This window comes from Xiphophorus maculatus, chromosome 5 (assembly GCF_002775205.1).
Source record: "Xiphophorus maculatus strain JP 163 A chromosome 5, X_maculatus-5.0-male, whole genome shotgun sequence".
Lineage (NCBI taxonomy): Eukaryota > Metazoa > Chordata > Actinopteri > Cyprinodontiformes > Poeciliidae > Xiphophorus > Xiphophorus maculatus.
The window spans coordinates 21,638,706-21,744,704 of NC_036447.1; the positions used below are offsets into that span (position 1 = coordinate 21,638,706).

General features: G+C 39.8%; 11 protein-coding genes across 16 annotated transcripts; 9 read left to right on the forward strand and 2 right to left on the reverse strand.

Moving 5' to 3' along the window:
• Window positions 1-525: 525 nt before the first annotated feature.
• On the forward strand, window positions 526-16,078 carry LOC102223136. Its single transcript, XM_023334457.1, has 10 exons — window positions 526-1,057; window positions 1,323-1,448; window positions 3,557-6,143; window positions 7,060-7,202; window positions 10,276-10,362; window positions 10,778-10,894; window positions 12,236-12,337; window positions 12,440-12,556; window positions 14,108-14,190; window positions 14,879-16,078. Exons 1-10 carry the CDS (start codon window positions 920-922, stop codon window positions 15,036-15,038), a joined length of 3,660 nt encoding a protein of 1,219 aa, XP_023190225.1. The 5' UTR covers window positions 526-919; the 3' UTR covers window positions 15,039-16,078.
• Window positions 16,079-16,697: 619 nt separating this feature from the next.
• On the forward strand, window positions 16,698-22,946 carry sirt7 (sirtuin 7). The gene is made up of 10 exons (XM_005805129.2): window positions 16,698-16,882; window positions 17,003-17,140; window positions 17,498-17,602; window positions 17,678-17,748; window positions 17,844-17,916; window positions 18,004-18,102; window positions 19,790-20,026; window positions 20,320-20,400; window positions 20,479-20,585; window positions 21,242-22,946. The coding sequence occupies exons 1-10, from the start codon at window positions 16,778-16,780 to the stop codon at window positions 21,450-21,452; spliced, it is 1,227 nt and encodes a 408-aa protein (XP_005805186.1). The 5' UTR covers window positions 16,698-16,777; the 3' UTR covers window positions 21,453-22,946.
• Window positions 22,947-23,800: 854 nt separating this feature from the next.
• pcyt2 (phosphate cytidylyltransferase 2, ethanolamine) lies at window positions 23,801-31,959 on the forward strand. Its single transcript, XM_005805078.3, has 12 exons — window positions 23,801-24,092; window positions 26,414-26,502; window positions 26,699-26,860; window positions 27,498-27,649; window positions 27,729-27,770; window positions 27,880-28,018; window positions 28,622-28,704; window positions 28,917-28,994; window positions 29,433-29,498; window positions 30,481-30,546; window positions 30,783-30,871; window positions 30,964-31,959. The coding sequence occupies exons 1-12, from the start codon at window positions 23,968-23,970 to the stop codon at window positions 31,082-31,084; spliced, it is 1,212 nt and encodes a 403-aa protein (XP_005805135.1). The 5' UTR covers window positions 23,801-23,967; the 3' UTR covers window positions 31,085-31,959.
• A 2,424-nt stretch (window positions 31,960-34,383) lies between these two features.
• LOC102222625 (guanine nucleotide-binding protein G(o) subunit alpha-like) lies at window positions 34,384-67,287 on the forward strand. The gene is made up of 10 exons (XM_023333484.1): window positions 34,384-34,463; window positions 34,580-35,276; window positions 35,386-35,477; window positions 46,205-46,297; window positions 47,343-47,503; window positions 51,572-51,700; window positions 58,941-59,070; window positions 59,319-59,390; window positions 62,319-62,406; window positions 66,352-67,287. Exons 2-10 carry the CDS (start codon window positions 35,147-35,149, stop codon window positions 66,540-66,542), a joined length of 1,086 nt encoding a protein of 361 aa, XP_023189252.1. The 5' UTR covers window positions 34,384-34,463; window positions 34,580-35,146; the 3' UTR covers window positions 66,543-67,287.
• A 100-nt stretch (window positions 67,288-67,387) lies between these two features.
• Window positions 67,388-69,869, reverse strand: npb (neuropeptide B). Its single transcript, XM_005805077.3, has 2 exons — window positions 68,439-69,869; window positions 67,388-67,960 (listed from the first exon to the last, which is right to left on the reverse strand). Exons 1-2 carry the CDS (start codon window positions 68,700-68,702, stop codon window positions 67,832-67,834), a joined length of 393 nt encoding a protein of 130 aa, XP_005805134.1. The 5' UTR covers window positions 68,703-69,869; the 3' UTR covers window positions 67,388-67,831.
• Window positions 69,870-69,960: 91 nt separating this feature from the next.
• On the reverse strand, window positions 69,961-76,461 carry sgsh (N-sulfoglucosamine sulfohydrolase). Its single transcript, XM_023333483.1, has 9 exons — window positions 76,264-76,461; window positions 74,879-75,039; window positions 74,638-74,743; window positions 74,165-74,544; window positions 73,523-73,604; window positions 73,238-73,441; window positions 71,607-71,773; window positions 71,315-71,532; window positions 69,961-70,272 (listed from the first exon to the last, which is right to left on the reverse strand). The coding sequence occupies exons 1-9, from the start codon at window positions 76,343-76,345 to the stop codon at window positions 70,089-70,091; spliced, it is 1,584 nt and encodes a 527-aa protein (XP_023189251.1). The 5' UTR covers window positions 76,346-76,461; the 3' UTR covers window positions 69,961-70,088.
• A 72-nt stretch (window positions 76,462-76,533) lies between these two features.
• Window positions 76,534-83,175, forward strand: slc26a11 (solute carrier family 26 member 11). 4 transcript variants are annotated; one of them, XM_023333480.1, is made up of 15 exons: window positions 76,534-76,663; window positions 77,004-77,162; window positions 77,251-77,465; window positions 78,105-78,297; window positions 78,489-78,574; window positions 79,779-79,998; window positions 80,088-80,266; window positions 80,363-80,435; window positions 80,966-81,077; window positions 81,164-81,219; window positions 81,498-81,638; window positions 81,716-81,843; window positions 82,188-82,287; window positions 82,364-82,497; window positions 82,591-83,175. In XM_023333480.1, the coding sequence occupies exons 3-15, from the start codon at window positions 77,262-77,264 to the stop codon at window positions 82,687-82,689; spliced, it is 1,725 nt and encodes a 574-aa protein (XP_023189248.1). In that variant the 5' UTR covers window positions 76,534-76,663; window positions 77,004-77,162; window positions 77,251-77,261; the 3' UTR covers window positions 82,690-83,175. The 4 variants fall into 4 exon arrangements, with proteins under 4 accessions (XP_023189248.1, XP_005805133.1, XP_023189249.1 ...); XM_005805076.3 differs by having other exon boundaries at window positions 77,097-77,162; XM_023333481.1 differs by having other exon boundaries at window positions 76,534-76,660.
• A 2,398-nt stretch (window positions 83,176-85,573) lies between these two features.
• On the forward strand, window positions 85,574-89,752 carry LOC111608563 (uromodulin-like). Its single transcript, XM_023333437.1, has 8 exons — window positions 85,574-85,869; window positions 86,086-86,727; window positions 86,928-87,121; window positions 88,286-88,437; window positions 88,745-88,987; window positions 89,077-89,236; window positions 89,519-89,594; window positions 89,679-89,752. Exons 1-8 carry the CDS (start codon window positions 85,806-85,808, stop codon window positions 89,687-89,689), a joined length of 1,542 nt encoding a protein of 513 aa, XP_023189205.1. The 5' UTR covers window positions 85,574-85,805; the 3' UTR covers window positions 89,690-89,752.
• A 4,511-nt stretch (window positions 89,753-94,263) lies between these two features.
• On the forward strand, window positions 94,264-98,833 carry LOC102222110 (guanine nucleotide-binding protein G(I)/G(S)/G(O) subunit gamma-10-like). 2 transcript variants are annotated; one of them, XM_023333086.1, is made up of 3 exons: window positions 94,264-94,506; window positions 94,969-95,095; window positions 97,544-98,833. In XM_023333086.1, the coding sequence occupies exons 1-2, from the start codon at window positions 94,417-94,419 to the stop codon at window positions 95,092-95,094; spliced, it is 216 nt and encodes a 71-aa protein (XP_023188854.1). In that variant the 5' UTR covers window positions 94,264-94,416; the 3' UTR covers window position 95,095; window positions 97,544-98,833. The 2 variants fall into 2 exon arrangements, with proteins under 2 accessions (XP_023188854.1, XP_023188853.1); XM_023333085.1 differs by having other exon boundaries at window positions 94,267-94,506; window positions 97,541-98,833.
• A 435-nt stretch (window positions 98,834-99,268) lies between these two features.
• Window positions 99,269-103,366, forward strand: LOC102221842 (afadin- and alpha-actinin-binding protein B-like). 2 transcript variants are annotated; one of them, XM_005805126.2, is made up of 13 exons: window positions 99,269-99,317; window positions 99,404-99,455; window positions 99,568-99,647; window positions 100,377-100,445; window positions 100,519-100,636; window positions 100,714-100,792; window positions 100,884-101,037; window positions 101,302-101,434; window positions 101,520-101,623; window positions 101,703-101,864; window positions 102,422-102,530; window positions 102,667-102,835; window positions 103,182-103,366. In XM_005805126.2, the coding sequence occupies exons 2-13, from the start codon at window positions 99,404-99,406 to the stop codon at window positions 103,273-103,275; spliced, it is 1,323 nt and encodes a 440-aa protein (XP_005805183.1). In that variant the 5' UTR covers window positions 99,269-99,317; the 3' UTR covers window positions 103,276-103,366. The 2 variants fall into 2 exon arrangements, with proteins under 2 accessions (XP_005805183.1, XP_023190207.1); XM_023334439.1 differs by having other exon boundaries at window positions 100,884-101,004.
• A 1,030-nt stretch (window positions 103,367-104,396) lies between these two features.
• Window positions 104,397-105,431, forward strand: nanos3 (nanos C2HC-type zinc finger 3). Its single transcript, XM_005805125.2, has one exon. The coding sequence runs from the start codon at window positions 104,650-104,652 to the stop codon at window positions 105,280-105,282; it is 633 nt and encodes a 210-aa protein (XP_005805182.1). The 5' UTR covers window positions 104,397-104,649; the 3' UTR covers window positions 105,283-105,431.
• The last annotated feature ends 568 nt before the right edge of the window (window positions 105,432-105,999 follow it).

Consider the following 105,999-nt stretch of genomic DNA (forward strand, 5'->3'; position numbering starts at 1 on the left):
GGTGTAAGACATTGTCAAGACAATAATGGAGCAGAATACTGAAAAAGTCACTTACCCAGAACAATATAACACTTCAAACAATGAGAAGTTAGACGTTCTGAGAGTGAAGACAGTGACATAACTTTTATTGCTAGCTTAGGAGTTTTGTTCAATTCAGTAACTTTTTTATAAAAAAAAATTATGATGTACCAGTGGTTTATTTTTCTGGTGTTATTATTATTTCCTCCTATAAAAATGGTGCAAGCTCTGAAACTGTGTCTAATATACTGCAAAACAGAATAGAATAGAAATATTCTTTATTGTTCCACAGATGAGAAATTGAGGCGTAACAGCAGCAAAGTGATAGGCAATTGAGGCAGGCAGACAAAGACAAAATTAGAAAATACATAAAAAAAAAAAAAAATCAAGACTATGTATTTAAATGTCTCTGTAAGTTTCCCTGATTATTACTATTATTATTTGAAGGGATATTGTAAAGTTTGCAGCATTTTACATGTGTGAAAGTGTAGTTTTGTTGTGCTGTATCTTTGGATGGTGCCACCTCGTTGGCAGTCCGCTCCGGGTTTTCTCACCGTCCCAGCGGCGTCCAACTGTCACCGGCTGTTGCTCCTGGAGGAGAGGCGGGTAAAATGTAAACACTGGTCCTTCACCATGGAGACTTTCTTTAGCTGTTGCTCGATAGACCTCATCCTTTCTTTCTCGGTAAACCGGAAACCTCTACCAACCCAATTCCTACATGTTGGTGTTTCGAGCTGAGTAGTTGGTCATGAAATAAACAGCTTACCAACACGGAACGTTATGTTAGCTAACTTAGCTAGCTGCTACTAGCCGGTGTCAGCTAGCGTTAGCAAACATTAGTGGTGTAGTTTAGTTCTGTTAACACCCTCAGTTACCGCCTATTGTGTCCTCATGCAACTTGATGGAGAACTACGCAGAGTTTGCACAGCTTTGTCTCTCTAGACTGAAGAAAAATGAGGCAGAAGAGGAGGAACACCGCAGACCTTTATCAGCATCCTCCCTCATCCAGTTTTATGGACGACCTATCCTCCCTCCACTGGTACGATGCTAGTTTTAAGACAAGTTGTTCTCTGCTCATCTCGGTAGCAGTCACTGCTTTATGATCTAGGCTTCTTGTAGCCATTTATTAACATGAAAATGCACAAATACCTTTCGGGGGAAACCGCTCATCGTACAATCTGACCAGATGTGAAGTTTACTGCACGGTTAAACATGGTTGAATATTAAAAAGAGCTTGAACGTGCTGTTGCTTCTTAGTTTTATGCTTTGTTTAAGAATACCAGTGTGCTTTGTGTTGAAAACAGCTCTCAGGGACACAGAGAGAAGAGATGAGGCGACACAGAGACGAAGCACAGGAAGGTAGAGCCAGCAAAAAGCTCAAGGATGACTCCAGAATGGCCCATGTGCAAACTATCCTGTACAGCGTTCAGGTAATTATACTGCACAGGGATGCAAAGATAAGGCTATTGCTGGCCAACACCAATTTCTTCTTTGAGGTCTGACCTCTAAGAAGAAAAGTGGAAAACATTTTGATGATATTTGCCACAATACTTATTGAAGATTATTGTACGGCAACATTATTTAGTTAAGATTTGTAAGGCTGACTGCTTTCAGTTTGTTTTTTTCTGCTCACTGCATCACCATCCACGGCGATTCTTTAAAGATACTTGGATTATATGAGTTGAGATACCATTTAGATTTCCTTTGGGATAAAAAAAAAAGTATGTTGAGTTTAATTGAATTAGCACTTTTAATGTGCTTCTGGTTCCTTAAAAGAGGTCCAACAGAAAATTGAGTGATTACAAAATTACCCTCAGTTATTAAAACGCATATCTAATCTTGATTTGTTTCATACCAAACTCAAAATGATGTGCATTTAAAGAACATCCAGTTTGTACAGATTGATAAAAGTGAAAGTGTTCAGTTTGGTGCATTTTTGGGGAAACAGAATCAAACCTGTCAGTATTTAACTTGCTGCTCACCGAGGGGAGAAATAACTTCCTGCTATTTTAAAGAATAAAGTTTTTGAGGACAGTGGAAGCATGAGCGGAGAGGACAATACTTATAGCTTCACTTTGGTTTAAAACATTAACATTAGGAACATGCGGTGATAGTTACCTCTGCTGGACAATGATGCATAGATTTAAGTTGCCCAGGGACTTTGGGAGTTGCTAAAGATTTGCAACAGTAGTTTAATAAAGGTAAAACACCCCAGCAGTCTTTTAAATCAGGTCTCCTATGGGGAAGATAAATCAAGAAAATTACCAGGAACACCACAGAGGATTCCTCCTAGGTATCCGAGAAAGATGAATTAACAAGTGCTTCCAGTTGGATAAATGCAGTTTAAACTGGTTTAATTTTACTCCCCAAAATCTTTGGTTCTTTTCTCATTTTTTCTCTCTCCAAAAGTAATTTTTACACTGGCCAAAAAATATTTTTAATTTAATGCGAAAGCATAAATAGCTTCTAAATCCTCTGTTATCATAACACTTTAGTGTGAGGGTGAGGATAGCTGTGTTCTTCAGACTGCTGTGGAGGAATTTGTTAAAATGGTATCTACATTTATTCTTTCTCTTTATATATTTTGAAGAATTGTCTCCACATACTAGTGTCTGTTTCCTTAAGTTTGTGAATTTGCTTTGAAACCCAGATCATGTTGGAAAGAAACCCCTGTTTGAAGATATTTTGTTTCAACAGTTTTTATATAATAGAGGTCTAAACAAAATAAAAAACGTATAAAGATTCAGTTTAATGAGGAAATCACTGAGAAATTAGCTGAAGATTTGAATTAGAGGAATTTTAGCTTGACCAACCGGTTATAAACTACAAAATCTGATCACTTTCTGGTCACTAAATACTCTGAGTGCTAATGGGTTGCGCTAATAGCAACACTCGTCAGTGTTGAAGTCGTTACTGAAGGAAGAAGCTAAGCTTTTTTAGTTTCAGTGAGATGTTTTTAACAATAAAGGCAGAGAAGTCTAAAGGTTTAAGAAAACATTTAAAATGCAGCTGTATTCATTTAGGAAACATTTTCACTGGTCATTCATGCAGTTGCAAAAGGTGAGACTTTCAGCAGATAACAGGAAGGCTGAACTTATTTCTGCAAAGTTCCTCCATTTTCTGCTCTTTATCTTTTAAACACTGCCATGGAACATTCTGGTTTTGTAATGGGAGTGTTTTGGATACTGCTAAGTATTGAGAGTCTACATTCTCCATGAAATACACACAGAGACAGCTGTTTACAGTGGTTGTTGCTAACTGTGCTAATTACCAATAAAATATGCTAAAAACAATTTGAAATGTCAACATTTTATCTTTGTCTTAAATCAGCCAAACCCTGGAGAAAAGCAAAAACACGTATTTTGAACGCTGTTAATCTTAAAGAGAAATCAGCTTTGGTTACAAAACTGGTGTTTGACACCATTACAACAACTAAACTCTGATTAGAGCATCTGTCATTTTGTTGCCTTTTATGACATTGTTAAAAGAACTTTTCCTTCGGTCTAATTACTGTATTTTGTTTGTCTTGTCTGTGCAGCTGAGAAAGACACCAACACTGCAGGATTTACTCCAAGAAACGGAGACTAAATTTGAGTTTCCACACTTGCATAACAACAGCAGGTTCTCCATGTCCTGCAGTGATGTTTCCGTTGGAACCAGGGAAAGTCTTTCACCAGGACCTGCCGGGAAATTAAAGAATGGCATCGCCCAACCTCCAAAGATTTCCACAGCATACAGTGCCTTTCTTCCTTCAAGTATGCCGCCTCAGCAAAGTTTCCAGGAAGAATACCTTACTGAGAGACTGGACAGCCAACAAGGATTACAGCCATGTTCCTTTAATACTGCAAGCCACCAGTCACTATCCTCAGGTTATATCACTTGTGAGAATCAAGAAAACGCCACAGCTGATTCTGTCCGGACGATTGACGTCTGGACGACAGAAGAAACGAACAACAATAGCGGCTTTTTCCTTCACAGCACCTCAAATACAATTGCCAAGATGCCTGATATTATCAGCCATCCTCCCATAGATGGAGAGGAGCTAGAGAGGACTGGACTCGAGTCGTTCTTTTGCATAAACATAATGGGACCTAAAGATCTGTGTAGCACCTCATTTCACATCAATTCACAGAGATGTGATCCTTTAAGAGCTGAACAGCCTGAATTCAGTCGTCCACACAGTCGGAACAAAGAGGTTGACATTCCTTTTACAGCCCAACTAAATCCTGCCAGGAATAGCAGCACAGAAACAAATGACGGATCACTTGCTTCATCAGAAAAAAACAGCCTGTCAGACAATGCAGATTTACAGCGGTCGCTAAATCTGACAGAAGTCGTCCATGTTCAGAAACCCCCCAGCAACGCGGAGGCAGAACCTGCAGACATTGAGATTGACGTCGCTGACTTAAAGCAACCCAAGGAGTCTCGTCCTCTGAGCCTCCAGGCTTTGCTGAAGAAGTCTCAGGAGTATCGGCGGCGCCAGCGGATGCTGAGGAACCAAGCCAAAAACACTAAAATGCACCAGGAGAGAATTCAGGAGAAGCCAAAAGGGCGAGCAGAGGAGCCGAGCCTTTCTGACAAGGAGAACGAGGAGTTACATCACAAGGGCGCTGTTACAGTAGAGGGCAAAAAGACTAAGGAGGGGAGAGGCACTCTTATCTGGTCGGAGAAACCCTCGCCTCAGAAACCCTGGAAAACAAACAGGATTGAGTGCGAAGGCGTAGCAGAAGATGGAAAAGCCATGGAACGCCTCAGCATTGAAGAAGAGACATTCTTAAAAAACAAGCTGAACAGTTCTCAAGAGGTCATAGCGACACCTAAACAGGTCAGTGTTTTGATTCAGCAGCAGCAGTCTTTGATGAAAACCTCCCTTATCCAAGGAGCGTTTTATGAGCCACTTTGTCTGCCGTCTTTTCATGGCGGAGTCGAGAAGTACCGTTCTGTTCCAATCCCAAGCTTCTGTCTGAGTCCCGTTCCCTGCAAAAATAAAACAGACGATGCTGCAGGAACACCAGAACCCAAATCAGATTCCAGTTCTGACTTTAACGAGGTCAGAGTTAAGGACTTAAACCTCGATTGCCAACAGAGCCCAACGGAGGTTCCTTCTGGGAATGTCATCGTTGGAGACGATGCCACAAGCGTGTTCGCCAAAGGTTCGCTGCACATCGATCAGCTCGAGTCCAACCTGTGCAGTCTGAAGGTACTGATCTCAGATCTGGAGTCCACAGTCAAAGAGAACTTGGACGATCGCCGGGAACCTGACTGCAGCGTGCAAAGTGATGAGAACCTTGAGAGCAGCAAGGACTATGAGCAAATCGAAAACGCTGGTCCGGATGATTCCTCCTGCTGTTTGGAGGACACACAGGATGCTACTGCTGCTGCTGCTGCTGCTGCTGCTGCTGCTGCTGATGATGATGATGATGATGATGATGATGATGATGATGATGATGATGATGATGATGATGACAATGAAGTAGATGACTTATGGCAAAGACAATCATTCATTCAGTTTAAGAACATGGATAAAGATGTGGGACCTAATCCAAAGTCAAGTCTCAGGGATGTTTCCCTACAGAACGGCTCTGAGATTATTAAACTAGGCCAGCATAGTCAGGTCCGAGCCTCAATAAAAGAAAACAGAAATGAGATGAGTCCAGAAGGAGGAGGCAATGGTAATACACAGCGTGGTGTTTCCAAAACGGAACAACTCCTTTCTAAAAATACAATGTCCGTAGCACAGCAGATGCGAATACCCAGTATTTTCCGAAATGTTGCCTGCAAATACGTCTCTGCGGCTCACCTTTCACATCTTAAGGAAAGAGTGGGGAATATAGCTGCTGGCTCTGAGGGCCCCGCTCCCTCACAGTTTCTTAATCGGTCGTATGACGTGGACACACCGTCGGACCTTTGGTTGCAGGAAGGATCAGGATCCGACCTCGGCTCACAGCGTAGTTACAGTCAGACAAAGGGTCTGACTCCAGAGAGTGGTGTTGAGGATCAGTCGGGGGTGTCTAAGGTCAAACGGAGACTGCTCATGCATGTGACCGAGGGGACCATGGAGATGAATGAAGGAGGGGGCCGAGCAGTGGACTCTATGGTCAGACCAAACTCCGGCACTCCTACAGGTAAGGACAGAGTGAAGGACTATCGGGGTTTTGAGATATGCAGGTTTTATTTCTCTCAAACAGTAGAACAGATATCCTGAAAGAGAAAGCACGAATAATTAGTTATAATAAATGAAGTTAAGTAGAAAGATAGTAGGATAAGAAAGTCACCAATTAGAGTTTATACGATATACGATATCAGCACGAATCATGTATACTTTCATTATTTTTTTTATAGTGTTGCATGTTAGAAAAGACTTGTTCAAGTGACATTACTAAGAGAATAGCCAACAACAACAGGTTTGGGAATAACTGACACATTTATTGTTAACCATTGAGTCTGCATGCAGGATACAATCCCTGCTGGATAGAAATGCTGGGGCGGACTCAGTGCTGGAGTGGAGTGTTTCTGTCAGAGATTTTAGATATGATCAGTCTGATATCAATATTAGATTGGGACAGTCCCTATTTTAAACCGACTTTAGCCCAAATATTTGTGAGAAGCTCAGTTGGCATAGCTGGCATTACAGAAACGGTTATCTTTGTGTGCATATTCTAGACATTTTCAAATGCAGAGAAGTTCAGAAGGATAAAACTGCTATGTTCCAGTTAGCCTTCCACTTATTTGCTTAAAATCTTGCTCTCTCTTGCTTTCTTGCAGCCTCAGTGAACCTCAGATGTGTTTTGACAATTCATTTAAAATGCAGGTTCCTTTAAAAACAACTGCTTGCAGTTTCCTTTGCCCAGTCTCAATGAAAAGTGATCATTATATCTGGTGCATGGTTTGGTTGGAAAATTAACTTTGACTTTCTGACCACCTGGTCATCAGTTAGAGCTGTTCCTGATCAAGGACGGCTTTCTTCTCTAATTATTCTGCATCTGAATTTGGCCTTGAAATAATTTTTAACTTTTGACCATTTGTTTTTGTCAACGTTAGCTGGGGAGTATTTGTCTGAAGGCTGCAGCTTTCAGAAACAAGAGACACTGAAAAGTAAACAAGAGCGACTGAAACAGATCCATGCAGCTCAAGTCCGAGCCCTGCAAGAGGAGCACAGGAAGCAGCAGGAAGAACTCCTACAGGTGAGATCATTAAAACATAATTAAAGCAGATCTGTGCCTACAAATTTAAATACATAAGTACAGACCATAGTCAGTACTTATGTTTTATTTAAAAGTCTTAATTTCATTTGTTAGCCAAGTGCAGTGAGTGTGTTTGTGTATGTGTTAGGTACCAGCACAGGTCATGCAGATTGTGTAGAAACCCTATTTCATGGTCTTTTTGTTTGAGAACAAACCTTTTATATCAAAATATCAGAGTTTATAGGACATGCTTTCACAAATACATTATATTTGGATCCCCACCCATTTGTTGTTTAGTATTCACAGATTTCTCTGATTTGAGTGGCGCGTCGCTCAAAAACATTGGCGGAAACGCCAACTATACGATTATTTTTTTTCTCCCTAGAACACATCTAAAATGTTCGAAAGAAAATGCAACTTGGGAAGCAGAAATAACTTGGCGCGATGCTGCTTGACACGCTGTTGGCTGGCGTTCGCAAATCCCAGAGCACCGTTCATTTTCCTTGGCACTGATTGGCAATGGACGGTTGTGGTCCACTTAAATTATTCTGCAGTTGAATAACATGGACAGTCTGTTCAGCTAGGAAGAAATGCCGTAGTTCTTATTTTTCAAGTGTAGGACTTGTGAAAAATAAATTGCCATAAAACAGCTCTTGTTTTGTTTTTATGATCCGCCTTAATCATCAAATCATGAGACAGTCCTGAGAAGTCAAATTAGATTTTGATTACTTCAATATTGCAGTCGTTTTATGAGCAGGATTCAAGAGAGGACAAGCCGGGGAGATGAGGAGTTTAAACAGTCAGCTGGGAACTCCTTGCTGTCAAGCAGGTGATAAACAGGAAGGTATTAGACTGAGGAGACACTGAGTGAACTCGGTTTCTCACAGTCCAACAGTCTCTGTTCTACAAGCACCAAGGAAATGTTTCAACAACAGAATCACAGAAGCCTTTATCGTGCATTTTTGCCTTTTATTTTAGTCCCAGCGCTCTTTAGTTTGCCTGTAATCCAACTTCTGATAATAACAGTGAAAACTATTTGATAAGCGAATAAGTACTATTTTGATTTTTGACTTCACTTTGACAAAAAATAAATTACTCATAAAGTATTGGAATTGCTGACTGTGAAATTGAAAATAGGGCTGAAACAATTAGTCGAATTAATGGTGATTAATTGATAATTGCAATAATCGTCTACTAATGTAGACATTGAGTAATCATTAACTGGCATGTAGACTCCTAAAAATGGCCAAAAAAACATATATACATTTTGCATTTAAGATGTTGTTTTACCCTGAACTTCTCGAGTGGCATTTTTAGATTCACCTGGTTCAAATTCTGTTTAATAAAACAAACTCCTGTTAAACAACTTTTGCTATACAGTTATTAATAATAATAAAAAAAACAACAAAAGATTAGTAAACGCTATTTTTTTTCTTTAGCTGTAGATGCTTCCTTTGCTACAAATGATCAAATATTCACTATAGGAATGTTGCTATCGCATTTTAGGCAATAAAATGTTTATCTTCTCATTCTAAAAGGTATTTAAAAGGAAAGTTGGAAAGTAAAAGTTTAAACAAATAAACCAGTTTCAGTTCCATGAATATTCATGGGGTTGTTTGGACTGGCAACAACTGAGCTGCTAGAGATTTTGTTAAAAACAAGCATCTCCAAACATGATTTTGTTTGTTTTTCATTTGAATAAATGTTCTCAAATGAAAAGCTGGATTTAAAAAAAAAAACAAAACACTTAAATCAGAATTTATTTCACAGCTTTTTGCACATCTTTACCAGCGGGGCCAATAACAAGTGGGTCTGCATCTGTATCTTTCTGAAACACCAACAGCAGTAAAACATTTACTCTGAGGCACGGTATTGTAACAGCGCAGCATCCTCCCATTGGCCTGCCTCTTGCATCGGATTGCATCACTTATTGCCGTACAGATTCTGTGCAGCGTAATTCCAGAACAGCACCAATAACTCACCCTGCCTGGGGTTCTCGGCTCACCCAAAGTCACCTTTGAGGAATTATAAATCAACGTCTGGCTCGTCTCGACTTTGTCTTTTTGGAAAGCTCTTTATGAATTTCTGACTGTTTCAGAAGAATAATAACTCGGGCTGCTAATGTTTCTTTTGAGACTAAAAGCACATAAGCGTTCCCGCGCAGGTCATGTGCCTACCTGTGAGAGTGAGCTCCTGGGCTGGGGCCAGACTGCAGACGTCTGCTCGTTACGAGAGACCTTCAGACTCCCCCCAGTCTGGAGAAAAAGGGGGATTCTACCATAAATGTTTCATTACATCCCTAAAAGACAAGCTGGCACGGCTGCCTGTTTCCCTGTGCTTGTGTGTGTGAATGCGTGTGGGCGTGTGCGTGCGTGGGTGGGGGTGAGCGTGTGTGTGTGTGACCATGCAAGGCTTCAAGGACGCCCGCTGTTCTCTGGCAACCTGTTCCCGGTTCCGTAGCCCGTGTCCGTATATTTGTTCTTGGCTGCCGTCCTCGCCCTGTTAATTGTGGTCTCTGTTTAATTTATGTATCCTTAACAACAATATAATTAACATAAGCTGTTTAATAAAGAAGACTTCTCTCTGGCTCTGTGACGCGGTGAGAGCGAGCTGGCCGGACTCTCCGGCGGAGGGCGGAAGGAGGGGGGACTGAGGGAATTGACACAGAAAAGGGAAAGATACAGTAATTTGCTTAATTCATGAGCGTCTGTGGTTAAGCGCCAGATCGTCCCGCTGAGCGCCGCCGCTAATGATTCCTTCTTCTTTTTATTCGCTCCCTCTCTTTGTTTTCTATTATTCCACCTCCAACATTGTTCTTACCGTCTGCTTGTATTAATTTCCCCGGATCTCTCTGGTCCTCGTCTCATCCTTCTTCCCTCTGTGCCCCGTCACTCCCCTTCTGTCTTCTTCTCTCTACCCTCAATTAATTTCTTCCTCCTGCCTCATTTGCTGTCCTTTCCAATTCAATATTTTCCACCCTTGTCTTCTCCCAGACGCACACACACACACACCTGTGCCTACACACACATACACACCCATCCTCATATTTGCTCTCTCCTTCTGCCCATCTCAGGTGTTGGCAACACGTTACCGTCTCCTGCAGGACGTGTCTCCCTGCTCTCGACTTGGGGACGCGTTGACCTTCTCCAGCCTCCCTCAGGTATTACCACAACATCTCCACCTTTTACCTGTGCAGTTTCTTATCCTGCTCCACATATTTTTAATCGTAATCAGCACCAATCGCGTGCTATTGTGCCGGATCTAATCAACAACCCGAGTTCCCGTTAGACTCCATTTGTTTAACAAACGTGACCCTTTAAAGCTGCGGCTCTTGAATCAACAAGTGAGTGACAGCACATCAGCTGCTTATTATTCTGTTTATTATTCTCTGTTCTAATGATGAGCCGCGAGTCCACTTGCGCCGATGCTCCGAACAGATGCCAGCAAAAGGACCTTGAGATGCCGTGGTGGAAATTAATTGGTTGTCATTGATGGAATTAGCATTCTCCTCTGTCTTCCCCCTCTCTTATCATTATTCACCCTCTTTTTTTCCCCTCTCTCTCTGGCTTCATCAGCCCCTGAGCCCGCTCTCGCGGCGCTGCCGCCCCCTGGTGGCTGCAGCCGTAAAAGGCTTTCTAACTCGCAGGATTCTACGGACGGAGAGAATTGCGCAGCTGGTGCGCACCATCAGGGTGAGTAAAAACAGCAGGACTGACGCTCACCAGGGTTTGATGATAAAAAGTGGCTGGCAAACGTATTCATGCCCTGAGACTTTTTTTTTCACATTTTCTCATTTTAACAAGCAGAAATATCAATGTACTTTCTTAGATTTTGCATGATTGACCAGGAGTGTCCAAACTTTTTGTCACGTGTCAAAATCGTCACCTCAAACCACTCGCAGACAGAAGAAATATAATTTTTAAAAACTAAAATCCTACTCAACAATAAACCATGGATGAAATACTAGGGATACAACTTTTTCACTTCTGGTATGATGTTGATGTCGCAGCTTTGATTATTGGCTGATGCCAATATGATATCAGCTTGAATCGTACATAATTTTATTACTTGTTTTGTTGTGTGGATTGTTAAAAAAAAAGGCTTGATCAAGTGATAGAGAAACAATAACAATTGACTGATTTATTATTAACCAATGAATCTGCATCCAAGCAGATTTTTTGATTTCTACCCAGCATCCAAGCGCTGCTGGGTAGAAATGCTTTAGAAGAGTTCTTCTACCGGCGTTCTTTTAGATGCAAACCATATATAACCCGATACTCGTTTTTTAGACTGATATCGGACCAATTTATGATATGAATTTCAGACTGGGACATCGCCATGAACTCTTTTAATTAAACAAATAGAGTAATCAGATTATTGTAGGAATGAGATCATAGATCCAAAACTTCAAGTGGTTTTTACACATTTTTCCTTTTAAATGAAAGGCGTCCAGTTTGCTTTTTATTTTTGGCTCAGTTGAAGAAAACTTAAAATGCATTTTGTTTATTCTCGGCAATGAAAAACAGATCTAGGTCAGTACTCATTTGAAAAACTAGCCAAGGTTTAATACAGCAATTAAAATCAGATTTGGTTTCACCAAGTTGTACTTTAGAGTATATGTCAATGAGTAGATGTGGTCCTAGTTACCATGATAGAAGCAGGCAACCAGAAAGCTTTGGAAAAATTATCACTTTGTGTTGCGTCTTAACATTTTTGTAAGTAGATTTTAATTTAAAGTCGTCTTTTTGTTCCAACTGTTCTAATTTATTCTTGAATTGTGGGCAAGAGGCCACACAAAATAAGTCCAGGGGCCGCAAATGGCCCCCGGACCTCACTTTGAAAACATTTGTACGCATTTTTTTATAAAGTGTGTCACAATTATCAACTGCTTTGTGCTTTTCTTATCACATTACACCCAAACAAAACACCAATAAGACAAAATATGGAACAGCATAGGCTGTATGGATATTTTTGCAGTACTCTCCATATGTTGCGGGGTGTGTGCGTGTGTGTATCTGTGTGTGTGTGTGTAGGACACGCAGCAGTTCCTGCAAGCCTTCCAGCAGCAGAGCGCCAGCAGAGTGGATCGCTGTAGTAGGCAAGATGTATTATTGCAGGAGAGAGTTGCTCTGCAGGTGTGAACACAAACACATGCCGTACAGACATCTGTTAACTCGCGCCGTTACGAGCTAATCATTAAAACCATCTTCTGCGTTTTAATTGTTTCTTCTCTCCAGCTGCGTGCTGCCCGTTATGAGGTTTACGACATATTCTTCAGTCTGTCAGCCGGAGAGCAGATGCAGCTGATCAGATGGGACAGAGAGCTGGCCAGGGAGAGGCAGCTCAGACGGCAGGTAATCTCCCCACAGTGTGCGGTAAATCCTGGGGTGGTAGAATTAGATGCAGGTGCACAACAGGTGATTCTGGACCATCTGGGTCCGTAATAAAGTACCATGGAGCGTACTTGTATCATGGCTCAGTTATTTATTTTTTTCATTTATGTCGAGTCAAAGTAAAAATGGGTGTTTCGTTTCTAGCCTTAATGTTTTTATCTGATCACTCTTACCAGGACTTGACATGCAATGAATAAAACAACACATGGAGTATCATGTGTTGTTTTATTTAGAGACGCACCAATCAGAATTTTGTATTCAATTTTAGATCTCCAGTTTCCATTAACTTTTGACCTCTAGATACAGATTTCTCTTTAAAGGGGTGGTATAATGTAAAATTGACTTTTTCAAACTTTTTTTACCCCTTCAGGGGGTCTTTTGTGGGCTCTAGTGTCCCTTATATGAAAGTAGGCTGACAGGAAGAAAGGGGGGATGTCGTCGGGTCCGGGAGTCAAACCCACGACGGAAGCGTCGAGGACTCAAGGCCTCTAAACATGGGTCGCGCTAACCACTATGCCACCACGGCACGCCCGACTTTTTCAAACTTCATACCATCTTGTATTGTCATGTCTCATCAAAAACATGGATTGCTTTGATTCTTTCATGCATGTTTGAGAAATCCTTGATCTCTCAAAGCTCCTCCAGCTGAGCTTCTGCCTCACAGAGCAGCCCTCCTCCCACTCAGCTCCTTCAGACTAGCGGCAGCAGCAATTAGCAAACACCTGGTGGAACCGGGAGTATGATGAACTGCTGAGTGAAAACGGTTGTTAACGGCATAGTGGAGGATTATTGTTATGCTGATGTACCGAAGGCAGAGTTTCCGAAAGAGCAGTAGCTTCTTAAAGAGACACAGGCCCAATTTCAAGAAGCTAAATTGCGAAATCAAATTTCTTTTAACTTATGTTTGATATATACAGCATTTTTGTAACAACTGAAGGTAACATAGTTACTTGGCTCTGCTATAAAATGGCACTATGTGGCTGGAAAAGCACAAAATACCGCCCCTTTAAGAACGATAAAACAAGAAGATATCACTACTGGTCCTCATTAATAAAAAATATTCACCTTTGAAAATCATTGTAGACATTCTTACTTAAACTAGAGGGTGCAGCAAGTTCTTCCTGAGGTAACACATGCAACGTTCATAGAAACAGACATAAACTCATCTTCTCAGACCTAACAGCTTGTCAACACTAACTAAATTTAGAAGTAAACTTAAGTGTTGCATTTTTAGGCAGATTGCAACAATAAACAATTTCTCTCTAAACAATTATGGCACCATGACTTAAAAGATCAAGGTAGATGTCCTTTAGACAAAGGAGACCAAAGTAGAAATGGCCAAAAATAAAAAACAAACATATTTTATTTTTTAATACTAAAAGCGCCTTTATGGCTAGAAGACTGAGTTACTCAAGTCCTTTGTATATATATTTCTACCCTTTGGTCCCTCCTATCTCTGCTGACAAAGCTGTGCCTGTGGGTGTGTGTGTGTGTGTGTTTAATCTTGTTTAGAACGGACATGCCGGTTGCGCCCGAGGGAAGAGTTCTCTGTCTGCTGCGACGCAGAAATCCCTGGAGAGAAAGAGAGAAAGGATGTGAGTTTTCCCTCAGTGTACCCGAGTGTGTTCAGTACAAGTTGAACCCAGCCTACATCAAAATATATACAGTACCAGCCACAGTTATTGACACCCTGTCAAGGATGTGTTAAAAGCTCTAAAATACATTCATCTTGTATTGCTGCCCCATAATTTGACAATGGAAAGTCTTAGAAAAAATATAATCACCTTTATTCAGTGGAAAGTAACTCAAGAGTAATTGTTTTAAGCAGAAATCACTGATGGTATATTTATTGGTACCACCAAGAAGTCTTTTAATCCTTTACTTTGGCAGGTTAATCAGAATTCTGTAGAACTTCAGATAAAAATCTGGTGGATTCTTACAGAGAACTGAAAATGGGTCGTCATTAGGTTTGGCAACAGAGTAATGTTCCAAATCAACACAGAAATGTTCAACGAGCCATTGCTTTATGTAGGTTTGACCTTTGTAAAATGTAATGTGAGAAGACTATTGATAGAGGCAACATTTGTGCTACCAGTGATTGTTATTTTCTAGGATGGAATTTTTCCCCAATGAATAATTTTAATCAAATTAAAAGTTAGATTTTTTCAAAGTGATGTTTCTGGCACTGACTTTCAATAATTTTTGTCTTGAACACTAGAGATTTTATGTGGCATCAGTAATTTAAAATTTCAGCTAATAAAAAGCATCTTTTCTTCCCTCCAGGATTCAGAAAAAGGCTGCAGAATGTCACAGGGGGGCAGCGGCGCAGACCGGCCCAAAGTCTGGATTCTCAGTCGAGAAACCACAGGAGACAAAACGAGGACAGTTTAAAGCAAATCCTCAGAGGGTTCCCAAAAGCGTTTGCTCGTCTAGACCTCGATGACACTTTTCTAATTGGCCCCAGTGAGAACTCCTCTAGCAGTGCCCTCAGCCAACTGAATAAATGCTAGACAGGAAACCTTTTAGATGTAAAATCTAAATGGATGCTGTAGCTGACCGACCCCAGGAGATATAGAGATGCTGTTTCAGGAAAACTAATTATTTATCTAATGTGCTTCTTGTATTGCTCAGAGTTTTCAGTAGAGGAATCGTAGCTCATCAGAACAGAATATTCTCAAGAGTTGGAAACAAACGCCACCGGCGGTTTGGCTCCTAATTCATGGCTCACTTGGACTCCACACATCTTTAGGGGTATTCAGTCCCCTGACGTGCATTTTTACTCCGTTCTGGAGCTAGTGATTGCACCTGTGCTAAATAAAAAAACAAAAATGATGTTTTATGTGCCTTCCAACAAAGTCAGGTGAAGTATGGAGGGCCAAAAGTGTTAAAAATAATTAAGTTTTTTTAAATGTCTGTACATATATCCATATTTGAAGCGTTATGCAGATTTGTGTACAATTATTTCACTTTTTATCTTTCATGGTTCCAATGCTGCAGTGCCATAATTTTAAACTGTTTAATAACTTTTTTTAAAAAAACAAACTTTGGTAAATGAAAAAATTATCTGCAAGGCAAGACAATCAGCTTGGCTGGAGCAGTGTTAATCCCCCTTAACAGATGTGCTGCACATGTGGGACCATTATTTCTAGAATGACATTTAATGAAATTGGAATACTTGTGTCACATTTAAATAGTCTATTTTCAATTCGTTTTTAGCACTGTTGGCCTTCCATAGTATTGGCACAGTTTGGCTGTTTTGACTTTTGCTTATTCTGTTCTCAGACATCCAAATGTCACTGTCACATTTTAGACATGGATGTTTTTCATGCTTGGAAGCATTTTGTTGCCTTACAGTTTGTACCATTTTAAAATGACAGTTTTGCCATAATATGTGTAGATTTTTGCTTTTTTACATTCTTGTGTGCAAAGGCTCAGTATGTTTGGTATTTATTTGTTTATATTTGATAATAAAGGTTTCCTATTGTGTTATTTTTATGTTGTGATGTTTCTGAAAATACAGGATTATATTGATAGTTTTCATAATTACATTCAGATCTGCAGAGATGCATCAAAAAATTCAGATGACAAGATGGGAGTGGCATTTAATTCCAGAAATTTTTGTTATAGTGGGTAAAAGGGTGAGTGATGTACCACAAGTCACTTAAAACAATCATTGGTTCAGAAGTTCATAATTGCAAAGTTTACATAACAGTAATTCAGAGGATATAGTAGATATTCTCAGATACAGCAGACAATGTATAAAACACAAAGAATGAGGTTTATGGTAGTATTTTGGTGAATACTAGTAAGTATTGGGGCAAATGGAAATGAGATGGCAGACAAAATGGCAAAGGTAGCAACAAAGCATGGCGATATTGATAACGGAATTAATTTCAGTAGGTTAGAAATTAAAAGTAGGGAAACGAGATGCTATCCATTTATAGTTCAGTTTCTCTGGTTTATTTGGAAGGATTTGTTTTTTCTATTATAATTCCAAAGTTCTCGTCACGGCAGTAATCCACCATCAAGTTGTTTTCTTCTAAACTTTCTGAATCTAAGGGCAGTTTCACACTCCGAGCAGCAGGGGTCGCTGTCGGTCGCCTCATCGCGTTGATCTACGCCTCCGCTCTCAGTCGCTTTGTTTTGAATAGATTAGCTTGTTTCCAGCTAACCGGAGTCGGAATGGAGGAGGACCCGGAGACCGGGAATTCAGCCCGGACGGAGAGAAAAGCGTTGGAAAAAGCCAAAATACTACAACGTGAAAGAGAGAGAAAGGTTTTCCGACTGGTGAGGCGGCATTTGAAAAACGTAATTAGGTAGCGGTGTACCGCATTAGCAGGCTAATCTAGCAGTCGGGGCTTTAAAGCTATGGAGGTAATTCTGAGAGGGTTCTCGGTCGTTCCGCAGGTCGGACGGGTTCTGAAGAAGCCTGAAGCTGAGCGGTCGGCGGAAGAGGCCGCAGCGCTGCTGCTACACAGAGAGGCCGTGGACGAGCTCTGCAGGAGGCAGATCCGAAGAAATGTCTTGAAGAGGAAGCAGGAGGAGGTGAGACCTGATGAATGAATGAGCAGAGCAGCGGACTACCAAATGGAAAAATAAAAATGAAAATACTCTTGCAGGGCAGTAATTTTTGTCACTAGGAGAACATCTACGCCGGCCAGGGAGGTATAACTAAATGTATGGCCATTGGTCCCTTTTTTTTTAACAACCAGAACAGACTCAAAATCACCAGGGGGATACCTCAGGGTTCCATATTGGGGCCCTTCCATCAAATTGCTCCCATTAACTGAGATTATGATGTGTGAAGAAAGATAAATAAAAGTTATAAATGAGCATATTTGTTCTCTTTGGGGCCTGATTTCTAATATGTCTAGCATATTTATCCTCATGCGCTGTTTGCAGGTGTTTGACGAGGCTGATGAATTGAAGAGTAAAGTCAAGCAGCTGGCTGCGGCTGTCAAGCAAGCCAATCACCTGGTGGTTTACACTGGAGCAGGAATCAGCACGGTACGCCGGACCTTTCTTCCTCTGTGTTTTTGTGACTTAAAGGTTTCCCAGAAGTGATGATGACTTTAATTTTAGGCAGCCTCCATCCCAGACTACAGAGGACCTAACGGGGTGTGGACGCAGCTGCAGAAGGGCCGCACCGTAAGGTGAGTTATAGTTATATATTACTGATGGAAAATGAAAGCCTTTTTCAGAAATATTTTGAACTGGTTATTGCTCTCATTTCTGTTTTCTTTTGTAGCTCTTCAGACTTGAGCAAAGCTGCACCAACCGTCACACACATGTGTATCAGGATGCTGCATAAAGAGAAGCTTGTACGTTAAAACCCAAACAGGCGGTGCTGATTGTTCCCTTTCTTCCAGGAACATCTCAATGTCTTCTTGTTTTTTCCTCCAATTTAGCTGAAACATGTTGTTTCTCAGAACTGTGATGGACTTCACCTGCGAAGCGGTCTGCCTAGACAAGCTCTGTCTGAGCTCCATGGCAACATGTTCATCGAGGTAACACTCCTCTACCATGGCTTCTTTTTTGTCTCTTACTGATTTTTGTCACTTAAAACTAAATAATTTCTACTTTCCAGTAAGTCAGGATGTTGTTGTCAGATAGTTCAGTTTTTGTTCTACTGCAAAAGCAGTGGACATTTTAGAATGTCTTTGTTTTTTTACATGCTGCTGGATTTTTGACTTCACTACACCGTGTTCCAGATTATTGTGCAAATTGGATTTAAGTGTCATAAAGATTACATTTTTTGTTGTGCTATTAAATTTATAGATGTATTGTGTGTCAGGGGTCTTTGAATCACTATAATTTATTTCAGAGAGCTGGGTTGATTAGTTTATCTAGTGAGCTCAATTAAAGGAAATCTACTTATGAAGGATGTTCCACATTATTTAGCAGGCCACAAGTTTCAAGCAGTATGGAAACGAGAAAGGATCTCTCTGCTGACGACAATAATCAGATAGTGTAGTGCCGTATGACAAGATATGAAAACATTAGATATTTAATGAAAACTGAAGTGTTATCGTACTGTGAACATGTAACTCGGTCTGTTGAGATGTTTTTGATTGAAATAGCTTTTGATTTTAGTACATGTGACCACTTAATGCTGCACATTCAAAGAATGACCGTTTGCAGTTCTTTATAATCCATAAAATGTTTAGAAAATCTGCTGTGCATAATAATTTAGAACAGTGCATTTTGAGTTTTTTATTTTTGAAAAAAAATACTGTTCTCATAGGGAGCTTTGTTCAGTAAAATTTGATTTATACTCTAATAGTTCATGACTTGAAAATTATACTGATCATGATTTGCATTGACCATTTAAGAAAATCTGAGAAAATATCACTTGCATAATAATTTGGAACACGGTGTGTTTGTCTGTGTTTGATTATAGTAGGGATCCAACTTCAAAGATGCTTTTACCTATGTTCTTATTTTGATTTAGGCCTTGTGATGTTTGTTACGGCCTCTCAAACTGACCGGTAGCTCTGGTCAGAGATTTACATGAACCTGTTTTTGGGATGAGTTTGACCCATTGTTTTTTTTTTTTAGTGTTGGAACAATCACACAACACACACTGTAGATGATTTTTAAATATATGAATTTGGTGCACAAGTTTGAATTTAGTGTGGCTTAACTTATATATTTGCCCTGACTAAATATGAATGACCTTTGTTTTTTTATAGCCATCAACCAGCCATATCCAGCCTGTAAAAGTAGTCACACCTTGGATGTTTTACTTCTTTTCCAAATCAATCATGAACAAAACAAATAAAAGAAAACCCTGAATGTCGTAGCTGATTTTTACAAAATAATGACAACAAAATAACATAAGTCCATAAATATTTGTTAAATGTCTTTTGTATCTACAGATAAAAGCACTATTTAAGCATTACAAGATGAATATTTGTAATTATATCAATAAACTGTCTTGTGTGAAAATCAAAAAATAATTGAACTGAAATGTAGGAAGGTGGCGGTGAGACGCAGCTTCCTTATTTAATAGCCAGATAGGATTTAGGCAGGCTGTTCTCATTACTGTTACAATTAAAAGGCATCTGCTTTCACAGATTACAGGTTGTAAATAGAGTTTTTGTGCCAGACAAAATGGATGACTTGTTTTATAAACTGTCTTGCGGAAGTCACTCCCAAAGTAAGCCGAGTTGCACCAACTGTCTCTGTTTCCAGGTGTGCACTTCCTGTTCTCCTGCCAGGGAGTTTGTGCGTTTATTTGATGTGACGGAGAGGACGTCGCTGCACCGCCATGGGACAGGGCGCCGCTGCAGCCACTGTGGCAGTGAGCTGAGAGACACCATAGTGCACTTTGGGGAACGTGGAACCCTGGAACAACCTCTGAACTGGAAGGGAGCGGCGGAGGCTGCCAACGAGGCCGACGTCATACTCTGCTTGGGCTCCAGTCTGAAGGCAGGTTTTGCATTTCCTCTTTATTGGTTATTGTGTTTTATTTTAGATATTCAAAATATCTTCCAGTTCCATTGTGACGTGTTCTGTACATAATGAAAGTTTATTAGTCTTTGAGAGGGCCAACTTGCATTGTTATCATCAGTATATTGCTTGGAAATAATATTAAATCACAATAATTTGTCAGACAGCTTATCAACCAGTAACATTTATTGTTGTGATAGTCTAGTTCTTTGCTACCTAAACACATCTAACATAAATAAATGAGTTTTGACTATTTTTTTTTACTTCAACAGGTGCTAAAGAAATATGCTTGTTTGTGGTCCATGAGTAGGCCTGCAAACAAAAGGCCCAAACTCTACATTGTGAATCTCCAGGTACATTGAATTTGATGGTTGTTTTGTAAATACCTTGATGTTCTACACCAGACTTTCTGTTTCTGTTTCTATTTTTAGTGGACTCCAAAAGATGATCTGGCCGTGCTGAAAATTCACGGCAAGTGCGACGATGTCATGAGGCTCCTCATGGAGGAGCTGAACATCCAGATTCCTGAATATGACAGGTATGGACTGGATACAGCAACAGAGTTGCAAACGATGCTCCATTTAACTTCCTCTGTTAAGGACATAAGTGGATGTTTCTGTTGGAGATGCTAGTAATGGTGAACAGTGCTGAAATAAATCACATGCTGATATAAATTACAATATTATAGACCAACACAACATAGTTTAGGTTTATGAAGAAGAAGGATGTTTATATATGTGTCTTTCCTTTTTTTTAATCTGAAAAGTGTGGAGTGAATTTGTTTTATTAAGGTTATTTTATTTTTAATTTGTGACAGATTATCAACTGGATTCAAGTCTGGACTTTGACTGAGCCATTCTCTAATACACATTTATTATGTGATCTAAACCTTTCCATGGTAGTTGTCTTCACAGAACAGCTGGATTTATACAGAGATTAATATTCGCACAGGTGGACTCTATTAACTAATTTGATGTCGTCTGAAGGCAGTTGGCTGCACTACTGCATGTATCGTTTTTACTGGACTACAAGCCGCACTTTCTTTCATAGTTTGGTTGGTCCTAAGTTTGCAATTGTAAGGTTGAATCATTTTTGCAAGCCACTAGACATTTATGAAAGCATGCAAAAATGTAAACAAAAAAACAAAATGGCTGATTAGCTACATTTTTCCTTCCTTTATGATTGTCTCCTCAGAGCAGAGGACCCTATTTTCAAACTAGCCACGCCTCTTCGCCCAGAAGAAGTCCAAAGCCATAACCGTGAGGTCTTAGCTGCCCCCGACGGCCTGGAAAGCCCCTCTGTCGAGAACCAGCAGCCGTCGGAGGAAACCTCGTCGCTGCAGGGCGGCTGGTTCGGTCGAGGCTACAACAAAGGCAGGAGGAAAAAAAAGAAAAAAGCAGCATAATGAGGGAAGGTCGTGGAGATGATGAAGTGCATTCAGGTGCTACCAGTGATTTATGTTCCTTATCTTCTTGAGGAGCGCAGATGCTGTTGCTCACTGTATTGAAATGATACATATACGCATGCATCATGTGTATGAGTGATGAGATTTACAGAAAGCTTTTTGCACTGTTATTTTGTTCTACATTCATTCTGTAGCAGCAGCAGGAATTAAAAGTAGATCCCGTCATGTAGCAGTTTTTCTGTTTTTTTTAATGCTACCTTTTTTACAGCAGCTGGCAGATCGGGGTTAATAAGATCTGCAATTTTAACCCACTTCAGTTGCTGTGGGATTACTGAGCAATGGAAATTACTATCAACAGAAATGTTGGTTAAAAAGTCTTAGAAAGATCCTGAAGACGGAAGCTTTCAGGTTTTGGATAGTAATGAAAACACTCCTGCACTTTTTGCTCATCTGATTGCGCCATATGCATGCACAGCACCATGTTAGCTTTTTTTCTTTCTTCAAGCCTTTGTGAAGTGAATTTGATTTAACAATGTTGCCTGTTGATAGATAAACATTATTATTGTTCTTCTGGTGCTGCCATATAAAGTGCCAATTACCTTAGTGTTTGTTTGGGAAAAATTAGACATTTGTTTGTCAATGAAACGTTTCAGAAGAAGCAAGGCAGCAAAAAATTTGCGTTTTGTACTGTTTCTACATGCAAGAGATATATTTTTACTCCATTTTTCAGAAGGTGCATGTTAAAGTTGTATACATTTTATTTTTTACATTGCTGTACATTTGTGTTTATTTTGAAGTGGTTGTAGTTTACGTACACTATTTCTTAAACATGGCAGTCGTTCTGTAACCTACCATCACAACTGTATATGTTTTGGGTTATTTTACAATTATCTTCATTTGTTTGCAGAGGTGTAAGAAAGAAGCGTTTCATATTTTACTCATGTGTTGGTTACTCCTGATTTTATGTGATAACTTAATGTTTTCTTTGGTTAGTAACAATTGCATTGATTATTTTTGTCTCAGGAAGGTCATATGATATTGAGATCATCATGTAATTTATTAAATCAAAAACAGGGAACAGCTATAATGAGCTTGGGTTCACAGTTCCTAAAACTGAAAACAGTGTTAAACCTGAATGTGAAGACGACTCTGCTTTCCTTTGGTGCATTTGTTTATAAGACGAAAAAAACAATGTTTACCGTTTAATGCTTTAACTCGTTTAAGAATGCCAGAGGTGCTAATGTTTATAAAATATTTTGTTTTATTTGTTTTATTGACATATAAATGCTAACGGGTTTAATTACAAGAGCAGTATCTTGCTGGAATGTGTGGAACATAAGCAGGTTGAGAACTGTGTATTAGAATTGTATGTTAAGATAGTTTGTTGGTGGTTTATTACTTCCATCTGGTATTAAACTTGATTTTTTTTTTCTTTTTGAAGATGATATTCAGATGCTAAACAAAAACCAGAATATTAAAAGCCTTTGTCGTTTATTTTGAGTTCCTTCTGTGGGTTTTTTCTCCCCAAATATAAACCTGGCTTATGCTAAATGAACAGAATGTTCTTGTGGGTATCAGTACATAGTAATAGGGTTGTACAAATATCTAAAGTACATACCCAGTGTTTCTTTTAAAGGTTTAATTGCTTTTTTTTCTTTAGGGATTTGAAGATGCATTGTACTGTGTACTACCTATTGCTATCAAGCACATTTATTTGCAAGAATTTTGAAACATAATTTTTAATTATGTTTCTTGATTGCTAAAATTTTCATTTTTGATATCCATTCATCCATTTTCTGTATACCCTAGTGGGGTCAGGAGGGGTGCTGGTGCCTGTCTCCAGCTGCGGGGTACACCCTGGACAGGTCGCCAGGCTATTTTTGATATGATTAGTTGAGGATCAGTTGAGTTAAGGAGAAAGTGAAGGAAGGAAAGCAGCATAATATTTTGTATGGACTGAATTCAAGTCTGCCTCTGTTAATAAAATAAATTATATATTGGAGCAGAATTGTAAGGTGGCATTAACAAAATTACAACACTTTTTTTTATTAGTTATTACATTACATACAGTATATACATTGGCTTCCGTGGTTTTCATTTTACAGAGGTGGTTTTAAAAAAAAAGACCTGAGGTTAAGCATAAATTATAACTTGGACTTGGTAATTTGCGTGAAATTACAACTTTAGGAGTTTTTACATTTAATAAAAATGTACAAATGCGTATATGTATCTAAACTGAAGTCAACTGTTTTTGGTTTAAATTCGGGTACTGTTTCTTTAAATCTCTTTTTGGATTAATTATGCAACCGCTACGTCATCGAGAGACCATCCGATCGCTGTGACGCAATCGGAGGCGTTGGCCGCCGTTCAGTGACATTCTGTCCCATCACCAGAAGCGGGGTTGACCCGTTGAAGACTTTTGTTGTTTAATTCTTTCAGCACAGATTGTAGTAAGTTTTTTAAAAAACACAAAGCAGCTCTAAAGCATTAAACGTGTCTCTGTAAACTCGTAGAAATGATCAAAAACGGACACCACGCTGCCAAGGATCAGAGCGGGGAAGCCGGTTGCAGTAAGCCGGGTGCCTCCGCGTGTAGCCCGGAGAAACGGAAGAGGGTGGTCCGGTTGTGGTGCGATGGATGGTGAGTCGCACTTATACTGGTATTACTGGTATTGGTAAGCGTGTCTGGTTTAAAGCTGTCCTTGTGGAAAACCCCCAGCAGGAAACAAGTCGGCTGACTAGCATGCTACTGTTAGCATGCTACTTAGCAGTTGATGACAGGAGTATAACCGATTTATAGTGATAGCCTTTCTATTTATTTAGCATATTGATTGTCATTTGGTCATGGGAATATTTTATATATGTAACTATCTAAATTAAATGTAATAAATTATGTGAATGTAGTAGCTCTCTCCAAAACGTCTTATGCCCAGGGGTTAGATATAATCTCACAATCCTCCTGTGCCTTTAATTGATATCGTATTGCGTGTTTGTTCTAGGTAAACTATTTCGCAGGCAATCCGCCAGCAAACAGGTGTTTGATAGCTGGTCCATAAAGTAGTGTAACATAACATGTAGTTATATTCTAATTAACCTGCACAGTAAGTTCTGCTAAGAGTGGCTCAAGGAGAAACATTATTTTGTTTTTTTTTCTCAACACAATTTACTGGCATAAATAGAGACTTAAACTCACACACTTAAGTGCATTTATAAGCTGTCAGATGGAAGTTATTTGGTGGAACCTTAAGCTCTTGTTGGTGTTATTAGATTAGGATTTCTGCATGATTTGGTTGCTGCTGCTGCTCAGAAAACTGATTCATGTTGCAGAATCATGTATCTGTTTTGGTCCTGTGCCTGGAACAAAAAAGTTATGAATCAAGTTTAGCACATTTCAGCAACAAGGTATTTTATATCATGAAGCACTTTGAACACAAAAATGCAGTCATGAAAAACACCATACACTCAACATTTGACATAACCAGAAACAAGCGTTACATTTTGATGAGTAATATAATCAAATACACCTAATGACAGCTTCTGCTTCAGAACTGAACCTTTTTTTTACTTTAAACTGATTTATTTTATTTTCAATAAATATTCCTTTGAGTTGGGGCGGTTTGGGGTTTCCTGGTCACTTCTAAAATGTAGTGCTATTGTATTACTGGTGTATTGTTACAGTGACTCTGAAGAAGCCTCTGACTAAACTCAAACCCTTTCCCAAAAGCAAACATATTCACATGCTTATTTGTTAACTTCAGACAACACTTTATTTTAACTTTTGTCATTTATTTTGGTTCTGACTGCTGTCTGAGCAAGTCAACTCTTGCATAACAGAATATGACCATTGTTGCATTGCATCTTTTCTGTGCAACAACCAAGTTCGTTTCACCGGTTAAGGGTCCCTACCATGAAACTCCTCTGAGTTTTACCCTGGAATAATGAGTTTTGTAAAGTTTAAAACAGAATTTGATGCCAAAAATGATCAAATGTTACAAAATCCTCCAAATGGAACAGATACAGAGTGACATTCATTGTCGTCGCAGCGTTGGGCCACACTTAGCTCACCTTAGAGGTGCAACCAAGTTGTAGAGCGAGTTCTGCTTTTATCTTCTCCTCATTCTGGACCAAAGGGTATTGGTTATCAGTTTCATTTTGTTCATGTGTGACTGTCGCCAGTCTTATGTGTTATGGTTATGTAAGCAGCAGCAGTGTGCGTGTGAGCAGATAAAAGAGACACAGGAAGGACACAGAATTATTTTATCCACAACACCACTGGTCATGATTCACAACAAAAATGATCGGATTGGTCAAATGGATCTAAACATCTGGATGTTTCTGGTAATCTCTGGCCTTAATGCACTGCTGGTATCTACTTTTACTTCAGTAAATAAAAGGTTTAGCTGGAATCTTACAGAGCTGTAAAATACTTTTAATTCACTACTAATCAAAAGTGTCCAAATTAGTTGTTTATTAATTGTATTGATAAAAGCAGCCGCTTCTCCTCATATTTACTTTTTCTGTTTGAGTCAAGTCTCTGATTTAGCATAGCAAAGCATCGATTGCCTTAGTTACTAAGTGACTGAAGTCAAATAAACATTGCTCATTGGTGGCCGACAGGATGCCTGTGGCCATTACCTTAGTCCCAGTAACCTTTATCCCTATAACCCACCAGCAACAGACTGGTGCTGGTGGGTGAAATTAACTCGGATAAGTTTGGAAAGCCACAAACATGGACCCCAATAGTGAATATTCAACCCAAAAGGATTGTTTAGTTGGCCCTGAATGCCTTTGCTTATAGGACATTTAAAAGATAATAGTTGCTTTTAAAAGAAGAAAGCCTGACGGCAGGGGGTGCTGTTACTGCAGCCTCCCTCTGGGTGGTTGTTGTTTTATCTCTTTTGACCTGGAGCAGTGCCCCCTGAAGCTATTGTTTTTAAAACTCTTGATGTCTTGTTTCCACAGCTACGACATGGTGCACTATGGTCACTCCAACCAGCTGCGGCAGGCTAAATCAATGGGAGATTACCTCATAGTTGGGGTCCACACAGATGGTGAGACAAATGTGTATGAGACGAATTTCCTCCTCCACGTTTAAATATTTTTATTAATAAAGACTTGACATATCATTACATTTCATGACATATCATTACGTTTCATGCAAAGCCGCGGTTAATGTTTAGGGAACGTGTGTATGACTTGAAGACACGCCGGTAATAAGCACCTGACTCCAAGAATTTCTTTTCAAAGCGGAGATTTCCAAACACAAAGGTCCCCCAGTTTTCACTCAGGAAGAGCGCTACAAGATGGTCCGCGCCATCAAGTGGGTGGATGAGATAGTTGAGGGAGCACCTTATGTCACCACTCTGGAGACTTTGGACGAATACAACTGTGACTTCTGTGTGCATGGAGGTGAGGCAGCCTTTGTTTTAACCCGCATTTTGTCACGTTTTCACAAAACACTCCACTTTGTTTTAATTGGATTAGTTGTGATAAATCAACACAAAATAACACTTAGTGTGAACGACGTTTCTACTTAAAAGGTCTCAAGGTAATTTATCTAAAATTTATCTAATTTATCTAAAGGCTTTTTAATGTCTTAAAGCAAATGTAAGTTGGCCTTACAAACATGAATCACAGGTCTTGCATTTTGTTGTGACAGAACTATTCGGTCTCACATTCTATGTAGGTTTTTATCTCGCAAAAGTTTGAGGTATTCACAGACATCTTCACTTCACACAACCAGTGATGTGGTCAACAAATCTGGCCTTTTACTAAAGAATGGGTCCCTTTTCCAGTTCTCCACAAGTCAGGCTGTAAAGTGGACTCTGCAAACAAACATGTAGGTGAAGGTGCTTCTATCAGATGAGACCAAAACACAACTTTTTGGCCTATGTGCAAGTGCACCCCACACTTTTCAGATTTGTTCTGCTGAAAATTTGGAAACCTGTGTATTTTTTCCTTGTACTTCACAGTTATACTCAAACTCATCACATAGTATCCCAATAAAGTACATTAAAGTAATGGATGACTGCTTTCTGTCTGTCAGATGACATCACGCTAACAGTTGACGGTAAGGACACGTACGCAGAGGTTAAGCGTGCCGGGCGCTACAGAGAATGTAAACGCACTCAGGGCGTCTCCACCACCGACCTGGTGGGACGAATGCTGCTAATGACCAAAGCCCACCACAGCAACATGGTAGGTTCACACTCCTGTGTTCAGCATGTCGCCCACGGTTGCTTATCTTGACTGTGATCTGGCGTGCTTCTCCCTGCAGGAAAATACAGATTACCAGCAGCACACTGACAACTTTGGAAAGGTAAATAAATGGTTTCTGTCTTGAAAGACATGAAATTACATGCAGCTTTTGCTCTGTCATCGCTGCGACAGCAGAGAGTCTCTGTTAAGTCCTGCCGTTGCCTTTTCAGGGTGCTACACTCCACAGTCCGTGGACGGGGGTGTCTCAGTTCCTGCAAACATCTCAGAAGATCATCCAGTTTGCCTCAGGGAAGGAGCCGCAGCCTGGAGACACCATCATTTATGTGGCGGGAGCTTTTGATCTTTTCCGTATCTTTTACCACATGAGAAAACTCTGACGTGTAAATTTATGGAGGTATTTGCAGCTGTGAAATGTGCTTAAATGTTAGTATTTGTCTATTTCTGTAACAGCATACATCAGCACAGCTGGTCCTGGAACAAGTCTGCTAACCGTACAGCATAACTCTGCTCTGAGGCAGTTTGCTCACATACAAATGAGGCATTTTGCATGTGTAATGGCATACCTCCTGCCTTTGTTTATGTATTTTTTATGAGATTTGCAGCTATAGAAACTGTAAATGTGTTATGTCTTTTAGCATCTGCAGCATCGCTTATTGATTTAGAAATGCAAGTCTGAAGCAATCCCGTGCATTCAGATAAAAAGTAAAACATGTTTTTATTCCAGTCTGATTCACATGTAAAGAGAGCGACTCAAAACTAGGTGCAGATTGGTCCCATCTGCTGGTCTTGGCGTCTTCATGTGTTTAATGCTATTTGCTTTGTGAATCTGCTGCAGTAAATAACGAAAATATAACAAAACAGCAGCAAAATGGAAGAGGTTGTGTTGTTTTATGAGCTCCCTCCTGGCTGCTGTGTAGAAATGTTTCTGCCTTGACCTCTGACCTTCTCCAGACATCGGCCATGTTGACTTCCTGGAAATGGTTTACAAGCAGGCGGAGAAGGCCTACGTTATTGTGGGTCTGCACTTTGATCAGGTGTGCAGAATTTCTCACTAATCTCCAATGACTTCTTTTTGCACTAAGAAGATCAGTTAAAAGCACAGCTAACATGTTGGGACTTGGAAACTCGTTGTCTGCTGTCCAGGATTGGGAGACAGTTTAACTTTTAAACCTCTGCTGCCATCAAAAGTAAACATCTAGTTGATATGAACGTAAAAGCACTCACTGAGTCCTTCCACCATCTTCAGGAAGTGAACCGCTACAAGAGGAAGAACTACCCGATCATGAACATCCATGAGAGGACTCTGAGCGTCCTCGCCTGTCGGGTGAGTTCCCACTCAAACAGACACACACACACACAATGCTTGATGCTCAGAGTGGTGGGCTGCTTTTCTGCTCTTCATGTTTGCAGCACCGTGGCCTGAACCGGGCTCTGTGCCCTTCATTCCTTCTAGTTAGCCATCAGCCAAGAACAATGAGTCCTTGTTACCCGTGTGCATGGCGTGTGTGGTGTGTGCGTGTGTGTGTGTGTGTGTGTGTGTTGGTGTCAGTTATATCAATGTTACACAATCAAATGTCTGTACTCTGCTATCAGTTCTGATGAAGGCCTTTTGAGAGACTACAAAATTCTCTAACATTTAAGGAAGCAAAAAGTTTTAGCTTTGCTTTGTGGTTTAGAGTCGTTTAAAGAAGAAAAAAGTATCGGAAGATTTTGTTTTTCCCTAATTGTTTCTCTGTGTGTGTGTGTGCGTGTGTGTGTGTAGTATGTGTCAGAGGTGGTGATTGGTGCTCCTTACGCAGTGGGCAAGGACCTGCTGGATCATTTCAAGGTGGGTTCCTCACTTTCTCTTAATGGATTAATTAGCACCTACTTTATCTGTTCAGCTAAAGAGAACAATAGCAGCCTGGCTGAAAGATGGCTGCAAATTGCTCCCAAATGCAAGAAGAAAGTGTAAAAACACCAAAAACCATCATTTACTGCATCAGCTTTTCAGCTAATAGCGCTTTGTTGAAACTAAGATACTTTATTTCTCTGTCTCACTGTATTATTGATGATAATTTTCATATAGTGGAACCTCTAACAGGCAAACTGTTTCTTCACAATTTTTATTTAAAGACATGTTTCCCCAGTGGAAATTATGGAAATCCAAGCAACTTATCCATGCTAAACAAAGAACAACTTTCAGAATATTAAATTTTCAGCAAAGTAGAGTCATTATCATAAGTGATTAAAGTATTGTACATTGACATAATGCAGACACATATAAGTAACAGACAGTAAACGTGGCTGTCCAGCTTCCCTTGGACAGCCATGTTTTTGATCAAGTAGCGTTCTCCATCTAAATTTCAACTTGCCTGGCAAACTGTCGACAGAAAGAGAGTAACTACAACTGGGCCTGCAATTAAAAATCTGTTCATAGAAACCTGCTTCTGTATGAGCTTCAGAATGTTAGGAAGCATCCTAAAATGTGAATACTTATGCACATGTTATGTCTTAGTATTTTATCTATAAGACATACTGTATATATATACATATATATATATATATATATATATATATATATATATATATATATATATATATATATATATATATATATACATAAAAACTCTTCATAGGGTATTTATAGTTTTGAAGGATGAAATGAACCATTTTGAAATAAGACTGTAACATATAGAAATGTGGTGAACAACATTATTTAAACACCTTTTTTGCTGTTTGACATGACATCATGCTGATCTTTCACTGTTTTAGATAAACTAGGGTTGCTACATTTGTTGCTGCATTCCTGCATTTCTGTTACTTTCTAGGTGGATTTGGTTTGTCACGGCAAAACCGAGGTGTTTCCAGACAAGGACGGGGTCGACCCATACGCTGTGAGTACAACAACAACAACAACAAAAAAAAAAAAAACGATGTCTAAAAATTACTGCCACACAAAATCTGTGCAGCACCTAGGAGTAGTAATCACTACATTACATAATTTATTACATTGTTATTTTTTAACGCAAGATGGCGCCAGGAGACCCAGTTTCTGCAGTGATATTTTAATACATTTCTACATTTGGTTCTTGGTTGCATTAATGCAGTAAGTTATGTGTTCGTCCTTTAGGAGCCGAGGAGGAGGGGGATATTCAGGACCATCGACAGCGGGAACAGTCTCACCACTGATGACATCGTGCAGAGGATCATCGCAAACAGGTGACACACCACACAAACAGCAATGCCAGAGCGACACAGCACAGTTTAATGTGTTTATTTAATTTATGTTTAAATATCTGTTGTGCTTCCAGACTGCAGTATGAAGCCAGGAACCAGAAAAAGGAGGCTAAGGAGATGGAGGTGTTCGAAGCGATGAAGAGGAGAGAACACCAGGAGCAGGAGGCGCAGCAGGATGAAGCTGTGGCACATTAATGCGCCTGGACAGTTTTTAATCTGTTTTATGCATCCAGGTACAACTCAGCTTTAAGAAGGATGATCCGGCAGGGCCAGCCTGTTTCAGATCCTCTATACGGTCTCAGTTTTTAAAGAAAAAATCTTTACTCCTTCATTTCCGCCAAAGAAAACTTTACTTTTCTCTCTGTTAGGTTTAGTTTTTCCCCATTTGAGTCACACACTACATGTGATAGAATGTTGAGTTTGGAATTTTATTCTTAACTTATGAATTGTTAATATCAGTCTTTCAAGCAAAGGCGTTTTAGCATCAGTAATGTTTAATGCGCTGTAAAGTATCACCGTTAATTTCTTGCTATAGTTTTGTTTTTGTCCTCACTGTATTAAAAAAAACCCGTCGTAGCTTTGTATAATAACTTGTGAAATAGTGTGTCGATTTTTATCTGTGGATTTTAACCACCTGAATTTGCACCAAGTGTGAATGAATGTGTCAGTGTGAGCGAGTGCAGACAGAAGAGAGGACGCGAGTGTGTGAGAGGAACGTAGTGCCTCGATCCTGAAGCTATAAATTATTGTAAGGGCTGTTACTTTCAACCACTTCTGCCTCTGCAGCTGCTTGATTTAAATAAATAACATATTTTCTTCTTTTTTTATGAGACAATCCAAGGAAAGGAAAGATTTTCATTTCCAGACCTCCTCTGTTGTTTTCTTTTAACAGAGTTCTGTTAATGTGATCCTTGAAAACAAAATGGTCTAAACGCGGTGAGATATAAACTTACCTGGTTGTTTTTTGTTTGTTTTTTTTTTAATGTTGGAGCTTTTCGCAGCTTTTCAGTAACAACTTTTTTGTGCGTGTATATTTCACTTTGTGAAATAAAATGGGTAATCTGTGAAAAGCGTCACGTGTTGATCCATGCAGGTGGACGTTTGTGTGATCAGCACATAGTCCTGGTTCGCTGAGGCGGAGAAATTAGGCCACAGTCGCTCCGAAACAACTGAAGCTAACTCAGCCGCAGCACTCGCACAACCAACGCCAGCATGGCTTCACAGTATCCGCCATCATCTTCCAAAGTGGCACTAAATCACATTTAGTAATGTCACGTTTTGAATATTCATTTATTTCTTTCAAAGCATTTATTCACCCCTGTAAATGTAAGCGTCGCTACCAAAAGAAAAGGCCGCGCGAGCGTCGCCATATTTTGAGGAAATGAATTCAGAAAGTTGTGCAACGTGTAAGAAAGTTCTGCTGCAGGGATTTTTTTTGGTCGAGCTGTGACCCCAGGACAGGTGATCTGTTGTCACACCAAGTTTGTTTCTGTTGTACGTTATGTGTGTCAAAGTCGAGGCCCGGGGGCCAAATGCAGCCCGCCAAAGCTTTTCATATGGCCCTCCAGACTGTAGAGGGACACGTTAATAGAAGATAGCAGTTTTGGCCTGAAATGTTATTTTATCAGTCAAATCAAAGTAGATTTTATCTAATTATATCAGTGTGAAAAGATGTTCAATATTATTTAACTTTCGAATGCAGAGATTTATTCATGTTTTAATAGTTTATGATCAATACGTTCTGCCACTACCGGCCCTTGGAGGACATTTCTAATCTTTACAAGGCCCAAAATGAAAATTAGTTTACCTTTACTGAGTGGCCCTTTTTGTTCTTTATTTAAAGTTTAGATAGTAAATGAACAAATAAGGCCAACATCCATGACTTAATGTGTGTCATCGTTGTGACTGAGATTTGTGCTAATTTGCACAAATCTCAGTGCAAATTAGCACACAATTGTAAACTGGAAGGAAAAAAAAATACATATTTTTCTAGTTTTTCATTTTTGCAAATCTAAATTGGACAAGCGTGCATACATCCGTTCAGCCTCTTTTACTTTGATACCACAAATTAAAAATTCCGCGCATGAATAAACTCTACCATAAACAAACAAACACATTTGGGTTTGTTGTAAAGTAACTATGCCAACAGGAGGTCAATGCACGTTCATTAAGGTCTCTCTTCGTGTCTCGGGGTTCTGGCTGTTTTTATCCAGTTGGCCTGTTTGGTTGTTTTCTGTGAGCTTTCAGACCTTTTGGTGTTTTATTTCCTCTACAAATGTTGACCTCCTCTCTGACTGGTTGGTTTTGTTTTGTCAGCCGAGCAGGGACACCTGTCTGAGCTACACTTTAACAACTCCCCTGACCTGATTATAAATGCAAATTAAGGAATCCATATGTTCACATGTTAGAATCAGTTTTGAACCTTTCTGTTTATCCGTTTTATACTGTTAGGGTTTTTTAAATGTCGTTTTTTTGTTGTTGACATTTAAGAGATATGAGCGGAGAGTAACCAAAATCAATTTTATGTGTAGACACTGATACCCTTTATGCATTTTTTCACTGTGCTTGTGCAAAAAAACAGAAAGATCTCAATCAATGTTTATTCATTCAACTGCACAGTTTCTAGGAATAGTTTTCTTTCTTTCCACTTTCTTTCTAAATGGCTTCTATTCATAACACTTTAGTTTCACACATCACAGAGCGGTTTTGGATAAACGTGCGCTTTGATAGCATTTTTCTGCCTGAGGAATGTCTTCATCAGATACCCTGTGCCATCAGGTATTGCATCATTTTGGTATTTGATAACAAGCTTGTTCCTCTCTTCCAAGGAATGCTCTGGTGAGGAGCATAACACAACCTGAAGAAGCAATGGCCATCAGCAGTGGCCTCATATCAGCCAAAGTTGCTGCAAATCAATCCGTAAAGGTTTATAAGGCCACTTACAAACAATAGGTGCCTCATATTCTACAGTGGGTGGGAAATGTTGTGTTTAATCCTCCGAGGCGTGGAAGTCCAGGTACGCAAGACCACGTGATGCCCCAAGAAACTGCTAAAAAATATTAGAAAAGTGAAACATCTGGCGCATCTCTTAAGGCTTACGTACTCTGTTAATGTGTATAATGTTCAATACTTAAGCAACATAAAGCAACTGATAGGCAACGGTTAAATACGTGGGGTTCCATTACATTTCCGCATGCATATAAGGTATATTTTGGTGAAAATTAAAAAAATTTAAAAAGGCAAACTCACACCCCTCATCGCAACAGTCACACAGGGTGGAGGAGTGAGAATTCGGGCTGGTTTATGAGCTCCTCAGAATACTAATGAATACTAAACTCGTTCAAATATAACTCAAGGAAAAAAGGAAGGAAAGAAAGGATGAATTAACCCTTTCACGATCCAGATCTATACTAGATTCAAATCCAGTGTTGGATCCTTATGGTGTGAGCTTTATATGTCATTACACAGAGGACAAATGAACACACCCAAGGCGATGAGCAAAGCCAAACTCAGACCTAAAGTGAAACATGCGTGGGAATAAGACAGAGTGAAACCAGGATCGGCAGCAGATAAGGTAACTGCAGATTATGTTGGTTTTTCTTTCAGTCATGCGAGACGCTGATGAGGTCATTCCGGAGATGACTGTAAAAGTGGTTGAGCACTAAACCCTTGAACATGTTTGGTTTCTAGAGCAGAAACCCGTCATATGGATTTTTCATTACCACATCATCACGTCTGCAGCGAACTTCGTCTCGGCGGAAGCCGAAGTTCGGAGCTGGAGCTGAGTCTTCAGGTGAGACCCACGGAGCCCACGTCACTTCCCCAGGGAGGTCCAAGAGTTTCCATCTGGGCAGCGGGCTGCCGTGGGAGAATTTGGGCTCTTTTTCCTGTGTTGGGCAGATCAGGAGGCTGACCTGCAGCTCGGCTCTGGGTCTGTTTTTTTTTTTTTTTTTTTGTTGTTGTTGTTTTACCGCAGAGTAAATCTGGCGCTGAGAGGCGGAGAAAGCGCTCGGAGCCATGCGTGAAAACAGTTTTGCCTGAAGGCTTGGCGATCAACTGCCAGCAGGAGTTTGAAAAGCATGCAAGATGGCCTGAAATCTGACTTTAAAAAAAAACTTTAATCAGAATTGTTTGACTTCTCCTGAAAGTTTTTCTAGTTATTATTATTATTATTTTTTTATTATTATTTTTTCGAGCTCGGAGTTTTCTAGGTTTCCTCTCTGCCTGTTTGGGTCGGAGAGGAGATGATCGCTCAGGATGGGACTGTGCCTCGGGACCGAAGACACAGAGGACGAGAAGAGGGCGAAGATAAACAGCGCCAAGATAGACAGAGACCTGTACGAATGCGCAAAGCGGGAGATGAATGTGGTTAAAATCCTCATTCTGGGTGAGACCGACTGTCAAGATCAACTTTTACCCGGGAGGCGCTTAGATAATCCCCGGGTGTCCGATTGAAATATGGAAGTAAAAAAAACTCGCGTTTACTCTCCTTGCAGGAGCAGCAGAGAGTGGGAAAAGCACTTTGGTCAAACAGATGAAAATCATCCACAGCAACGGCTTCACCAAGCAAGAGCTGAGCAGCTTCAAGGTGGGAACCTCACACAGCTTTCACACAGAGACCCATCAGCACACAGGGGAGGGACTTCACCTTCCCTGGAGTTTCTCTGGCACCTGATTCACAAAACAGAAAGCAGTAAACATTTTGAGACGCAAAGCGTTGCCAGGCTGTCCTAATCTTTCTGACCGATTTGATCAAATCAGAATGCTGGTGGGACAGTTTCATGTTGGTTTGCCGGATGCCTTTTTTCTTTTGTTTGTGTGTGTTGCTTTTGTTACTCAGCAGATATCTTTCCGATATCTACATTGTATCAGCTTTATGGGGAGAACATGTGTCCGCCGTGAAAAGAAAGACAGAAATTAAACATGTATCGGATGATAAAAGTATTATGATAAAGTTGCCTTTGACTTCTGTCCCGCCTCTGGGCCTCTAATTCCTCGGTGCTCTTCAACAAAGTCAAGCAATACAAACAGATCTTTAGAAAGTTCATTTATTTGAGTTCTGTCTAAGCATTTGAAACCATATGGGGTTTTTTTGGTTTTTTTTTTTGTGAAGTCAACATTTTTGCTGGTTCCTTTTTTCTGCCAAATTTGCGGAAAACAAACAGCTCCAGTATTTCAAACATAAAAACCTGTTTCATGATTGATTTAGGCTATATGACCTTTCCCACGCTTTTCCCTACATGCATGCATAGCACCTCGTTTAAATGTAGGCAGACTGCATCGGTGCAGATTTATTTATTTGGCCAAGTTATTGTCTCCCTAAAGTTGCATCCAGTTTCAAAATCACACAAGCAGCTGACTGTATTATTGAAAATTGGATGCAACCGATCGATCAAATGACTTAATCAGAACCAGTAAAAACAAATTACTTACAGTACAGACCAAAAGTTTGGACACACCTTTCTAATTCAATGAGTTTCCTTTATTTTCATGACTATTGACATTGTAGATTCACACTGAAGGCATCAAAACTATGAATAACACATGTGGAAATATGCACTAAACAAAAAAGTGTAAAACAACTGAAAATAGCCCTTATATTCTAGTTTCTTCAAAGTAGCAACCTTTTGCTGTGATTACTGCTTTGCACACACTCTGCATTTTCTTGATGAGCTTCAAGAGGTCGTCACCTGAAATGGTTTTCACTTCATAGGTGTGTCCTGTCAGGTTAATAAGTGGGATTTCTTGCCTTATAAATAGTCATGAAAATAAAGAAAACCCATTGAATTAGAAGGTGTGTCCAAACTTTTGGTCTGTACTGTATGTAAACACACTTTGTAATGCAGTCAGTTCAAAGCATCCAACGTGAGCTCACTGGTTTAGCTATGTAGCTTAGCTAATCATTTAAAAGAGATGTTAATCATGCTGCAGCTGCTGGTGGGGCATTGCTCTAATTGAAACTCAAATTCGGCTTGGAGCCTCATCCAATCTCTGAACAGAAATATTACAAAACAAGCATGACTTGAATAGAACGATGTAATTTTCATTGAGGGAAGAGCTGCAGCTCAGCAGAGGAAGCAGAGGGTGCAGCGTGCCACTGGCGCAGAGTGGTTTTAAAAAAATGATTGTTTAAATGAGGAAACAGTGATGCAGATCGGAGGGAAGCTGAGGTGAAGTCTCGTTTTCCTGTTGGGGGGGGGGGGATTTGTCATGACACTCAGATTCAAGCTGGTATGCAGTGGTTTTAGTTCACATCTGCTTTTCCTTCTTTGTGTGTGTGTGTGTGTGTGTGTGTGTGTGTGTGTGTGTGTGTGTGCGTGTGTGTGTGTGTGTGTGTGTGTGTGTGCGTGCGTGTGTGTGTGTGCGTGTGAGTGAGTGAGCGCAAATGGGAGCCAAATTCCTCTGTTATTCCAGGGGTTGGGACGGGGTGGGGTAAAGGGAATTGGTTTGACATACAGACACACACACAGCACTTTCTGTTTTCGCTTATCATTTCTAGCTTTCTTACAGTGGCTGCTCTTCATGCCTCCCACTTTTATTTTCTTCTAACTCACCTGTTTTCAAGCCGTCAGCCTCTTTCGATCATATGAGTCGATCTCAGGTGATTGGGGATTGTGTGTGTGCTTTCACACCTTGAGGTCGGGATTGTGGAACCAAAGGGGCGTGGCTACCAAATCCCGACATTCACCTGCGGAGGTAATTTAAGTATGGGGTAAATTCCCTGGACCTGTCTGAACTTCTCATTTATTCTTTCTAAATACATTATGTGCTTTAATTACAAGGAAGATTTTGTGCACCAAACTCAACGTCAGATTCTGTTTGCTTTGTATTGTATCATCACCTCACAGTCATCCCCATCTTGGAGCTCAGAGTGGAGATGGATTGTGATACGCCCTGTGTTGGTCCATCTTATAAAAGCCCAATACAAGAAATCGAGGTTTGATTATTGTAACCTAAAAAATGTTAAGAATTCACTGGGTGTGAGAACTTCTGCAAAGTATCATACAATAGTCAATAATGAAAGATGGTCATTTTTAAAAAAGTTTAAATAGAAGAGGTTCTAATATTGAGAATGTCCTGCTTATCATTCTTAGTTTCTCATTTTGGAACCTTTTTAAGCAAATAAGACACTATAATGTATAAATGAAAGGATCAGTCAACATCATATAGAACATTGTTGTGCTTTAGAGCATTCAAAATCATTATGCAAAACGAGAAAGTCTTTCTACCAACATCTAATAAAGTTGTTTATTGAGTTTTGTTACATCTTTGTGTTAATTGTGCAATGTTACTGATTTATTAAGAGTTCTTGGAAAATACATTTTGCTTGAAACACCCGATTAAAGTTCAATTCAGTTTTGTCGTTGTTTAGCAAAATTAACCTCCCGCCTGCTCTTTGTCGTCAATTCGGCATCGTGTGAGTCAGCCCTTTGGAAATTTGCTTGACGTGTTTCTTGTCAGTTTAACATTGCGTAAGCCTCTGAAGGGAAAGACAGTAACCACTTCAAATATTTCCTACCCAGTATCTAAATGTGAACGGCTGGACTAAACTACCTGCTGAAAACATAACAGCTGATTCCTCTTCTGGGAGGTTCATCTGGGAAAGGTCTCACTAATATTTGTTTTTGTTTCTGGGACTCGGTCGTCTGGAGTCTGGCCTCTTTATTCCTTTGCTTCCTGTTGGCATTGATTGTCAATGACCCCCTCACTGAATACCAAAGAAGTTTCCAAGTACTGCCGTCCTCAGGGAAACGATAATTCAACTGGGCTATTTTCCTCAGAAAGGCATAAAAACCGAACTGAAAGGGACAAAACATTCCTACGTATCGACACTACATGTTGTTTGAAAGCTATATTTACTTGGAAGTCAGATTTTCCAGACATTGGAAAAATAAACTGGAAAATTCTCTTCAGTGAGAATTAAACTTGGGAAAACTTGGGAGTTTCCTCACTCCAAATCCAATATGTTTACATGGCGGCCATATTGGGATAGATGTGACAGTAAAGTGTTTATTTACAGTTTTTATCTCTTTAAATCTTTCACACACAGTAGTCTACAGCATGTTTTTTTATTGCTTGCATACAACTACAGTCATATTCAATCAATTTGATTATTGAAGCAAAATTGATAGAAAAGAAATGCTTGCTAAAATCTACAGTGTTAAAGCCAGTCTGCTTTCAGTTGTGAATCGAGTAATATTCATTAGCTAATGTTTCTGGGACAGTTCTTTTTGATATTAATATTGTGGAAACTGATGTAGAAATGATAAATATGCTGATATCGTGCAATTCTGCCATCTTCCTCGTTTCCATTCTCAGTTTGGACTTCGTCTACGTGCCTAAATCTTTATTTGACCTTTGTGAATATTGTTTCATCTGTTTTTATCTCAGTTTGACTCAAACACATGCTGGATTGTGATTGGTTGATTCAACATTTACAAGCATTTAATGACACACACGTGAATACAGATGTTAACGTAAACACGGTTTATAAACTTAAATAAATGTGGGAAAGAAGAATTTGAAAAAGGAAACTCACATTTTGATTTTAGTGACGATTTTAAGTAAGTTTTGTGAAAAACAGTAGCTTTATTTTTAAAAAGCTTTCATTCAATATTTTTGTGTTTAGTTTTTCACACAACACTTGATGAATCTGAAAAGTGATGCTGCAGTAAACATGAATACTGCAAAGCACTTTCCAGAAACAGGACTGTTTGTCAGCAGCTTCTTCCAGACGTTTTTCCCGTCTGTTTGTTCAGTAGCAACTTTTTGCAGATAGAAATGTTTTGTGTGGAAGGGGTGCACACGCGCGTTAACACGCCGCCGCTCCGCTCCTTTGTCCTGTCTGGTGTCAGTTAGCGCTGCCTTTGTTCTGCGCTGACGCCCTTAGTTTCAGATGAGAAAATTTGACACTAACCCACAGGGCGGTCCCTCCCTTCCCGAACCGACCCAGTCTCCCACAGCAAACACACACACACACACACACACACACACACTGCTCTCTATCTGACCTTTGTGGACATTGTTTCATCTGTGTCTTTATCTCCGTTTGACTCAAACGCATCTTTCTCCATCAGCCCTGCTGCGAACGTCTCATCCCACAGCGAGCGGCCGAGCTTCTTAACTCGTGTTTCTTTGTTGCCCTTTAATTTGGGTTTGTGTTGCAGTTAAACTTTCACAGACCTGGATGGCCTGTTGAAGGGAAATGAGGAGAGGAATGGCTGGAAGAGACTTCTTTGTTGTTTCATCCCTCTTTTATTTGAAGCCTGAGGCCATGCTGTTGTTCTGGCTTTGGTCAGACTGAACACATAACTCTGTCTTTGTGTCAGACTGGCAGCGCTTATAAAATACCACAACTATGAAATCTTCAGTCCAAAATATCTGTTGAGTTAAGTGCTTAATACCACGTTCCCAGACAGTCTGGGTCAACGGAGAAAATTAAATTAAGAAAATAAAAGAATGTTTTTATTTTCCTACTTTGTTACTTAGCACATCGTGTCCTTCCTTCCCCTCTCCATCCTCTTTCCTTTCTTCCTTTCTTCTTCGCACTCTAACTTGTATCCTTCTGTTCTTCCTGCTTTACTTTATTTCCTCCCTTGTGTCCTACCATCATTTCTTTCCTTCCTTCCATCCCATCTGGTATAATACATCTCCTGCATCAAATTCTTGTTTTAGTTGAGTATTTTATACTTTCAAAATGTTTTTATAAACATAAACAACTCGAGAACTTTGAGAAGCTGAATATGGAAAAGTGTGTTAATTCTGTAGAAAAAAAACATTCGCTAAAAATACAGATTTTAATGAAAAATGTAGCAAATATTGCATTTTCTATAGCCATTCCTCTTCCTCCAACACTCCTTGCCTTCTCATGATGCGTTACATGTTTTACAAGCTGGGGTTAATATTTAAATATCAGGCGGTAACCCGTTCATCCGCATTCTTCTCTGTGCTTTCTTTGGAAATGCCCCGACACAATCCAGGTCGTAATGGCTGGTCGCTTCCTGTGTCCAGAGAGGCAGACCCAGCAGAAACCTGGAGCAGAACAATAGTTCACTGTAGGTGGATGGATTTAGAGATTACGCTGCTGTAATGACGCTCAGGACTTCACTGCTGACGCTCAGAGTTCCCACAGGGATTTGAACCGCAGCAGGAAGTGGAGGTCAGAAATGTGCTTTTCTATCTGAACGACTTCCCTTCAGGAATAAATACCCACAAATATCAGAGAAAGGAAGGTGTTATGTTACTCTGTACTCACAGGTGATGTAGAGCTAATAAAAGATTAGGAAAAGCACATAATGGCTCCTGCAGGCCTGGTGGTGCTTGATCAGCTGGAAAATAAATGCAGGTAAAAGGAAGTCATGGCTCAGCACAGGCCCGTCACGATAACACATTTCTCTGGACAATAAATTGTTCCAGAACTTATTGCGATAAACGATAATATTGTTGTTTTGAGACACTTTTCAAGGAATATAGCGGTAATGGGAAAATAATAATGCAAGAGCACATTCTAAAAACTTTAGGTAACACTTTATTTGACGGGTTGTGAATAAGACTGTCATGACACCGTCATAAACATGACATAACACCGTCATAAACATGACATAACACCATCATAAACATGACATAACACCATCATGAACATGACATAACACCATCATGAACATGACATAACACCATCATGAACATGACATGACACCGTCATAAACATGACATAACACCGTCATAAACATGACATGACACCGTCATAAACATGACATAACAACCTGTCATGAACATGAGTAAGTCTTCATGGATATTTATGACTGTTGTCATAAAGTGTCATTCGGTAAATCATGACTTTTCATAAAAAGTTGACGTTATTCAAAATGTCTTTGTTATGACAACTTTACATTAACCAAGAAATCATGATCTGACATAAATTTGTTATAAAAGTATTACTGATTAAACTTTAGCTTTAATAACATAAAGCTACATAATTTTTAAAGTTTAATGAGTAATACTTTTATAACAAATTTATGTCAGATCATGATTTCTTGGTTAATGTCAAGTTGTCATAACAAAGACATTTTGAATAACGTCAACTTTTTATGAAAAGTCATGATTTACCGAATGACACTTTATGACAACAGTCATAAATATTCATGAAGACTCACTCATGTTCATGACAGGTTGTTATGTCATGTTTATGACAGGTTGTTATGTCATGTTTATGACAGGTTGTTATGTCATGTTTATGACAGGTTGTTATGTCATGTTTATGACGGTGTCATGTCATGTTTATGACGGTGTTATGTCATGTTTATGACAGGTTGTTATGTCATGTTTATGACGGTGTTATGTCATGTTTATGACGGTGTTATGTCATGTTTATGACAGGTTGTTTTGTCATGTTTATGACGGTGTCATGTCATGTTTATGACGTTGTTATGTCATGTTTATGACAGGTTGTTATGTCATGTTTATGACGGTGTCATGACATGTTTATGACGGTGTCATGTCATGTTTATGACGGTGTTATGTCATGTTTATGACAGGTTGTTATGTCATGTTTATGACGGTGTTATGTCATGTTTATGACAGGTTGTTATGTCATGTTTATGACGTTGTTATGTCATGTTTATGACAGGTTGTTATGTCATGTTTATGACGGTGTTATGTTATGTTTATGACGGTGTTATGTCATGTTTATGACAGGTTGTTATGTCATGTTTATGACGGTGTTATGTCATGTTTATGACGGTGATATGTCATGTTTATGACAGGTTGTTATGTCATGTTTATGACGTGTCATGACATGTTTATGACGGTGTTATGTCATGTTTATGACGGTGTTATGTCATGTTTATGACGGTGTTATGTCATGTTTATGACGGTGTTATGTCATGTTTATGACGTTGTTATGTCATGTTTATGACAGGTTGTTATGTCATGTTTATGATGGTGTTATGTCATGTTTATGACAGGTTGTTATGTCATGTTTATGACGGTGATATGACATGTTTATGACGGTGTTATGTCATGTTTATGACGGTGTTATGTCATGTTTATGACGGTGATATGTCATGTTTATGACGGTGTTATGTCATGTTTATGACGGTGATATGTCATGTTTATGACGGTGTTATGTCATGTTTATGACGGTGTTATGTCATGTTTATGACAGGTTGTTATGTCATGTTTATGACGGTGTTATGTCATGTTTATGACAGGTTGATATGTCATGTTTATGACGGTGTCATGACATGTTTATGACGGTGTCATGTCATGTTTATGACGGTGTTATGTCATGTTTATGACGGTGATATGTCATGTTTATGACGGTGTTATGTCATGTTTATGACGGTGATATGTCATGTTTATGACGGTGTTATGTCATGTTTATGACGGTGTTATGTCATGTTTATGACAGGTTGTTATGTCATGTTTATGACGGTGTTATGTCATGTTTATGACAGGTTGATATGTCATGTTTATGACGGTGTCATGACATGTTTATGACGGTGTCATGTCATGTTTATGACGGTGTTATGTCATGTTTATGATGGTGTTATGTCATTTTCATGACAGGTTGTTATGTCATGTTTATGACGGTGTCATGACAGTCTTATTCACAACCCGTCAAATAAAGTGCTACCCAGCTTTAAATTCTAATGAAAACTTTAACTTTAAATTATAGTGAACATTTAACACTGAAACTGGAAGACATTTTAAATATCCAAAATAAATTGACAAAACAACAAATAAAATGAATTTTGAAGTTTTCGTAAACAAAATTGTCCTTGAGAAACAGGACAAGTTGAGACCAAAGCACCAAACTGAAGACTTTTATCATCTAGTTTTTGGTAGAAAGAGAGAGAGAAAGACATAAATGATAAATCATGCCAATGGAAATTATTGAGTTTGTTTGAATTTATAATGCAGTTAATTGATTTATTGATTATTGTGACCGGCCGAGGTAAGCATAATGGATTTAGAGCTCTTAGCTCGCCGACAGAAGGCAACATGTGCATCTCAATCATTTCATTTCGTCATGAGGGAAGAACCTTATGTGCAAGACTAGAAACATCATCTGAAGATATCAGCCAGGAAGTAAAGCTTTAAAGTGCCGGTAGGGCTGCAAAGGTCAGAGATACACATCTTTACCAAAAAGAGACGCTGTACTTGTCCTTCAGGACATTTGGACCAAGTTCCAGAAAACGTCAGTATTTTTTGATTTGCAAATCCGTTACATGTCTTTTCTTGAGTAATCTCTTTTGTTAAAGTTGTCGTTGATCCCAGCATGAAATTCTTCTCTCTTTTTTTGGTTTTGGAAACTATTTACGACATTTACATAAACTCAGGAATTCACTCAGTGAAGGAGGTCACTGTATCAAACAACCAGCTGAAGCTTCTCCCTCTTCTCTCCTATTTTTATCTGGTTTTATTCACCTTCAGTTCAGAAACCATTTTTATTTCTGACTTTTATAGACAACAAAGATAGAGACAGGACGAGGAGAACAACTTTGAATCTGATAACATTAGAGACAATGGCTGCGTTTCTTTCTAAATGATGAAACAAACTGTGAGCGATCCATTAGCCTACAAAAACCAGTGAAAGCTAAACATCAGTAATAGTTTTTACACTTTATTTGTGCAATATCTTTAACTTCATAGTCTCAAAAATAAACATTTTGGTGTTTTAAAGAAAGCAGGGATTTTTAATCTACCAATTCTGTAGAGATCTCTAGTTTCTTTTCTTCTGACAATGATGACAGTGAAGCCAAAGGAAGATAGAAAGAAACACAAAGAGGCTTTTATTTCAACAGGAACCAACGCAGCGCTGCCACAAAATGTTTCCAATCCACTCACACAACCGCCTCACATGTTCCACTGAGAGCGCAGCGGATGTCAGGGTGGATTAATAAAATGCGTATAAAGCACACTGATCAGGCTGAACTTTAAATTTATCTTTACTGAGGAAGTATTCACACTCCTTCACTAATTTGTCCCGCGCCTTGTTACATCCCACAGTTTTTCTAAAATCAGTCCTAGTGCAGCTTTCTTTAACATGACTGATATATGATTATTCACACTTTACGCCAAAACATTTAACGCTTTTTTAAGAGCCTAACTCAAAACGTCTTGGTTTTAATTCTACACTTAATGCTTTATCTTTTCAGAACGGCTATAGGCTGTGGTAACAAAAAGTTCTGTGTCATTGTACGATTTTTTGTAAAAGCTGAACTTTGACTCAGACAACCAAGCAGTTCAAAATGTAGATTTCACCTGCAGTTGGTGTAATGTCCAACAGGGGGCGCGGTATCCCCACTGGAGATTTGTGTCGTGTATATAGTCTCAGTAATTACTCTTAAAACGCCTTTAAAATGCAATATAATCACATAACATATGATTATCTTCAGGAAAAAGAGAGGAAAAAGCCGGTCATGCTTTGAACCAGATCTACGTTGTGATTAATGATAAATGCTTAGTTTCTGTTTTGCCCTGCTGCTCAGTTTCAGTGGAGTCAAATTCAAAAGGTTCACAATCCCAAACAGGAACTCCCAAACCCACATCCACGTCATCTCAGTTGAATGTTTTGAGTGAGATCAGAAGTTTCAGATCATATTTGAGGAAAAAAAGACAGATACTTTATACTGTTGTTGTCAAACAAAGGTAAATAAAAACCCAGATAATGTTAAAACTACAAAATCATATTTTGTTCACCGTCTCCCTTCAATGTGTATTATTTGCGAAAGTAATTTTTTGCAAATACTTTGTGCAATTTGAAGAAAAAAAAAAATCATTTTCCACATTAAGTCGTGTTGCAAACATTAAATGTAGGGATTTAAGGTGATAAAGTAATGCTTGATTGGAAGGAAAATCAGACATGATTTATAAACATTATTACAAAATTGAGAGCATCAGTTTTTCAATCAAGACACATATTCTCATTTGGACTTTGACTAGGCCATTATAACACATGAATACTACAAAGCATTGCCTTGTAGTTCTGGCCCCATGTTTCCTCCACCTGAAACCCCAACATGACCCAACATGACATGAAATATGACTTTTTATAGTTTTCTTTCAACAACGTGTTGCGGTTAGGAAGCAGGAACAAACTATATTTGAATAATTTGGATACTTCCTTTAGCTGTAACAGTTTGCTTACTGTTAGACTGACCCAAGTCTTTGTCCATACGGTCTTCACTACTGAACAGACCACGTGACAAATAATTGAACACTGAATATGAGTTTAAAGAGAACGTGCTGCAAACTTTTTAAAAACTCTTTTAAGTTTTTGATGAATCAACATGATCTGATTTTGTTTTGCAGCCGGCGGTGTTGGATAACCTCCTGACTTCCATCAAGTTCGTCCTCCATGGAATGGGCGTCCTCCGGATCAACCTGGCTAACAGCAGGAATAAGGTAGCCTCCTTCTCATTCCCCTGCCTTGCCTGGTTTTCTAGTTTTGTTCCTATTACGCAAAATGCACTTTTTTTTTACAAGTTTTTGTACTCCCATTGGGGTCTCAGCTGCATCTAAAAAAACACAACTTACAAAAACACCCAGACATTTTTTGGCAATAAATTAATGTTGTTTGGTATCTGGATTCTTCAAAAACCTCCAGATTGTTGAGTCGCAATCGATTTGCACTGCACCGTTACCTAGCAACCTAAGCTGAGCTCCAGCACATTTGGTCATCTGGAAAAGACAAGTGTGACTTAACATCCAGAAACCACTTGCTGCAGTCTTGTTGGTTGTACAGGAGGCTCCTCTTCTGCTTTTCAAACTTGTACAGTTGAATAGTTGCGCATCTGTTTGCAGCCATTTTCACATGTGATTGTGAACATAGAGTTGGAGGGCGTGGCCAGCAGCAGCTTATTTGGATTTAAAGTGGCAGGACTTCCTAAAAACAGCTCATTCTGGAAGGAGCTCAAAATAGGCAGAACTGAGCAGACTAAAATTTAATTATCTAAGAATGATTCTGTGCAAAAAGAAAAGCGATAATCATGTTTTGAATAACCTATCCCTAGAGGCATAATAGGTCACCTTTAAATTGTTTTGAGTGGTGCTTGCACTGTACAGAGTCAGCCACTAGAGGGCGGCATGTCGACACTCAATCTGCCCGGAACACAGCTGAAACCGAGGAGGCAGGTGGGTGGTGAGAGTGCGAGGTCTGATTTGATTTGAACTTTGTTTCTTGAGTTATCGAAGCTCCTCCTGTCACCACCCACCCTGCACATCCTGCTGGGAGATGATGGCCAGCATAATTCCTCTAATAAATGTCACAGAGGGCGTGTCTGCCCACTTTCACATCTCTGTTCGTGCGCTCAGTCATTCATTTCAGCATCTTTAGTGATGACCGAGTCTAAAAAGTGGAGGCAGACTCCTAAACTCCACCGTCACCAACGCTTTACCTCCCTAATAATCCATCTGGCCTCCTGGTCTCCTTGTCTCGTCGTCTCCGCAGGTCCACGCCCATTCGGTCCTGTCGTGCGGGCGGTGTTTCGACGAGGAGCAGGTGCTGCTCCCCTTCCTGAGCCACGCCCTGTCCTGCCTGTGGGCCGACCAGGGGGTGAGGGCTGCGGCCGCCCGCGGCTACGAGTACGAGCTGAACGACTCGGCGCTGTAGTGAGTAATTTTCTCACGCTGAGCGGAGGAGAAGCGGGAGTCTAATTAGCGGAGCAGAGGAGCTGATGCTGGCTGTCACTTGAAGTCAGCATCTGGAGAGCCCGGCTCTGTTTTTAGATACATGGGAGTTAAGCGACTTTAATTAATGGGATCAAATACCGCAGAAGTGTTTTGGATTTTAGAGATCTTTAAAAACAAAAACAAAAAAACTCTCTTGTTGTGTTTTAGTGAGATAAATAATAAGTGGGGAAAAGGAAGGGAAATGATAGTTCCTCTTTTTTTTTACACTAAAGATCTGAAAACGTGTGCCATGTGTTTAGGGCTGAAACGATTAATACGATTAACCGTGAATTGAAAAATTGTCAACTATTTTAGTAGTTGATTAAGGATAACTGGAGTATATATGAAATTTGCTGAATGAACAACACACTCAGAGCAGTAATTCAACCAAAATTGCACAAAACATACACATATTTTTCACTTCAGATAATAAAAACCCCTTTGGTTTGCAGCCTTTTTTATAAGGTTTTAAACCAATCCTTGCGGATATTGCATGAAAGGCGATACAAATACAGCTAAAACTTTTTACTTTGTTTTTCAAAAAGAAACGGATTTTTCTGTCATTTTTGGCCAACGTGACGGGGAGTCAGAGAAGAAATCCTGCATGTTGCAGAACTCGGTACCAGCCTGGATTAGACCAACAATAATTGTGAAGTGGCCACTAAGTGATGCATTGTTTTCTTCATTTGTCTACTGAAGTGAGCAGCCGTAGAATCTGTATGTGTTGATATAAACAGGAATAGGTAATGGGTGAAAGTGAAATATAATTGTAGAGGAGACGGTGTGTGTTAATGTGTGTGTGTGTTTGTGTCTCTGTGTTTGTGATGCGGTGGCAACAAAGTGCTGAGGAGCACCAGGAGGCCGTCTGCTCTCATCCTCTGCCCCAGTTAGAGGCCTCGCTTCTGGGGTTATCCACACCGACAGGCCCCTTGGCTCCCACTGAGAACCAGCATCCATCACCTCACACATACACACACCCACACACACCCACATACACACGCACACACACACCCCTACACACACACACGCACTCATGTTTGCGCAGCTATCTTTGCGGGGAATTTCCATTGACTTCCATTCATTTCTACAGCCTAAACCTTACCCTAACCCTAACCATTACAGACCTAACCCTATCCAAAACTCAATTCACACCTTAGTCCTAAATCTGACCCCTGACCCAAAAATAGCGTTTCCCCTTGTGGGGTGGGGACCAGGCTTCGGTCCCCACAAGGAGCAGTGTGTCCCCGCAACGTAGTATATGTCAGAAAAATGGTCCCCACAAGGTATTAGAAACAAACGCACACACACCCCCACATGCACACTCTGTGTGTTACATGTGAGGATGCTTGCTGACACGTCCGACCGCTGGACTCTGGTCTGAAACTTGGTGTGTGTTCATAGGTAAATCCTCTGCAGTCTTGAAAAACCCTGGACAGCATTAATTTTGATTTCAAGATTTCCCAAATCTGGAAAAGTGTGGAGAAGGATAATGGAAGACATTTCATGAATCAGCAGGCAGAACAGCATTTAACACAGGACGAATTATTAGGGCCAACAGTAAATATACAAGGTTAACCCCAGAAAACTTGCTAAGCCCAGTGGGTGGATGGTAGGACAGTCACTCATCCAGCAGCCCTCTGTGTTTTGAGTCTAAAATGGTTAAAGTTGACAGGAAATTTGAAAATATCACTTGATAATTATGTGTTATGTGTTTGGAAGATTAATATCTGAACACCAACTATAACGTCTTAAAAAATGCTAGCATTTAAAAAAAACTAAAATAAATAAGCAATGCTTACCCTGGTGGAGGTACAAGTAAAGCCTGGTGGCTTATAACACACTGAGGGAAACCCTAATATATCACCAGAGGTTTTTACACACAGGCTTTTTACTCATCTGTGCTGTTTTTAAGTGTGACTACAGAATATTTTATTTTTCACACTATTTTTTGGAGTCACCTATTTTCTAACATGGAATCAAATAATCATATGCATTTAAGAATAATAAATATATAAGGAAGTATTCAAAAACAGCACATTTTAGAGGTTTATTAAATGACAACAATGACATTTCTGGGCCCATGTGTGCATCTCAATAGTTCATTTAACCTTCATGTATGATGACTTTTTATTTCCCGGGAAGATGGTAACAGAAATCAGGCTTAGCATTTATGAAGTGAATAAATTAATTTTGATGGATGACTTTTAGGAGCTGCTCATCTAAAAAATGTTTACTATCGCAGGCAAAAACGTGCTCTTTAATAAACTAAACATCTTTAATAAACTAAACATCTTTAATAAACTAAACATCTTTAACATCTTTAACAAACTAAACATCTTTAACAAACTAAACATCTTTAACAAACTAAACATCTTTAACAAACTAAACATCTTTAACATCTTTAATAAACTAAACATCTTAAACAAACTAAACATCTTTAACATCTTTAACAAACTAAACATCTTTAACATCTTTAATAAACTAAACATCTTAAACAAACTAAACATCTTTAACATCTTTAACAAACTAAATAACTTTAATAAACTAAACATCTTTAATATCTTTAACAAACTAAACATCTTTAATAAACTAAACATCTTTAACATCTTTAATAAACTAAACATCTTTAACAAACTAAACATCTTTAATAAACTAAACATCTTTAACATCTTTAACAAACTAAATAACTTTAATAAACTAAACATCTTTAACATCTTTAACAAACTAAATAACTTTAATAAACTAAACATCTTTAATATCTTTAACAAACTAAACATCTTTAATAAACTAAACATCTTTAACATCTTTAATAAACTAAACATCTTTAACAAACTAAACATCTTTAATAAACTAAACATCTTTAATAAACTAAACATCTTTAACATCTTTAACAAACTAAACATCTTTAACAAACTAAACATCTTTAACAAACTAAACATCTTTAACAAACTAAACATCTTTAACATCTTTAATAAACTAAACATCTTAAACAAACTAAACATCTTTAACATCTTTAACAAACTAAATAACTTTAATAAACTAAACATCTTTAATATCTTTAACAAACTAAACATCTTTAATAAACTAAACATCTTTAACATCTTTAATAAACTAAACATCTTTAACAAACTAAACATCTTTAATAAACTAAACATCTTTAACATCTTTAACAAACTAAATAACTTTAATAAACTAAACATCTTTAACATCTTTAACAAACTAAATAACTTTAATAAACTAAACATCTTTAATATCTTTAACAAACTAAACATCTTTAATAAACTAAACATCTTTAACATCTTTAATAAACTAAACATCTTTAACAAACTAAACATCTTTAATAAACTAAACATCTTTAATAAACTAAACATGTCTCTGACACCCGAAGTGTTTCTCAGATCAACAGAAGTAGCAAACAAACTCGAGTGTCTTTTCTTTCTTCCCTTTTAAAGCAGCAGGACGTCTGTCTTTGTCCAAGAAACTGATCCAGGATGACTAGCTGAGAATGTCACAGTCAGTTCACATAGGTGGAGATGCCTCTGTGTGTGTGTGTGTGTGTGTGTGTGTGTGTGTGTGTGTGTGCGTGCGTGTGTGTGTGTGTGTGTGTGTGTGTGTGTGTGTGTGTGTGTGTGTGTGTGTGTGTGTGTGTGTGTGTGTGTGTGTGTGTGTGTGTGTAAAAAGACCAGATCTTACCGAGTGTGTGTGCTCGCTCATGATACAGTCGATCACGGCGGCTTGTGTTAGCAGCTAATCAGTGTTTGGAAGCTTAGCCTGAGTGTGTTTATTATGGTAAACGACTCTGAATATTCATCGTGATGAGCCCCCAGGGGGGATCCCGCCTTATCATCCACACCCAACCCACTAACTGGCAGCCGACACGACCAGGACAAACACAATGCGCCGATGACTGATTCCTCGTTTGATCTCCAGTTTGACTGCAAGTTGTTTTCCTCGTCGCCCTTCGTTCTTTTTAACCTTCTTTCTTCTTCTTCTTCTCTCTCTGCTCAGTTTCTTTGAGAACATGAGCCGCCTCACGTCTGCAGACTACGTGCCCACAGAGACGGACGTCCTCCGAGTGCGGCTGAGGACGACGGGCGTGATAGAGACCCAGTTTAAAGTCAACCACCTGACTTTCAGGTAGAGGCCCTCTCTGCTCCACCTTTCTCCACTTCTCCGCCTGCAGCTCTCTCTTATCTCAGTCCACGGCCTGGAGATTAGCCCGAGACGTGACGCCGAGATTCAATATGTCAGAATGAATATTAGTCGTCGTTTTTGAGGGGAGCGGCGGCTCGCTCTTATCAGGGCCGCATCTCAGATCTTGTTCATCGGTGTTCGATGAGCTGCTCCCACATCGTCATACTTCATCACAAACTAACCCTAACCCACTGATCAACCCAGGTTTTCTGTTCAAATTAGGACTGAAATGATTAATTGAATGAATCCTGACTAATGGATTATTCAGACAATCGTCAACTAATTTAGTAATCAAAAAAAAAAAAAAAAGAACAATAACTTTGTGACCACATGATCCCCAACTTCACAAAAAAACCCATTAAATCTGGTGCTTTGTTATTTTGAGACAGTTTGTTGTAACTGGGCCGGTCATGACAGCACATTTTGCCAGACGATAAATTGTCCCAGAACTTATTGAGGTAAAGAATAATAATGTCATTTTGAGACAATTTTCAAGTAATATAATGCTAACAATGGAAGAACACATGCTTTAAGATCAGTAAACTTTATTCTGATGAACATTTAAACATTGGAATTGGAAGACATTTTAAATATCCAAAATAAATAAACAAAACAACAGAAACAACAAATAAAATGAATTCTGCAGTCTCTGTAGACAAAATGGTATTTCCAAAAAAAGGGATAGTTGAGATGAGAGCACCAGACTGAAGACCTGTTTTGGTAGAAAGAGAGAGAAAAAAGAAAAACAATAAATCAAGCAAATTAAAATGATTGAGTTTGTTTTACTGTAATTGATTTATTTTTTATTTTGACAGGCCCAGTTGTAACTTATTCTTTAGTTAAACTTGTAGAAAAACAGAAGTTTGATTTCAGTCCCAACAGAGGGATTATCGCAGAGAGTCTGCGTCTCCAGAGTCCTGATCTTTACTATCTCTTTAAAACTTCACACTCATATATTTTCTTGCAAAAGAACCTTGTTCTTTGGTACACTGGAGAACAGATTTTTGGGATTTTTCTGTCCACTTTCCTTGATTATTTCTAAGAACGCTCCACACAATAGTCTGCAATGGTCTCTGCAATACAGAGACCGGACTGAAGGAAAGAGGGGAAAATGCCATAAAACGAAAACTTTGAAAGCATCACAAAGGTTTGAAAATCTTGTGGTTTCTGAGTTCGGAGCCAGAAAAGTCAAATGAAACGTGTCAGCCAAATCCAGGAAATCTAACTTGGAAAGATAAAGCTCGTGTCACAATCACAAATTTTAATGTGTTTTATTGACATTTGTTGTGATATACAACAAAGGTTACAAGTACAAGTACACCATAATTGTGAAGGGAAGTGATCTATTTTTTTTAACAAATGCCTTTGCATTTGTATGCATGCACAAAGCAAACTTTAAAAAAAAAAATCCAATCAAATCAAATGCAGCCCAAACTCGTCTGTTTTTCTCTGCGTGCTAGCGTCCCGTGGCATTGTGCTTCTCGTCATATTCAGTAAAATCTGATTACTTCTCCCCTGTTTCTAAGTTTCTCTCTCCTCCGTCCTGCCGCAGAATGAACCTCTTTCATCCTGATCTGACGCTACACTCGCCGTGAAGCGGTGACAGTAAATATCATTACCTCTGCTTTTCAGACGGCCTCTGCTTTGCATATAAACGCAGTAGAGAGCCGATCTGTCAGCCGGCGACTCCGCTCTGGGCCGCTCGTGTGACACCTAGACGCTTATTTTAGATATGTGGCTGGCTTGTGGGACGTCTGAGTTGACAGGAAAATTTCACGCCCCGGAAAAAGTTTTGGCAACATTGAAACACCTTAAAAGCTAATGGATCTGTCATCTGGTGCAGACAGACGCCGATTTTCCCTGGCAGTTTTACTGACTGCGTCACTCAGATGCCGCTCTCTGATTTATTTACTTTATTCTGGATGTTTCCCGTATGAACGCCATCGGTGTGACGGTGTCAGGTCGGAGCCAGAGGAAGTCTCAGGTGGATCCTCTCCCCACTTCCTCTTTTCTTATCTGCTTGAGAAGATAAATAATTGGGTCTAGATATTTGACATGCAGCAGCTCGAGTGTTTGTGTCGGGCTCTGTGTGCATATCTGCGCGCAGGTTGATGTGCAAGAAGATCTAGCCCTCGGGTTTGATGAGTAGCTTTACATAAATTAATGTAATTATATCAAACTGAGCCCCCAAATGGGTTTTAAAGGGATTTGGAGAGCTGGTTTGTGTTCGTCAGGGATGGAGGGAGGTTTTATTGCTCTCTGAGATTCGGAGCTGAAAAGTTTTTGCTTTCAAGGCATCCGCAGCAGTTTAATGGAAACACTTCCCCTGCTCTGGTTTCATATTGTGAGAATTAGGGGCGAGTTCACGCCGAGCATTCTGCGTCTGGATCCGTCTTATTGCCTCGTATGTTGAAGGTTTCTCGTCGGCGTGAACATCTGCGCCCAGCACTCCTTCTCCTGCAGCTTTAAGAGCAATCTCAGCGCTTACTGAGATTGCTGTCTGAGCTCTAGATGATTTCGTCTCTTGTTGTTGCATGTAAGGTGGTTTTCGATTGATCTGTTGGCCCGGCGTCCCGCTCATACCAACGTTTATCGGTATGAGCGTCTATGAAAGTCTAAATCTCATTTGAATTACAAAAGAGTTTTAATTTCAGACACTGAAAAGCTCATTTGGAGGTGATTCAGACGCCTCATTGAGCATTTTCCAATTCAGATAAAATACTATACTTTTGCCATTTTAGAAACACCAGCAAAACATGAATACAATTTAACAAACGGAATAAAATAAAACCATCCAGTTCAGCTTTTCACAATATGCATAGAAACAATAAAAAAGGGAAGAAATGCATTTTTAAAACCGAATGTTGCCAAAAAAACAACAAAACGTTGTGATGACTAAATCATATGATAAAGGAGTTTGTGTCAGCAGATATTGATGAATGTAAATTAAAGTATTGATGTTTTTCTGAGAGACTGAGGATGCTGACTGATGGTGCAGCTTGATTGGTAAATCGTTTTAGCTTCTGATGAGGCTGTCTGTGTTCACAAGTCAGATGTTTATTCTGCTGCTTCTTCTGTCATTCGACGTCTTTGGAAATGAAGTTTCATGTGTTGACTTTTTGTTATCATTCTTTTGTTTCTAGACATTCTTACCCTATTTCTTTGTATATATCTTTCTTTCTCTCCTTCTTCCTCCCTTTATTTTTTTCATACATGTCAGAAGTCGCCAGTTCTTGCACGTAAGCGATTTGATTGGCTGCAGACCGCCTTCATCGATCGGCCCGTGTCATCCGACGCAAGACAAATCCATAGTTCCATGATCGAACCTCGAGGTCCAGACATTTTGTTTCCAGTTGTGGTCTAACTGCGGTTCAGAAAGCGTTAACTGGACGGGGAAACTCAACGAACAAAAGTACCGAGAAATTTCAGCGGAACTGGCGGCCTAACGGTTCGGCACGAAATGACATCATTGGCGTGTCGGGCAGGTTCACGCCCGTATTTACGCTCCACATAGCGAGCAGCACACCGCCGATGGAGACACACAAAATCTCAGAACCGGACCTGACCTAAACCAGCTAGAGTCAGACTTGAGAACGGAGAAGGAGGTTTAGTTGCACGTGATTTTATTTAGGGGTGTCAGAGTGAAGGGGACTGAATACAAATACACGCCACACTTTTCAGAGTTTTATTTTTGACATTTTTTGAACCCTTAGACCTTTGCCGTATCTGTGTCATGGAAACGTAAAGCTTTGTGCTGTGAAGCAGTTAGACCGCATTTAACCCATTAGCTGCTGATATGTGTGTGTGTGCGTGTGTGTGTGTGTGTGTGTGTGTGTGTGTGTGTGTGTGTGTGTGTGTGTGTGTGTGTGTGTGTGTGTGTGTGTGCGTGTGTGCGTGTGTGTGTGCAGACAAGTACAGTATGACTCAATGGGATCACATCAACATTAACACTGAAGACTGTTTTTATTTAGACTTACGTGACTTGAATGATTTATCACCATTTTATGTTTTACGGTGATCCTACATTAGTCATCAAAGTTTAATCTGCCATTAATCATGATGCTGCATAACAAAAACAGACGGCCTGTTTTCAGCCACAACGTCGCTTCACTGCAGCATTATATTAAATATATATATAAATATATATATATATATTTTTTTTTATAGATATAGATATATAGATTTATATATACAGATATATGCTTAACCCTCCAGGACCTCTGAACTTTTTTATTTATATGTACTTATTTTGTGAAATTTATGGCAATTATGTAAATGGCCTAAAATTTGGTCTGATTTTGTGTTTTCTTTCTTTATATTTTCTTATGTGGTTTATAAACTTTGCCTTTTAAACTCAGAACTATCTGTGTCTTTTAGGGATTTTTTTGTACTTTTTCATAATGTTGCAATAAGTTTACACAAAAAAAAGGCAAATAAAGTTGCTGCCATTTTTCGACTCTTTCATGTTCACAAAATAGAATCCACTATTAAACAATCATTTTAAATTTGTGAGTATTTATGGACGGGGAGTACTGAAGTTAAAGAAAGTATTCTTTAAAAAAATAGACAGAAATACATGCACATGATATTTCTACATCAATCTTTAAAATGTTTCATGTATAAAGGAGAAATTCATTTACAAACTTTGCACATAAATTCATTTGAATCGTCATAGTTGCCAAAATTTGCAAACATTTTTATTCCTATTGAAAAAGGAGGGATAGGGAGATTTTTTCACTAAAGCTGTCAATTAAAGGGTTAAAGTTGAGAAAATGTATAAATATTATTTATGTATGGTCAGAACTAAAAATATCCTCCATGTCTTTGTGTTTCACACTTGAGTGTGTGTGGTTCGGTTAGCAGCACAGAGTTTGCGTTTGACCTTTGACCTGTAGCTGTAATAGGGATCTTCTCTGCATCATTAACATGAGGCTGTCTGATAATTACAATTAGTTCCCTGCAGATGAGGCTGAGCATCATGGGTCATGAATAACAGGAGCCGGGGGGACGGGTGGAGGCGGAGGGTGGAGGGAGGCTGATGAACTAGAAGGTGTTTAAAAATATTCAAATAAAAATAACACACATAATCTGCAGATTATTTGTAATTTTGGTAATTTGACAAAATCGATCACTTTATTGATGTTTCTAAATACTTTGATCACAATTGACATGAAAAAATTACAACCTTTCCTTAAGTTTCTGATCTCATTTGATGAGGTCGTGAGTCCGGATGGATGGACGGATTCACTTTTTCAGTAATTATTCACATCTGTAAAACACCGATGTTAAATCACAGACTCTTCCAGGCCTCATAAATGCCTCCTTAGTTTTATGTTTTTGTTGTTGTTGGGTTTTTTTTGTTGCCATATTTCAACATTCCTTACCCAAAACCTGGGATCCTTCATCGGAAATGCAACACAGATGAATTTCTACTTATGTGGAAAATGAGGAGGCTGTTTATGAATTTGACACAGACTTCATCCCTCGTTCATCACTTCAGGTGAGAGCTGACTGGTGACATCACTGGTGACATCGCCGAGGTTTTATCTGTTGTTGGAAGATAATCTCTAACTCTATACATTGCTAGACGTAGTTCTGATGTCAGCTCAGGTCAGTCTGCTGTTTGTGTTAATCATCTAAACTGGTGGCAGATGTCAGACTAGAAGCATCTTCTTGTTTCTGGTTTGTTTTGAATAATATTGAGAAAAACCCCTGAGATTTAAAAGTAGCGTTATTAAAGGGGAGGTGAACGAGTCTTTGATGACACATCGGCGTTTTGCCTGTCTTCCATCTCAGTGGAAAATTTCCATTATAATCTGACATTTATGCTGCGCTCCCTTTCCTGTGCGCTTCCCTTGTTGCGTTTCCACATGTTCATTTCCCCTCTCAATAAAGCGTGGCGCTACCTCCACAGACACTCGACAAGGAAGGTGGGCGATGACACATCTGGCTCTGGAAATGGGTGAAGAGGGACGGATGCGTCTTTCCCCCCCTTTCCGTTTGCGTGCCTGCATTCCTGCCGTCTTTTTGTTTCATCCTTCTGGAGAACGTTGACCTTTTTCGCTCTTCGTGCTGCTGCCACGTTGCGAAAATCGAAGAGGGTATTAAGGGCGCGGACTCTGCCGGCAGACGTGTGTGGCACCGTGTGTGATGCTTTGGAAAATTTCAGACTCTCATCTCAAACCAAAACAATGTGTTTGTTGATCAGGATTCAATTTCTGCTGCCAGCTGCAGCCTGAAAAGGAGTCTGAGTAACAAAGAAACGTCATTTCATAAAACCCAAACAAGGCCTTCTTTGAAGACTTTTTCCAATTAACAATCAATGCAATGTACCTCAGACGAAGGCAGGTGCAATCATGTAGATCTCATTACATGTTTGCTTTTTTCTTCCCAAATATGTCACCATAATCTCATCTGCAGGTTTTAGCCTCCATGACAGCCGATTGAACAACACAGCAGAAAGAGAGAAAAAACAAACTAAAATAAGACAAACTATATCAGTTCCTTTTTCCCAAAGAGCTCGATAAAATTAACTGTTCATGCCAAAAATATGTTTTTTATAATCTTTACTTTAGTGTGTAGCTAATGTTTGATTTGGGACTATGGATGTGACTTTTAATCTTCATGTGTTTTGCTTAAAAATGCATCTAATTCTGTCATTTCAGTCTGGTTATAGGGCTGCGTTTACACTCTGGGAGTCTTTTTTGATCAGATTGATCAAAAAACAAAAATAGATTAAATCTGTAAGAGGGAAATAATTAAAATTTCTCATGTTGTGTTGCTATTTATTTTAGATGACTAAAATAAATACATTAGGGGTATTTTGATACAACTTTCTCACTTCTGATACAATACCTTTGACTATTGACTGATGCCAATATCGATCCAATACAATATTACCACAAATCAAACATACTTTTACTACTTATTTTGTAGTGTGGAATGACTGAAAAGGCTTGATCAAGTGATAAAACCAGATCAAGCAAAGATCAGTAGTCAACAATGACAGGTATGAGAACAACTGACCCATTTTTGGCTGATTCAGGATTGATTTCTGATATCAGTATCGGATCGGGACAACACTAAAATACATTCCTAAACGATTGTACGTACAGCTGCTTACAGAAACAAAACACTGCTCATCAGTGACCTCCGCATGTTGCGTCTGCTCTGTTTGTTTCAGGATGTACGACGTTGGAGGTCAGAGAACCGAACGCAGGAAGTGGATCAGCTGTTTCGAGGACGTCCGAGCGGTCCTGTTTGTCGTGGCTCTCAGCGGATACGACATGACTCTGGTGGAAGACCCCTCAGTGGTACGAGGTTTCACACATCACTCCGAGTCAGACGACAACGCTGCACAATCAGCAAAAAAAAAACAACAAAAAAACAAAAGAAAACATGTTTTGACTCATTTTGCTTAAATTCTCTTGGAACTTTAAAGTGTCTGACTGAACAGTCAAACATTTTGATTCGCATGTTTTCTTCACAGTATTAAAGTGACTTGAATCCAATTTTATATTATTTGAAGCGCTGTTTGATGTGTTTTGTCTTCTCCCTGCAGAACCGCCTTCAGGAGAGCATGAAACTTTTCTCCTCCATCTGCAACAACGTCTTCTTCCGCAGCACCTCCATGGTAAGCCGTTCATCACTTCCTCCACCTCAGCAGAACCAAACCTAAGCTGTGGTGGAGAACGACAGAAAAGGATTTATTCTGTTTTTAACAGACACTGTTAGTGGAGTCTGGAGCTCCATAACAAAAGAGCTATTGCTCAATATTTATTCATCATAGTCATGCTTTTTCATAAGCGCCTTTGTCTTTCTGGATGGGAAAGAGAAATCATTTTAAACCTATAGTATCATGTCCGTTTTACTTTGTGAACTCCTTCAATCATACTGTAGCTGTGGGAAAAACACAGCACACTCAACTTTAATTCTAAAATGATTGAAATCCAGCCTCACGTTTACAAAAACACACATCTGAATCTGCGTACCCGGGATGAGCAGCGGCTAGATGCTGCTGTGAAGGTCCTTGATTCAGAAAATTCCTGCTTCGGATGTGTGTGTCAACTAACCCTGTCGCAATAATCAATTATTAATCGCATGATTGTTTTAGATTTGTAAAATATCTTCCACTAGTGTCGAGTGTTCTGTAATAAAATAAAGTTTATTGGTCTTTGAGAAGCTGAACTTGTATAAGTAAGCCTCAAAACAACAATTTTATTGTTTATTGTAATAATTTATGAGACAATTTATCATCCAGGACAATTTGTTATTGCTGTATAATCTGTTATTGCTAATGCTAAAACAATTCGAAATGACATCAGAAATAACCTAATGAAGCAACTGTTGCTGGAAATGTTGTAAGACGCCAAACAAACAAATTCAAGTCCATCGGTCTACACTGAGTTAAATTATTCACCAGTACAAGAATATTCAAGGCTGTTGCAAATCCTAGCAGACTCACCAAACAATTAGATCAGATTAGATCAGATTAGATCAGATTAGATCTGAGGCTTCGATGCACAGGCTGGCACAGCTGCACTTTACCTTAAAATCCTGTCATGCTGCTGATAAGCCAACAAAAATTCAGACTTTGTTTCCTCCTTCACACCTAATGCTGAAACCGATGGTGGAGATGCAGAAACATTCCTGAATATTCAGGGAAATCCTGCAGTTTGTGAGAATACGTACATTTTAGTACAGATGTGAATAACATGGCAGTATCACTGTGATAAGATGGCAAAGGAAACCGCAGAGAAAAAGACCTTTACTGTCCTGACCAGCTGAGAAAGGGGCTTTAGCTTGGTTTTATTAGAGTTTATGACAGTCATAGGTTTGGATTGTGGGTGAGAAGCAGAGTACCAGGACTAGGGATGGAAGCTATCAATTGATTAATTAATCTTAAGCTGATTGATCGATCGACTAACAATTAATCAATAAGCGGTCATTCTCCCTTATGCAGCTCGGCTGAATGAGCGCTACTAAGGTGAAACGTGTCAAAACAGAACCACATGAAGTTCATTTTGCATCCTACAACGGACTTTGTTTGGACCGTTTCTCTTTCCCGCCGGGGATATCGCCGCCATCTTTGCTTCTGCATCAACTGGCTCTGCTTCATGATGACCAGCAGCACCCTCTGCTGGATGGCGGCCAAACTACCGCGCTAAAATTAGGTTTAAGCGGATGTTATTAGTTAATCGATTGGAACTAATTTTGATCTAGTAAAACATTTATTGAAAATTGTTCAGTTGTTTGTATCCCTAAAATCCACACATATATACAGGAAGAAACTCCAGACAAAACAACAAACGAACTACGCCACTCACTGTATTTCATTTTGCCGTCAGATTTATTCACATTAGACCCAGTATTAGAAGAACTCAGAGTTTAACTCATGTCGGCTCAGATCCAATCCAACGAGTCAAGACAGCATCCAGGGCCACCAGGATCCACCTGAACTAAACTTCTACAAGTTCTTCTTCAACAGACCGGACAGGAAAATGCTGTTTGATAAATCCTGTTTCCTCACCACTAATTGAAAAGCTTGTTGTATTTAAGTTCATCTTTGTCAAGGTGACATTTTTTCCCCTCTCTTCCAGCTTCCTGTGTGTAATAACATTAAAACTTCACAGCAATGAACTCACAGACTCAAGTTATATTTAAAGCCCACTTAGGGCAACTTCTGAGAACTCTCCTGTGTTTTCCAGCAACCTTTCACCGCTAACACGGTTTTCATTAGTTCAGGTTAATCTGTGTGGAAACAAAGACATATTCAAAGCTCAAAAATAAAACGTCACTGCGTTGATTACTTTCTAATCGCATCACAGGCACATAGTTTTACACGTTTCCTCCTGCAGAAAACCCCAACTAAGTTTTTCTTTTATCTTTTTTTTAGTCATACATACTCATTTAAAGCTTCATTACAGCCGAATGGGCAATTAAAATGCCTGCGTGTGACGTGTTTATGTGCCGGCTTTGTGTGTGGGGCCGCACATTACGGCGGCTAACAGGCTCATTAAATAAAACTGTTTAATGGTACGTGTTTTTTTTTTTTATGTGGCAGGATAATTTGTAACCTCCACCTCAATTAACTCGTCACTGTGGCTGGTCAGTGATAATTACACACCTAGGTGTTGCTCCGCATCCTGTTTATTGAAAATCTGCTCTACCTTATAGCTCCTTTGTTATCATCCGGGGGATTTTTTCTGGTTTTGTTTGACTTTGTGATCAGACAAGCGGGGAAAAGGCAGAACAAAGTCACAGTTTTAATTGGTTGGGTACAAAGCCTTAAGTACCAGGACGGTGTTTTCCTGAGACGACGAGCAGAGATGCAGATTTATGGACGCGGTCGCTCAGCCGCTGGCTGATCACGTTCACATGATGCATGACTCCAGTCAGGTGCCGTTATTACCTAATTTCATATCAATACAGCTATTGATTTTTGGGTGAATCTTTCTAAATGACAGTAAATCTGCCTGTTATTCCAGATGGCATTCTGCAAATCAACGTTTTCTCAGTTCCTGTGCTTCCAGCCGACTTTCTCTGTTTGTTGTTGTTACAGATTTTATTCATGAACAAGATAGACCTTTTCCAAGACAAGATCTTACACACAGGACGGCATCTGCGCTTATATTTGCCCCAGTTTAAAGGTAGGACGGATCCCTATGCATTCATGTGAACAGCACCTGCACAATGTTTGACCAAAAATAGATGTTTCTAATGTCATTGACCTCTATGATCTGTGTGACATGAATCACTGAAAAAGCAGGGAAAAGGTTTTTCATGGAACCGTTACCAGAAAACATACATTTGGTCAAATTTATATTACTTACGTCAGCGTCTGCAGTTCCTTTTGAGGCATAATGTTAAGTTCACACTAAAAGCCTCCAGTTTCTGCTGTATTATTCTAATAACCCCATACAAGAATAACGTGAAAATTCAAAGGTGGAGCAGAACATTAGCTATGTGATAGTTATTAAGTCCTGCCTGATCAAAACTTATTAAGAATCATTTTCCTGTTGGAAAACCCAGCTGGGTCAAAGTCTCAACCATCCGGCCTGTAGTGGCGATTGTTTGTCAAACCAAACATCCTATAAAAGTTCAATCAATGAGCCACTACTGCTGCACTGGGGTGAAGTTTCCTACCCCAGTGCAGCAAATAAACTCGTTGCAATCTCATTTTTATTTTCTATTAGCTTACCGGGGAGATGGACAATGCCAGAGTGAAGTCAGAGAGCTGGCTGGATCAGAAAGCAGCTTTCATTTTGTAACCTAGTTTGTTTCATGAGTTTGTTTTTCCTTCAAGTCCAAAACTTGAAGGTTGCTGTTTATTTTTAAAGGTTGGCAAGCAAATAACCAAATCACACTTTTCATTGTTTCCTGCTGCCTCCTCCCCCTGCTCTGGTAAAAAACCATAGGCCCCAAACCCAATGGATACTGGTCCTATACCAGTCCCTATACTTATAGAGAATGGATCCGCAGTTATTTCTGTCTTACTTAGAGAAACAAATTTAAAAAATGAAATAAAATCAACAATTATTAACCTACAAATAAACTTTGTAAATAATACAAAAATATAAAGTAAACTAAGAATAAACTAACAAAATTCAAATTGATAAAAAAAAAAAAAGAATAAATATCTCCAACACGACCTTCAGACAAAAGGAAACTGGTCAGGAAGTTTAAACCTTGGTTTAAAACCTGGAGTCAGTATGTTGGTATTATAAACAAGGCTTCTTCTACCTCAATCTAGACCACAAGCTTAACATTGAGAGTGAAATTAGAGTCTGACATTATTAAAGAAATGCCTTTTGGGAAATTTAGCAGAGGCATATGTTCTTTTTGAGCTCACTGTAAGTGTGTGTTTTGATTAAAGCTCACTCTAAGGTATTCAGAAATTAATATTCGAACATCTGATATTCTGTTCATTAAATATTTGTGAGAAGAAAATGCAGCCTGTACCTTCAGCAGATCTTTATTAGCTCTAAATGCACTAATTTGCTACTACAAAACAACTAAAAAATCTATATGATATATTAATGGTGACATGCATGTGATATTTGATACTTTATTTTGCACCAATGTGTAAATATTCTGACCCTGCCCTTAACTTTGACTTTTAACCATCATCTCATTTCTCTAGAGCAGTGGTTCTCAAATGGGGGTACGTGTACCCCTGGGGGTACGTGGAGGTACTGCAGGGGGTACGTGAAGCTTTTCAAAATATCTTTAAAAAATCAGTAGGCTCCTCATAATAAGTCTTGGGAAAAATTATTTTGTAAAAAGTTCGATAAAATATAAATGTGTGTTCATGCACTGAATTTTATATTCAGTATTTAGTTTCAATATCCTTTAAAATAAAACGGACCCCCCCACCAAGTTAGTTTGACCCACGGACCCAGGGCACTCGTCAACGACTTGTCATTATCATGATTACACTGTAACTATGGAGACGTGGCTAAAGCGTAGCAGCAATGCTGCTGAAAGTATAGATAAAGTGAAAAAGAAGGCACTGTACCTCTTTTTTGTTCCAAAAATGTTTTGCCAGTGTCAGGGGGTACTTGACTAAAAATATATTTTTAAGGGGGTACATCACTGAAAAAAGTTTGAGAACCACTGGTCTAGAGGGTTTTGAAGGTTAAGTAAACCTGTCGTATGCCCATCATGCAGACTGATTAGCTCCTTATCTAAGATTTGACCAATAACTCTGATTCTGCTGCTGATGAACTCCATTACAGACATGCTCAACCATGCATCCGTCTGCCTTTCCTGCTCATATTTTATGCATTAAATACATTTTTAAAAAGCTTCTTATTCCACCTCAGTAGTTTACTCAGACACGTCGGTCCTTAAAACTCCACAAAGTGATGCATAAACCCATAGCAGGTTTGGCAGCTTATGAAGCACAGAGACGGGGCTGATAATAAGCTCTCGGTGCCCCACATGCTGTTGTTTCTGGAGGTTTTGTATGTCTGCTCAGTGTCGTACCTCCCGTGTCTCAGCGGGCTCAATGGGAGCCGTGTCCTCTTTGCTCTCATGCAAATGTCAATAAAGATGCTAACGCGGCTTGGATTGGGGTCAGCCAGCAGAGCAACCTGAGCGCAGACATGATGAGTCCGAGTTCGTGCTCAGGTTCTCAGCTGCTGTGAATTAATCGTTCTTCTAAGCTGTTTCAGTTTCTCTGCTGGACCCACGGTGAAAAGGCAACATCGGCACTGCAAAGTGAACTTGCTCTGGTTTTAAAAGGACCAATTTGAAGATGATGGACTTTATTTTTGTCGCATTTTCATTTGAAACTTGAAGTTCATTGTAGTTTGCCACATTGATCCAACATCTTTATTTTTAAGATGTTGCTGCTGAAGAAGCAAAGTCTTTCCAAACTTTATTCTTCTTTGTCCAGCTGCTTCTCGTGATTCTGATTAAAGCTTCATTTCCCCATCACTGTCTGATGAAGATGCACAGAGTATATTTGCGTGAATCGAGTCTGATTTTGTTTTCATCCTGAGCACAGGTAGATCAATTTTGGCCAATTTCACCTTTTCTTTTTTAACATTTATAGATTTTACAGCTTTACTAAGACAAAGTTTGTATACCCTAAGGTGGTTTTCACATGTTTTATTGGCAAATCACAGAGCTGCTAGGTAATATTAAGAAGTCTGGAAAATTATGAATTACAGTTATTATTATTATTATTATTATTATTATTATTATTATTATTATTATTATTATTATTATTATTATTATCTAACAGATGTGCATTTTCGTAAAGAAGAAAGCTTTTTACATGAAGTGCTGACATTGTCCTTTAGCGTACATTCATGCAAAAATGGAAAAAATTGGCAAAAATGAGTTTTATTTAGACACCAAACAAACCACTAGATGTTTTTTTATACCGTGGATCATAAACTGTTTTAGAAGAAAATGGGGGATAATTCACAGACTTAAAGACTGTGAAAGAGAGCTGAACAAAGGTTCTTCATAAAAGCTGTGAAATAGCCCTTTATCATGCAGCTGACTCGCGTCCAGTGGCGTTGGTTCATGATTTGTGATTTTTTCTTTTCTTTTATAGAACAGGTAAATGTTCTGTATTTTCATGTCAACAATCTGATAACAAAAAAAAATTAGTCTGGAAAAGTATTGGTATTTTTGGATGTAAAATGTGTTTGAAAACAGTAATTATTGAAATTAGCTAAGTGAACTGTAACTTGGCTCAAAGTTTGTCAAAATGCTGCTGTGAAGGAAATATTGTCGCTCTTAGTCGCTTGTTACACACTTTCCCTGATGAATTTCTAAACACTTTGAGTTTTTCTTGCCCATTAGAAACAGCTGCGCCAATAAAATCCTGCAGCCAATGGAAACTTAGCTATTTAGCATCCAACCATTAAGGCTCCAGTAAGGAATTTAATTAACCAGTTACTTTCTCTGTGCAGGGGGTCATAGTTCATTTGCGTTCCATACAGAGATTGTCAAACCTCTCAAGCCACACCAGTTCTAGAGGATGGGTTTACGGCTGAACCAGAGAGCAAAACCATGAAAATGAACTTTTATTGTTACTGATGAGAGAAAAGTGACCTAATTGTTGCTCAACCCTCCAGGTGCGGACTGTGACGTCGATTCGGCCGCACGCTTCATCCTCGCCACTTTTGTCTCGCTCAACAACAGCCCCAAGAAGCTCATCTACCACCACTTCACCACGGCGACCGACACCTCCAACATCCAGGTCGTCTTTCAGGTGGTCATGGAGACGATCATTAAGGAGAACCTGGAAGCTGTGTCACTCCTGTAGCCGGCGGCGGCGCCACGGACCCCCATAGACTGAGACCTCAATGAAGTTTCATTTAAAAAGACTGAAATGAACCAAAACAAAGTTCGTCCTCTATTAATATTTAACTTCTCACAACACAAAACCAAGCTCTGAAGCTTTTGGAAATGCTTCCAAAACACCCGGGCTTTGCTTTTGCGTCTGTGACCGAAGCACAGCAGAGAGGCGCGGTGAGGATTTACTGTTTGTCCGCTACCTTCCTCCTCGCAGGATTCACCCATGCATACCATCGTGTGTTTTTCCCCCTCATCCATCACCGTGTCTCTGCGCCGTGCGTCACAGCCTCCTAATGAGGCGCTCATGGCCGTATAACTGCTCGCGGGTTTTGTGTTCGCCCGAGATCCCAGACGCAGCAGGCATCTTAATCTGTGCCATTAACTGTCCCACTGACTTAATACCAGCCATGTGGCGGAGCTTATTAGAAGCAAAACGTGTACATTAAAAACACCCCAGAGGTCGTCTGACTTGGGTTTAATTTCCTTTCTTTCCACCTGTGACACATCCTCTCACATAAACTCTTGATTTGTCGTGCAAAACGCTGCCTCCTGCGTGTGTGAGCTGTTCCGGAGTTTGTTTCTGAAGATTCCCCTGAGCGACCGACGGTGCCAACGTGCTCCGACCTCAGTAATAAACAATATTTGTCCATGACTGACGGAGGCTTTACTGAAACTTAAAAAAAAAAAAAACACCCAAAAGTGCTTTATATGATGAAGTGGTGATGTGTGTGTTTTTATTTGAAATGTGAATAAATGTGACTCTGTCCTCTTTGACAGACATGAAAACAAACCTTTCAAGATTGTGAAACAAATTCAGACAACAGCAGGTTAATATTGTTTGTTTGTTCATTTTAATAGATAAATAAATAAAAGTAATTTACAGAAATTCTGGAAAACTGCAGATAAACCTCTGGACATTTTTGAACATTTCGATATTATGCAAAGGGGTTGGAATGAAAATGGCTTTATCTAAACTGTCTGGCATTGTGTTTTTTTGCCCCTGTTTTCATTTTTTTTTTCTTTGCAACCAAAAGCAAAACTGAACAATGTTTTTTTTTTTAAGCATTTTTCTTTAAATAAGAGAAAACATTCAAAGTCTGCAACGGTCCGTCATCAAAGCAAAATCTCCATCCATCCCTCATCTCTGTTTTGATTTTTTTCTGCTTTTCCAGATAAAATATCTGGTTTTTCTCTCTCTTTCTGTCTGTTTTCTTTCTCTTTTTGGGGGGGAGGATGATGAGGAGGATTCACGGAGACTCATGCGGACAGGCAGTCCAAGGAGTCCAGGGTGAGGAAGACATCTGCCTTGCACTGGAAGGTTCCCGTCCCGTCCTGCAGCAGCTCGCAGCTCTTCAGGTTTGGAGAGATGTCCTTCAGGCAGATGGCCTGGAGTTTGGAGAGAAATCAAAGTTGAAATGAAACATGGCGTTATCTTACAATGTCACTTTTGAAAAAAAAAAAAAAAAAAAAAAACTCGTAGAAATATCAGAATCAAAGTGAGGAATTGAAGAGACTTGGTTCAGTTATGTGTGTCTGTACTAGTAAATCAGTGTCTGTGTGTGTTCACTGATATGATTCAGCCCAAATATTTCGAACTAGTAGAACAGCGGTTTGTTTTGCGCTTTAATCTGCGCCTTTACGCAGATTAAAGCACAACGCGCAAATTATTATTATTTTTTGCAAGCCACACATGTAGACATAATGCCATGTACTCTATATCGGAGTTCCTCTTGCGTTTCAAAGAACGTTTCACTTTTCATGCCATCTTTAGCAAAGCAGCAACTCTTGAGCGGAAAGCACGATTTTACGCGCGCAATCATTCTCTGAGCAGAAATGAACTTTCTGCTCTCCGAGGAGAGCCTACCATGTTCTTCAGGACGGAGATTTGCTTGTTGGTCTCTTGGATCAAGTTGTTTCCCGCCGCCTCCCCGCTGTCCATCACCGTCTCCTCGGACTCAGCTCTCCGGACGGTCGGAGACCTCCTGATGCCGGACAGCAGCCCGGAGGCGCGGCCCACAGAGTAATAGCTGGGTCCGGTCACCTGCTTGTACCAGGCTTCGACGGACTGGCAGGAGATGAGCAGAGACACTCCGACGCACACCACGGCGAACCTGACGGACTTCTTCATCTCCAGGACGGTTTTGGCACTTTTTGGGGGTGAGTTTTTATTATTTTTTTTATTTTTACGCACAAGAAAATAGCGTTTCTACAGGTCTGCTCCTTCGTCTGCGGACACTTTGTTTTTGCTGAAATCTTGGAAAAGTTTCTGTTTCTTATATAGGGAGGCTGGGTGAGGTTTATCGTGACACAGGACATTCGTCAAATCAGAGCCAAGGTGGGCGGATGATGATGATCCGTCTGTAGAAAATGGGGTGGAAACGACGCTAATTGATCCGTTTCTGATGGGCTGCTGGAGCCACGCCATCGTGGAGCGTGTGTGTGTGAGAGGTATGAGGACGTCACCCCTTCTGACGTTTTAAGGGGTCAAAATGAATCTGTCGTCCTTGAAAGAAATGTGAGGCAAGAGGTCACAGCTTAAGAGGAAGGTGTGGGTTTCGTGGATAAGCTGTTGGAGAACATGTGTGAAAGTGGACAAATTAGGACTGAAAATACCTGCAGATTAGTCTGGAGCAGCGCAACCTGATCACGACACAGCGCCTGGGTCCGTCTACGTCAGTTTTCTGAAGTTTTGTGCATTTTGTCTCGCAACAAACACAAGCTTTAGTTTTCTTGTCGGGATTTTATTTGTCAGGCCAGGAAGGAATGGCGCCGTCTGTACATCTTTTTAAGTTTTCTTTACATCCACAAAAAATGTGAAAAGCGTGGCGTGATTTGTATTCAACCCCCCTAAGCCACATCGCTGTACTTTTATAGTTTCAAATCTCTTTTTATTTGGGGGTGGGGGGTATTTGTAAAGAAAGAAACAAATGCAAACTGTGCATCTTTTCCCTTCCACTTGACTATTTTGTACTATGTTCATCACATAAAATCCTCTGATATTTGTGGTTATGTGACAACGCGTGAGCTAAATTAAAGCATGTGAATATATATATATATTTGAAAGGGTTTGAGTCATAAATTGATCTGGGTTTTATGTGGAGCTCTGAGTGGAAACGTTATAATCAATAGAAACCCTTTTTAGGACACAGGCTAACTCTTCCCGTCAAGCACCATGAACTCCTCTGAATGGTGTAATTAGCAGATCAGTCTTAGTCAGCTTGACTGAATAATTAAAAAAAACAAACTGTTAAACTGTAATTATGTTGGGTTTCTATAGAATCCTGATGATGGTCTTAAACGTTGAAAAGTGGGAGGAGAAAAAAATGTTGACTTGAGGGATGAAATTGTCCATAACAATGAAGCAGAATGCAAAAAGTGAAACGATATAAAGAATTAACTCAAGTTTTATTTCTTATTTACAGCTTATTCTATTACAAAAATATAAAACCAAATGAATGAAGTCATTTGAAAATATCACGTCAGTGAAGATGGAAGAAAATACCATCAGAGCGAGTCAGAGGCCGTTGTAGAGGGGTCTGCAGTGAGGCTCCAGCTTTTCCTCCAGGACGTAGTCCGGCCCGCAGACCCAGGGGTCTCCGGTCTTCCACTGCCATTTCTGCAGAAGCTGCCTCAGGTTGTCCAGCACGCTGCTGTAGGACGGGTCTGACGCCAGGTTCTTGGCTTCCTGAGGGTCGGTCCTGGGTTTGTTCACAACAAAACGCCATCAGGTTCCTCTACTTGAGGAGGTCATAAACCCTGAGTCAGTCTGAATGTATGAAACATTAAACAAACTATTTTTACAAATGCGACTAATACGCCGTTCGCAACTAGTTCAGAACTCAGCTGATAGGTTTTTAACTGGTACCAGTAAAACAGCCAGCATTACCAGTTCATTACTGGTTCCCTCTTAAATGTACAGGCACGTCTGAATAGTATGGAATATTACTGAAATTTCAAAAAGACAAATCTGTATAGATTCCTTACACATTGATACATATATTTTTGTGAAGTGATTATTCCTATTTATTTTGATTTTTAAGGCGATAATACTTTCTCAAATATATACGTACACACACATATCTGATTACAACCAGATATGTGATCTGGTTGTAATCCAATTATATAAATATACTGAAGTTTTTCCTCTTATTATTTTACATAACAGCTGAGAACAGGGAGGGGGACTGAAAGTAATGATCACTTACAATATTAATTTATCTGTCATCATTTCTGAAGCAACAGTTTGTCACCTAAATGATGAAGAATGATCATCGCGTCTGCACAAGGCCTAGGATGGCGTCTTAGAAAGACTAACAAGCAAAAACGACGGATGACTGAATAAATAGCAGCTCAGTTTACAGTCGTCTGACACTCAACTTTATGCTGTAGCGTTTGGAGGGGGACAAGAAGAACTTCTGCTTCATTTACCTCAAAATCACTGGAGAAGAGAAACAACTTAATGCATAAATTAACTTTAACTTTTATGAAAAACAGAAGCGTTTTCTTTTATTAAAGCTGCACAATATTTGAACAAATTATATTTTCCGTATGCTGCCATTTTAGGAAATGTGGGCCTGGTTGTTGATTTTGTTTTATTTGATTTCAAAGTTCAGATTTTTTTTACCTTAAAGATTATAAATCTTGATTTAGTTTTACTCTCTTTTTTTGGTTCAGTTGTGTTGAAGAATTTTCTCTCCTGCGTCAGTTTTTAACCTGAACTCTGTCCCTGTGGACTCAGACCTGGTGTCGAACAGCTCCCAGCGCTCCCTGTAGTAATACTGGTCCAGACTCTTGAACCAGTGAGTCGGCCGCTGCAGCCTGGTCCGGTTCAGCAGATCCTGGAAGGTCGGGGACACGTACAGGTCCTGGTCGACGGGGAAGGGCATGCGGTAGTGCATGTTGTGAAGAAGGTGGTACGCCCCCTGGTGGACAGAGCGGATCGGGTAGTACATGGTCACCTGGAATCAGAGCGGAGTTCGTCAGGGCCTGGAGTTTTGAGTTCCTCCTGACTGAGCGACGGTGAGGTCTCGACCTCGTGCAGCGACTGGCTGGAGTACACTGTGTTCCAGCTGCTGGGGTCGGAGGTCAAAGCGGGCAGCAAGGAGCGGCCGGTGAGGAGGACCTGCAAGGACGGACTCTCAGGGAGGATGTAGGATGGATAGGGGATAGAAAACCAATCCAGGACGGTGGGAGTGATGTCTGCAGCAACACAGAAAGAAATAGGAGGATGAAAAATATGGAAGATAAATTTAAACTGTAACCTGTTATCACTGAACATTGAATCAGCTCATGAATGGATAAAATTGAGACGTAGCTCATCATTGTAGATCATTAGTAATACAAAATTACTAACTTTGTACCGAGTAAATGACACAGAACTAACAAAACCTTCATAGTAAGAGTTTGATGTGTTCAAACTACCTTCTGACAATTCCTGGAGCAAACACTCGTCCACAGAGGTTGATCAAAATGCTGCACATGCACCGATCAATATAAATGATCAAATTCTCCAGCAATGCATAAAAAGCTTCTGCCTCTGTACATAAACATTGCCTCCTCCGATCTGCAACAATGTTTTATTTTTTAAAATTATTCTGTTTAATAAGTATCTGTGCATTGTACTAAATTATGATGCTCCAATGTTGCTGTTCTCTGTTAGCCTACTTTCTTTTTTTACATAATTTGCACTGACTGATAAAAATGATCTGGTCTTGTGAAATATTAATAGTGTGTATTTTAAAGAATATAATAGCCTTTTCATTAACAATATTGACATTAAGTTCATGTTATCTTAGCAGCTGAGCAGCTTCTGTTGTGTTCTTGTGTCTCCCTCTAGTGGCAGCAGAAACACATTGAACGGAGAAACTGACACTAAAAATACATACAGTATTCACTGTTAAATCCTCGGAGGGTTCTCTGAAAGCTGACAGTGTGTGTTGTCCTACTAATGTTCTCTGTGGTCAGGTTATTGTCCCAAACCAGACGGTGACACCTGTTGAGGCCAAAAAGTGCCGTTTTTACATATCGTCAAGCCGAATGGCTTAAAGAAAGTGACAGCACTTTTGCTACTGAGTTGATATTGAGACTAAACTTGTATCTATGTCTTGTGATTTGGGTGACAAAACTTCTCTCATTGATGATTTGTACCTTAGAGCGGTGGATCCCAAAGCTGGGATCATGCTTGTGATAGAAATGGATGCTTCCTGGCATTTCTCTCTTCAAACAGCTAGAATGAGCATAATGGCAAGATAAGTCTGGGTCCCAATTCGCTCAGCTTGTCACAATTTCCATTATTTGAAACATTTCAATTAGTCCCAAGACTGTAGCTCCAGGCAGCTACAGGTAAGCAGATGTTTTTTGCTGCTATTTCCAGACTATTGAAGGTCAACATATACATCCATCTTACTCTAGACGCATGTTCTCTTGTCCGTCCAGTTTTGAGGAGTGGCTAAAGGAAATAGGCCTGTCTTAAAAAAAAGTTATTACATATTCTGATCAGCTTTAAACTGTCATGTTTAAATTTCTAAAAATGTTTTACTTACAATCTTGCCATAACTTTACACTGTTTTCCGTTAAATACCTGCATCTTCCCAATTATAAAAACCCAGGAAGGATTGGAGGTGAGGGACCTGTTGTTGGGTGGAAGATGTGGCCGTCTCTCACCCAGCAGACTGACGTAGGCCTGGCTGGTGTTGCCCCACCGCTCCCTGTGCTCCGGGGAGGAAACCAACATGGGTTCGGCGGTTCCAGACCGATACAGGTTGGTTCTGCCGTTGGGGAAAGGGATACCGTTGTCGGAGCTGTAGATGATCAGAGTGTCGTTCTCGTAACCGGCATCCCGCAGCTCCTGAAGGACCAACCCGATACCTGCAGAGGGACATTGTGGGTTAGTCTTCCTCATGCTTTTGTTGTTGTTGTTTTTTGCGCTTGTGAAGGTGCTGAACAGACCCTGATCCAGCCGGCTGACTGTGGTGTACTGTGCAGCTAGGTCAGCCCGAGCAGCGGGTGTGTCGGGTACGAAGGGAGGAACCTGAAGACGTTCAGAGTTAGAAACACTTCGCTCTGGATTCAGTTCCTCAGACTGACTTGAATCCATTTTATGAATCCACTGAAAACCTGACACCACTGACTAGAGCTGGACAATAAACCAATAACAACATATATAGAAATAGACACCTAATCAATATCAATACAAAACACATCTGATAGAATATTCAATCATTTGACTGAACTCCAGAACCGCACAGCATTCGGGGGGATGTAGGCAGAGGAAAGACTTTACCTGCTTAAACAAGGCAGGTGGCATCTACTAACTCACTCTTTGGTTACCTAGCAACAACCTGTTTCCTAGCAACAAACTGTTGAGCAGTAGCTTAAACATAAAAAAAAACAGTCTGTGGAGTGAAAGAGGAAAATTAGAACAACAGCTTGAGAGGAAACTGTGGATAAAACAGAAAGGTCACGTTTTATCCATGTTTTATCTGCCATTATTTCCGATATTTAAAACAAAAATCTAATCAAAAATGATCGATATCGAGTGATATGACAACCTTTTATCGTGATGCATTTTTCAGCAGCCTTACCCCTCACCTTAACTTGCTCTGGTGTGTAATACACTGGCGTCCAGTCGGGAATTAAACCCATTCCCGGTTCTCCGTTCCCAAACTTCTCACAGAAAGCCCCATACTGAGGCTGCGAATGGCCACATCGGTGGGTGTCATGGAAGGCCACGTAAAGAAAAAACGGCCTCTCCTCCTCCTGCTCTGCGTTGGGGTTGCTGCTCGTCCGCACGCCTCTTACTCGCCGTCGCTCAGCTGCTTCCTCCTTGTGAGTCTGGAAGAACTTGCGGACCAGGAGTTTGATCCGAGTGATGTTCCTGCCCACTTGGAGGACGGAGCTGTTTTCCTCCGTGTAGGCGAAGTCAAAGGGGTAAACAGATCCGGGACCGACGTGCTTCTTCCCGATTATACCTGCGGGAAATGACAGGGAGAAAAAAAACAAGAGATCAAAGGAAAGCAACACAGAGTGAAGAAAGGTGATAAGATGTCAGTTTTTAAATGAACCTGTGTGTATGTCGGCCTGGCTGAGGAGCAGCGGCAGACTCTGTACTCCGTCGAATGAGTTGAAGTGATGAACTCCCTGATGGAGGCCATACATGCCGTTCTGATGCTGAAAACACAGGACTAACCTCAGTGCCATCAAACAGGAGGGACTGATGGGTATGGGTGTGTGTGTGTGTGTGTGTGTGTGTGTGTGTGTGTGTGCGTGTGTGTGCGTGCGTGTGCGTGTGTGTGTGTGTGTTACCTGCGGCAGGCCTGTGAGGATGGCGGAGCGGCTCGGGGAGCAGCTGCTGACGGATGTGAAGGCGTGCCTGAACACAACGCTGCGTCGGGCCAGAGAGCGCAGGTGAGGAGTGTGAACCGCAGAGTTATTATAGACGTCTGTTTCAAAACCTGCATCGTCAGCTGGGGGGAAAAGGAAAAAGAAATTAATCTTAACTTTATTGTTACCTGAGATGGGATCTGGCCATAGTTTAACAACTTGGTAATTGTCCAGAAAACAGTCGTTGACACTCTCCACATAGAGAATAAGCCACAAAAGATCATGACTAAAGAAGCCGGCTGCTCACAGAGTGCTTTAGCCAAAAGGTTGAGTGGAAAAAACAGAGAGTGGCAGAAAAAAAGGAGCAAAAGCAACAGAGATGACAGCAGCAAAGCTGATTTAGAAAATTGGAGAGAGATTCATATTGTGTGGCTTGTCAGTGGTTTAAGAGCGATGACATCAAGGTCACACGCTAAAGACAGTACTCTGTTCACATGGGTGTTGAAAAGGTTAACCTTACTGTATTCATAATTGCTTTAACTGAATTTTGGTTTCATTACTGTTAGATATAAATTAAAAATTAACTTTTGAATTGGATCACCAAACAACATTTTCTATATCGTAATGAAATGAGATGCACCCGTATTTATCCTATTTGATCAGTATTTAGTATTATTAAAGATAACTTTTAACCAATATAAACCAGCCTAGCTGCTTGTAAGGACAAAAGAAAGTTAAATAAATGACAGATGATGACACAAGACTGTTGCATAGCTCTCTGCACATAGAGGTTTAGCAAACCAAACATCTAACATTCAAAAATCAATAAGTCGCTGCTGACTGTGGTGATATTTTTGCATGCAAGCAAGCAAATAAAGTCCAATGTCTAAAATCTGAAAGTTGCGTTTTAGTGATTAGTTATCCAGTTTGGCGAACAATACGCAAAGATCCTCTTTTTTGCTTTCCTGCTGCTTCTGATATGGTGAAAAAACAAAACAAAACTTCAAACGCTGGTCCACCGCAGGGCATGCTGGTCTTATACCAGTCTCCTTTACAGAAATTGTAGTTAGGCAAACAGGGAAAAAAAAAATAAATAAATAAATAATGTAATTATTATAAACTAAAAAAAAACAACTAAAACTTGTAAATAATAATAATAATAATAATTATAATAATAAACAAAAATACCCAAGAACCGATTTTAACAAAACTCAAAGTAATACAAGTAAAGAATAAATAGCTGGAACAGATACTGGTGTAGCTTATGAAATAAAGAAAGACTGGTACAAACATACAATGAAATTATACCTTAAAAGTTTAATTTCCAAACATTTAATTTTTATCTAATATATTAAATGGTTACGCACCAATAATTAAAAGGACATTTCTTCTCTTTGACTCCGAGACGCGACAAGAGGCTACAAGCACAAGCAGCAGCTGGATCCGCATAATGAAGGTTTAAATATCTGCTGAAAATCTGAGCGACAAAATGAGACGAGCAGCTCTTTAAACGTTATGATCTCCGGAGACAACAACAGCCGCCATTCTTTACACTTCCGGAAACAACTGGCGCGCCCGGCACATGACAGCGGTCACGTGACTTGGAAGAAAACAGGAAGTTGTTACATGTTTGGACTAGCAGCTCCTCGGGCGGGTTTTAGAGAAGTGGATTTGAACCTCTATCATTTAGCAGAGCTGGACGTGAAAAATCACAGCCTGGCCGATGAAAGGTGCCGAGAGGAGGACTGCAGTCAGCACAATGTGGTGGTATATTCTGTTCTAGTTTGTTTTTATTTTATTCTATCATTTGTCAGCCCTCATTTCTGTTAAATTTTAATATCTCACTTCTTTGAAATTGCATGCCAGCAGGGTGCACATTAATAACATTTTGAGTTTAGCCGTCTTGTTTGCTCATACCTTTATAGATAGCTTCCCTGACACGACTTTAATCAGTCAGGATGTTCAGGTACATGAATTTCACCTGTCTGTCACGTGACCATCCTATGACTGTCTGAAGTCACACACCTGAGCATAACCTATGTGAAGTTTTGGAGGAAGCTGACAAGTTTTGTTTGTTTTTGCTTCTTTTTTCCCCCTTCACCTGAAGGTAAGGAGTATGCTTGCTTTTGAGACGTTCACAAAGGGACGCAGACACATGCATCCCCTCAGAGCAGGTGTGTTGTGTTTTCCTGAATGCTAGGAATCACAGCAGGAAAACCAAACGACCCAAAGCTGACGACCTCAGCAGGGAAACCCTGAACTCACTGTGAGTGCTTTATTTCTCCAGTCGTACACACATTCCTAAATATGTTGATTTTTTGAACGCCTTCTTTATTCTTCTCTCTGCCTCCAAGGGTTTTTAGAAATGGATCGGCCGCTGCAGGGAGAACAGTCGTCCCGGCGCTGCTGTTCTTACAGCACCCTGAAGTCCTGGCTGCCCATTCTGTCCTGGTTACCCAAGTACAGGGTGAGGTACCTGCAGATGGACCTGTTGGCGGGCCTCACTGTCGGGCTGACCACCGTACCGCAGGCTCTCGCTTACGCTGAAGTGGCCGGACTTCCTGTTCAGGTGAGGTTAAGTTTGACTTTTGATGAATATGATGTTTTTTTCCCCCCCAACTGATGAGACACATCAGAATGATGCTACCACCACCATGTTTCTCCCTGGACTTCATGATTCACTTTGTTCACTATTGTTCTTTAACAAACTTGTGCATTTTATAATAAGATAAATTTACACACAAGTGGACTCTATTTACTAATACGGCAACTTTATCATTTCTTAGCATTTATTTCAGACATGAGAAAAACAACAGAAACTAAAACAAACATATATAAATAAATAGATGAATAAACAAAAAAAGTAAAGCAACAATCAAAATAGTCCAACAAATGTGTAATGTTTACATTACATCTCTGAAAACGAGTAGGAAAAGAGGATATGTTTATTTAATCCTACTGACAACTAGTTTCACTGGATTTTATTTAGTAATACTAAAGACGACTGACTACAAAAACATGCCAAACTTTTCTGATTTTCATTTGTAACACATTTTTATCCTTTTCATTTAACTTTATAATGACGTGCTTTATAATTAACCTATCCTATTACCGAGGGCATTAGAGAGAGTTTTTGTGAGTTGAGATGCTTTCAAGGTGAAACGTTTACTAGTCACAACAAATGTTGAATTCTGGTCGTTTCTCACAGTACGGCCTCTACTCTGCCTTCATGGGCGGCTTCATCTATACGCTCCTGGGGACATCTAAGGACGTGACACTGGGTCCAACAGCCATCATGTCCCTCCTGTGTTTCTCTGTGGTGGGCGGCCAGCCTCACCGGGCCGTCCTGCTCAGCCTCCTCTGTGGAGTCATCCAGGCCGCCATGGCGCTACTCAGACTGGGTAAGAGACGCTGCTGCGCCGCCGCAGCTTTAATGATGTTACTTTAGTTAATGCAGATCCTCTTTTTAACTTTGCTGTTTAAACGTTCTTTGCACGTTTAAATTGGCTAAAATAAATTGGCAGAAGTAGCATAGATAAAATCTCCCATCTGTTTCTGTCTATAATTCATTGTTAATCTTTGTTTTCCTCAGGATTCCTGCTGGATTTCATCTCTTACCCTGTAATTAAAGGATTCACCTGCGCTGCTGCAGTCACCATCGGCTTCGGCCAGGTCAAAGTGAGGCTACACGCGCACACACACACACATCCCTACACACACTGTGAAACAGCAACACACCTCTTCATGCTGTGTGATCTCAGTATTGCACGTGTGCAGTCGGCATAATTAGCAAAGTGCTAAACATCATTTGTTTGAACAGAATGCAGCAACATTGTTCAGTTTTAGTAACTGAGAAATGTTGTTCATTCAATATTATTTGCTATTTTTAATTGAATTGAAGTTAAAATTATGTGACCTCAGTTTGGTTAAGAGGCGGATCGTGTTTTTCACAGATGTGAACATAACCTTTTTCAATGTTGGGACATGCCAGCATTCAGAAAGTGGATTGGCATCGCCTTGTTGAATCACCTGTGATATTCTGATAGCTGTGTGTTTGGCTCTAAAGCTTTTTGTTGTCATGATGACTCCGCACAACCAAAAGCTGTTTGAATTAACGCTAACAAATAACAGCAAAAACAAAATGTTGAACAATACGGGACAAATGCAGAGCAAAAAGAGCCATTTCAATAACATCTGTCAGGAAATTGGTTATATATTCATTTATTTTAATGCCTGCTTTATCCCTCTGGGCTGCAGAAGGCTGGTGTTTGTCTGCTGCAGGCAATGAGTTTAAACCAGAGTTTATATTCTTTGTGCTTTTTAAATTATTTTGGCACAACTTTGATGCAGATTTGTATTTAGGGCCAAATTTTGGTTTATTTTAATGACTTTTAAACTAAACGGAGCATTCAGTGCTCTTTGGGCACTTGTCTGCTGTAAACTCCTATTCCAAATGCATTTGTTGAATACGCTTTCAAGTAGATTTGAATTTCTTTTTGTCCATTTTTTGTTAATAAAAAAATGTTTTGTCATTTTCCATAAAGTGAAGATATTTCTTCATATTCTGTTGTTTGAGCAATTTGCATGTACATGGGACTGACAAAATTCAAGGTTTTTTATGTGTGGAGGTGGTTCTGCTAAAACAAAAATACTTTAATTACTAAACTTTCATTTAAGGGCATATAGAGTCTTGGATATTTGCTATAAGATTATATAGAATGTATCTCTATATGTCATATAATGTATGAAATAAAACTTCATGTTTGTTCCAAGCTTGAAATCTGAAATGAATGTTCAGACTCGTTATAATGCTGCTGAACTGGTTTAAGCTCCTTTTGTTTACGTGTGTGATGTGAGTGGTTAAACTGGTTCCTGTTTGCAGAATATTCTGGGAATCCGGGATGTTCCCCACCAGTTCTTCCTGGAGGTTTACGACACCTTCCACAAGATCCCAGAGGCCAGAGTGGGCGACGTGGTCCTGGGCCTGGTTTGTCTTGCTCTGCTGATCACACTGATGTTCATCAAGTCACATCCGGGCTCAGACCATGGATCATCACTCTACTCCAGATTCACCAGGAAACTGGTGTGGGCTGTGGCCACCAGTCAGTACTTCTCTCATCTAGGCAGAAAAATAAAACCCAGATGGTTTAACTTCTAAATGTGAGCTGTTTTACCTCTTTGTCCTGATCAGTGCGTAATGCGCTGGTGGTCGTGGCTGCGACTCTGGTGGCGTTTTCCTGGGACGCTTTTGGACATCACGTGTTCACCATCACTGGGCACACGACTCAGGGACTCCCACCGTTCAGCCCTCCACCCACCTCGGACACCACATCCAACGGCACCGTCGTCTCTTTTAGAGAGATTATAGAGGTCAGAAGCAGAAGTTTGAGCTGTAACATTCACTTCTCCATTTCTCTCTGCTGCGTGACGCTGACCAGTCATGCTTTCTTTCCTCTTTTGGTGCAGGACTTTGGAGGAGGACTAGCTGTGATCCCTCTCATGGGTCTGTTGGAGAGCATTGCTATCGCCAAAGCTTTTGGTAAGCTCCTTTATCGGTTCTTACAAAATAGCTCTACTGATCATCATCCAGAGTACAGGAACCTCTTTTCTCTTCAGCTCAACCCTGAAGTTTTCTACACAACAATGTTTTGGTCATGACAATGGTTGTCTTTATGTGAACTGATCATTTGTTTTTGATCATTATTGGATCATTGGATCCTGCTAAAATGCCCCATCTTCAGGTTTTTTTCACGCTGGATTTGTATCTAAAATGTAATGCCATTTGAAAGAGTTCATGGTCCCATGAAGGTTCACAGGAGCCAAAACATTCAATATCACCAAGTAAAAAAATGATCCAGCTGAATAAATGCGGTCTACTTAAATGTTGGACTATTCTAAATTAATGCAGCTATTTATCCTGCTGCAATAAAACCTGAATTTATTTTAAGGGTTTTTACAGGTTATATCCAACAGTTGCAGCGCGTTGTGGATGATTTTTTTTTTTATTGAATAAAGTTTTCAGAAACAATGGAGCATCAAGTTCATCTTTCCTTGTCTGTTTCCTCCCAGCCAGTCAGAACAACTACAGGATCGATGCCAACCAGGAGCTGCTGGCCATAGGCATGACCAACATCATGGGCTCCTTCGTGTCAGCGTACCCAATCACCGGCAGCTTCGGACGGTTCGTGTTTGGCCCTCTGAAGAATCTGCTTTACTGATCTATTTAACTCTTATATCGTCAACATTTGCGTTCTTTCTTCCTTTTAGGACAGCGGTGAACTCTCAGACGGGGGTTTGCACCCCAGCTGGAGGCATCGTCACCAGTAGGTTTGATCCTTTTACTCTTCTGCCCTCTTGTGGCAGACTGCGTTATTGCATATTTCTACTGTCATAATAGAAACGTCTTTCCCCTCCAAATACAACCTGAATCTTAGTTGATCTAAACTTATATATAAGAATACTAACATGTTAGTTATACAGCAGAAAACTCCAATGGTTAGTTGAATGTAAAAGCTAAGCCTTTATCTGTATTTCCGAAAACATGGAAACTTGTTTGTTTTTGACTTTCCAATTGTTTTTCCTCTTCTTTGTGCGTCTGCAGGTGTGATCGTGCTGCTGTCGTTGGCCTTCCTCATGCCGGCTTTCTACTACATCCCTAAAGCTTCTCTAGCTGCCGTCATCATCTGCGCGGTGGCTCCTATGGTTGATTACCGTGTCGTAATAAAGATGTGGAAGATGCATCGTAAGAGTCTCTGGGAGATTCTCCAGAATCTACCATGTTTCTGTCAATTTAGCTAAGCTGTGACTTGTCATCCACAGGGCTGGACCTGCTTCCTTTCGGGGTGACGTTCCTGTTGAGCTTCTGGGAAGTGCAATACGGCATCATCGGCGGTGTGGCCGTCTCTGGAGCCCTGCTGCTGTACGCCATGGCCAGACCCAAGATGAAGGTGAAACAACGTTACTGATAAGATGCTTTTAAAACCAACATTTGGGTTATCCACCTGTCCAGGGTGAACCCCGCCTCTCGCCCGGAACGTTAGCTGGAGATAGGCACCAGCACCTCTCCTGACCCCACTAGGGACAAGGGTGTTAGAAAATGGATGGATTTGGGTTATCCAGTGCTTTTTATAAAATTGTACAATATATGGATCTTGTAAGATTTTCCTGCACCACTTTTTCAATGATCTGCAATGGTCTGTAGCATAGAAGGGGAAAAAAAATCTTCAAACTTTTTCAGAGCTGAAGCTGCAGCTAGTTTTTAATCATCAACCATGTTTGCTTTCCTGTGCAGGTGTCTGATCATGGTGCGTTGGTGATAGAGTTGAGCAGTGGGCTCAGTTTTCCTGCTGTGGAGCATCTGAGCCACTTCATACACACTCAGGCTCTGCAGAGTAAGAGCTTCTTCATCCAGTCCTGTTGAAAAACTTTTATTTCCTCGTCTTCACATGTCCACCTTCTGTCAATCAGCCTGTCCTCCGAGGTCTGTGGTGTTGGACTGCCATCATGTGAGCATCATAGATTTCACAGTGATCAGCGAGCTGACGGACCTGCTGAGGCAGTTCAAACTGAGAAAGGTCAAGCTGGTGTTTTCCGGACTGCAGGTGAGCCTCTCGTCCTTTCAGTCTTTAGCTGATAGTTATTGGGGTAAATAGTCGTCACCTTTAATCTCCCTCTTGTCTCTCCGCCTGGTTCAGCCCGCCGTTCTGAAGGTTCTCCTCGCAGCTGATCTGCAAGGCTTCAGATACACCGACAGCGTGGAAGAGGCGCTGCAGATGGATTCAGCGAGCGACTAAAACCCGACCTGATGGACGTCCGCCTGCAGAGGAGATGTTTGAGTTTAGACAGACGCAGTTGATCATTTCTTATGCGGGATTTTTAAAACGCAAGTTACTGACAGTCGAAGGAAAATCTCAGAAACACTTAAGATTTTATCTGCTAAATGTGTGTCATCGCCTTTACCTAAATTAACATTCCTGTATGGTTGAGGAGAAGTTTAACACCATGTTGTTTTCGTGTTTTACATTTTGTATAAATATCTATTATATTTTTTCCTTTTCTTCCATTAACCAAGTTAGATTTTAAGAATTTTAAAATGCAAGTGATGCTTCAAGAAAAACTAACATTGAATAATAATGTGTTTCCTTAATTTATAAAAGATTTTAGGGAAAGTTAAATATTTTCTTTATGTGGATGGAGAAGTTCTGTCAATACATAAATGTCTTTGACAATATCCATATTTTTTACTGGAACCTTTTTTTCACATAAACACAATTTTTTTATTATTGTGTCTTTGCGTCTATTTGTTAAGTGTTCGCTGTACACATATAATGTGTAGATTAATTTAAATACTTACATTTTGACAAGAAAAAACATTGTTCATTTCTCAGGTTTCAACATTCTTGCAGCTGAGAGAAAAAGTATTCTCTTGCACCAGTTCTTTTTTTCAATTTTTAAGCATAAATTTGCAACTAAATGAAGCTCACGAGCTGTAGTTCATTAAGAATAAAAAAAAAAGTATAATCACCATTATAATTATAAGTCTGCCTCTGAATGTATCAAGACAAAAAAAAGAAAAGAAAATGAAGCTTTGAAATAGATTGAATAAATCTGTAAAGAAGAGTGGGTTAAAAATCCCCTGAAATAAAGCAAAAATACTCAATCATCACAAGCTTTAAATGAGTTATTTCTAAATCAATTATTTTATGGAAAAACAGTTTTTCAAATAGGATCATTTTCTTTAATAGATAAAATTGCCAAAAAACAGTTTGTTTTTTTTATTTACTCAGTTTATCTCTTTTGCCAGCAGGACCTTCTCTTGTGCTTGTAGAGGTGGTTTTGTTGGTGATGGTCTGACCTGCGACGACAGAAATCTGCAACAAATCTCCCTGCTGTGAGAGAGGTTAGCGATGGTCTCCAGACCTCAGCTGTGTTGACATTGATGAGTGCTCTCAACACAGCTCTCCGTGCTCAGCGCATCAGATGAACCATTTACTTAAAAAAAAGTTGTAAAATTGCAAAATAGAAACAGAATTTTCCTCCACTTTTCAATTTTCTCTACTGTGTTTTGAAAAAAAAAATTAACTTAAAATAGCAGTAAAGCTGAACTGATAATGTGCAGTGGCTGCATAAAACAACATAGTGATCAAATTGTGTATAAACATGCAAGACAGCAGCTCAGTGTGGCTACACAGCCTAATAACTTTCTGTCAGCTGTTATCCTGGATTATGTCACAGCGTCATGGCAGCCCAGTGCTTCCTGTACATGGGGGGAAAAGATCATAGCAGCCTCTCAGTCAGGAACAATACAGGATATAAGCAAGCAAAGAGCTTATTTGTTATATTTTTATATCATCATAAGCCACAAATAGTGCAAAAATGTACATTTTCTGTGTGTAACTAATGTCACATATTTTCTACATTATATACTAAAACAGTAACTATGGTTGGGTTTAATTTTCTTTCATGCTCAGTCTTTAGTGTAAGACAATTCAGGACGCCCCCTTGTGGATTTAAATAACCCCTTCACTCCTTTCAGAGATTTATTGCTGGTGTGTTTTTCAGAGAAGAAAACATTTAAAACCCATTACATTAGAGCAGTAAACTGTCATGTAACAGAAGCATGTTTTCTGATTGCTGGTTCAACACAAACACAAGCTTCAGACAAAATGGGAAGATTTCTGAATTAAAAGCTCCCATTCCATTCATTTTTCGCAGGTAAATTTGTAAATGTAACCATCAAAAGCCAAATAACAAACTCATGTGGTATTTTAAAACTCAAAATGCACATTTCACTTTACTCTGACCCAGAAGAAGAGCTGTTGAATATAGTCGTTTCCGATTATATGCTGATCTCATTCATTTTGCAACATTTTTCTGTTGGATAATAAATTCAGGAACAAAAAAAAAACCCTGAAGAGCCGCTTTGGAACCGAAAGAGCCGACTCTTTTTAGTGATTCGAGCCAAAAGAGCCGGTTCTCTAAAAGGAGCCATAATTCTCACGCTGCCGTGAGCCCCTCCCACTTCCAGACAGGTGGTCAGTCCCACAGTGACCTGATCCAGAAAACCTCACCTGCACACAGAGACCCCACCTTCAGGAATAAAAATGGAAACTGATCTTAGAGTTTTCGATTCCCAGACAAAACACTGGCTAAAACAAAAACAAATACGTGAAGACTGATTTATACTGACCTACATTGTTATGGAGAATTAGGTTTCTCTGATATACATTTTTATGTTTTTCTTGTTTATAGTCGCAGAAATTAAAGGTGGGTGTCTGTGTATATGACAGGAATTTTGAACTTTTGATATTACTGTCTTTAAATAAAAGTACAAAAGAAATGAATTTTGTGCATAGGTTAAGAAACCTATACACAACCTACCTCTTTTTTGCCCATATGGGTCACTTATGAGTAAACAAATATTGATTTATGGTCACATATGCCTTCCATCCATATCTATCCATATCTCCCAGTCCAACAACATTAACTAACAGTGTAAATTCAAACGTGTATCTTTGCATTTCTATTTAGTCTTGATACTTTGCATAAAACCAACATTGTCAGTCTTACAAAGAGTACAAAATGTTCAGGGAGTGGCACCATGAGTAATCCCCACTGCCAATGAAACAGTCATTTCCAAAGAAGTGAGCTGATGACCCTGACCTCTTTTTCAGACCATCAATTAGAACATTTTACTTTCTATTTCAGATGAAGTTGTATAGTTTTACAACTTCAGCTTAAGTTTCTCTTCTTCTTTGATTAATAAGTAATCTTTGACATCAATCCCCATCACTTTGATGGACCTATAAATTCTCACCCTGTCCAGAGACATTTAGTTTCTTCTTTAAGGAAAGCAATACTGCATACTGTGTTTTCTTCTCAGGAGGTCTGTGCTGTGCATTTTTCAAAGATGGAAGTGCCCTGGACAATATTTCTAATTCTACTTTTACAAATTTTGATGAGAACCACTTCAGGTAAAACTTGGATTTATTTTCCTCCATCTTGGATTTAAAACACAAATGGGTTGCAGATCAAGTCAAAAATAAAGATATGTAAAAAAAAAAAAAATCGATGGAAAATTAATTCTCATTTATTCAACAAAAATTTATGTGATATGTCTAGCTGGTGGAGTGTTTCACCCAATAACGTCTACATACATCTAAATAACCTTCCACTTTGTTTTTTTGCAGCAACACTGGTCACCAGCTGTGATTCTTGCCATGGCGAAGCCTCCTGCTGGGAGTCCAGAGAAAGAGGCGACTCTTTCGCCAAGAGGACCTTCTCTTGTGCCTGTAGAGATGGTTTTGTTGGTGATGGTCTGACCTGCTACGATATAAATCTCTGCAACAGCTCTTCCTGTTGTGAGAGCGGTTATCGATGGTCTCCAGAACTCGGCTGTGTGGACGTTGATGAGTGCTCTCAACAGAGCTCCCCGTGCTCAGCGCATCAGATTTGCTCCAACAGACCAGGGTCCTATGAATGCCTGCAGCCTTCCTCCAACAGCAGATCAGGTCTCATTGAGGGAGCACTCCGACTGGCCAATGGAGGAAGCCACTGCTCCGGCAGAGTGGAAATCTTTCACGATAGACAGTGGGGGACAGTGTGTGATGACATCTGGGACAACATTAATGCTCAGGTGGTGTGTCGACAGGTGGGCTGCGGAAGAGTCATTTCAGCAACATCAAGTGCACATTTTGGACAGGGAACTGGGCCCATATGGCTGGATAACGTGAGGTGCGCAGGAAATGAATTACAGCTTTCAGAATGTCAACATCAAGGGTTTGGCAATCATAACTGTAATCACGGTGAGGACGCTGGTGTTGTCTGCGAAGGTAAAACCATGTTACACAATTTTTGCATGTATTAATTCTTATGTTGTGTATTTCCAATACCTTTCTGCATAATCACAACAATTCACATTGTTTTATCAAAGAATCCCTTACTTATCCTGTTTGTCACAAATTCAACAAAGTGAGTAAATTTTTATTTTAGTCAATGTTATGGAAAATGGTATCATTCTGTTTTTTCAAAGGGCCCCTTGTACAGCTAACTTGTGGCCAAGATAAACTCCAAGTAGGACTGGATCTCAATAGCACACAGTCTTCTGATTTGGATCCATTCTCTGGCCACTTTGCTGCTCGCAACTGCTCAAGGTTCAAAGTTCAAGGGGATGTTGTGTGGTACGAGGTGGAGGCTCGAGCCGGTGCCTGCGGAAATATAGTGACGGTGAAAATCTTTCCTTTTTTGCTGTGTGTGTTGGATTCTTATCTCGTCACCATCACACTTTCCAGTCAAAGTATTATACTCAGAGACCATTATGTGTGTTATCTTGTTGGGTCACTAGTCGAGAACAAGATAGCAGATTACTCAATCAACTTAAATGAACTGGGCCAATAAACCAGTCATTCTTCACTAATGCATGTTAGATCCAATATGATGTTTATTTACACCACATTAAAAATTAATATCATATATAATTTTTGTAGAGAAATTTATAAAGAAACGCCTGTGTCATAAAGACCTTGCTGATTGCTCATTTTTAAAGATTACAGGAACTTAAAAGTAAAACTACAAACAAATGGATAAAAGAAATATTAAGTTGTTCAGAAATGGCAAAAGATAATAAGGCAGAAAATGTATTTAGATTGTCAAAAGGTAAGCTCTACTTCAGTGGTGTCTGAAGTTGGTCCTTGAGGGCTGCATGTTCTAGTTCTGTTCCTGGTTGTAGCCATCTCTAATGAGCCAACAAATGATGGCTCGTTAGAAGGCCTAAGAAGAACATTGACATGCAGAGGAGTTTGTTACTACCACCAGGGAGAGAACTGAAGCATGCAGAATTACCAGATGCTTTCAATTACTTTATTGAGACTTAGCAGGTACTTTCCTGGAATTACCATGTGCATACCAGGTACTTCCATGAACTTGCCAGATATCCCCTGCAACTTACCAGGGTTACTTTTCCTGCAGAGCACATTCCAAGTTCCAAAACTTTCTGGTAATACAGGATATTTGGAGGAATTTCTAATAATAGCTCCAGAAAGCACTTAGAGCCATTCAAGAAATTGCCCTAAGTGTAATTTCTGGAATTGCCCTTCTGGTAAATTACATGTTACCAGGAGGTAACATATACGTACTGGCTGCGGTATGTAGTGGAACTTGACAATAAATAACAAGTTTAGCTAAGCAGATAGAAAGAATGTTGAAGTTTTCATGCATAGAGATTGCAAAAGAAGTTGTTTGGGTGTTGTGGTGGACCGCCATACACGGAGGCCTCAGTGACCCATGAAGGTCATAGGTTCAAGACACAGCCTGATGACCTTTGCTGCATATCTTTCCCCTCTCTCCCACCACACTGTCCTGTCTGACACCTGTCATTTTCTTGTCTTTCAGATCAACAGTACGCATGTCATCTTTGGGAACAATTTATTTCTCTACTCAGCAAACAATGAATCCTTCCTCCTTCCCAGGAGATTTCCGTTCTCCTGTTCTTATCCTTTGGAAACTGACACCAGTCTGAATGTGGCTGTAAGACCAACTTTAGAGTAAGTCGTCCTCTCTGATCAATATAACTGAGCTGGTAGATTCTGTGGGGAGTGTTTATCTCTTGAATTAACAAAATGCATTTGCATTAGCCTTTGACCAGAAATTAGTGTTAGTTCACCCAATTCCTCCATGATGATTAAATAATATATTGCATCATTGTTCCAATATATCAATGAGCTTGATAGATTGCGCTCTAATCACAAGAAGATTTTCAAACAATTTAAAATAACACAAAAACAGGATTAAAACAAGTGTTGGCAAATAAATTCCTGGACTGCTTGATAAAGATGGTTGTTGCCTTGGCAGGTGGGAACGAGGTATTTCAGGTACAGGTCCCAAGGCCAGAGCCTCCATGTCTCTGTTCCTGGACTCCAGCTACAATTACACTTACCCAGCAGGCCAGGTCACCCTGCCAGTGGGCTCGCCGTTGTACGTCGGCGTTTCTGTGGAGGAAATGGACTCAAACTTGGCGGTTGTTCTGGAGAACTGCTTTGCCACTCACACGTTAAACCCTGAGGACCCCATACGATACCCCCTCATTGAGAACAAGTATGTGCTCCTCTTCAGCTTCAGTAAATACTGTTTGCTGTAAAGTGACGGGTTAAAACTGTCATGTTTTCCTCCATTACCCCTTATAGATGTTCCACGGATCGCCGTCAGGTGTCCGTGGTTCAGAGCGGCTCCTCCCTCCAGGCTCGTTTCACTGCTCTGTTGTTCCTGCTGGGGGAAGATTATCGAGAAATTTATCTTCACTGTAGCCTGAGCCTGTGTGACCAGAGACGCTCCAACTGTGTCCCGGTGAGCAGAGACTTCAAATTAAACACAACAGGCCAGCTTTATCAAAATGTAGATAAAGACATAAAAAAAAAAACAAATTGCAGAAACTGTAATCCTTTTACATTATTTCTCATTTTCTATCTGAAACAAACTTCTTGGTTGACTGAAAATATTTCCTAATCTCAACCTACCAGGATGTGAATTATTTGGGGATTATTTAACTGAACATACTTTATTTCATCAGTACTTTATGATTCATGATGAATGAATAAATAAATTGCTTTAATTATTTACTTTTCCCAGGTTTGTCATAGCAGAAAGTTGCGTTCTGTTTCAAGCTTTCCTGCACTGAAGCCCATCACTACTGGACCAATAGTCTGTAAGTTTACCTACTAAGTATTTTATTATAATTAACAACAAGGGATCAATTATCATTTTTCTTCTTTTTTCTACTTATTTGCAGGGCGCAAATGAAGAAATAACAAGCTTTTTTCCTTGAAACGTGACACTCATGTAAAGTAATCAGACCAGTTGAAATAAGAAAAATGTGGCATTTAATTGATCTGATTGATTGTTGAGTTTTTGGGGAAATTGATGTTACTGAAATTAAACTGAAATTAATTATATGCTACTTGTATATTATTGTCAAATTTAATTGTATTTCTATCTTTTACCGATATGTGATGCTGTAATCATTGTTAAGTACTTTGGTCGTGTGAGGTTGTTGTAAATCTCGGGGTACTGGAGTTTAAGAGTGAAACATTAGTGATTGGTGGTTCATAGATGATGAGCTGTTTATTAGAAGTGGTCAGGAGAGCGCGCTAGCATGAGGACACCGGTGGAGAGGAGTCAGATAGTAATGTCTAGCATGTAAACAACGACCTGCATTTCATAAGTAAGTGCTAAGTAAATAAACTTTGAAATGAATTGAACTGAAAATAAAAACCTATAATGATCTTTTAGACCAAATGTTGTGGTTAAACCAGTTTGGAGGTTTGCTATATCTTCCACAAGGTCCCAGAAGTCAAGAGTGGCTGATGTTCATCAAGTCACATCTGGGCTCTGACCATGGATCATCAGTCTACTCCAGATTCCCATGGACAGTCTACTACCTGCCCTCTGTTACTACTAAGACACACTGTTGTAAAACGTGCAGAATGTGGCAAAAACGACTCTGCTTAGATGGCAGCATATGTTCTTCCATAAATTGTTTGTACCTTTCAGCATTGATGGTGTTTTCACATATACTCAAGTTGCCCATGCCATGTGCTCTAACACACCCCCATACCATCACATATTCTGGCTTTTGAACTTTGTGCTGATAACAATCTGGACAGTCCTTTTCACTTTGGTAGAGTTTTAAAGGGGCAGCATTATGTGTTTTCCAGTCACATGGTATTTTATAGCACATTCAAGTAAATATGTTCCTTTCAGTTGTTATAAAAATGCCATATGTATACATATATATGTAATAAATTCGACTTAGTAATTTGGGCCTCTGTCTCTTTAAAAACTCCTGTTATTTCTGAAACTCCACATTCAAGCAGCCATCACAACGTGGCTCCTCTCTTGACCCTTTAACAATAATTTTACCAGAGTTGGACTGAGAAGTATCTCTTATAATGAGCTCAGCAGATGCGCAGCTCCACCAGGTGTTTGCTAATTGCTGCTTGCTCTACTAATAATAATAAATTATGAATAACAATAATAATCATACACACAGACACTACATTGTCTGTAGGCTTTAAAGATTAGTCATGGTTTATCCAGGCATTACCTTCCTGTTTTTAGCTGCAAAGGATTTCAGCTCAACTGAAGTCAAACGTAAATCCTGTTTATTATTGTTCTTTAACACCACCTAGTGGTCACAAATATTCTATGTTTTGGATTATTGAATTTAAAAAACACATTAATAACTGAAAAACATAGTAGTCACCGTATCACTGGTCTGTGCAGCGGGCTGTATTACATTAACTACTTCAAACAAAATAATTATTGCAAATAATGCTGATGTAAAGCCTGTATAAATGAAAAAGTAGTAAAAGAAGTTCAAAAGAAAAGGCTGAGCACATAGAATAGAATAGAATAGAATAGAATAGAATAGAATAGAATAGAATAGAATAGAATAGAATAGAATAGAAGTACTTTATTCATCCCAGCAGGGAAATTACTTTGCAGTTACAGCATAGAGACAAGACACAATAACAACTACCACTGAGTAGTAGTTGTAGATAAAATAAAAATTAAAAATAAAATATAAAATGCTATAAATTGTAAAATATGAAATGCTGTTAATATAAAAAGCAACTTAAGAGCAGTCCTTGCAAAGATTTTTTAAAAAATGCAGATATGTATATGTAAATATATGTACAGCAGTGTGCCACAGTGCAGTTGTGCAAAGTTGGACTGATTAGTGCAGAACAATGATTTAGCTTTTATTGTACAGTGAGATGGCATGTGGCAGGAAGGATTTCCTGTATCTATCTCTCAGAGTTGTACTGGATATCAGTGGTGTACAAGGTGAAGAGAAAGGGAGAAAGACTTAGACTGACTTTATTGTCATTTTGCATGCACAGGGTGTATACAGAACAAAATTTCGTTGCATACGGCTCAGGACAATGTTTTGAGGTTCCAATGTTGTGAGGTTACTCCAGAATAAAATAAAATACAGTATAAAATATGAATATAAATATGAATATAAAATATAAAGTGCAGGACTGACAGTAAAATGGAAGTTACTTAGCTCTGTACATGTGCAAGGTATGAAGTGGAGACTTCATACCTTCATACCTTAACTGGACTGCAGTTTTTGAGTGCAGTCCAGTTAAGAGTTCAGCAGTCTGATGGCAAGTGGGAAAAAAACTGTTTCGGAACCTGGTGGACCTGCACCGGATGCTGCGGAACCTCTTTCCAGAGGGCAGCAGGGAGAACAGTCCATGGTGGGGGTGTGAGGGGTCACTGATGATGTTCGGGACACGCAGCGCTGGGATGAAATGTCCTGAATGGAGGGAAGGGGGGCCCCGATGATCCTCTCTGCTGTCCGCACCACTCTCCTCACGTTCTTCCAGTCGGAGGCGCTGCAGCCTCCACACCACACAGAGAGGCAGCTGGTCAGAATGCTCTCTATGGTGCTTCTGTAGAACGTCTTGAGGATGAGCGGGGGCAGGTGACCACCACATCAGACAGGACACTGCCCAGACTGACAAACTGTCGCCTGCCTGTCAAGTAGTCAGTCACCCAGGAGATCACTGAGTCGTTGACACCCATCCTCCGCAGCTTCTCACCCAGCAGCAGAGGCTGGATGGTGTTGAAGGCACTGGAGAAATCAAAGAATGTGATTCTCACAGTGTCTCCTCCACCATCCAGGTGTGACAGTGCTCGTTGCAGCAGGAAGATGACGGCATCGTCCACTCCTAAGTGGGGCTGGTAGGCAAATTACCTACATATGTGTATTAAGCTGTGTGTTATATGCTATTAAAAGTCAAACTGAATAAATTTTTTTAATAAAAGACAGTTGCTTATTGTAAGAATAAATCAGGGAAATAGACGGACTTCTCAAGAGAAATAAATAATTAGAGATAATGAGCTACACCTACAGAAACCCTGATGCTGGTTGATCTTTGTTTGAGACGGAAACCATGGGAGGTGTTTGGGTTTTGATCATTTGCACCATGGCAACCCTGCAGCTAGATAAAGGCTGGTAGTTTTTCTTTCCCAGATTTAATCAAACTTATAAAGCAGGAGTTTGCTGTGTGTAGACAAAAATACAATTGCATAAAGTTCAAGTGGTTTATCTGCATAGTTAGACTAAGTAAGAATTACCTGTCTAAATACGTGAATAGTATTCTGGGCTGTAGATGGTAGACAATGGGCTGAAATTTGAAAAACCAGAAGCTCCTAACTAACTGACAATGAGTTGGCACTCTTTTCTTTGACATGTAATTTTCAAAGCTTTGATGAGAGGCTGTCACTCATCCTCTACAATGGCCTGATGTCAGTCGAGGCAGATGGTTTGGTTCTGCTGCAAGTTTCTTGTTAAAAAGAAGTCATTTCCACAGTCACCACATGCTTACTCAGGATGAAGAGCTGTTGCAAAGTCGATGACTTGCGACCAACTGTCTGCCACACAACCTTAACTTCTTAACTTACAGATCTCTACTGGCATTATTCTCTCTGTTAGCCTTCAGCTTTTTTTTTCTCATAAAAAAATATATATATTTGAAATCCACCAGCTCTTAAATTAATTAAGTACCTAATTAATTAATTACAATAGATTTGGATTAACAAAGCACCATGCCAGCCACTTTTTACAAGTAGAAATTGATATATAATACAGCAACGCGCTGACATTGGGTCTAAACACCGGAGAGGTGCAATGGCAAAGAGTATAAAGCTGCTGGAGACTAGTGGTTTAAAAATACCCAATAATGATTCCTTTTTTTAACTTTAAGTACATTAATACAATGTTAATTAAACAATTAAGTGTTGAAACACTTAATTACAATTTTTACTTTGTGTGTTATTCAGATTATAGTTGTATAGAATAATACAGACAACAACTTGATGCAATTAATTGTGGCACAATGGCACAAGGAAGGAGGGATTGCTGAATCATTTGATGCAACAGACTGTTCACCTTTGCCACATGCTTGTTGAAATGTTTTTGAAGTTCAACATAGAAGAAGGAAGGCATGAAATGGTTACGCATAGGTATGAAATAAGAAGCCAGCTGATTCTGAGTTGCATCTGCTTTGATGAAAAAAAAATGCTATGAGTGATTATTGTTCATTTTTGTTTCTGAATTAGTTTGAAGATTCACCTGAGCATGTTACACAATTGATAAAGCAGCAGTTCTTTGAAAGCGTCCCCAGTCTGGTGTGAAGCTAAATGAGGTGGCAAACAACCACTAAAGGTCACGTTTTACCCTGTTTGCTGTCTAGGAAACTTAAAATAATGGCCCATATTTTTATGGGCGTTTCCTTGGGAACGGTGGGAAGATTACGTGGTTGACGGACTTGCTGGCCAATAGGAGGGCTCGGATAGCGCAGTGTGGGCATGGCAACCTTCCTGCGCTGTTTCCCAGTTTAGTTGTGGGTGTAGTACAGTTTTAGGTCTCTCTTCCGTTGAGGTTGTAGACAGCCGTCATAAAAAAAAAAAGAAAAAAAAAGTTGGATTTTTCTTAAACACCAACGACCGCCGCTATGTCCAACAACAACGCCAGCAGCAACTTGGTGGTCGCCCAGCGAACCGTGAAGCAGCTCCGGTTAGAGGCCAGTACCCGGAGGATCAAGGTACGAACCCTCCGCTGACACACAAACACGGAAGACTTTTCTCTTGACCGTTGACGCTAAGTTTAGAAATCACGAAAAAGTGGATTCTGTCAAATGTCGATTTACTGAATTGCTGCCAAGCTACCAAAAAAAAAAAAAAAAAAAAACGTAGCTAAAATATTAGTAACTCGCTGCTACTTCGAAGTTTTGAAGTTAAAGGCGTATACAAATCAAGCTCTCTGGAAATGAGTGGGGCTGTATATGAAAATGAAACATTTTAGGTACAACCACAAGCTGATCCGCGGCTCCGTTGCTTGCAAATATTATGCAAAAAAAAAAAAAAAAAAAAAGCAGAGGCGGTAATAGTTAGTGTTGGAAAAATAAGAAAACTGGCAAATCCCGAGCGCAGGGGGGCCAGACGAACACGGTTCATGTTTATGCTGGTCATGTTTTCACACCCACACCATATGTTGGGCTCCACAGGTGTCCCAGGCTGCCACCGAGCTGAAAAACTTCTGCATCCAGAATGCCAACAAGGACCCGCTCCTCATGGGGGTCCCCTCCAGCGATAATCCCTTCAGACCCCCCAAGTCCTGCTCGCTGTTCTGAGGTAAAACGACTTTTAAGACATTAAGAGGCGCTTTATACCACTGGGATGAGCCAAGTAGTACCTTTACATTCGGTTTATTCATTATTCTGCTGTTTCGACATGGGGCTGGGCGAGGTGGCTGAAAAAGTATCATGGCAGGGGTTTCATAAAAGTGAATATCGATAATTATTGATTTGTTTTTTTTTTGTTTTGTTTTAAGTATCTGAAATACGGTAATAATATCTGGTGACTTGACCTTTTACTGTTTTATCCACAATTTATTCTTGAGCCGTTTTTCTCATCTTCTTTCACTCCACGCTGTTGTGGGTTTTTTGTTTGTTTGTTTGTTTGTTTTCTTTTTTTTTTTTTTAGCAGTTATCAGATATGCTAAATCTGAAACGGCCGTTAGTTGGCGTCACCAAGCTTGGTAAGAGGTTGAGCGGCTAAAGCCTTTCCTCTGCCTACATCTCCCAGGATGCTGTGCGGTACTGGATCGGAGTTCTGTGAAACTATATATATTTACTATATAAACTATATATATTTTATATATATATATATTTTATATATGTATATATATTATATATATATATACATATATATAAAAGAAAAATAAATGATTGGATATTCTATTGGACATATTTTCTATTGATAATGATCACATGCCTATTGTGATGCATATTGCTATTCAGCGCTAGTCTCAAGGTCCCAGATTCAGGACAGGTTGCCAGATTTGTGTATTTACCCACTAACTCTCTGATTATCTTAGTGTTAAACAGTCAAAGGAGTCACTGAATGCTGATCTGTTAGACCTGGTTCAGTGTGAATGCTAAGGTATCTGCCATCCTCTTGTAAATTAGAATATGACTCCATCCTCAGCTCACAACTTGTGAATTTTCTCCAATCTCTTGAATGTGGTTTGCTTCACAATTCTTTCAATTTTGGGATTTGCTGTTATTTGTAAACTTCTTCCTTCCACCCAAATTTACATTAATAAGCGGTCCGAAGAGCCAGCTTCTTTAGCCATTTTCTTCTGTAAATGTCTGTCCTTCTCCGTGGTGTCAGTGACTGTCGGTCAGTTAACTGTCAGCTCACTGGTTTACCCTCTGATTGTGCTTGGCAGAACATAATATTTCAGTATTAGAATAGGATAGAATATACTTTATTGATCCCTAATGAGAAATTGCTTATTCATTGACAAGCTACTCCATCTGAGGTATTAAATATCAATAATACAAATATAACCATACAAAGTTTATAAAATACATATACATACCTAAGAGTGATGAGATAGTTCAAAATGACTAAATATAAATAAATACATATTTATTTATTTTGTGTTCTGTGAGTTCTTGCAAGTGTTACCTTGACGATTAGGAGGAAGATCCGCATTTCCGTAGTGCTATAAAGTTACCCTTTTTTAAACAAGGTGTGTTTTGGCAAATCAAAAATAAAGCTTGAATTGTAAAAAAGAAAGAAACAACAATCCATTTGTTAAATAGTGTTTCTGTCCTTAAAACTATAGATGAAAAAAAAAGTCAAAACAAGCAACAATTTTTTTTAAAGCTCAATTTTATTTTTCCAGTCCTGGAAAAACTGAAATCAAATAGGATGCTTTACGAAACGCTGAACGGACCCGGATCTACTTTCCTCAAAGAATATACACAGACACTTCAGCTAGCCATGCCAATCCAATTAAAAACTAGATAAAAAGCATGAAAAACTCACATTAAGGTATGATTTATTTGGACATCATTTGAGGGCAACTATAAACATTGTATGTCAGTGGCAGTTCTCCCTCACAGAGTGGCATCGCCTCTGCTTCTAATGTAAATAAAGACTGCTCAGAAAAAGGAGGCTTGTTTCTTCGTTTTTGTTTTTGGTTACTGTTCTCAAAGAGAAATTGGAACTGGCTAAAGTCGATATTGGAAGGTCAAAGTTTTACAGAAATCAGATCCAAAATTGTAAATGCTGCATTTCTGATCCTGACCAATCTATCGATAACCCCGAATCAGGAAAAAGCACTAAAGACTTATTGTTTTCATTTGCTATCATTTTCATCAGAAACTTCCTCATGTTGGAAATATGCAGCAGTTCCACATTGTGGTATTTCTGCTATTTTGAATGCTATTACAAAACAGGAAATCTCATAAACCACTTTTCTTCCTTCAGGCTGGGTGAGCAACCTATATGTGAAAGGCATGATGTGGAAAGGCTTAAGACATGTTTGGCTAAAGTTTAGTAATTACCGTGTTGCAGTAATGGTGCTGGAAATTTCTCTGCTGTCTGCAGAACTATGTGAGCTGAGAAACGCCATAGGTGCCAAATAAAACAACAAGATATTTTCACTTTGAAGGGATTTGCCCTGTTATGGCACCAGAAGTATTAGTGTTCATGATGAAACAAGACTGGAACCCCAAAGTCTGATTGAATCATATTAAACGTCTGATTTTCTCTGCTCTCTTCCAGCAGCAGAAGGAACGTGAAGGATTCCTCGTCCGTCAAAGCTTCACCTCACCTCTCGTCTGCGTCATCGTAGACTTGTTCTGCAGCTCCTCACGGGGGAGGGAGGGAAAACGCACTCGGTGCTGAAGGTTTTTCGGGGGTTGATGTCGATCTGCTTTTTTTTTTTTTTTTTTTTCTGCCAAAACTAATGGTATCATATCTCCCATCTGTTACACGAAAGCACGGCCAAACTCGTACTTGTTCAACAAACAAGCAGAAGATGTTCCTGACACTAACTTGACTAATGATTAATCTGGCTTTGCCTAAGTGCTCGACATGTCCGGCATCTATTTACAGACTGTTACCTCTGTTTGCTTTTTCAGTCGGTGCCCTTCTGAGGGGCAGGTGGAGGGATATTAAACGTAAATTTGATGCAGGTTCTGTCCCATCTGCACTGTTTTGTGTCGTTTATCTCTGTAAAACATTTTAAAAAAGAAATAATGTCCAACTACATTTCTGGCCAACTCACTGTACCTGTGCCTTTTTTAAAGATTCAAGTATTTAAGCAAAAAGTGTCACAGTGAGCCTGAGGTACTACAACATGACATACTTTAACGTTAGGATAAGTGTTGGTTTGTTATTCTTTTGCTTCTTTGTTTCTTTCACTCACCTGTTATCTACGTTTCAGTCCTTTTGTTGAATCTCTTTATTTAAAATAAAAACACGTAAAGGCCTTACGCTATTTGGATAGTGGTAGCAACTTTAATTTATTTCACATTGCACGAACGCTTGCGTCTGTATTGAAATCCTTCGGTTTTGTTTGTATTTAATGAGTCGGTCGTCGTTTTTCACGCTGGAATCAACCAAAAATCTTTCCTGCTGTCTGTTGGCGCTCGCCTTCGTTTTCTGTGCAACGTTTGAGTGATTAGGAAACGACAGAAATGCTGCCTGTAACTTTTTCCACGACAAAATCAGAAGGTAATTTTTGAAAGTATCACTTTTCTAATTCGTGACTGCTTTTTGACAGGCAGGGCTTAAGGCATTCATGAAAAGTAGTCGCGTATATTTTGACGCTTTTCCATTCAAATGATTTGAGTGAAGTTGGACTAAATTGGATTTAAAAAGGATCATTTTATTGTCGATTGGATTGGCCCTTTGCTGTGACGGGTAGCTGCTGGACCGGATTTGCTTTGTCGTCAAATACTAGAAATCTTCACAAAGCCACAAGAATTACTGTTACCTGTCACCCCAATGATTTGTGATGAATGCAATGTGTTTGTATGAAAGGAAATAAATAAAAAATATATATACTTGCAACATGTGTGTTTTGCTCTTTTTACTGTTTTGTTAAATAAGGTATTGAAGCACAACTCAAAATGTTCTGAGAAAACATGACATTTTTCCGTGTGTAGTCGTCTAATCCTGTTAAATTAATTAATGACACACGCTGACTTCATGTGAATCTTCTGACCTTAAGCTGTTTCTGCTCTTCCGGATGTGTTGAACACGCTGACTTTCAGAGAGCCAGCCGAGCGTGTCTCATAATGAGGGTCGCTGTCATGACCTCTTGTGCGTTTTTCCACGGCTTGGCCTGTAACGCGTTCAGGAGGAACCCTGAGTGAGAAGTAGCTACTAATACGAAGCTTTACAGGAAACCTCTTGCTCAAAGCATGCTCTACCTCGTGTGTATTGTTGGTAATTAGCAGAAGTGCTGTCACCTGGAAATAAAAGCAGCAGCAGCTGTGAGCAAGTCTGACTGCTGACGGCTGGAAATATACACACAGGCGTGTTAACCTGAAATGTACGCATGTATGGTTTGTTGATCACGTTGCTGTGCTCATAGTTTCTACGTGTTCAATTCATGAATGTGATTTTATGTGAATTTAGATGGCGTACAGATTTGACCAGAGCAAAGTTGGTGGAAAACAGGAACTTTCAGGTTTCATTTGAACTTATCGTTTATGTGCACATTGATACCTTTCTCCACATTAGCACTGAATATTCTTTAATGTTCCCCTTTTTTTTCTGTTTTGGTTTATATTACGCTGCAGATTCGTATCTCCAGAGGGACCCAAACACTTCCTGGTGGGCTGACGGACAGGCCTGCAAAGAGCAAGGAGATTCCCTCAGGGTGGGTAAAAGAGAGGCTCAACTACCAAGCAAATCACTCGTCCTATCGAGCTTACTTCACAGCCTTTAATCTTTTTCTCCATTTTCTGGTAAAGTCATGAACATAAACTCTTAATGTATTTTATGTGGTAGCGCCACACAATAATACACATTTGTGAAACGGAAGAAAAATGATGCTTAGTTTCTCAAATTTGTGGTGCATGTTTGCAGAATGGCACAACTCGCATAGAATGAACGGGTGACATTTGTCAACATACATTTTTATATCTTGCCACAGATTTTTAAATGGGTTCAGGTCTGGACTTTGACTGAGCCATTTTAACATATGAATGTGCTTTGATTTAAATTAGGAGGGTCAAATTTGGCTCTTCAGTATCTTATCGAGTTCTACTCATGTCTGCCTGAAATGATTAAAATCAAAGCAATTTAAGGTTTTACACTTGCATGAGGAGGAGCATCATGGCGAAAGCTGGAACCCTCCACTTGTGAAAGTAAAATCTGCTGTGCCTCACCTTGACATTTGGACATCAGTTCTGATGCCAGACAAAAAAACATTTTAAAAAAAATACAGATGGGTTTTATTTACAGGAATGAGAGTAAAACTGACTGAAAACAAATGTGTCATCCTCTCCGTTGGTATATCTCACACAACACCCCCTTGACCCAAACCAAAAAACATGAAAGGTCAAAGGGTGTGAGGACTTTTTCATGGAACTGTGTCATCTTACAGGAGCAGCTCAGAGTCACGGATGAGCATGTGGCCAGGCTTCAGGGAGATCTGAGAGCTGAGCGTTTAAAAGTAAGCCCAGTACTTTTGAGAGCGATAATTTCCTGATCGAGTTTACCTTAAGTGGCGCTCCCCTTCCTGTCAGAGTTCCCGTCTGCAGCTGCAGTGCAGCCAACAGGAGGCGGAGCTGAAGCGCAGAGAGATGCTCTGCAGTAGACTGAAGGAGAGGCTCTCACAGCTGACTGACAGACACAAAGGGCCATGTGAGACTTCAGAATCATTTCAAACAAACTTATTTAAAATAAGATTTATCGCATCGTTTTCTTTGTTCCTGATGCAGCTATAGAAGTAATAAACTTCCCTCCTGGAAGCAGAGGCAAAAGGGAGCAACTCAGCAAATCGGTCAGGTTTACTGCCAGGTATGTGGACGGTTGCTTGTTAAAGGTCGCTGAGGTTTTGGCCTTTTGAGTTGGACCTCTCCTTCAGACTGCAGCTCTCTCCTCCTGACAGGCGAGAAGAGGCTGCGCTGCGCCTGATGCTGGAGCGCAGAGAGGCTGAGCTGAGGGAGGCCATGAAGCTGCGCCACTGCCTCACCACTCTGCTGCACGCACTGCGAGTCGACATGGAGCAGGTCAGAGAAGGGACGAGTGGCCAGCATCCATGGGTCAGTCCAGAAAAGGAAATACTATTAAACACTAGTAGCATTAGTAGGTACACATAGCACTACTCTCTGCTCAAAACGGGTCGGTTCTTTTGTCCCAGTCAAGTCCTGAGTAAAGTCAACCTTTAGACATGAGTTACATTAATACAAACAAATTTATAAACAGTCAGGACAAGCCTTTTTAACTACAATTGAAGAAACATGAGGTATGCTAAAAAGTACATAACCTGGAGTGAAAGTTATTGATCTTTTTTGTGGCTGCCACAGTTTTTGGATGTTGCCCAAGATGGAGAGAAAAAGTTGGAGGAAACTGAAGCGGCGCTTGGCGAGCACCTGACTGGAGGAGTGGTTCAGAGCTGGAGGCTGGTGCAGAAGAAGCTGCAAAGCATCTTGTCCGAAGGTGAACGGCTGACAATAAATCTCGTGAGGTGTTTTTGTAACCAAACCAGTCGTCAAAAGCTGCAAGGAAATGATTCTGTCTGCAGGTCAAACAGCTGCTGGTACCGACCACGATAAGCTCATAGCTCAGCTGGAGATCGAACTGAAAGAAAGTCAGGAGGTGGTTAGATTGCAGCAGCAGCTTCTGCAGGTATCTGCCGCCTTTTTGTTAAAACATTCAGTGAGCCATGAATGGTCTGAGGGAGACCTGCTCTGGCTGCTTCTCATAGGACAGCCTGGTCTCCACAGTCCCATCCGAACTCTCAGATTCCTACTTTTTGGAGGAGTGGGAACGTCTTCAGATGTCCTGGGCAGAGCTGACTCATCAGAGGAGGACTTTTGAAAGGGAGCGCCAAGTGTTTACCGACGCTGCCATTCGACTGAGCCACGAGGTAAAATGGGGTTGAGGGTGAATTAGGATTATCAGTAATCAATTATTCTGGTGATTAATCAGATAAAAGCAAGGTACATTCTACAAATTTTTTCTTTTAACATTTATGCCTTTTTATACAATATTGGAAACGTATTAAACGATGCATTTTTTTGTTAACCAAGAAAATATTTAGTTGTTTAATAACTAAATATTAGTTATTAAATAACTAATATTATTTATAATATACCCATATCCTAGGCCCATCTAGGCTTGCTTAAAATGTAAACTAGTCCACTGTCAATATGGTTTAGGCTAAACCATACGGTCAGTTAAAGGTGTTGAATGCAAAATGTGTTTTTTTTCCTTTTTTCTTTTTTTTGGTGCAATTTTGGCCAAGTTACTGCTCTGAATATGTTTCAGCAAATGGCCTAAACTCGGTTATTTAAATAATTTGTTGTTTTAGCCATAGATTAAAACCATAGGTTAAATTAAGTGGTTTGTTGTCGTGGGAGACCTTGCCTGTCAAATCAAGCACTTATTGAAATCATTCTACAAAAATGTGTATTTTGTCCACAGCGGCGTGACTTTGAACAACAACGGGGCCTGTTCTTGAAGCAGCAGTATCTGTGTGATTCGCCTTTGTTTCAAAGAGAAGCAACAAACCGGAGGGACAGCAGTGCTTTCAGTGAGTAAGGGTTGACCGTGTTGGGAATCATAAGCAAGGGACTGGATGAAGGTCCAGACTGAGACGTGTGACTCTGTGTACTTGTATGTTTTATGTTCAGCACATTAATTTCACCTTTCAAATGTCTGTGGTGCAGATTTCTCTGGTGTGGGAGGAGCTAACTTATCCGGCTGTCTTCCCATCAGTCCATCACCCAGCAACTCTGGGAACGTTGCTGCTCATGGATCACATGAGGGAAGGGTCAGAGTTCAAACGCCCAGCACACCTCAGCTGTACTCCGCTCTCAATCTATCATACAATAACCAGTTAGTGTTCCCACAAAGTTGGTCAAATTTAATATGCAGTGCTTTACAGAGGTGTTTATATAGCATTTGATGTTTTGGGTTTTTTTGTTTGATTTTTTTACGACCTCACAACTATGTCAAGATCTTTAGTTAGAATGTGAAAAAGTACAAATTCTACTGCAAGACGCTGTTTTGAGTTCCTGTGATGCAGGGCCTCCATCTTGCCCCAACCGTCTCCTGACCAACCAGCTGTGCAGATGGTTCAATGAAGAGTTTCTCAATTTAAGGATTGAAAGAGTTTTGCTTCATATAATTATCTGGCTAAGCTCAGATCTTCATCAAGTTGAATAATGTTCTTCTTCCGCAGGTCCAGAGAAGCTGATCACCACTTGGAGACGTGGGAGGGCGACGTTGACAGGAGACCACACACAACCTGGCCTTCATTTTTGAGCTGGTCGTGATACAAACTGCTGCAGTTAAAGCACATTCCACATTTTTCAGTATTTGTCTTTTTAACAAATTTAATAAAAGCACTTATTTTGTTTTTAAAAACCTGGTTGTCAATCATTATGCACCGCTGACTGATGTTTTGACACATTCACTGAATCTTACTACAAGTAAAATCGTCTCCTGACCGCCAGGCTCATGACTGCTTTCTGACGTTTGTTTTCTAACTTGAATTCGAAAGCAAAAGAAACAATTATCCAGTCTTGATCTGGAAGGACAAGAAGTGCTATTTGTTTTTTCTATATCATAGTGTGTAAGATAAGCATAAATGCTATCTTCTGACAATACCCAAGTAGCAGTGGATCAACACACGGAGGGAATATTAATAAAAGGCAATGAACAAATGTTTAAAGGGCAAATACAGTGGCAATATTTTCTTGATGCTAGAACCTCTGATAATCCCATATAGTTAAGAAACTTGTCCCAATGAAGCCTCTTCAGCTTGTATGGGACATCTGGAAGTAGGCCCATCTAGGTTGGGGCTCAGGGAGAAAATCATAAATCCTGTGTCATTCTGGGAGCACAGCGTCCTGTACTTCCACATAACGAAACAGATACGACTGCATCTGCGAATCAATTTTCTTGCCCAAAAAAGTGTTTTAATGGAAATTTGTAGAGTGACTTCATGGATACTTAATGGAGAACAAGGAAATAAGCACTTTTTGCAGGAAAGATCACAGCAGGAAATTGGAATTAGCTGTGGAAGTAATAAAAAGCAAAGATGGGTTTTTCTCCTTGTTCATAAAAGTTTTATCTTGTATATTTAATTCTCAGTGTTTATTTTTGTGTCCTATTTGTGTATCACTTTGTGTACGTCAAGGAGTATTTCGTTTTTAAAATAAAGAGATTGACACTGGAAATGTTTCTGCGTTACACTAACTTGGTGTAATTCTGCATAGACGCCATTAAAACTTACTAAACTATAATTATGGCGCTTCAGTAAACCATAGAAAGATCTGAAATGATCCAACAACACAGTAGAGTTTGAGAAAGAACAGTTTTGCCACTCTGACATGGTTCAGTTAAAACTGCAAAGTTTCCAATAACAATCAGATTCTGAAACTGAAAAGCCGGTAGACGGTATAAGTTTCTAAAAGTCCAGGAGTGGCAGGAAAGAGCTGGAATCATGTGGGATATGCTTAGAGGATAGTGAGAGGCGCACGCGTATGCTTGAGCTTTCCTGATTGGCTGTTGGCTCCCGGAGACTCCTCTGCTTAATTAGCAATCGCAAGTGTCTGTGCATTATTCTGTCGTCGTTTCACGTCTTTCTGGTAAAAACAACTCGCTCGCCAAGCAGACGAGAAAACAAACCCAGGGAAGGAGACGGAATGAATGGCACGGTGTCGGGGCTCTTCCACCACCTACCGCGCTTCATGGAGTCAAACAGCGAAAGTTTTCAGCCCTGGAGGGATTATATGGGACTGTCGGAGACGGTCAGAGAGATCTTGAGTCGGAACAGCACCGAGGAATCCGTCCTGCCACATCTCAAAGCGCATCACTCCCAACCCGACCATTTCAGCGGAACTTTAGGGTCGATGCGCATGAACGCAGAATCCTGCGAATCCCTGCTGTCTGGCTCCGCGACTGTGCTGAACCCAGAGGATATGTTTCGGTTCGCACCGCAGTCAGCCAGTGCCGATCCGCTGCAGACACCTACAACTGGTTCGAGTTGTCGCCCCAAGGACCGCAGGAGTACCGCGAGTCGCTTCAGGGCTCCGGCTCCAGAGCCGCCTGCGCGCCCCTCTTCCAAGTTCTGCAGTTTTTGTAAACATAACGGTGAGTCCGAGCTGGTCTACGGATCCCACTGGCTGAAGAACCAGGCTGGAGAGGTTGTGTGTCCCTACCTGCGCCAGTACGTGTGTCCACTATGCGGCGCCACGGGGGCCAGAGCCCACACCAAGCGATTCTGTCCCAAAGTGGACAGCTCCTACAGCTCGGTGTACACCAAGACCAGGCGCTGATTTAAACAAACAAAACAAAACAAAAAGAAGCTTCCCCCCTTTTTTTTCCTCCTTTGTGTGCATTTTAATTCAGTATAAGTGTGGCTTTTACTTTTGTGTGTTGCTTGCTTTGTATTCTTATTTGCATGCTTTGTTTTTGTTTTTTTGTGCATGTTTTCTGTTTGGAGTTATTTAATTTAAACGCTGTCTGTTTGCAGTTTTGAATTTTGTACAAGAACTCAACAACAAAAAAGACTGTCAGATATTACAGTTGGGAGGAGAGAGGACAAAAAAAGGAAATTTTTGCTTTTTTGTTTTGTTGAATACTTTTAGAACACGGTCAACACATGTCCAGGTCCATATACACTTTACCAAAATGTATTGAAGAACTATGACGAAACCAGCACTCTGGAAGAACTTCCAGCTTCACCAATATTACCCTTTTCTACAGTATGCTTACATAATGTGACCATGTCAGCATTTTAAGCTTTTAATGGGGCACCTTCTCTTCTGTGTACTGGATTCTGGGAGCATGTTTGATTTGGAATATTTCCTATTTATGCCACTGTAGCTCATGTAAAGTTTGTAAATATTTCTGCCACTGTAGCTCATGTAAAGTTTGTAAATATTTCTGTGGTTCCAGTTATAAACAAGTGGCTAAACTTGAAATTGCATTTTTTTTTCTTGTCATTGCTAGTATAGTGACCAACACCTGAAATCTTCCACACACGATGCTGT

Bases quoted from the DNA above. Each gene is read 5' to 3' on its own strand.
- LOC102223136 (XM_023334457.1), top strand. From the start codon at position 920: ATGGAGAACTACGCAGAGTTTGCACAGCTTTGTCTCTCTAGACTGAAG. The intron at 6,144-7,059 runs GTAAGGACAGAG...TGTCAACGTTAG, and splicing joins AAACTCCGGCACTCCTACAG to CTGGGGAGTATTTGTCTGAA. The intron at 10,895-12,235 runs GTGAGTAAAAAC...GTGTGTGTGTAG, and splicing joins AGCTGGTGCGCACCATCAGG to GACACGCAGCAGTTCCTGCA.
- sirt7 (XM_005805129.2), top strand. From the start codon at position 16,778: ATGGAGGAGGACCCGGAGACCGGGAATTCAGCCCGGACGGAGAGAAAA. The intron at 17,141-17,497 runs GTGAGACCTGAT...CGCTGTTTGCAG, and splicing joins TGAAGAGGAAGCAGGAGGAG to GTGTTTGACGAGGCTGATGA. The intron at 17,603-17,677 runs GTACGCCGGACC...CTTTAATTTTAG, and splicing joins CTGGAGCAGGAATCAGCACG to GCAGCCTCCATCCCAGACTA.
- pcyt2 (XM_005805078.3), top strand. From the start codon at position 23,968: ATGATCAAAAACGGACACCACGCTGCCAAGGATCAGAGCGGGGAAGCC. The intron at 26,861-27,497 runs GTGAGGCAGCCT...TCTGTCTGTCAG, and splicing joins TGACTTCTGTGTGCATGGAG to ATGACATCACGCTAACAGTT. The intron at 27,650-27,728 runs GTAGGTTCACAC...TTCTCCCTGCAG, and splicing joins AAGCCCACCACAGCAACATG to GAAAATACAGATTACCAGCA.
- LOC102222625 (XM_023333484.1), top strand. From the start codon at position 35,147: ATGGGACTGTGCCTCGGGACCGAAGACACAGAGGACGAGAAGAGGGCG. The intron at 47,504-51,571 runs GTGAGTAATTTT...CTCTCTGCTCAG, and splicing joins CTGAACGACTCGGCGCTGTA to TTTCTTTGAGAACATGAGCC. The intron at 59,391-62,318 runs GTAAGCCGTTCA...TTGTTGTTACAG, and splicing joins TCTTCCGCAGCACCTCCATG to ATTTTATTCATGAACAAGAT.
- npb (XM_005805077.3), bottom strand. From the start codon at position 68,702: ATGAAGAAGTCCGTCAGGTTCGCCGTGGTGTGCGTCGGAGTGTCTCTG. The intron at 67,961-68,438 runs GTAGGCTCTCCT...TCCAAACTCCAG, and splicing joins TCTCCGTCCTGAAGAACATG to GCCATCTGCCTGAAGGACAT.
- sgsh (XM_023333483.1), bottom strand. From the start codon at position 76,345: ATGCGGATCCAGCTGCTGCTTGTGCTTGTAGCCTCTTGTCGCGTCTCG. The intron at 74,744-74,878 runs GTAACACACACA...CTGTGTTTTCAG, and splicing joins TCCTCACAGGCCTGCCGCAG to CATCAGAACGGCATGTATGG. The intron at 70,273-71,314 runs GTCTGAGTCCAC...GAACAAACCCAG, and splicing joins TGGGAGCTGTTCGACACCAG to GACCGACCCTCAGGAAGCCA.
- slc26a11 (XM_023333480.1), top strand. From the start codon at position 77,262: ATGGATCGGCCGCTGCAGGGAGAACAGTCGTCCCGGCGCTGCTGTTCT. The intron at 81,220-81,497 runs GTAGGTTTGATC...GTGCGTCTGCAG, and splicing joins AGCTGGAGGCATCGTCACCA to GTGTGATCGTGCTGCTGTCG. The intron at 81,639-81,715 runs GTAAGAGTCTCT...TGTCATCCACAG, and splicing joins AAAGATGTGGAAGATGCATC to GGCTGGACCTGCTTCCTTTC.
- LOC111608563 (XM_023333437.1), top strand. From the start codon at position 85,806: ATGGAAGTGCCCTGGACAATATTTCTAATTCTACTTTTACAAATTTTG. The intron at 87,122-88,285 runs GTGAAAATCTTT...CTTGTCTTTCAG, and splicing joins CCTGCGGAAATATAGTGACG to ATCAACAGTACGCATGTCAT. The intron at 88,988-89,076 runs GTATGTGCTCCT...TACCCCTTATAG, and splicing joins TACCCCCTCATTGAGAACAA to ATGTTCCACGGATCGCCGTC.
- LOC102222110 (XM_023333086.1), top strand. From the start codon at position 94,417: ATGTCCAACAACAACGCCAGCAGCAACTTGGTGGTCGCCCAGCGAACC. The intron at 94,507-94,968 runs GTACGAACCCTC...TGGGCTCCACAG, and splicing joins CCAGTACCCGGAGGATCAAG to GTGTCCCAGGCTGCCACCGA.
- LOC102221842 (XM_005805126.2), top strand. From the start codon at position 99,404: ATGGCGTACAGATTTGACCAGAGCAAAGTTGGTGGAAAACAGGAACTT. The intron at 100,637-100,713 runs GTGAGACTTCAG...TTCCTGATGCAG, and splicing joins TGACAGACACAAAGGGCCAT to CTATAGAAGTAATAAACTTC. The intron at 101,038-101,301 runs GTCAGTCCAGAA...TGGCTGCCACAG, and splicing joins CGAGTGGCCAGCATCCATGG to TTTTTGGATGTTGCCCAAGA.
- nanos3 (XM_005805125.2), top strand. From the start codon at position 104,650: ATGAATGGCACGGTGTCGGGGCTCTTCCACCACCTACCGCGCTTCATG.